The sequence below is a fragment of the Gymnodraco acuticeps genome, unplaced genomic scaffold, assembly GCF_902827175.1.
Source record: "Gymnodraco acuticeps unplaced genomic scaffold, fGymAcu1.1, whole genome shotgun sequence".
Lineage (NCBI taxonomy): Eukaryota > Metazoa > Chordata > Actinopteri > Perciformes > Bathydraconidae > Gymnodraco > Gymnodraco acuticeps.
In genome coordinates, this window is record NW_022990238.1 from 3,740,188 (window position 1) to 3,880,658 (window position 140,471).

The 140,471-nt window shown below is 40.2% G+C and overlaps 19 protein-coding genes across 22 annotated transcripts in view; 9 read left to right on the forward strand and 10 right to left on the reverse strand.

The window, feature by feature from the left end:
* Positions 1-850: 850 nt before the first annotated feature.
* LOC117548840 lies at positions 851-4,971 on the reverse strand. The gene is made up of 3 exons (XM_034220334.1): positions 4,388-4,971; positions 4,022-4,139; positions 851-2,970 (listed from the first exon to the last, which is right to left on the reverse strand). Exons 1-3 carry the CDS (start codon positions 4,402-4,404, stop codon positions 2,746-2,748), a joined length of 360 nt encoding a protein of 119 aa, XP_034076225.1. The 5' UTR covers positions 4,405-4,971; the 3' UTR covers positions 851-2,745.
* Positions 4,972-5,718: 747 nt separating this feature from the next.
* hid1a (HID1 domain containing a) lies at positions 5,719-14,760 on the forward strand. The gene is made up of 19 exons (XM_034219442.1): positions 5,719-5,876; positions 6,495-6,644; positions 7,420-7,590; positions 8,081-8,197; positions 8,668-8,774; positions 8,888-9,004; positions 9,599-9,806; positions 10,218-10,274; positions 10,362-10,502; positions 10,585-10,675; positions 11,273-11,424; positions 11,518-11,596; positions 11,753-11,917; positions 12,053-12,280; positions 13,250-13,401; positions 13,470-13,556; positions 13,644-13,735; positions 13,823-13,981; positions 14,064-14,760. The coding sequence occupies exons 1-19, from the start codon at positions 5,811-5,813 to the stop codon at positions 14,125-14,127; spliced, it is 2,403 nt and encodes an 800-aa protein (XP_034075333.1). The 5' UTR covers positions 5,719-5,810; the 3' UTR covers positions 14,128-14,760.
* A 584-nt stretch (positions 14,761-15,344) lies between these two features.
* On the reverse strand, positions 15,345-18,495 carry LOC117548280 (proton channel OTOP2-like). Its single transcript, XM_034219443.1, has 7 exons — positions 18,249-18,495; positions 17,205-17,596; positions 16,994-17,130; positions 16,838-16,896; positions 16,642-16,766; positions 15,752-16,557; positions 15,345-15,650 (listed from the first exon to the last, which is right to left on the reverse strand). Exons 1-7 carry the CDS (start codon positions 18,299-18,301, stop codon positions 15,480-15,482), a joined length of 1,743 nt encoding a protein of 580 aa, XP_034075334.1. The 5' UTR covers positions 18,302-18,495; the 3' UTR covers positions 15,345-15,479.
* A 1,001-nt stretch (positions 18,496-19,496) lies between these two features.
* Positions 19,497-21,272, forward strand: amn (amnion associated transmembrane protein). Its single transcript, XM_034219954.1, is given in 2 exon segments — positions 19,497-19,512; positions 19,645-21,272. Coding segments are annotated over 2 exon segments (1,617 nt in total). The 3' UTR covers positions 21,246-21,272.
* LOC117548717 (tripartite motif-containing protein 16-like) lies at positions 19,687-24,851 on the reverse strand. Its single transcript, XM_034220139.1, has 6 exons — positions 24,257-24,851; positions 23,926-24,021; positions 23,584-23,817; positions 23,174-23,339; positions 22,317-22,391; positions 19,687-22,214 (listed from the first exon to the last, which is right to left on the reverse strand). Exons 1-6 carry the CDS (start codon positions 24,656-24,658, stop codon positions 21,688-21,690), a joined length of 1,500 nt encoding a protein of 499 aa, XP_034076030.1. The 5' UTR covers positions 24,659-24,851; the 3' UTR covers positions 19,687-21,687.
* A 481-nt stretch (positions 24,852-25,332) lies between these two features.
* On the reverse strand, positions 25,333-32,367 carry ush1ga (Usher syndrome 1Ga (autosomal recessive)). Its single transcript, XM_034220140.1, has 3 exons — positions 32,002-32,367; positions 27,537-27,990; positions 25,333-27,162 (listed from the first exon to the last, which is right to left on the reverse strand). Exons 1-3 carry the CDS (start codon positions 32,163-32,165, stop codon positions 26,362-26,364), a joined length of 1,419 nt encoding a protein of 472 aa, XP_034076031.1. The 5' UTR covers positions 32,166-32,367; the 3' UTR covers positions 25,333-26,361.
* A 2,028-nt stretch (positions 32,368-34,395) lies between these two features.
* Positions 34,396-37,409, forward strand: LOC117548313 (proton channel OTOP2-like). The gene is made up of 6 exons (XM_034219491.1): positions 34,396-34,831; positions 34,915-35,051; positions 35,146-35,204; positions 35,766-35,908; positions 36,005-36,852; positions 36,941-37,409. The coding sequence occupies exons 1-6, from the start codon at positions 34,396-34,398 to the stop codon at positions 37,109-37,111; spliced, it is 1,794 nt and encodes a 597-aa protein (XP_034075382.1). The 3' UTR covers positions 37,112-37,409.
* A 295-nt stretch (positions 37,410-37,704) lies between these two features.
* On the forward strand, positions 37,705-41,776 carry LOC117548592 (Golgi apparatus membrane protein TVP23 homolog B-like). The gene is made up of 8 exons (XM_034219955.1): positions 37,705-37,708; positions 38,105-38,208; positions 38,413-38,480; positions 38,563-38,707; positions 40,163-40,252; positions 40,718-40,843; positions 40,936-41,064; positions 41,146-41,776. Exons 1-8 carry the CDS (start codon positions 37,705-37,707, stop codon positions 41,170-41,172), a joined length of 693 nt encoding a protein of 230 aa, XP_034075846.1. The 3' UTR covers positions 41,173-41,776.
* A 513-nt stretch (positions 41,777-42,289) lies between these two features.
* On the reverse strand, positions 42,290-44,970 carry LOC117548302 (5-hydroxytryptamine receptor 3A-like). Of its 2 annotated transcripts, XM_034219473.1 has the most exons (9): positions 44,883-44,970; positions 44,651-44,790; positions 44,360-44,404; positions 44,175-44,281; positions 43,925-44,094; positions 43,386-43,501; positions 43,049-43,259; positions 42,826-42,957; positions 42,290-42,672 (listed from the first exon to the last, which is right to left on the reverse strand). In XM_034219473.1, exons 1-9 carry the CDS (start codon positions 44,938-44,940, stop codon positions 42,416-42,418), a joined length of 1,236 nt encoding a protein of 411 aa, XP_034075364.1. In that variant the 5' UTR covers positions 44,941-44,970; the 3' UTR covers positions 42,290-42,415. The 2 variants fall into 2 exon arrangements, with proteins under 2 accessions (XP_034075364.1, XP_034075362.1); XM_034219471.1 differs by having other exon boundaries at positions 44,175-44,404.
* A 7,134-nt stretch (positions 44,971-52,104) lies between these two features.
* On the forward strand, positions 52,105-56,044 carry LOC117548833 (inward rectifier potassium channel 16-like). Its single transcript, XM_034220327.1, has 2 exons — positions 52,105-52,208; positions 54,876-56,044. The coding sequence occupies exon 2, from the start codon at positions 54,902-54,904 to the stop codon at positions 56,042-56,044; it is 1,143 nt and encodes a 380-aa protein (XP_034076218.1). The 5' UTR covers positions 52,105-52,208; positions 54,876-54,901.
* Positions 56,045-59,499: 3,455 nt separating this feature from the next.
* Positions 59,500-62,709, forward strand: LOC117548641 (inward rectifier potassium channel 2-like). Its single transcript, XM_034220017.1, has one exon. The coding sequence runs from the start codon at positions 59,500-59,502 to the stop codon at positions 60,820-60,822; it is 1,323 nt and encodes a 440-aa protein (XP_034075908.1). The 3' UTR covers positions 60,823-62,709.
* An 18,763-nt stretch (positions 62,710-81,472) lies between these two features.
* On the reverse strand, positions 81,473-93,223 carry LOC117548594 (dual specificity mitogen-activated protein kinase kinase 6-like). Its single transcript, XM_034219956.1, has 12 exons — positions 92,877-93,223; positions 89,340-89,409; positions 88,934-88,982; positions 88,433-88,546; positions 88,022-88,141; positions 87,805-87,921; positions 85,875-85,926; positions 85,660-85,787; positions 85,193-85,270; positions 83,961-84,100; positions 83,657-83,702; positions 81,473-83,422 (listed from the first exon to the last, which is right to left on the reverse strand). Exons 1-12 carry the CDS (start codon positions 92,893-92,895, stop codon positions 83,345-83,347), a joined length of 1,011 nt encoding a protein of 336 aa, XP_034075847.1. The 5' UTR covers positions 92,896-93,223; the 3' UTR covers positions 81,473-83,344.
* Positions 93,224-93,397: 174 nt separating this feature from the next.
* Positions 93,398-97,332, reverse strand: btbd17b (BTB (POZ) domain containing 17b). Its single transcript, XM_034220199.1, has 3 exons — positions 97,096-97,332; positions 95,445-95,730; positions 93,398-95,103 (listed from the first exon to the last, which is right to left on the reverse strand). The coding sequence occupies exons 1-3, from the start codon at positions 97,181-97,183 to the stop codon at positions 94,029-94,031; spliced, it is 1,449 nt and encodes a 482-aa protein (XP_034076090.1). The 5' UTR covers positions 97,184-97,332; the 3' UTR covers positions 93,398-94,028.
* A 3,835-nt stretch (positions 97,333-101,167) lies between these two features.
* On the forward strand, positions 101,168-105,519 carry LOC117548607 (G-protein coupled receptor family C group 5 member C-like). Its single transcript, XM_034219970.1, has 4 exons — positions 101,168-101,513; positions 102,232-103,237; positions 104,295-104,398; positions 104,476-105,519. The coding sequence occupies exons 2-4, from the start codon at positions 102,253-102,255 to the stop codon at positions 104,572-104,574; spliced, it is 1,188 nt and encodes a 395-aa protein (XP_034075861.1). The 5' UTR covers positions 101,168-101,513; positions 102,232-102,252; the 3' UTR covers positions 104,575-105,519.
* Positions 105,520-107,277: 1,758 nt separating this feature from the next.
* Positions 107,278-111,532, reverse strand: ccdc137 (coiled-coil domain containing 137). The gene is made up of 6 exons (XM_034219973.1): positions 111,335-111,532; positions 110,993-111,135; positions 110,395-110,605; positions 109,931-110,013; positions 108,286-108,365; positions 107,278-107,806 (listed from the first exon to the last, which is right to left on the reverse strand). The coding sequence occupies exons 1-6, from the start codon at positions 111,403-111,405 to the stop codon at positions 107,606-107,608; spliced, it is 789 nt and encodes a 262-aa protein (XP_034075864.1). The 5' UTR covers positions 111,406-111,532; the 3' UTR covers positions 107,278-107,605.
* Positions 111,533-114,131: 2,599 nt separating this feature from the next.
* On the reverse strand, positions 114,132-115,412 carry LOC117548608 (tetraspanin-10). Its single transcript, XM_034219972.1, has 3 exons — positions 115,282-115,412; positions 114,564-115,156; positions 114,132-114,443 (listed from the first exon to the last, which is right to left on the reverse strand). Exons 1-3 carry the CDS (start codon positions 115,369-115,371, stop codon positions 114,137-114,139), a joined length of 990 nt encoding a protein of 329 aa, XP_034075863.1. The 5' UTR covers positions 115,372-115,412; the 3' UTR covers positions 114,132-114,136.
* Positions 115,413-128,654: 13,242 nt separating this feature from the next.
* On the forward strand, positions 128,655-129,838 carry si:dkey-282h22.5 (uncharacterized protein LOC107988040 homolog). The gene is made up of 2 exons (XM_034219957.1): positions 128,655-128,821; positions 129,489-129,838. Exons 1-2 carry the CDS (start codon positions 128,655-128,657, stop codon positions 129,766-129,768), a joined length of 447 nt encoding a protein of 148 aa, XP_034075848.1. The 3' UTR covers positions 129,769-129,838.
* A 1,518-nt stretch (positions 129,839-131,356) lies between these two features.
* Positions 131,357-138,876, forward strand: LOC117548290 (immunoglobulin lambda-1 light chain-like). Its single transcript, XM_034219452.1, has 4 exons — positions 131,357-131,466; positions 131,559-131,881; positions 137,543-137,576; positions 138,351-138,876. The coding sequence occupies exons 1-4, from the start codon at positions 131,427-131,429 to the stop codon at positions 138,674-138,676; spliced, it is 723 nt and encodes a 240-aa protein (XP_034075343.1). The 5' UTR covers positions 131,357-131,426; the 3' UTR covers positions 138,677-138,876.
* A 1,419-nt stretch (positions 138,877-140,295) lies between these two features.
* The window catches only part of LOC117548551 (immunoglobulin lambda-1 light chain-like), a 4,641-nt gene continuing 4,465 nt past the window's right edge, over positions 140,296-140,471 (reverse strand). For all 3 annotated transcript variants that reach the window (XM_034219920.1, XM_034219919.1, XM_034219918.1), the window contains one exon: positions 140,296-140,471. This exon is cut by the window's right edge and continues 364 nt beyond it. The gene's annotated coding sequence lies outside the window, so the exon portion shown is untranslated.

The following is a 140,471-nucleotide window of genomic DNA, read 5'->3' on the forward strand; positions in this document are numbered from 1 at the left end:
ACTTTGCTATGTCTCATCCATCCAGTAGGCTGTTTTAAAAATATATATAAACGCTGATCTCTACTGCAGTTAAAGGATATTTTAACTTGATTATATGTACATTTTCGGGTAAATTATTTATTCGACATGCAATAAAGTTTTTCGTAAACAGGAATTAGATTTTTAACAAAATAAATATGTATCCAAGATGCTGCTAATTGCATTTTTGCCAGTTTAATAATTACACAGCATTTGCCTGGCTCTAATGGGATGTTTGTTTCACAATACAAAAGGCTGGTTAAAGCGGAATACCTCAGATGATGCTAAAATGTAACGTTAATTTACAACTCACTAATTGTCCCTCTCTGTATCGTGCTGCATTTCAGGATAATGAGAAGGCATGCACCTGAGAAAAAAAGAGCTACATGCAGGCAGATTGCTAATCCTGAATTATCATTGGTTCATTCGTCATCTCTAATTTAGTACGGATAGGTGAAGGGAGGGAATCAAAAGAAGGCGAGTAATGAGGACCCACAGTGGCCTGCAAGGTAACCGTGGTTACGTGTGGTGCATTAATGTATGTAATCTGTTACTGTGTCTGTGACAAGACAAGGACATGTAATGTGCTAATTAAAGAAACCTTTCCCTGCTCCATTAATGATGCTCTCAATGCATGGGGAGTCATTCATTACTGGCTATTTGGAGGAAGAAGGGAGGATGTGGGGATGGCGGGAATTCCTGTCAGCAAAACCTAATAGGTATATTCTCAAAAAGAGGAACAGTATGAATAGAACCAGATCACCGGGCATCAACATGTAGGAGAGGGAAGGAAAGGGCAAAATGCAGCTTAATACATAATAAGTAAACAATGCGTTTTTCAAAAACATTAATTTTTATTTTGGAAATGAAGGGGTATTTACAAGAAAAAAAGTAAATGGCAGGCTAATGTCATGTACATCACTAAATACAAAAAATATTTCATTGAAAAAAATAAACCACATCTTCAAAATGCTTTAACTTCTGACACACCAGTCTGAAAATAAAATCAAAACAGCTATGCTTACTCCTGCAATTAGGCTTTAGCAATAAAACCAATCTAATGCTCAGAGAAGAGACGCACAGCCTCGTGGTCAGTGCTTGTACCTGGATGTTCAGTGCACAAGGACACACACACAGCAACCATCCAATGTTAGTGCACAAGCAGAAAGGCTTGTCTGCGATTTTAAAAACAGCATTTCAGTGGTCATATCGCAAACAAAGCCCAGGGAATGTCTTTTTGTTCCTAAAGGCTGTGATGTAACCCCCTCTGGACAGACACAACTACTTTTTCCTACATGCTCAAAGGCTTCCATACAATCAAAAACAATTTGAAAAGGCTAAAAAGGAGTATGGAAAGTTGTATGGAGTTTGCGGTTTGAACACCATTGTCTTGTTTGCTTTTGTGGTCATGATAAAACAAAGCTGGTAATTTTGTGATCACTAAATGTTCCCATGATCACAAGAAAACAGAAGAAACCTTAACCACCTACTTATCAGACCTAATCCTATAAAAATGATTCCAAGTTATTTTTTCATGGTAAGCTTCCTATCATGATCAGTTTTAACATGAATCAACTTGTATTCAGAGAATCATTACAACATATTTCATTTCCTTAAATAACGAGAAGGGCACACGCGGAGCACAGACCTCTGCCAAGGCTGTTTCCGTGAGTAAAAGATCAAGTTTGTATCCGACCGATGATCCAGGTCCAAAATTGAATGGGTTCTCCTTTGACCCATGCTTACATTTTCCACTGAGTTTCATGAAAACCAGGCCAATAGTTTTTTTCATTTTCCTGCTGACAAATGAATGGTCTAATAAGTCTGATCAGGAGAAAATGAAACATGTCAGTAAGCAACACCTGGTTTAGCAATCAATGGTTTTTGAAATTGTTATCGGCATCAGGACCGTCAAACATACAGTACTTTGTTAAGTATTGAAAAATGTCCTACAAGTAAGTGCAGATGGACAATTGGTAGAAGTGTTCAAAATGCCTCATCTTGCAGTGTTCTAAGTCCTAAAACAAACCACACTAAAACCAAATCACCTAACGCATAAGATGGCTCTCCACTGAATTTAACTGAACTCTAAATAATCTATATACTAACAAAATAGGGTCAGAAAGCATAACCTCCTTGGCCAAGTTACCACCCATGGTTCTACAGGTCCCTGTAGAGGGTTGCCCGTCTGAATATGAAAGCAAATGAGCAGTCCAAGACAAGTGCAAATCCTCCCTGAGACTGGTCCATGTTCTTACACAGACATCAGATTCAGTACAACTTACGTACCCTACTATGAGACTAAACGAGTCACACTGACCGGCATTAAATCGTGTTTGGTGCCACTTTCTGCAGCTCCAGTAGCACTGTTTTCATACAACATTTAAGACAAAACACAGGGATCTGTCATCTTCAATCAGTCCCGTCAGAGCAGCATGTAAACCAGACAGGTCAGAAAATAAGTGGATCACAAAAAATGTGTTTAAGTTGATCACACAGTTATTATTGCTAAAATGATTATCACTTTTGATTTATTTGAATGATGAATCCCCTCCAGATACCTGACCAAGTGCTGATCGCTTCATCCACAGGTATGTTAGAGCTGTGGGAGATCACAGTAACTGGAGATGGGTGGGAAGAGCTGAATGAAGTGAATCAGCATGTGGGGCTCCGGCATGCCTCAGGGACTCGCTCCTCTGGTGGCACACAGAGAGAGACATGGGGTCGTCATGTGTCTCTGATTGGACATCGGCTCTGCAGGCTCTGGAAGTGGGCGTGCTTCAGGATGCGGTTGATCTGCAGGTAGGTCACCAGGCTTGTGGCGCCACCGGCCATTTCTGTAGAGTCCCCGGAGCCGACCGGACTGCTGGGGCCCACAACACACTGACTGCCACAGCTCCCAGCCGCATGCTCCGGACTGCTGATGCTGCTGCTGCTCTCACTGTTGGAGGACTGAAATGCAGATGTTACATTAGCAGTGCGTGAACTAGATATGAATGTCAACATTAAGGGTGGTTTTCTCTGGATACACTAAAAGCCTTTTAACCAGGCTTGCTGCTCAGGGCCTAAACACTCGGTATCAGTTTAACCAGTAGAGAGTGATGTTAGGATTAAATCTAAATTACTATTATTCTATCCATAGCTTGACGGTGGGACCTAATATATAATCCATCTCCTATGTAAACTCTGAAGGTCAGTATTCCATGTGAGTTTGAGGATTTTACAAATCAGACAATGAAAAGTAGATAAAACAGATAGGGTAACGTATTTTATCCCAGTTCTCCCCATGTGTCACTTTTAATGCACCTGAGATACAGTGGCAGTCACTAATACGTCTCATATTTAGCCCTGCTTTTCGGGCTCATTGTGATCACTAACGGAGAGGAGAATGCTGAGGAAACTTCTCAACATTCTGGACAACGAGTCTCACCCCCTGTATGCCACACTGGTTTCCTACCGGAGCACTATAAGCTGTAGATTGAGACCACCACGGAGCGCACAGGAGGTCTTTCCGCCCAGTGGCCATCAAACTCTATAGTCTTCACCCTTCAGTAAAGGGAACTGAGAACTTCCTCACCACCACTATGTGCAGTATAAATACCATTACAAAACACTCTCTGCTATATAACGTGCAATATTATTATTAATAATAATGTTCTATAATAACGTGCAATTACGTATCTGCGACTACGTTTTTTTTGCACTACTAAATACTGCTTGTCACTGTACAGTACTTTACATTAATTATGTGTCTATGTTTCCTGTAGATCTACATTGAATTGCAAAACAATTTACTTCGGGATAAATAAAGTCCTATCTTATCTTATCTTAACTCAAAAGGTGACTAAATAATTATTGTTTTCAGTTTTTTGGTTCTTTGTTGAGACAAATTGAACTTAACTACATTTGCTGACATCTGCTGCTACAGCACATTTAGTGAAAGAAGACAACTGTCCAGCTTCTTCAGTATTACTATAGTAGGCCTCATGACAGTGTTATGTACCTCAGAGTCCCACGCATCCCGGCCCGGCTCAGGAGAGAGCGGGTGAGATCTGCTCTGCCTCTTGGCCTGAGGCACCAGGTGGCCACTCTCCTCATCACCGCCGCTGCGCTGACGTTTCCTGTTTGGGTTTCAAGCACATCCACACACGCATTTTAAACACATATAGCCTCTAGCATGTATATGTTTGCTGTGACACATGAACGATCAACTGCAGCTCGCATGTTTCAACACCAACCCCATAATCACAATTATTTTAAATGGCTGATGCAGGTGGTTGATATAGGCCACATCAACGAAACTAAAACATTTATTTCGAGCAATATCTCATCAGTTAGCGTCATATTATATATTGTACGCCTCCCTTACCTGTTTTCAGTCAACATATGATGACACTAAATCAATCTCGGTGAGTTCCCGTTGTTTTTGTTCTGATCAGTACCGAGGACCCGAACAGTTGACGTTATCGACTTGTTAGCTTGATTCCTTTCAGTCGATGGCCTATCGCCTGAGTTAGCAAAATAGCCTTGCCAAGCTAGCTAATTATGGTAAATATTAATGTGAAACTATAAGACATTTTGGCAACACCGAAAGGATTATCGTGTATAATTAACTACTCAAAATTGTAACTAATTGGTAATTAAAAATTGCATAGTAACCGGGTCTTACCGAAATAGCATTAAGCTAGCTAGGACAGTTAAAAAAGCCAGTCACAAACGCTAGGTTAAAAGCTAACTAGCTGCTAGCTAATCTTCGAAGCTGACGCTCTTAAATAGCTGACAAAGGCACATACTGCAGAAAAAAAGTAAAGTTTCCTTGTCAAAAATCTAACGATCTCAGTGCCAAAGCCCGAGTATAACAGCTATTTTTGTTCAACCTATCTAGCTAAAACAGCCAGAACCACAACCAACCGCGACAGTTGTGTTTACATGGCACTGCGCATGCGCGAAAACAGCAGTGTTGCTTTTAAGGGCTGTAAGGAAAAATAAACTATACTGTGCTAGTAGGACATTCAAATCAGAGTTTAATGTGGAATCAGATATGTGAAGTGTAATACGCACGATAGTTATGATACAAATTATTATAAGGCAAATGATGAATATCATTTACACGTATGCAATGAGGGTAACATCGTTTTGCAAAAAAAAACAAGGGGCTTACGAGTAGCACTAAAATGCAGCATGTCATAACACTGGTGCACATTTTGCAGTCCACGATAAAGCGTTTGATAATATATAATAATAATAGTAATTCATTTGAATTCAACTTTACAATTCGTTTTTTAAAACAAGATTCTTCTGTAAAAAGTAAGTGGTCTTATTAATCAGACACACCAATTGAATAACTATGACATAAGACTCTGACAAAAATGGCACATTCCCCAAAAGATGTCGCTGTTTTAAACCTAATACTACAACACATTGCAGACCGATGTAAATATTACTTTAAGGGTTGGAATAAAAAAACTGCTTATTCAATAAATTAGATCTACAATGTAACAGAAAGTGGGTGTCTGAACGTAAAATCAGTATGGTTATTTTTATAATATGGAAACATTTCCCCCCTAAGGAAAAATAAATAAAGTCTTTAGGCTGTATAGCAGTTTAAAATGCTAGAAACAAAACAATTCAATCTGACTCAATTGTTGACATCTTCCCAACCCGGAAGTTACACCCTGCAGCAGGTCCAGCCAGCCAATAGAGTAAAAAACGCCTCCGCCAATGACTCAAGCGAAGGACGGAGGTGAGATTAACAGGGATCCTCAGCAGCAGCGGCCCTGTTAGTAATCGCAATGGGCAGCACCGACTCAAAACTGAACTTCAGGAAAGCAGTGATCCAGCTGACAACAAAAACACAGGTAAATGCGCTTCCAATACAGCTGAACAACGGGTACAATTGATAGATATTGTGCCGATGAGCGCGCTGGAGAGCATCACCGAGGAGATGACGCGTATGATGGGGTAGCGATAGGAAAACAGTCCCATGTTGCATGCAACATCTCAATATTTATTTTCCAGTACCTAAGTGTTCCTAAGGTCGATGTTAAAATCACTGTTGTCCAAATATGTCGTATTTGTCATGGATTCATTTATGGTTTATTCTACGATGCAAATCACAAGATGTGTTCATGTTTTGGTATTTTATGGAGGAAAAAAAGATGGCTTTGCTAAATCAAAGCTGATGACGTAGTCTGGCGTTTGCAGATGCGGCAGGTGCACAGTGCTAGACCAGGGTGCCATATCATGTTTCCTCACTGCTGCTGCTAGAATAGAGCTTGTGTTTACATTGTCATTAGGTCGGCCATGGATGGGCTATGTAGACAAAAGAAGGTGCATTCTGAATTAAAAGGGCTATATTATATTATTATAAATGCACTTTAAGATTATTAGGGCTATTGTTTTTTTTAAATCTCCCTGAAATGAAATGCTCCATTTGACTCATATGGGAATTAAAAAGTAAACGTGTTTTTTTACAGCCAGTGGAAGCCACAGACGATGCCTTCTGGGACCAGTTCTGGGCAGATACCACCACCACGGTCCAGGATGTTTTTGCACTGGTGCCAGCGGCCGAGATAAGAGCTGTTCGAGAAGAGTCCCCCTCCAATTTAGCAACTCTCTGCTATAAGGTACACACTGAAGAAACTGTTAATGTATCTGTGTAACACAAACTTGTTTATAATGTTAGATTGCATAGGGATGCTCCTTGTTTTGAGGCTACATCGAGGAATAGTGATGTTTGTTAGAGCCCAGCGGAGGAGTCTGTCAGCAAAGCACTGCCTCGTGCTTTCAGACGAGGGAATAAGTGAGTCAACTCTCCCTTCCTTTCCCTTCACTTCCTGTCTCTTGGTACCAGTTTCCGTTTGAAGTCGCCTATCAAAAACAAAACAGGCATACGTGGTACTTAGAGCCTAATTAAATAAAGAGGAGGAGACGAGAGCCCTTGAAGCTGCTAATTCAAAGGGGGTTTGTTACATATTTTGAACACAGCCAGCAACATGCTGGTGATTGAATTTAGATCAAGAATTATTTTCAAGTAAATATGTGTTGAAGGCCTATAACAAAAACACATCTCCCCATATCTTTCAAACAATATACCTCCCAGTGTAATCAAAACACATATATTTTAACAATCAATTTATTAAGTGCTGCTCACTCTAAAAGGCTTTCTCAACATACAATTATTATAATTAACAAAGAATGTTGTGCTAAAAAGAAATGGCCATAATCTTTTTTATGGAACAAGATGCCTCAGAAATGATGGTGTTTATTATTGTACTGAGCATGTTGGCTGGGTAATTATTAACCGACTGAGACCAAACCGTGAAAAAAAATAAGAGCATGTTGTTCAGCACATCACTAAATGCTTCAATACCACACATCTCATTCCTCTGTTGTCCTCAGGCCGTGGAGAAGCTGGTACAGGGTGCAGAGTCTGGTTGCCCCACAGAGAGGGAGAAGCAGGTGGTCCTGAACTGCACTCGCATCCTCAGCCGCATCCTTCCCTACATCTTTGAGGACCAGGACTGGAGAGGATTCTTCTGGTCCACTGTGCCCGGGGCTGGGCGGGCTGGGGTGCGTGGGAACAGGAATCAATCAGTCAGAAATGCTTTGTTTATTCCTGGGGGAGACAATCAAAACAAGTCTTTTAATTACACAGCACTCACTCTTAAATGTTGTTATAAGTGTTGACGACATCTTACTTTGAAAACCTGATGTTGTTTAGGTAACAACAAATATAACAAACAATATAACATTATGATAATGCTTCTCAGATGCTAACTTACTTTGAACATACGATACAGTGTGTATAGCATTACAAGTTATCAGCCTGGTATTTTTATATGTAAACCTCTTTTATTTAAGTTAAAGTTGTTTCCCATTCCAGTAGTAATGAGGTGTTTTTGACTTTTTACCTGTAGAGACGAATAACTCAGCTGTACTGAGACATTTCTGACAAGCCTTTGCAACATCTTTGACCATTTACACAATACCTTTCAATGAAGGATACAGAATAATGCTGATCATCTGGATCTAGTCTCATACATGTGTCCATCTTTTCCAGACTGATGAGCTGGATGATGATGATGGAGCCCGACCTCTGGCCGAGTCTCTGCTCCTGGCCATCGCTGACCTCCTCTTCTGCCCTGACTTCACTGTGCACAGCCATAGGAGAGGCCCTGTGAGTATCCATTTTGTTATATTGCCGTGTCAAATCCATCCAGCATTAATCATTAATGATAGGTCATGTATTTTGACTGTTAAAGATACTTTTTTTAGCATTGTTTCCTACTTCCTCGTTCTTATGTTGCCCAACTAACCTGTAACTCTAGTTTCTGAAAATACTTTGCATAGAAAAAGATCACAATTGTCATTCTCACCAATTCCTCAACTCTCATGAGCAAGAAAGGAACTTTCCGTCAAACCACAACTCTGTTAACAGTAAATGCTCTTAAGGGGTTTAAACTTCCTTGGTAACCTTTGTTATTCTATGCTAATTATTTAATCGCTTCTACATTTCCACAAGCCACACGTCATGGAAACATTTATTATTAATTCATTTGCTAATCCTTTTTTTGATATATATGATTTATTTGTATTTGCTAATCTTAAACTAATTTTAATCTGGATATTCATTGTGACTTCATCCAGGACTCAGTAGAGAACATGCAGTCTATAGACAGCTGTGAATACATCTGGGAGGCAGGGGTGGGCTTTGCACAGTCGCCCCCTCTCAATTACATCCATGATCTAAATAGGTGAGTCAGCCGGCTTGACAGGATCTGTGACACGTACAGGTTTTACTCTCTTATTTTTACATGGGTGACTTTTTTCTGTCAACCTATACGTTTTTTTTACTGATCCTCTTCAGGACAGAGCTGCTGAGATTGTTACTAACGTGCTTCTCTGAGGCCATGTATCTGCCTTCCTCTACGGATAACAGCGTCCTCAACCCTTGGGTGACATTCTTCTGTTCCACAGAAAACAGGTAATAAGCAGATTTAAGCAAGTTCACAAATGTATGGACAAACACATGCAATGATGCCCAGCAAACCGTTATGTAAATGTTTACCCTTTCATTTTAAATGCCAGAGGAAGTAAAACCTTGATTAGATGACGTTACATTACTGTGAATACATGGACTACCTTTAACCAGAATTAAGCCATGGCAGATAATCAAAGAGTTACAGTTTTAACCAAAACAATCTAGTCCAAAACCTTTCAGAGCTTTCAAATGCACTTCATGATTAACATCACAAGTTGATCTGCTCATTATCATGGAGATTGCATTTAGATGAGGAAAACATTTCTTATATGCAGCTCTTTTAGATCTTTCTTTACAGTTGAACTATTATTTCCAAAGTCTTGAATTGTGTTGCTGAATGGTCTTTCATGCTAACACATATTTATATAACTATGAATGCATTCTGTTTGTCTTGTGAACTACTTACATTCTGCATTGACTTAAATAGGGGAGTTCATTACAAAATAGAGTATATAACATTTTTCCTTAAGAAAAAAATGGTATGGGTAAATTCTAGCACATCATTCTGTAACCTGGTCTTTATGTCCTTTTCCCTAGACATGCTCTGCCTCTGTTCACCTCTCTGCTGAATGTGGTGTGTGCCTATGATCCAGTGGGCTATGGCATCCCGTACAACCACCTGCTCTTCTCCGACTACCGGGAGCAGCTGGTGGAGCAGGCTGTTCAGATCCTCATTGTGACGCTGGAGCATGACGGAGGGGTTCCACATCGACCTCCCTCCCCATCCAGCATTGAGGAACAAGAGGTACGAGACCAATACATACTCAAAGAAATCCATTTGATCACTGAATGAAAGTCCCCATACGTGTATTGGGGTTACAGATGGGGTCCAAAACTAGCAAGCCACATGAATGTCTGGGAGCAAATTAATTTGATATGCTACACAAATATGGCCAGGATCCGTTGAATTTTCGGAATATTGGGTTGCCGGTCAGAATTTTCTAAAGGGGGGTTCGTTTAGCCTGAAACACTTGAAATAACTAAAGGATAAGTTAAATATATGTTAATAATATGTTTCTTAATACTCTTAATGTCTTTCATTTTTGTAAAGCACTTTGAATTGCCTTGTGTTGAAAGGTGCTATATAAATGAACTTGCCTTGCCTTGAATGGCATTGTTTAATGTCTTTTTAAATCATCTTTTTATCTTGGTGCAGACTGCAGGCCCTGAAAACCTTTTTGTGAATTATCTGTCAAGGATCCACAGAGAAGAGGTAGGCTGATTGTCATTTCTATTAAAAAACATAAAGATTTACCCTATAAAAATGTCAAAAGCAAATCTTCTCCCTCTCTGTTGGCAGGACTTTGACTTTGTGCTGAAGGGCCTAGCTCGTCTGCTGACCAACCCTTTGACTCAGACTTACCTGCCTAACTCTACAAAGAAGATCCAGTTCCACCAAGAGCTGTTGGTGCTTTTCTGGAAGCTTTGTGACTTTAACAAGGTTAGAACAAATAACAAAAAATGTTTGTTTGATTAGGAGCTTTGTTTTATTCAACAACATCTCTTGTGTGCTCCCATGACAGAAGTTCCTGTTTTTTGTCCTGAAGAGTAGTGATGTGCTGGATATTTTGGTTCCTATACTCTTCTACCTGAATGATGCCAGGGCTGACCAGTGTGAGTTTCAACCCAGTGTTTTCAGATGGTCCTTGCATCCAAGAAATCTCTAATAAACATTTAGTTAAAGGTATCAATATATTATAGGTCTCAGAGATATACAAAACATGTCTCTGAAGTGTTTGGTTCAAAATACCAAACAGATCATGCATTTTAGCATCCCATAATCCCCTCTGTTTCAGCCCTGTTTCAAAAGTGCTGATTCTCTGTCTGTTACTTTAGATGAAAATAAGGAGCCCCTCCCCACGCCCCTCTGAGAGATATTTGGTTACAAAGAACACAATGGTGCTCTAGGAGGAGATTCAGGTGATAAGGTGTGGGGGGGGGGGGTACCTTGGTTGATGATTTGCTAATGGTTACACAACCCAAAAAATCGTTATGACATCATAAAGTGGCCAAAATCTGATCAGCTCATTTTCAGACAGGTTTTTATATAAATGGATCAGGACAAAAAGAAAGAGAATCTTTTTTCCTGAAACCTTCAGAATCTCTTTACACAGAGGGGGGACATGATTAAGTATGAAAGAAATGAAAATGTGGATTTTGCACAATAGGTGACCTTTAATTATATTCTGATGTGGTGTTTTATGGCTGCAGCCCGTGTTGGACTCATGCACATTGGTGTGTTCATTTTGCTGCTGCTGAGTGGAGAGAGAAACTTTGGCGTGCGTTTGAATAAGCCCTACTCCGTCCATGTGCCTATGGACATCCCTGTGTTCACGGGGACTCATGCCGACCTGCTTATAGTGGTGAGTGGTGACTACAGATTCTGAAATGGTCTTAATTCCTGCCAAATATAGTTACAGTTAATGCTCACAGCTGTCACCGTCTTTGTTTTGTAGGTGTTTCACAAGATTATCACCACAGGCCACCAGCGTCTCCAGCCTCTGTTTGACTGCCTACTCACCATTGTTGTAAACGGTAAATTGCTCTGGCGCCATCTGTCTGGCAACACACACCTTTTATTTGCAGCATCAATTACTTAAACATTTTATCATCTCATAAGAAATAGATGCCACTTAATCAAATACAAATGGTTAAAGTTTTCCTTATTTAATGACATTTCTCATCCTGCAGTGTCTCCCTATTTGAAGAGCCTTTCCATGGTGGCAGCCAATAAACTGCTCCACCTGCTGGAGGCCTTCTCCACCACCTGGTTCTTGTTCTCTGTAGCCCAGAACCATCACCTTGTGTTCTTTCTTCTCGAGGCTTTCAACAATATTATCCAGTACCAGTTTGATGGTAAGGATGTTATGTAATATAATGTTGTATATAATTATCTTGTAAGGATTTTAAATGCCTTTTTGCTTTTGTGGAATAAACTTAGTAAGACCTTTTGTAACATAATAAATCCTGCCCTCTTTCCATCACTTCAAGGAAACTGCAACCTGGTGTACGCCATCATCCGCAAACGCAACGTCTTCCACCAGTTGGTCAACCTGCCCTCTGATTCTGCCTGCATCCAGAAGGGTTTGCAGAGGAAGAGGAAGACTCCGGATGTCATCTCCCGCACCAGCTCTCAGGAGACTGTATCCATGGAGGGCTCGCACCCTGCTGTGCCGGCAGAGCCTGGCACACTGAAGACCAGCCTGGTTGCTATACCAGGTACTGACATATTGGGTGTTTCTCAATGTCGAGTACACTTGCTTGGTAGCACATGTCTTCCGAGTCACTTGCTTCAGAAGCGAGGCAAGAATACTTCCTGGCATTCGGAAAATGAAGAGTGGAACAGGCGAGCAAGTGTGCAGGTGTGCGTCATATGAGAGGCGCCGCCTTACAGTTTCCGCCACAGATTTTGGGAAATTGGTCCGTGCGCAAAGCATTGTGGGGGTTTTAAGACCGCGGAGTCTACACATGTGCAGCCTCTAAATTTCTCGCTACAAAGTACGCCGGACTCGGTAGAATTCCAAGTATGCTGGACATTGGAGCAGTCCTTCGGCGGCACTCGATGACTTAGTATGCTTGAAATAGTGGCTCTGGAGCAGCTTTACTCGACATTGAAAAACGGACATTATCCCTTATTGTGTTATTGAAGGGTTAAATTGGATCATAGGTCAACTTGATATATTAATACATTGACTACTAAATAACTTTTGACTGTAGGGTGGGTGTTTGTCCTATGTACAATCTTACACAAGTTGAGCACAATAATAAGCTTATTGTCCTACCTAATAAGAGGACAAACAAACATTTACTTAAATTTGATAACAAAATAGTTATCCAAACAGATGTAAATAGTGTATTTTTGTTTGTGTAAGTTTTGCAGTAGCAACTATTAACAGCAGGAAGAAATTGTAGAGCCGACTGAAAATAAACTTTAGTACCAATGTTTATCGTAAAAATTAATCAGTTACACAGGGGAAATGGCCAATTGTATTTTTATTGGCTGTTGGACAAAAACTGGAGCTCTGTGGTACAGAAGAATACACTACAGTGCATCAGGTTTTGGATACACAGACAATACTTATACATTTTTGTTTTGGTGTTTTCATGGGTTTGTTAGACAATTAGAAAAATAAATTAAATCACCAGACATATCTTGCAAATAATGATTGGCTTTCTGTGTTTTTGCAGCTATAGATAAACTGACTGAAAAGTCCCAGGTGTCAGAGGATGGCACCATGGTGTCAGTCCAAAAGACAGGCGCCTCACAAGCAGCCCCCTCAGAGCAAAGTGCAGTCGCTGGGACCAGTGACACAGAGTCCAACTCAGGCAGAGACAACGAAGTAAGTGTGTGCACGTCTCTGTTTAATAGAATAGCAAAGTTAGTTAATCTTTTACTTTACATTATTAGGATGTTTTCTACACTGAAGCAGAAATGGAAAGAAAGCGTTTTTCAATAGCGTCTTCAACATCTTCTTGGGCTCCAACACCAGAATGGGTCAGTATCTGATCTTGCTTTCAGCCTCTCCTAAATTTAGATGTGGCAGAATGTGTAACTGATTTGAATTTATCTTTATTGTCCCAGGTCCTCTCCTGGAAAAGTAAACTTCCCCTGCAGACTATAATGCGACTTCTACAGGTGCTGGTTCCCCAGGTGGAGAAGATCTGCATCGACAAGTACATAAACGATTTCTCTTTAATCGCCATGTAGTATCTTTTGAAATGTTACCTTGTTTTAATGTGTGCTCACTTGTCTCACTGCAGGGGTCTGACAGATGAATCAGAGATCCTGAAGTTTCTCCAGCATGGCACATTAGTCGGCCTGCTGCCAGTTCCTCACCCTATCCTCATCAGAAAGTATCAGGCCAACGCGGGCACTGCCATGTGGTTTCGCACCTACATGTGGGGGGTTGTTTATTTGCGGTAAGTCAACCACAAGAGCTGAGAATTATGCAACAGTCTATTCACACTGACTAAACACCTACATCTGCTTTTGATTTTCCAGCAATGTGGACCCTCCTATCTGGTATGACACTGATGTCCGCCTTTTTGAGATTCAGAAGATGTAAGCAGAAGACCAAAAATGGAACTGTTCAACTCCAGGGTTTCTCCTCCCTTCATTATCTGCTTGGCTCCTGATAAACCTCACTGTTTAACTTGCCTCCCTAATCATCAACATTTATTCACTACCAACTTTGGTAGGCAAGTCATTTGTAAGGGGTAGAGATACCTTTCAGATAATGGGAGATGATTGAATTATCAAAATTGCCCATGAACTACTGTGTTTGTACATTTCTCAAGACCATAGAATGTCTGGAGCATTTACTGAAGGCTGAGGCTCTTTTCTTGGCAGCATACCAGTTAAATATTGGTAAACTTTAGCGTCAGCTCTTACTATAGAATATATTATCATTTCCAAGAGAGGCTTGTAAAATATCCTGGAGGGCACACTATTGGTGTTTCACGTTATTTGTTGTAATTGCCATGCTTTAAGTGCACTCTCAACTGGTTGTCTAATTAAATGGATGTAGTTTGTGACAATTTACACTACAGGATTTGAGACAATTATACAGATTGTATGTTTTTATGTATATGACCAGGTTTTTGTTTGGATCTGGTCAGCTATGCTTACAATGCTTGATGTTGAAAATTGTATTTTACGTAAATTATCCTGAAAATATATATTGATATGCATCTGTGAATGTTGGGTTGGTTGCATTCTTGAACTCTGTGCTTTAAATGGGAAAGACGTGAAACTAATGGGTTAGACTTTAACAGTGTAGAGTCTCATCAATACTGAAAGAAAACTTAAATTCTCACTGAATCATAACTGCTCAATTATTAATTGTTTAAAGTGAAAAATACATATTTTGGACCATAACCACTAGAAGGCACTATTGCCCAGCAAGCAACCAGTAAAATTATATGTTCTTGTGAAATACTGGGTACCCCTTGAAGCCTCTAAAAAGGATAAAATCAATACATAATCATAATTAATATGCGATTATATTATCTATACCCAAAACAAACCTGTTACACGCAGTTAGTACTTTAAAAAGGGTAAAAGTCATAAGGATTGAAACCATTTGTAATGTTTACAGTCCAGTTTCTTTTGATCCTTTAAATAAAAACCTCTGTCCGTTGCTAAATTGACCATGTGCCTTTGAGGAAAAATACAAAATCTTGGTAAATAATACATTTAAATGCTAGTGCCTGTAAAGTGCAGCACATTATGAAAGGCATATCCATCTTAAATACAAATTAATATTGTTATTTAAATGTTGGCCAACAAGTTATACATGACATGTATTTTATGTTTGAATAATATTTATTAATATAACAAGGTCAATGTATACGTTTGATAAATAAAAATGGACATTACGTTTATAAAATTACTCTGCATTCCCAAACAGAAGTCCATCTACGAGATTATGTACACCTCAAAGAGACTGGCGACAGAGTGCATACGGTAGAAGATTCCAAAAGGAAGTCCAATATTCACAATGGCCGTCCACATTGAGACTTTGTAGAATTTTATCTCTATGGGATGATCAAACTGGGGACGAGCACCAAAGGCGGGCATGATCCACAGCTGAAGAGTAAGAAAATAAGGACACGTTTAAAAAACAGAAACATTACTGATCATTGGTTTGTTTCAATATAATCAATGAAAGAAAATAAGCTTAAACTTACAATAATGTTGGCAAGCAGTAGAAAGGCACAGACTTCCTTTAGTACTCTTCTCTTCCAACTAGGCTTATCACAGCTTGAAGTCAGGAAGTAGCTGGTCTTATGGCTTTCCTGAACAATGATAATCTCTGGATGTTCTTGGAAAGCATGAGGGTTTGTGTGCAGAGCCGCTTCCTGCATCACATGGAAGGGCTCCCGATGGAGGCCTTTGATGATGAAGTAATTCTGCAGGCTGAGCTGTAGCACTGTCAGCAAGGCCCAGGTCAGGTTGAGGGCGTTCAGATATCCTCTGGCTTCTGTCGCCACCACTGCCACGATAGTGAAATAGCTGATGATGAACTGCCCCAGTGAGGCTCCCACCAGCAGCCCCACATCCAGGCTGCGGGTTGGATTCTTCTCAGATACGTGCTCCCTGTGGTCCAACCTGTAGATGATGCAGCCAATCACAGTGGAGAGGGACATCATGCTCACTATCACTATATTCATGATGAAATGGATCAGCAGAGCCTTGTCTGTTTTTGTCACATCCCCTGTTTCTATTTCCACCTCGTACATTATGAATGTTGCAAGTCCTGCCACCACCAGGAGGACGCCGGTCAAAGGTCCCAAACACACATCCTTTATGCGGAACTTGACCTTGTGATGGCTGTGATTGTCCACAAGCCGACCAACGTTTTTCCACATGACGTAGGCCATAGCCGAAGCAAAGAGACTGTATTCTATGTTGAAGGGATACAGGTAGAAGGAGGCCTCTTTCAAGGTGTAGCATGCCGAGTAACTGCAATTACACTTCTTATTGACAACGCTGGCTGAAATGGAAGATTAAGTTATTTTTCTCTTAATGATGCTAAAATAAATCTGAAAGACTTGAAAATAAATCCATCTCAAAATACCTCTGGACATCCTTTGTGAGACATTGTAGTGTAGATCAGGAATGTCAGTCTGGTGAAGAGATTCCTCAGTGACGGCTGCCATCCATACCACCAGGTTAGTTGAAAGCGTAAGAGTAAGCCCACATCTGGAAGAATGAAAACATGAGTGTGCAGCAAGAATAGGTATATTTTCTGATGAATAAAGAAAATAATTTACCGTGTAAAATGTGTGTGTTGCTGCACACAGTCCTTCACATGAATCCACAGGAAATATGTCTTAAAAGCCAAAAGGGTTTTGTTCAGTTTTCCCAACTCATCAACAGATTACATGTTCTTGCATGCATTAACATAACGTTTTTAAAATAAAAACAACCTGGACAAATAGAAACACAGCTTGGACGACAGGAAATGCAACTTTAACAGCAGAGTCACAGTGAAGGTAGCCCACAGCGATGGCAATCTTGAAGATGTCCATGATGAGACTGAGAAGTCCAAACAGTAGAAGTCCAGCTGGAACAAAAACATTAAAGTGATTCAATCTTGAAATGACATTCACCTAAAACCTAAACCAAGAATGAACTGACCTCGGAGCCATGCAGGCCCCGCATGGCCATCTCTGAACGAAACAGCCTCATCCTTTCGTGAGGTGAAGACTGTGTAAAACAGCATCCACGATATTGTGAGGAGTAGGAGAATGATGAGGAAGATTTGCCTGTCTACAGCAGTAATGGCCACACTGTTGAAGGCACTTCCGCTGACCAGAGCGCAGCCCAGGATCAGGATGTTGATGCAGATAATGCCATACAGGAGCCATCCACCATCATGGTGGGCCCTCTCCATCACTTCCTCAATATGGTGAATGCTGTCCCTAACACTGGTATTATGGGAAGGACTGGTCAAATGTTGGATGTTGTCCATCTGTGCTGCTGTCTCTATGTTGGATGGATGGGCCTCCACAACATCATTTAGAGTTTTTCTACAAAAGAAAAAAAAAAAAAAAAAAAAGAACAGTTACCAGCTGACAACAAAATACAATTTATGAGCCTTCACTGAAATATTTTCAGCCTCAATATTTCTAAGATTGAAGGTTTATTTTTCAAAAAGAAAGTTAAATGATCTCTTTAAAATGGCCCCCACTCCTTCATTAAAATACACAGAATCTCTAAACGTGCAAATAATTTCCACTTATAAATTAAATTATTGGACTCATCCTCCAAGTTCAGTCAATCGTCTCCTTTACAAACAAAAGGGCATTAGAATATCCAATACACATTTCAATATGAAATCGAGTCCAGTAGGGTTAGGTATAACATGAGTCAGACCAGAATAATAAACATATTACACTAATCTGACAGTGTCAAAAGAAAAAAGTTAGAATATTCCTTTATGTAGAATGTGGATTGATCAGATAATGTATTGGATCGCATTGAAATTGTAATTCGTGTACCAGAAAGAGTACCCAGGGCCTACAACTTACAAGTTAACTTAACATTTAAAGCAATAGTTATACGTTGGACCCCAGACTCATAATATGATGTTAAAACATTTCAGGGATAGTCCTCTGAACCTATACTCGGTCCAGTTTAATATAAAAAGTAGGAAAATACATCCCTCCCCCACACACTTACCTAGAGAAAAGTTTGTTGCAGGTCCGGAACATTCGTCGGGATACAGTTTTCATGATGTCTGTCCGGCCAAACTGGGCCTGTACGCGACTAAAAGTCAGGAAAAGGTCTCAGGACACCCGGACCTGTTTATATCATTTCAATGATGAAATGCATATGGTTTGAGAAAACACACTGGGCGTTGGAATTCATGAAATAAGTGTTATTCTCCCTGCTGGTGGAGTGCACAGAAAGCTTGCTCACCACCTTTAACCTAAATGAACAGGTGTAATGAGTTTCAGCTGATTACTTATTGTCTCGCGCCGTCGAACGCACAGTGCAGCCCAAACAAATATTTATCATGGGAAGTTCCGATCGTCACTACCAAGTCAACTCCCGTCTGGAAAAGTACTTTATTGTTATTTTATGTAAACAGGAAAAACATGTCTTTCTTATGTGTACAAGTAAGGGATTGTGTCGCAAGTGCAGACATCTTGCCTCAGGTGGCGTTCATTTTCAATGAGGGTGCGTTCAATGTTTATTTTTTTTCATGCATGATCCTGGTACCTCTATATGAGAAAGCAGGATGAATGCTTTTTTTGCAGATTGAACCTATTTGTTGCTGAATCAGATATGGACAAATCCAATACAGTTTAAATCACAAACAAGCTGTTTTCTGTCTTATTATACTATGCTGATGCAAAAGCAATAGTACAAATCTACACATTTTTATCATTATAAACCAATATCATTAATAAACTTCCATGCCATGATAGGCTATTTCAATGGACTACACGCAAGTCAAAGAAAATGTCACTTAGCACTTTTATTATGACTGCAATTTAGTCACTTTTTGACTTTAAGATGCAATTTGTTCGTGTATTGTGTATTTATGTTGTGCTGTGTATAGGTGAGTGCTGTTTTACTAGTGCCAAAGACAAAGGACCATCTCATGTAAATGTAGAAATCTGAATCTGAAGGGCGTGGCTCAAAATATAGGCCTCCTCCAGGAAAATAATGATGTTTGGAACGATCTTGAAAGAAATCCTAAAGAAATGTAAAGTTGTAAAACGTATTTTTTCTTTCAGCTTTATGTCTGTAATTTAGTTGGATAAGAGTTAAATATTTATCCTTTCTTTGTTTCATGTATGGGCCTCAGCATGTCTGCACACATCCTAAATACAAGTGGGAGATTTTGACATTTAGTTTGAAAGCAAATATGTATTGAACAGTTCTCAATGAAAACCTCAGCAAAGTCAACTTGGGGGTAAAATGGGCGGAGAGGACGGTTCAGAAGTTGTTTATGGAAATGTTTTTCAAAAAATCAAAGTATTTGTTAATAATTAATTAATTTGTGTGATATTGTGATAAAATACACACTAAGCAAAGGATAAAGGATGAATCAGGGCTGTTGCTGCAGTAAAAGTGAATAGTTTACAGGTCAGCTGCTTCAACAGGTTGATGTAGTTCAGAGCTCACCAACCTCACTGTTTATTGGTGTGCACTCATGTGTCAGTCACAAGGTTAGAAACAAAGTTCACCTAATGTTCTCTCAGCCCGTCACAAACATTCAGGATGCTGAAAACAACAGACATGCTTCTTCTCCTCTTCTGTCTTGTCGGGACATCGGATTCCCTGTACAAACAGTGGATTCCTGACACCAACTATGAGAACAAGACCAACTGGGACAAAGAATCTGTTCCATGTGGCAACGACATAGTTCAGTTTCTAGTCCAGAGAAAAGTGTCCGTGTTTGTGGAGACCACACATGCTGTGCAGGAGATGAGGCTGCCAGTGGATGGAGAGTTCATCCTGAATTCAGGAGCTGGATTTTATGTTGTGAGTGGACAGGATCCGGGCTGCGGAGCGGGTGTTACGACAAAGTTCAAAGATTCTGAGTCTCTTCAATGGTTAAACCCAGCTCTGTGGCAGGGGTCTGCAACCCTGGATGACCTGCAGCATGGAAACGTCTTGTTCTCAGTCCACGAGGAGAGTGTCCCTTGCCAGTACGACGATGTGGTTTTTAAAGCCAGCTCTTCATTCAGGGTGGACACCAGCACCAGTCAGTCTTCTGTTCCTGTCAAATCTGTGTCTGTGCTGGGGAAGAAGTATGAAAGCACCTCTGAGTTCACCCAATATCTCAGCTCACGTTCAGGCCGGCTGCAGTTTCACGGGTCCTCTGCTGTCACTATTGGGAACAAAGAGTGTGGAGATCCTTCTGGCTGCGCCTGTGGGAATTCTGTAAACCATAAGCGTATCTGTAGCACTGTTCAATGTGCCTCTCTGGGCTGTAAGAAGCCTCTCCTCCCTGTCGGACACTGCTGTGAAGTTTGTGGTGCCATTGTCACAATCCATTTTGCCACTGGTTTCAACCTGCAAACTTACAGGCAACGAATCCACCACCTATTTCTAGTTTTGCCAAAATACAAATCCATTCAGCTGGGCATGTCTAAAATCTTCAAGTCACAGCAGTTGATGGGGATCATCCCTTTTGGTACCTCACCTGAAATCCAGGTGGTTATTGTGGATGGAGAGAAGGGAACACAGTCAGAGGGTCTGGCCAGGGACATATTGAAGGATGCACGCTCTCATGGCTCAAGCCTGGGTATCACTGAGGCTGAATTTCAAGCCTCCTCCGGGAACAGCAGCGATCAGACTGGAGGCAGTGCTGGGATGGTGGTTGGAACTGTGTTTGGAGTTTTGATTGGGATTTCAATCATAATCACTTTGGTCTTTCTGATTCGTAGAGGGGTTATTCAAATGCCATCATCGCTGCCATCGCTGCCATCCCTGCCATCCCTGCCATCCCTGAGCAGCTTTAGGAGAAGCAGAGATGAGGAAGACCTCAATGGGCCTATTGATCACGGTTATGATAATCCAATTTTTAACAAGCCAAACTTGATGCCTAAAGTTCCTGGACTGTATGCGACTGAAACAAAAAATTCAATCTCCATGACTCAGTCAGGTGTGCACTTTGTAAATCCGGTTTATGATGATAATGAAACTGATTTTAATGCCTGAAGGTGAACAAGTAAACTTTTAAGATGTCAATACTTTAAAAAAATGACTTAATGGTATTAACTTGATGATTTTACTGACACTTCATAGACAAAAAAAATCCTCTTAAAGCTTTATTGCTTTTTTTTCAGCAAGTGTATATGAAAGGCAAATAAAAGAAATGCTGGCAGACATTTGTGTACTTTTTTTTCACCATCTGTTTTAAATTCAAGAGCAGTAAAGCTGCAGTACATTCCTAACACACCTACTGCTGCGCAGGTCTTTTAAGTCATGTTGCAGAGTTGCCACTAGATGGTAGTAAATGTAACCTTAACTGACATGTATGTGAAAAAATCCTCCATATGAACAATAAAATTAGATAACTTGTTATGTAACCTCAATAAACATTTATAAGGCACTCTATACTCTTTAACAAGCTTTCAGTGAAGGCAGCTGAACATTTAGCTTAAACAAGATAAATGACATTGTCTTTCTTTGACAGCCAGGCTATAACATATAAGGGCTCTATAAAATCAACCATGTACTTGTGTAGCAGCTGCATAGGACCTGTTACATCAAAGAAAGACAGAGAGCCCCTTTCAAAATCTACATACAAGCCAATTCTTGTGATATCAGTGCCACCCAAAGGCGTCTCCACACCAGTATGCCAGGCAAAGAAGCCTCGGCTGTTCCTTCCCATGCACCAGGAAAAGTCGTTCTCACTGATGCAGCTGGTGCTTTGCTCTCCCTTCCGATCGATGCTCTTGTACGTGACTCCTACATGTGCTCCCTCCCCACTTAGCTCTGCTTCCATATAGTGCCTCCCCAAGTAAAGGCTGTCCGAAGTCATTGCTTGACGCCAATAATCAAAGCGAGCAATGTGTTCTGGGTAGCTGTGCTGCCAGGGGCTGGTGTTGGTCAGCTTTCTGTTGCCATCCGTTGCACGGAGAAAATGATGGGTGGTGTCTGGGTCAAAGGTCAAACTCCTTGTGTCTACAATATAGGGGATATATAGCTGGTGAATCATTCTAAATTAAACATTCAAAGTCAACAAATGGTAAACACAGATATAATATATATAAAAAGTGTATTTACATTTTAAAAAGTCCTCTCGGGTCTCGGGATCAGGCAATGCTGAAGGTTCAGATTCTTGCATCAGGGATTTAGTACCTAGTTTATATTAAGCAGAAAGATTGTTGGGTTTTTTGTAACACAAGAAGATGTGTAAATAGAGGTTTACAAAATAACGCTGAGCAAAGAAAGATGAAAAAGCATAACATATCTACAGCACAGCAGTCGTAGTGGCCTTGTGAGGCAGTGGTACTGGGATGGCTAAACGCATGTCTAAACAGAGGAAGGTGCACTCTTCACCAGGTTTGTGGCCTTCTCCTCTACAAAATGAAGAGTTTAATCCTACACAATTTTCCTAATAGCTTCTTTAAAGTCACATGGATTTTTAGAAATTAACAAAAGAAATGTACTCATCTTGTAACAACAACAACAACAACAGCCCATGCTTACATATGGTGCACTGACCTCTAAGAGGGACAAGCTATACAGGGCTATTTTTATTATTTCTATTTAAAGGAATATATTGTTCATCATTTTAAAATCTGGACTAGCCTAGTTATTCAAATGTAATCTTCATTAACTTTTCAGCTGCCTTTTGTTCAACTGATTGTATCAAAAGGGGCTTTTGATATTGTCTCATAATGATTACGTGAAGCACCTAAATCGAATTAAAGTAAAAATCAAATCGTGGCAGACATTGTGATATCAGCAAATGTATTGTAACAGTTGTACGTTTGAACTGATATAAGAGCAATTCTGATCACATTTCACTCCTAATTACAAGGTACACTGAAGAAAGGAAGCCTCAATCCGTTTGGTCCATGGTAAGCAAAAAGACTTAAGATAGGAATTTATGTTGATAGAGTATGATCTACACTCACCACTTTTACATTTCAGCCTTTCTGTGCAAGACGAGAGTATCAGGTCACACAGCTCCTTGGTGGTATCTGTCACAACTTGGACAAAGGAAGTTAGATGGTTCATGCGGTTGATGCAGGGACTAGGCAGACATACATCTGCCACTCCTTTCTTCCACTCTGAGTACTCCTGGAACAAGCAAAACAAAAGTGACATCTATTAGTGTGTGAAACGAGACTGTTGAATGCAACTGCTTTTTCCCTGATCTCTGCAAAAATAACAGACTAAGTGAAATGCCTGTTCTGTATATACTGTCAACACACAGTCGTCCAAAGTAAACTCCTTGTCTCAGAGAACTTCCTGTGCTTATCCCAGATCATCTGAGACAAAAGACTTATTTGTTTTTATCTGAAATATTTGAGATATTTTGTACCTGCAGGAAGTCAACATCTGACTTGCTCCTGGAGAGTTTATTCATTTGAGCCAAAGTTTTCTGCAGCTCTGTTCTCTTCTGCTCCAAATGTGCCTGGATGCCCTCAGCCTGTCTCAGGGCCTGTCTCTGCTCTCCCTCCAGGACCTCCTTCACCCCTTTCCTGGCCTCCTCCACAGTTGTCTGCAGCCTGGAAAACTGCTGTTCAACAATAACACAAACCTCCTGCACTGAAGACTGAAGAGCAAGAGGAAAAAAGAAAATATATATCATTCAAACCAGACCAATGTGCATTAAATGAATCGAAGGAAAATGTATTTTGGTGTATGTTTGCCTATAACATACCTTTATTAAGTCAGTGTTGTCCTGGAGCTTTCCAATTGCTTTCTCAGCTGCTGAGGAGCTCTGACCGATCTCTTCTTGTTTATTCTGCATGTCAGTCTAGAGTACAAACAATTGTAACCAACACATAAAAAACAGTCTCTACAAAGATATCAGGCCATTACATATGACATAAGTACTTAATATGACGTAATATTCAATCCTTTTGATATGTTGAAAGGTTGTTTTTTTTTAGCAGTCGAAGCCACCTTAAGAAATGGCACAAATAGCAAAGATAACCATTACAACATGACCTGACTGTGTTGAATAAATTGTTGTGTTGTGTTGTTAAGACCTCAATCTGTGTCCGTGCCTCCCCCACAGATGCAGTCGTGTGCCCCTCGTGCTCCTTCTCACACTCCAGACACAAACAGCAGCCGTCCATCAGACAGAAGCGCTCGAGAGGAAGCTGATGAACCTCACAAGTCCGACAGTCGATGTCGTGCAGAGGATCCACAAGCCGGTGGTTTTGAAATTTCGTGTTTTCCAGATGGGGTCTGAGATGGGCTTCGCAGTAAGAAACCAGACAGGTCAGGCAGGATTTTAGGGCCTTGTTAGGGCTGTCGATGCAGGAATCACATACCACATCTGGTGGGAGCAGCATCTCGGTGGTAGGATCCCTCACTTCCTTATTTAAGTCTGTGTTGTTTTGAATATCCTTCAAGTTTTCCTCATTATTGCTGCAGCGCGTGGCCATCTTTGACAGTTTTCCTTCATCACCTAAAGCTGTTTTGGTTGAGTTTTAGGCAGTAACCACAACACAGACTACTTTTTGCTGCTCGTTTCTGAAATCTAAAGACCGCCAGAGTGCATAAGGAAAACATTTAAAACCACGCCTGAAGTATTTCAGCCAGCTGAACATTTCTCAATGTTCACCCCTCTCCTGTTTAACTCTTCTCTGTGTTCTGTATCCACACTCGCCAAGCTTAGGATACAGCAGATGAGAGGAGGAAATGACGAGTTTATCATGACTAAGCCAGGGAGGGAATAAACATCCTTTCCTTAATTCTGTTAATGACCTGGCTTATTTACTCATTTGACTTTCCCTGGTAAAGTTGGGTTTAAAGGTTTATTTCAACAATAATAGTTACACAAAAACCGGTAGTGTCTGGTTCCTACTGCCAAGAAGAAAACAAGTTGAAAAATCATCTCTAAAGTCTATGTATAGTTTAGCTTTTGGTTACTGAATGTGGCTAAAGGACTCAAGAGGGAGAGTCTGACAGTGTTTCCTTCTGATAACAGTGTTATGTCAGAGGCATGGAGCTTCCAGGCAACACCACTTATCTGCAGAACAACTTCCTGATTTCGGGTCATGGAGTACAGAGATATACACACACACACACACCAATAATTATCCCAAAAAGGCACGTCTTAAAATGTGAGCAGCTTAACATTTATGGATTTATTTGTTAGCAATTTTAAACAAGTAGTTAACAGTAACGAGTGCAATACATTATGTAAAACTACTCGGTATACAACAGTTGGAGAACTGTTAAATTGTCAACACTAACATTAGTTATTTACAAAAGTTAAACAATCTATATGCAAAATATAGAACAGAATGATGTTATATTAAGAATTATAAAATGATCTAAAGACACTGTGTTTTCACATTCTAAAGAAATCAGGAATCTCCATGAACAATTGGCCTGTATTAACAGTGAGCCACAATACGACAGTCTTTCTGTAAACACTCACAGAGAAGGAAACAGTGGCTGTGGGTGGACATTTTGCCCAGAATGTTGTGATTGAAAGAGTTAATAATAAACTAACAATGAATTTAATGTCAAAAGTATTTATGAAAAAGACACCTTTAAGCAAATGCACAGGCAATGCAGGCACATGAGGTGGTAAGATTTACCCCACAGGGGCAAACATTTTCAGGGGACATTGGCCCCACAATCAGTTCTCTGTTAACAGTCTCACATGGCATGCACAGGACTGCACTCTGAAAATGGTCTTTCAGTTTGTTAAACCATGCAGTGCAGGCAACTCCCACCATCCAACATACAACACCTATTTGCAGTGACTCTCCTGAGGCTAACAAGACACTAAATCCTACAGAACCCTATGAGGAATTTGTCTCACAATCACCTATTCTTGCTTGACACATTCATCTTCACAATGTCTTTTCTTCTTTGTTACCACTGAGGTACCAGGAGAGGTAAATCATTATGTCTTCCCTGTCCAAATCTTCACTCCACAATGCTCCCCTGAACGTTAAGCATGGATGAGCCCACATCATGAGGAGCCACATACAACAACTTTCATTATCTGCAGGACAGAATTAAGTGAAAAAAACAGTAGGTTACCGAAGACAATCCATGCTGGATTTCAAAGACACCATAAGAAATATCTGCATATTTCTTCACTACGCTCTCCAACAGAAATTCCCATCAGTCACAGTTGTGTGTCCTCTATGTAGTCTGGGTCTTCTATAGTCTCCATCCGTCTCTTACAGGCCTCTAAGACCTTTTTTCTTGGTCCTAAGGGGATGTGGATACTCTTGAGGTCATGGTCAGAGCACAGCAACAGAGCTTCAAGGTCAATCTTCTCCCTCTTAAAAATGGAAATAAAGTCACCCATGCTCTGGGTGGCAAGGAACACCTCCAAAGGGCTTGTGTCAACCTCGTCATCGTCATCCAACCCTAATTCGACGTCTTCCCAGGGCAACTCCTCCACGTTCCTCTCCTGAAGGCTGCGTGCACTGCCGATGCTGTCTTCATCTGCACTCGGGTAATGCTGCAGCCGACTGCGTAAACGCACATTATTGCCTGACTGATCCACACTGTCCTTATCTCGACCGCCAAGGTCAAACATCCCCCCACTCACATAGTTCCTTCTAAAGACCATCGTTCCCAGACCAGGCCTGTTGAACAGGGAATCATGTCCTGAGTCAGTGCTGATCTCAGAGTACTCCACATCGGGCCCGTGGAGGTCCGGCTCGCTCATGGCACGTGAAATGGCATCGTAATTGTCTCTGGGGAACATGTCACGAACGTTGGGACGCCCACGGTCCTTAGGGTTGACGTAAGTCCCCTGTTTGACAAACATGACATCATTGCCCAGCTGAAGTCCAGAGAGAGAGCGAACACTCTTCCTCCCCTCCTCATAGATTTTAAATGTTCCATCTCCTTGTTTCCTCTTCTCCAGCTTCCTCTGTATCTTGGTCTTCCCGCGGTTTGTGGCATGAAGAGTAGCCTAATATGACATAAATAAAAACAGTAATTAGTCACAATAACTAATTAAAAATTCAAATGTTCCAAACATTACTTATGACCAATTTCAATTATTACACAGGACATGTCAATGGTCCACAAAATAATATAAATCAATATTGTGGTTTATGACCAAATACTTTTAAGACTAGTAATTTAATAATCAGTTGTAACATCTGTTAACATAGCTCTTTAGCATTGCCACTGTGACCATGTTAGAATTTAGCTTAGTCTCTTCATGTCATGCACTAAAGAGGAGGGATTAAAAACTCTTGTCTAGTTGGCAACCTGAACAATGCAAACATACCAAACAAAACCAACTCTATCCTTTAAGAATACAAAATAAGAACTCCTGACCTGAGAATATGGCACGCTGACTGTGGCTGAATTTAATTTGTGCAACTTGTGGCTAAGAGAGCTGCTGCTGTAACTGGAAAAGCTCATAACGTCTGATGCGGAGGCCTCAGAAGTCTCCTTTTGAAACCGCCGCTCCATGCGTTTGTGGTGTTTCTTCTGCATCTTCACGCACTCCTTTATTCGCCGCTCAGCATCGCGAAATGCCCTGTCCCTCATCTTGCTGACCAGCTTCGTGTTGAGGCCTGTCTGCTTGGTGGCGATGTTATCCAGGTAGCGGACGCAATCCATGTGATTCTTTGTGGCTGCCATGTCCAATGGCGTGTGGTAGTCGTTATCCAGGCACCAAATGTTGGCACCAAAAGACACCAGGAAGAAAAGGCAGTTGAGGTGACCATTGGCGGCTGCCAGGTGGAGCGGCGTGTTCCCCCATATGTCACACTTGTCAGGGTTTCCTCTGTGGGTCATAAGAAAGATATTAGATACAGAATTTGAACTTTCTTTAAGTTTGAATAAAATATTTTCAGCTCTTGTTTAGACTGTCATGGATGCCGGTTGTCTCCTTGGCCTTTTGTTTAGATGACATACTCATGAGTAAGCATGTGATTTTTTGATTATGTTTTCAACACTGACCTGCCAACCATGGGTTGATAATAGAGCCTTATTTAATAATGTATCATCTAAACACCAAATTGCCCTTTCAGAAATCCAACCACAGATCTTTTGTAAAACAAATTCTTTTTAAAAGGCTTTGACCAATTTGCAAACAGTATGTCTTGATTAAAATGAAAAGAATTAGACTATTATTCATAACTGCAACTAAGCAACATTTACCCTTGTCTGACAGTCCGCGACCTTAGGGTTACCTCTATGTGCCTGTTGCTGTCTTGTCTGTAATATGACCACAGGCTGGCCAACAACACTGCTACACTACCTGTATCTAGTTTCAGGGGAGGCCATATAGGTTGCTCCTGACTCAAAAAGCACATTTGTGCATAGCTGGTGATGTCATGCTGAAATCCTTCAGAACAAAACATACAGTATTACAGCTGTTTCAATGATGCAGAGGCTGTCTGCAGAGTACAGTTAAAAAGCTAAATATTGAACTCAATATTTGCATTTTCACATTTTTAGTTTCCTTTTAGGATCTTACTGATATTAACATTCCAATAAAAACAGGATTTATTTGTGATATACTGTATAGAGCATGTTTTTGGTCGCAACAATTTGATATTTGGTGTCACACCCAATGCAGCCACATACAGACTGCTGAATATTTGATATGGTAGACGTGAAGCTACTGTCGAAAGGTGAATGTATTATTGATGGATTGTGTTGTAAGGTTTTCACAGGGAATATGTGTCAGATCGGCGAGACCCAACCTGGGCAGCAATAAGCAAAGTCCCACTCTGATTTCAGCCCCCTTGCTCTTTTCTTTCTGGACAGGATTTGGTTTCAAGAGGAAACAGCAGCTTCAGGATCAGGGGTTGTTGAAGTTCAACTTAAGGGAAATGGTTGTCAACCGAGTGCATGATAGACAATATTTGGCAAACACACCAGAAAGAGACAATAAAACAATGGTGCAACAAAGGAACTGTTAACCCTGCGCTGAATACATATAGGAACATAAAAAGCCATAAACTAATTTCAAGAGATAAACTAAATGTAGCCATGATCAATTTCTATTTTGAGATGAAATATTTATCACCCTCATATTATATACAGTATTCTTTTTGTAGGTGGAGAATGTATCTAAAAAGAAAGCTTAATCTGACATAATTTATGTCTGTCCCAGTAAAATGCTGAGTGCAGCAGTGATAGTTCTACCTACTTATCCCTCCCCCTGTTATTTATTGCATTATAGGTTGTTTGCTTCTTCACTTTCTATGACAGCTTGATGTTATTGCAGGCCACGCAGTGCAATATACTTGCCAAATATAGCACTGCATGGCAACTTTCCCATGAAATTGTCAAGCGGTATTAAACTTCTCTTCATTATATCCCCGGGTCTCACGAATTTGCTGCCTCGGTAAAACATTATGGCAGCTATTAATGTTTCATTTTAGTACCTCATGTCAATCAGGGGGTTTATATGTTTTGTGCTATCAATAGAGGAATAGTATGTCCTTGTCAGATGAATGCTTCTAGGGCCTTGTTTGTACTTATTCCGTGGGAAATAGTGAATTTAGTTAAGCATCAGGACTGGAAGCCTTTCACCCTTTGTTGCCTGTGTGTTTACAGAAAAAAGCAGAACTAAAACGGCCTGAAATTTGATATCTCGCCTTCATCGTCTCACTTTTACAGTAAGCCTCTCACAAACTTTACTCATTAAACTGCTTCATAATGGGCCCTTTTTTGTGGCTGACGTGCCAACCAGGTCAGCCAGAAAAAATGAGGAATGGGCTGTCCATGATTCCCCATCATCACATTAGCTCACTTTGTTGAAGTAAGGCCAGCATTTATACAATGAAGCAGCCTTCTAACATGTTAACTGATATACATTTGATTTAAAAGATATATGTTGCTGGTGATAATGTGCAATTGGTTGTTATGATTGTTGGGGAAATATTTTCCTAGGCCCACACCTTTGACCCAGTTTACCTGCAACCTTGGGCTGCTGTGCTCTCAGTATTTTTGTCTTCTTGTTCCTGCCTGTTGGCATCAGCTGATAGAGGTGTTATGGTTTAATCTTGTTATGCACAATGTTGATTCTTCTCTCAGAACCAGCTAAATACATGGGTCTGGGGTAGAGATCTCCATAATTGGTCTGGCAACCGCTGTGTCAACTCGTGGCACAGCACATGTCCTGTGAATTCTCCGGCCGAAGCTCCAAATAAACTGTCAGTGTTTGCCATCAAAGTTCCTGCTCTCCCCGTGTCTCTGAGTCCTGTCTCCATTACTTCAGAAGTTTCCATCAAATCATTTGTAGAGATTTTTCATTTATTCTTTATACATGTATACAACATCTCTCCTAGGGCAGCAAATTGGCTAGAACCGGCCCTGGTACTAGGCCTCAAGAGCCTTTCTTGTGCTGGCAGACACATAGAAACAAATTGGCGGGGCACACTTCGCACGTACACACACTTAGGGATGCATATCATTGACTTTTTTGCGATACCGATACCGATACCACTGAACGATACCGATACTCAACCGATACATATCGTAATACTTTGAAAATGTATCATCCCACAATTACTCCCATGAAGCACTTTACGATATAGTTAACATGTCAAATGAATATTAAATTCAATTGTGGGACTTCTTGGAACTTTTAGTACTGAACAAACAATGAAAAATACATAACAAATATGAAGAAAACCGATTATTGAATATCTTTTATAACACCCGTTATCAGGTGTGCCGCGTGAATAGCACATCTTGTCAATGCAAACAGACCGTTATAGCACCGTTATAATTAATGTTAAACCTGAGATTCGACTAGAGAACAAATACATAATAGAATAATGGTCATGAGATCTCAGCATTGCACAAACAAACAAATATCATCTTTAAAATCAACATTTACCTTCACTGGTGAGAGAAAACAAATCCCATCACAGTTCATTTGTGGGACTTGTACCTTTCTAGTATTGAACAAACAATGAAAAATACATAAAATATGAAGAAAAACGATTATGCAATCTAATTTATAACACCCGCCATCACGGGCCACGGACTCACTCAAAACATTATTTTTTATTTGTTTTAAAGTATCGAAACCGGATCTGATTTCGGTACGGTATACCGTAGCCACCAGTAACCGGTATTTCGGTAATACCGGATACCGGTATGCATCCCTACACACACTAAACAATTCCACGCGCTCCGCGCTCACATTATGCTGGGCCCACGTGCCTTAGCACCGCTGCTATGACTCCATCCTAGGGGAAACACTGTTTATGTTTAACTTACTATGTCAAGAAAGTAAAACATATCCCATCATCCCATGAAAACTGAATTTGCTTTTTTAGAGATAATGGCGTATCAACTTGATGTCTTAAATGTAATAGTTATCATGGTAAAACTGAATAAATGCAATGTTCCGAAGAGGCCTACATTGTTAGGAGTACTGATGCTCTAGTTGCTGAACATTGTATGGTTAAACTGCACTGAACAAAATATGCCTTTACATAGCCCTACTTCTAGCATAGAAATACATTTTGTTCTTATAATAATTTCCAATAAAGAAGATCATTTGTTATGAGTTGCCTTATGCACAATCTGACACTGCACACCTTTGTAATAAGAAAAGGAACCTGTAAAATACTTCACTTTTCTCAAAAATAGTTTTAATACCCAATACAAATGATTGAAGATTGGAAAAGTAGTGCTCACACGTCCTGATAAGTTATAGCTTATATTTCATTTGTTCATTTAATCGTTTATTTGAACCGGGACAGAGCACATTGATGAACACTTTAAATACAAATAATGATAATAATATCTTCCAATTCTTTGTACCCACCCCCTCCCGACGATCAGCCGCAAAGCCTCCATGTTGCCGTGATAAGCAGCCCATAACGTCGGCGTCATGCCATCCTCATCCGGGGCGTTCAGATCCTTCCTTGTTGCCTCCTTCAGCAGGTCCAGGTAGCCGTCCCGGGCCGCTCGGTGGTACCTGTCATTCATGGTGAAGAGTTAATCCACCATGCTCGACACCATTGCGTTTCATCAACCCCACCACCACCTTCATGGTCGTCGTCTTGCGGCGATGTAGTGGTAGGAGACCGGCCGAAGTGCCATGTTTGTTCCGCAGTTCTCCCACAGCCAGCCGCTCCTGATCAGTGGAGCAGGGAGTCAGTTGGTGGTATCCGGCATGGACGCGCCGGTGCACACACACTGTGTGGGTAATAGTGCTCCCGGTGGCCGAGGTCAAAACACACAATTACATCCCCCAGAAGGACCCTCTAAGTAAAATACACAGAAGTGGAAGAAGTACTCAAATGATGCCTAAGTAAAAGTAGAAATACCAGAGTGTAGGAAAACTGTAAAAGTCCTTCAATCAAAATGTTACTCAATTAAAGACAGTTGAAGAATTAGCATCAACATACCAAAAGTAAAAGTACTTATTCAGATCTGCCCATTTCAGAATAATATATTTATGATATGTTATTTATTTATTATAGTTATTGATGCATTAAAGTGTTATCAAAGCTGGTAAAGTTGCAGCTAATTGTAATGACTTTGTATACTGCAGGGTAGCATTTGATTTTACTCCAGGTGTAACTAAAGTCTTATTTAAGTGTCTAATTATGTAAAGTAACTAAAGGTACAAAATAAGTGGAGTAAAAGTACACTATATACCTCTGAATTATTGTGGAGTAGAAGTACAAAGTATACAACAATGGAAACAATCAAGTAATGCACAAGTACCTCAAATTACTGTACTTAAGTACAGTAATTGAGTAACCGACTTAGTTACTTCCCCCCTTTGCACATTTAAAAATACAAAATATTTCCTGGTCTCAATGTGACTGACACACAGGGAATAGTCAGAATCACTCTGGTGTCATTGTGAGTTTGTGTTCTTTTGAATGAACCATTATTCTCACTCAAACTTTCCATAGCTGGTAGGTTTGCCAGAGAAACATGAATGCAGACAAACATGCATTTCATGAGTGTCACAATGAAAAAGTACCTCTGCTATCAGCCCCATCCTAATGTAAATGAAGGGTCTAATATAATCAGGGACAGCAGACTGAAGAATCAGACGGCAGACGCTACCCACATTGAAATTTACATAATAAAAGACACTGATAGTGGATTTTCATGTATTACACCTCCAGCCTAAGAGACGAGCTACAGAGACACAATTATTAATTGAGCTATGCTTAGCATTGAAGAACTAGTATTGCCTTCAAGCAGGGAATCAATAAGATAAGAGTTAAATGAAGGTTTTGAAATTAAATTAAGAGAGTAACACATGCTATGCCTACATAAATATTTTAAGATCATGTTTAGATTGTGAGCTGCATGCAGTCTGCAAAAAGGGAATCAGGTAGAACCAAGTAACACAACTAATAAAAGACTCCAGACAAAAGTATTCATAAATGCAAAAAAAGATTATTAATAACTATTGACATATAAAGTTGAGTTTTTCCTTTTCCTATAACATTAAGATTGTGCATGCTTTGTGAAGGCTTTTCCGTGCAAAAATGTGTTTATCCAAAAATAAACTGGTTTCTTGTATTTTGGAAATCATGAGAAAAGGTTTTTCCAGGAAACATCTTTTGAACTTTGCATCAATATTTTGTGCACAACAGGTTGTGTTTGGTAATAATATGGTGTTCAAAACAGATTATTGACATTTATGACTAAGTGAACCACAGTGTTTTTTTAAAAAGGCATATAAAAGGCATGACAGCTCAGACTGCCTCACAGGATCCCACTGCACCAGGTAGACTTACAGGTACCCTGAAACCTCTTGTTGGATATTAGAAGGTCTATCCTTTGTTGGATTGTTATATGATCTAGATTTTGGTAATTGTCAAGAGCGACTTTTAAATATATTTTTAAATATGTTATTCCTACTTTTATTATTGATACAAAGAGGGTAGATTAAAATAAAAAATGAATGTAAACGTGTTTGTGAATTCTCACTCAATACCAGTCACATGCATTGTTGGCAAATGGAGCCTGGAGAGGGAGAAATTAAATCCCATTTGTTGATTTGAAACTACTCTTGTGTAGCACCAGGGTGACAATTATGCTGATTTTGTGCCAGTGAAAAGGTTTCGCTTGGGCGGGATCTGTCTTTACAGGGATCCGATGAGTGGGTGTAGCTGTTAAACCTGTAATGTCTTGTATAAAACAAGATGCAGAAAAAAACACTGATTTGTGAGCAGACCTTAAAGAAAGAATGTGTTTGAACACTGGCTATCCATGCGACTGTTTGACCGATGGCAATCTCTGTGAACCATGCAGGATGACCGTCAAAGACAGGGAGAGGGAGGAGGCCCACCTTTCCAACGACATCAATGTACCGGGTCGATCCGGGAGCACATGTGAACCAGAGCTGAACATCCCTTCAAATGGGGTCCTTAAGGAGCGTGGTCGACACCTCGGAATGATGCTATCTGTGATCATTTGTTTAAACATTTTGATCCTGGGATGTGCCTTGGTCAGCGGCAGTGCTTACAAAGAGGTTAATATCAGCAGCTCTGACATGCAGATTTTCCTCATCGTCCTCCTCCTCCTCACCTCCATCTGGATGGTTTATTATGTCACCTTCACGGCCAGGACAGAAAATGCTATTGCATACAAAGATTGCCATGCAGGACCTATTTGGCTCAGGGGTAAGTAATTTATTAGAATTACGTTTTTGTTGTATAATAATCATTTTGAAACAGTTGTATGATTCTGTTTATTGCCCCTTTAGGAGGACTTGTGCTGTTTGGACTGCTTACTATCATCATGGACATTTTCAAGATAGCCAGCTATGTGGGCTACCTCCACTGTGATTCAGCGGTTAAGGTTGCATTTCCTGTGGTGCAACTTGTCTTCGTTCTTGTGCAGGTAAAATGACCCATTACAAGAAATGAAGCTCAATTAATGTACTCATTCTTCATTATTGCAAAAATATTGATGAAATTGTGCAATCTCTTTGCAGACATACTTTTTGTGGATCCACGCCATGGACTGTGTGGAGCTCCAAAGAAACATAACACGGTACGTGATTATTGAATTTCATTCACTGTCTTTGTTAACAGGCTATTCCTGAGGGTATCTATGTGATACCTAAAAATGAACCCTGCTAAACAGATATTTTGTTCTATGAGACAATTGATAGTAACCTTGACAATTGAGAGTTGTTGTGTTGCGTAGTTGCTGCCACAGTAGTGATCAATTGCCATCAATAAATCATTTGGTTTATAAATGTCAGAGGACGTTTAATGATGCTTAACACAATTTCCCAGAGCCCAAGTTGACGTCTTTTACAGTCAAAAACGCAATGTTGTTCAGTTAACAATAATAGAGAACTAAGAAAACCAGCAAATATATATATTATATTTAATATAATATTAAACTGGAAACAGTATATTTTTGTATTCTTTCCGTCCATTGACCTAAAGACTTGTAGTTGAAGCTCCTATACATGGTTTGAAAATCATGAATTAAAGTAAGACTTCTTTTACTTGGTGGAAACTGAATTTTAATGTTGCACCAAAGTCACTAAAAGTTATTTTGTAACTGTTTTTGATCATTATTCTCTCTTGTCTTATTATTTAGCTGTGGGCTGATGCTAACCCTCTCCACAAATCTGGTTGTGTGGATGACTGCGGTCACTGAGGAGTCCCTTCACCAAACAACAGTTCCAGAATATCCAAGCAACACCACTAAACTCTCTGGACGAAGCCTATACATCAACAGAGGTAATTATAGAATTATAAGAAGAAGAAATCAAAACAGATAAAGCAATGACTAAAGTACCATGACATAACATTTCTGTGCCCTGTTATGTCCTACAGCGGGTTATGGTGACGATACCTGCAAGTGCAGCCACACTTCATGCAGCCTCTTCAAGGAGGCCTACTACTACTTGTATCCCTTCAACATCGAGTTCAGTCTATTTGCCTCGGCCATGACCTACATCATGTGGAAAAATGTGGGAAGAGTAACAGAAGAACATGGACACCGTAAAATCAAATTCTGCCCGACTGAGGTTTTTCTTGGTCCTGTGGCAGGAGTTCTCTTAGTGGTGGCGGGTCTGGCAACATTTATCGTGTACGAGATGGAAATACTTAAGTACAATAGGGATGAAGACAAGAAAGACAAAGTACTAATGATCCACTTTGTCATGAATATAGTGATAGTGACGCTAATGTCTGTTTCAACTGTGATCGGCTGTGCCATCTACCAGGTAGACCACAGGGAGCATGTATCAGACAAAAACCCCACCCGCAGCCTGGATGTGGGGCTGCTGGTGGGAGCCTCACTGGGGCAGTTCATCATCAGCTATTTCAGCATCGTTGCAATGGCTGTCACTGGAGCCAAAGGTTACCTAAACGGGCTCAACTTAGCATGGGCTATCCTGATGGTGATCCAACTCGGCCTGCAGAACTATTTCATCATTGAAGGTCTACATCGGGAGCCCTTCCATGAGGTGCAACCAATCAGTGTGTTGGCAAATCCATATGTGCTGCAGCCATGCAAAGATATGAGCATCCTTGAAGAATCAGACATGGACACAAAGCCCGGCCCGGTACTCACAGCAGACTGCCTGCACAACCACACAGTCGAGCACAGGCCTAAACTGTTATGGAAGAGACGGGTATTGAAGGAGGTTTGTGCGTTTCTGCTGCTGGGCAACGTCATCGTGAGTAGATTTTTTCCTCTCATTCTCAAAGTTACTGTATTAAAATTCAACAAGTGCTGAACTGGTTCTCATCTTTCTTTTTTTACAGCTGTGGATAATGCCAGCATTCGGTGCTCGTCCCCAGTTTGACCACGCCACTGAAACTGAGTTCTACCAATTCAACATGTGGGCTGCAGTTGTAAATGTTGGACTTCCATTTGGCATCTTCTACCGCATGCATTCAGTTGCCAGTCTGTTTGAGGTGTTTCTGACATCATAACACTGCGGATCACATGATGTGTATAGACAAATGTTTTGACAATAGAAAGCTGTTTTGTATAAAGTCTAGTTTGTTTGATGAATCTTTGTTATGTCTTTATAAATGTGTGAAGTAGTTCTTCACTGACAAATATCATCACTTTGTATACAAGTATATGTGTCAAAGTAAATGTATTCAAAACTTTATTTTCAGAAGTCAATAATAATGGATTGAAAAGCTGATCTTGTATGACATTATTTTTGTTTTAACCTATGTACACACAAAATAAAGGCAATATGCAATTGGTTGAGTAAGAGAATGATTGTGTCAACAATTGTTATGATTATAATTGTAAGGATTATTGTTGTAATTATTTTAACACAGGTGTAGTTAGCCGGCCCAATACAAAAGCTAAAGTACAAACAGCCTATTTTGAAAGAGCTTTGTAGTCGAAAACCAGTTTTTCTTTAGATCAGACTTTAGCCAATTAGGTGATCGAAGATATCGGAAAGAAAAGGAATCAACATTTTAGTACATTTTTAAGAAAATTACGAAACATTTTTATAGTTTCAGCCTAAATTGTGTTTTTTAATCTTTGACTGTAGGAAATTCTCATGGGTATTTTTCACTAAACGATTGACTGTATAGATTAAATCAATTTGACTATACAAGGATAATTAAACTAATTGCAAGTTGCAACCTTGAAATTATTCATTTTTGCACTAAATTAACAGTATACTGTTATAGCTAATATATGTGTTACCTTATTTGTGGCTACTACTGTGGCATTTAAAGTACTAGGCTATTTTTAAAGATATTGCAAACGTGTTAGTTCATGTAGTTTAAAATGTTTTGAAATAAGTGCCAGTAGCTGTGATACAAGAAATACTATGCACAGAGTCACTTGATTGAACGCACCCAACAAATGCTCTCTAAAGAAGAGCTTGAAAAAGCATACAAAAAAAAAAAGCCTTACCCTTTTGAGCGGATATGTTAGGTTTACCTTTGAGTCAGGCATATTAAAAGCCAGACCTCCCTCCTTTGGGTCCTTAGCACACGGACTTGTTTACTACACGTCACCAGGAAATACATCCCGGAGAATCAACATGCTAAGACAGGTGATCCATCCTAATGTAGTTTTTCGGGATAACTTAATAACTATATTTATGTTTGAGTATGATATACCATTAGTTGACATGTTATACCTTAACATGCATGTATTTTTGGATTGAAACTACAATTGAAACGAAATGAAAACGTTAGACATGTATTTTACAAATTAGCATTAGCGTTAACCTACTAATGTTTTCTCATGTTTTCAGGACTCCCAAGACGCTCCGCTTTTTGGTGAAGATGACGGTAACACGTTGGTTAGAAAGTCCAACATAAGGTGCTTCTTTTTGTGGTTATAGCTTAAAATTAACTATCCTGTTTTGATCATTGTTTTTTAAATAATCAAATCTGTGTTTCAGACATCCGGTGGTCTCTTTCTTTCATCTCTTCTTCCGAACAAGTGCCATCTTGGTTTACTTGCTGTGTGACATGTTCAGCAGTCGGTTCATTGCCTGTATGGTCACCATCATCCTCCTGCTGTCATGTGACTTCTGGACCGTCAAGGTGAGCAGGTCAGGTGACATAGGATCATTTATATTCTATGGACTTGCATGAAAACTATGGTTGCGGTCGGATAATCCAAAAATCTGCTCCTAACGTCTAACCCTATCGTCTATTCCTTGACCTCTGAGTGAAACGTCACGGGGTTAAGGGATAGTGGATAGGAGAATTCAAAAGGATTTAGGAGAAGAGATTGCTGTACTTTAGAGAATCCGACTGCACTTTCACTATCCGACGTGTTTATGATGCGCCAGCGGACGTCATTGTGTGCGTCTGCTGCTGTGGGGAAACTACAGTTTTCTATACAGCGGACTACAACATGGATGTTCAATAAGAACGAGGGACTACTGTAAACTCATCTAGAGACTCTGCACCGTGCTCTGATGCTGTTGCTTTATGCTTTATGAACGTGGACAACAGAGAAACATATTCTTCATGACCAAAGTTGGAATTGAAATAAAAAAGGAAAGTGAAACTTATGCTCGTCACCCTCTCCCTCCGTCCACATTAATACAAATGATCCCAATACGTATGATTGTATGAAAATATCTTAAATACAAATGTATTTATTATAAACGTTAGTCCTTAACATCTATCACTGTGTATATCACCATTCAAACATCTTTTAAAAGTTGAACAAACTCCACACAGCTCAGTAAAGACTGTGAGATGTTGACTTTATTTGATCATTTCAGTAAAAACTAACGTTCATATTTCTCTTTTTGATTATAATACTGATGAACGTTCAGAACAAAGCACTTTGGCAACTTAAATGCTTAATAAGCACCGTAACTTTCATGATATTATTTCTCCGTCATAATCGGTTGTTTCCGCGAACGGCCGAATGTTGTGTGACGGCAAATGCTGCGACTGCAAGGCATTGTGGGGCAGCATTTTCTCCTCTCCTTTCGGTGAGGGAGGTCCAGTGGTTCCTAAGCTAAAGGAGGTTATAAAGGAAGTTTGAAACCTCCTTTCCTATCATCTAGACTAGAGAATTGGAACGGCACTTCCGGGTCATTTCACTCCGTTAGGAAGGTTCCTAAGCTAAATGGACTATTCGACTTCAGCCCTAGTCATGTTTTTGTTTTCAACACAACACCTTGTTGGCGGCACATTTAGTGCTGCAGGCATTGTTTTCAGTTCCAAATATTTCGCAAGAATATTTCCTCGAATCATCAAAGAATCATTTAATAAGAAGTTCCTGTTCTTCAATTCATCATCACATGAAAAAAAAGTATTACATCCCTACAATAAATCAGCTGTGAGGAGCATGTTCGGCTTTTTTCTTAAAAATTATATAAAAACAATTCATTTGATTTTTCAAATTGTTGCATGTACATTTTTTTCAACACACAACAGAAGTTACATACTTATTATTTGTTGTTTAGTTTTGTCCCATGTTAAAATCAAATCAAAGTACCAGGCTTTCATTAACAGATGGATCCCCTTTGTTCACAGAATGTATCTGGCAGATTGTTGGTGGGCCTGCGGTGGTGGAATCAAGTGGATGAAGATGGAAAGAGCCACTGGGTATTTGAGTCACGGAAGGTAAGCAGATACATTTCTAGAATGCCTTGCAGGAATATGCACTGGGCTTTTTTTCAACTCAAGAAGAATGACCTTTTCCAAAGAAAGGTTTTTCTTCTGAAAGACACACACATTTATAAAAAACGAATCCCTTGTGAGCCAAACGGCCTCATCATGTTTCTTTTTTATTAGAACCAAAGTCCCTAGAAAGTAATACATATCTGAGTATGAGGATCTTCACACATGATGACTGCATTCTTGTATGTGCACCTACAGTTTCACAGGCAAGCTAAATAAACCTTACAGCATGTTCTAAGTATCAGTGTAACATTTGCACTCCTTATGTAGCTGCATGACCTTATTGAACAATCAAACAGTGTAACATAGAAGTGAAGACAATGGGGACATCGGACACGATTTTCGTAAGACTGACGGTTTTGTATCTTGGAATTCATGACACAAAGTCTTGTTTATCTTTCTCGATAGACACAAAGTCTGAACACAACAAGCGGTGCTGAGTCACGGATCTTCTGGCTCGGACTCATCGTGTGCCCTCTCTTTTGGATCGTTTTCGTTTTCAGCACCATTTTCTCTCTCAAGATTAAATGGCTGGTCAGTTCAGTGTTGTTTTTAAAGTTAATGTGGATTTAAATGGCATCTTATTTATTGTGGCGGTATATCTCATTCCTCTTTGTGCCCCACAGGCTGTAGTAATCATGGGCTTGGTTTTACAAGGGGCCAACCTGTACGGCTATGTCAGATGCAAGGTGGGCGGGAAGTCCAACCTGAGAAACATGGCAAAGAACTATTTCACCGTTGAGATTTTTAAACAGGTATGTGAAGAGTAATCATACTTCCCTTCATACAGTTTTGCCTTAATGACATGATAACTTTTAACATTTTTTTCACTAAAGGCAATGAAGAAAACAGAGGGACCTTGAAGTTGAACAGAATGAGTGACAACCCGTCTGCAAAATGATGAACGCATGATGCATAAATACTTGATTCTTGTTGGTCTTTTTTGAGGTTAAATAATTTCTTTCAAGTTTTTGATAAAGCATATTTTGTATATGTTGTTTCCTCCAAGTGCATTGACCGATTCAGGAATAATTGCCAAACGTTTTCTAAAGAAATCCAATGGTTGCTTTTGAGACTACATTCATACAGTAGTTTATGCAGAGATCAGAAATGTTATAACCTTTATTGAGGTAATGTAATTGTGAAATTGAAGCACTAGCATCACTGGCACAATCCTGAATAAGCTTTATTTTATTTTTAAAGAAGTTAAGAAGATTGTGTTTAAATCATTATTCCTGAGAGGATTTGGAACAAAGCAATACTTTAGGTATTTGTTTTCTAAAACTGGATTTTGGAGCTAAAAGTTATTTATGTGTTGTTTCAAGAAGCTTTATTTTGTTAAGGCTGCTATATTGTGGTGGATGATGGGGAGAAGTTTATAAAGTGTTGGTCTGATTTTGTACAAACTTTTCTGGGAAACTGTTGTACTTTACAATACATAAATAAATACATATTATACTAAAAATATCTCTGGATGGAAATGTAATGAACTAGTGGCTCACTATTCCTCTCATCAGGCATTCAACAATTCTGTATGTGTAATTCTTAATAACATGAATAGAGGTTAAAATATCAATAGGTCCAAGTAGGAAAACCTCAGCAGATACAAAGTGCAGTGTCCCCTGCCCACCTGCAGTGACTGCTTTAACCAGTAGGTGGCAACAAAGGACCATTTCCTTTATCTTTCATTTGCATTTAACATATTTGTATAGAAAGGCATTATACTACAACCACTTCATTCCAATACAAAATAATGCCACACATGTCTAAATATCATCATTGAGAAATCCTAGAGTAAAATATCCTGTTTATGAGGGCTGAAGGAACATGGTCTTGTGATGTGTGCTGATGTTAGTTTTATATATAATTCCATACACTGTGACTCAAAATGATTGAGGAGTGAAGCATTACATTCCTTTATTTGTATGATTTTCAGAAATATGTTCACATACATCTTTATAATTGAGTATACATCTGCAGTATTTGACTTTGTGAGCTAAACAAGTTTTATAAATGTAAGCTGAGATTGGCATCAATCGTTGCCTTTATATCCTGAACTTTGTGCGCTCAGTTAAGCTGTTTGTTATAGTATCAGCATGCATTTTATTAATACCAGAATTCAAAATGGTTAACCACACATCTATACTGTACCATAACAATTATCATGGCAATAAAGTATATAGTTCCGCCTATTGAATAGAACCAGAAAAATATCTTGTCCAAATTGTTGGCAAACTTCAAATCTCTGTCCTTTTTCAGTGTGTCTGCGTCAATAGCCTCCAGGAAGTTGACCACCCTTTTCAGCATTCCACCATCCTCCTCTGGGCTGCTAATCTGAACCACACTAACTTCAGCTTTGACTTCTGTAGGGAGTGAAGGCACAATGAGAGCAGGGTATAGGGTTTCATCAAAAATAAGGACTTTGTAAGCGTCAAAATCCCCTACTCAATAACAAAACAGAGAAGTCCTTTAAAGGCCAGGTCATTCTCACCCTCATCCTCTTTTTGTCCCTTTACCTGTGTTGTCGGGGACTGTCCCTTTGGAGCCGCAGCAGAATATGAGACTACCGTCTTTGGCCAAGCGTGTCAGCACTAGGGATACCAGCATGCTAAACACCAGGAGCACCAGACAAATGCAGAAGTGGGTTCCTGCAGCAAAGACGATGTTGTTAGTGACTCAAATGATGCTGCTGCTGTGTATCTATTTGGTTTGTGTCTGTCTGCATGTGAGCTGACTGACGGATGATGGGGCTGCAAGAGCTGTCTCCAGGAAGTATATCGTTGAGGATGTTGAGGAACACGGTGAAGCTGAGCACCAGCGTGACCTTGAAACAGTTGCGTTCACCACCTCCCAGCGGCAGAGCGAAGCTGACCATATCAGCCAAGAGGATCAGAATACTGGGCATCAGTAATGTTACAAAGGGGTTGGTAGGTTTGATTCTTAAATTCACCTGAGGAAAATGGCAGACAAAATGCCACATTACAATAGAGAAAGGCTATTACCACTTTTGCACCAATAAGGTGAATTCTTATCTATGATAAGTCTAAATGACCATGCTACACGTTCATGAACTTACCAGGATGTATTGACGGCTATCACTTTTATTCTGAAGTTCCACAGATTCAGTTTGCCAATCTCCCTGGCTACCATCAGGACTATGAACTTTCGTTATTACCAGTTTAGAACCACAACCTGAAAGAAAGAAAAGGGTACTCTATTGATTTCAACCCTATACCACTGACAGATTCATGATAGGCCTATGCAGTTTAAAAAAAAAGATCAAAATCAGTGCAGCAGAACCAGATATAGTCATTTTTATTCCATCTCTAATTCTGGCAAAACCTGGCGCCTACATTACCCGTATTTAAAAAAAATCTGAGTAAACTAATGTGGCCTAATTTTACGATGTATAAAAGAAAATTATGAAGATGCCTTAATAACTGGAAATTCATCAAGATAAGACCCAAAAAAACAACAGCGCAGTCACTTGAGACAAAAATGTTATCAAAATCTTCTTCAGAATAATCACAGATATGTTGATTGATGAGTAAAATAGGTGGTTACCATCGAGTTAGTGATACAAAAAAAAGCATAATATTTGTTTTCATAACATACCGGTATCGGACCACGATTGTACGGCGACTGGACAAGAATCAAAAGCGAATGGATAGTTGAAGAGGTTGACTTCACAGTTCACCTCTGCGTTTATGACCACAGAGTGCCTCAGTGTGCCATCACTCAGTACCAGCAGATCCTTGGAGTTGTGATTCATAGTTGATACTATTCTGCACAGGTTAAAGACAATAGATGTGAATATCAAGAGGTCCATTAATTACATGTGTTGGAATTGTGTCATGAACCTTACCCATTTGTTACAAGGATCTCTGGGGTCCAGACTTTTTCAATTGGCAGGACCACGTCTTTATAATCGTAATCTGCAGTGTTCCATTTCAACTCAGGATCCAACCATTCCTGTCGTTTCAAATCAAATTGAATGTGGTTAAAACATTTATTTATTTTGTATCCATCTGTAAATATCTGCAAACGTACAATGCGGGCTTGCAGACGACTGATGAGGCGCAGATTCTTTGTGTCCTGTTAAAAAAAAGTCAAAATCATTGGATGCTGATGGAAATTAGACCTGTGTGCTTGTGTCTCAAATTATTGCTGAGATTAATAACAGTTTGTAATGTATGTACTTTTTACCTGATCAAATTACATTTTCAACAAATATTCAGCAGGTACAGCAACATCACACGATACATTTGTATTTCTCTTTATGTTAACAGGTCTAAAAAGAGAAACAAGGTTCTCAGATAGCGGCACAAAACAGATACTCACAACTGCCAGAGTCTGGTACTCAATGAATGGCACTTTGATCACATGGGTGCAGTTCTCAGTCTGTGGCTGTGATAGAAGGCCTTTTTCGATCAACATTTCAGCCAGACATCGGCGACTTGTGCAGACTGCATCTCCACATCCTAAAGTAGAAAGAAAAACGAAGCATTAAATATACATAAATACTGCCTTTAGTGTACTACCAATATAAACCCTTCATTTAAGTTACACTTACCTACGTATAGTAAACTCAGTAAGAAGAGAGCTTTCCAGTTTCTCACAAATCTTAACATTTCTGAAAATAAGACTTCACATATGACTGATAACTGCAGACTGACTGATGGCTGTTTGCCACCCTGACATGACACTTAAATAGGCTGGACTGTGACGTTTTACAACATATTGGCACCACCGTGTAAGCAGGACAATATGGTCGTCTCATGTTCAGCGCATCCCGCAGTGATCCTGTGTAAATAGACAGAACACAAGTGCAATTACACTGTTTACCTGCCAGCAGACACAAGTCAAGCTCCAGCTGCTTTTTGTCATTACATCGTGCCATCCTGTATTTCAATGGGACTGTATGTTTAACGTGGGAGTCCACCACAAAGACAGGTTTCAGTGTATTCCAGGATGATCATTACACAGAATGGCTTTTGTTTTGACAGCTGCTGATGAATCCCTTACTTTTGACAATACGACACACATAATCACTAGGATGAGGTTAATTAGAATCTTTATTACAAAAAACTGCACTGCCACAACATTTATTTATGTCTTACATGATGAGGTTGTCATCTGCAATAATATACGATTTAACATATTTATGAAACAGTGTTATTCTTAAAATGAAAAAGTTACAATTTCATAGTCGTTGAAGGATAATATTTTGTTATTAATCTAATTTTATTACAACATTAAATAATTATGATGATTTAAAGTGCTAAAATAAGGGTCAGTACACAGTGTCTCTTAAAACTATTAAATATCAAATGTATCTCAGATTTGTAGGCATGCTCTTTTAATTAAAAAAGACCAAAAAGGTTTATCACATGACTGTATTACTGTCTTATCTCTTATGTGTTTCTGCTTTATTTCTGTGTATAAATAGTATTTCTCAAAATCGTATTTCTCAAAATCGTATTACCAAACGTGACTTTTGTACATTTTAATGGCCATGTGTATAAAAACAGAGTAGGGCATACATATATTAAACCTTTCATACAAGTTTTATGAATGTGATTTTATTTAAATGATTGGACCACTTGACCAACAGGTTTATCTTGAATATTTTACATTTGTGTCATATCAGATTGATCTGATCAATATCAGTCAACGCTGAGGTTATCAATGCCTGCTCTCGAATACGTGCCTCCCAGGGTCATCCTGCGTGTTGGACTTGCATTGTTCTTATTATCTCTTATTCAGGTTTTACTGAGAAAATACAGCAGCCTCTCGTCTCTCTTTGTCTGGCACCCAGGTTCAAAACACATTCTTTGAATTCTTGACTCCTATCTTTAAATCAGTGTTCTTTCACCACACAAAGCCCTCTGCCATAAAATCACTCTATCCCCGCCAACACGTTGTTGCTTTTTAATCATGGTACTTTATTCATTGAAATTATGGCTGTTTTTATTTAAATCTTTTGACATGTCGTAGCGTGTATTGTTTATAATACGACTAATTTAGTGATTTATCTTATATCCATCAAGTTCATATATACCTCATGAGTCAATTTTGACTCATGAGGTATATATATCAAGTAAAACACATATGTTGTGTCTTTAAATTGTGTCAGTTTATTTGGTACACCTGTGCAATTGTGAGTTAACACTACCTGTCAAATAGGCCAATCCGGGGTCAGCAACCTAATGCATTTAGACATGTGGACATGGTGATCTGCTGAAGTTTAAACCAATCATCAGAATGGAGGACAAACTTGTTTAGGTTTCCTGAATGTAGCATAGTTGGTAGTGCCAGACAGGCTGATTTGAAGTTTTTAACAGTTTTATTTGTCTAGAATTAGCAGAGAATGGCCTTATAAAAGAAAATATATAGTGAGATCACATTGGCTGGTAAGAGATTTGCTTTAAAGGGCCCTCTTGCCCAAATAAAGTGCCCCGATACAACCAATGAAGAGGTTACAAATTCCTAATAGAATGTCTGCACGCACACACACACACACACACACACACACACACACACACACACACACACACACACACACACACACACACACACACACACACACACACACACACACACACACACACACACACACACACACACACACACACACACACACACACACACACACACACACACACACACACACACACACACACACACACACACACACACACACACACTTCAGGGGACATTACATTGACTTACATGCATTTCCTGGAGACTTATCCTAACCTTAACCATAACCAACACATGCCTAACCCTAACCCTTACCCTTACCCTAACCCTAATCCTAAACCTAACCAAGTCTTCACCCTAAAATTAATGATTCCCCTCATGGGGACCTCCAATTTGTCCCCATAACGTGACTATGTAAACAGATTTAGGTCCCCACAAGTATAGTAATGCTAGACCACACACACACACACACACACACACACACACACACACACACACACACACACACACACACACACACACACACACACACACACACACACACACACACACACACACACACACACACACACACACACACACCCAGTCTCACGGCATTTCGTGTTCACCAACACGATTTTTAATCTATTGATTCGTGTTCACCAACACGATTTGCCCCTTTTAGCACGATTTTAAAAGCAATGTATTTCTACTGCCTGTGTCAGTACCAGATATGTTCGGGCTACCAGATATGTTCGGGTGTATTTCCGTCGCATCCGTCATCCGTCATATTCGTCATATTTTACGGCAACTCAAGAGGGCCATCACGGTCAAATTCCGAACATTTAAACATAGCCGACACTTCATTCTTTACTTTGTCCGTTATTATATGTAGAAGATTATACTTTTTCTCCGTCATGTTGTTTCCTTAGCAACAACTTCAAACAGGCATAGCCTACACTTCATTCTTTACTTTGTCCGTTATTATATGTAGAAGATATTAATTTGTTCTCCGTCATGTTGTTTCCATAGCAACAACTTCAAACAATAACAACTAACCGCTAGCCGCAAAGCTAGCATCACAGCCACTGCTCCGTTTTCGGAGACTTTGTACACGTTTTTCACAAACATTTTCACACGCTAGGAGTACTTCCACTAGCTTCGTCTTGATCTGTAGATGTGATTTGATGTGTCGTGTGTCCCCCAACTCCTCTCCAAAGTTCAGATATTTAATAAAATACTCAGGGGAGTTTCCTGAATTTTCATGCCCAAAGCCAAGCACTAGGCCCTGGGTAAATTAAGAGGCTGATCTCGGGCACTTTTGTCCACTTTCCCTGGTGGTCGAAACTCAAGCCAGACATCCCTGGAATCGTCTCAGAGAGTAGATGATCAGTGGCGCCTTGTTTTTACTGAATGATGTGTTTTTTTTATGGGGAATTCAAATATGAGCTTATTTTTAGGATTTTCTGAGACTTTGCACACGTTTTCACAAACATTTTCACGCTAGGAGTATGGGAGTACTTCCATTCGCTTCGCCTTGATCTCTAGATGTGATTTGATGTGTCGTGTGTCTCCCAACTCCTCTCCAAAGTTCAGATACTATATAAATATACTAAAAGGTAAATAAAACATTAAACATAATGACAAAATAACAACTTGAAATATATGTATTCTATCTACACGTTTCGTAATTATCTAATCTAGTGGCCTTATAAAAGTGTTGGCTAAAGTAACGCAGAATATATATTTGTTTTAATTGTAAATAATTAGAAACATTATTTATGTGCACAAGTACATGGGACCCCACCATAGCACCCCACACATAACAAGCTGTCCCGAGTTCCTCCGGCTGCAGTTCCGCAGACGGCCGGTGTGTGGCAGCAGAGCGCTATATGACGGATATGACGGATGCGACGGAAATACACCCGAACATATCTGGTAGCCCGAACATATCTGGTACTGACATCTGCAGCACGTCTTTTTCTCCGGTCGGGTCGTGGGAGACCGGAAGCTGTGTGGTTCATAAAAACATGTTCTTACTCAATATCAAGCCACAGTTATTGCTTTTATTTTAAATCGTATAATTTCGGACTTTTGTTGCCGTCTGTGAGGAAAATAAATGGGGCTCAGAGCCTCAGGATACTGAAATCTGTATTTTTAAAATCTTTTTTTCCTTCTAATTTGTTATTCTTTTCAAAATAACACACTGTTATTTACTCACCAATAACACATAATTATCCTTGCTTTTATTTATTGGTTTAATTCCATAATCTCGGGCTTTTTTGGCGTCCGTCAGGAACTGAATTTCAAAATAAAATAACCGGAAACAGACATAGGCCTATAAGGGACATTTCGAGCCGAAGACACTACACTACCCATAATCCCTAGCTGTCGTTTAGGACTACAGTCCCGTAAGGTTACGCAGAGCGTCAAACAGCTGTGTGAAATGGAACGAAACCACGCCAGACTATCCAAAACCGAATCGAACGCCCCCCCAGAACTACACATGCTGGCTATTGTGTTTCGCAAAATGTTCTATGGGACGTCTCTACTGAACGTTTTCGTTTTCCCCACAATTAGAAGTTGTCAGTATTAAACACATTGGTGTTATCAAATGTAAAACATATAATTAATAAATGGGTGAAAATCGCTTGTGTCCATAATGCGCAGCATTAATACCCACATGACAGCTCATTGTTACTTTGTAATTCTACTCCACTACAATTCAGAGGTTAACCTGGTATTTGTAATCCACTGCATTTATTTGAGTTACTTTGCAGATTCTGATTAATTATGTGAAATATAAACAACCCTTAAATCAGACTTTAGTTACACCTGAGTAAAATTCAGGTATATTTGATAGTTGGTGCTTGAGAAGACTAAACATGTATCTGCAATTTACATGAATGGAAACGAGTAATAAAGTATATTCATTACTCGTTATTCTCTACTAATAGTTAATTAAAGACTATATTATGGCTATTTTGCACATCCCTTTCAAGATTTTCAAAGGTTTATTGACATATCATATACACAACTACGGTGTAGTTATGCAATGAATGAAACACTTGGGTCACAGGTTCCTCAACAAGACATCTATCAATATGTGTGTACCTCCACCATCAAACTGTCATATTCTGCACATTTTTTATTATATCTACATACATAAGAGTATAATTCATATGTATAATATCTGTTAAAAATAAGTGCTTCAACATAGTTAACATTGCAGGAAAGCAATATATTAGACGTTAAGTACTTTGTCAGGCTTAATATTTATCTGTAGATAGATACCCCTAAAGTGTTTTTCTTATTTAAAAGAAGACCTTAATCTGTTATTTAATGTTTAAATAAAGGTTAATTCGTTTTTCTGTTTTGCACCTCCTCCTATTAATATCTTTGTACATTCTGCACTAAACTGTTTTATTGTAGAGATCACTTGGAGTATCTTCTTGATTTTTTACATTCTATATTTATACTTTCGCCCTATGAAAGTATGTACTCTTAATATTTTTTTAATCAAATATAACAATAATTCAGTTTAATTGTTGAATATATTTATGATCCACGTCAAGTATTCAGTTTCGGCGGCATTTTCTCAGTTTTTCCAAAGGTCTTCTCATCAGGGCTCTATAAATAAAGAACTACGGCAGATCTGTAATATACAATGCAGCCGAACCGTGTATTACAATGCCGTTATGTGATGACTTTCAAAGAGAAAAGCAAGAGCGCTCGGAATTAAGTATTATTTTATTCTTTTAAAAATGTTTTCCGGATTTCATATCATATAAACACCAAATCCCAGCATGCATTGCGGCTAAAACATCCAATAAGCGAGCTTAAAACCATAGCTGAGGATCTTGGGTAATCGCTCGAAATGCCTACGTCTGTTTCCGGTTATTTTTATTTTGAAATTCAGTTCCTGACGGACGCCAAAAAAGCCAGAGATTATGGAATTAAACCAATAAATAAAAGCAAGGATAATTGTGTGTTATTGGTGAGTAAATAACAGTGTGTTATTTTGAAAAGAATAACAAATTAGAAGGAAAAAAAGATTTTAAAAATACAGATTTCAGTATCCTGAGGCTCTGAGCCCCATTTATTTTCCTCACAGACGGCAACAAAAGTCCGAAATTATACGATTTAAAATAAAAGCAATAACTGTGGCTTGATATTGAGTAAGAACATGTTTTTATGAACCACACAGCTTCCGGTCTCCCACGACCCGACCGGAAGAAAAAGACGTGCTGCAGGCAGTAGAAAATACATTGCTTTTAAAATCGTGCTGTGCAACACGAAAAAAGGGGCAAATCGTGTTGGTGAACACGAAATGCCGTGAGGACTGGGTTGCAACACACACACACAACACACCACACACACACACACACACCAACACACACACACACACACACCACACACACCACACACACACACACACACACACACACACACAACAACACACACACACACACACACACACACCACACACACACACACACACACACACACACACACACGCACTGTTATTTTTGCATTGGTCAGGTTGTGCCATATGTAATCATGGTCGTGACCCACTTAATTAAATACAAAATTAAACAAATTGAAATGTTGGATAATGTTTGTAATTTCTCGTAAGAAGTCACATGTTTGTGGACAGTTAAATCAATTGGACATCAATATTACTGTACTGTTTCACAGTTTATGGTTTTGTTATGTACTCTAGCGCTAAAGGAAGTGAATTCTCTTAATGTGAACTGCTCTTTCCAGGTTATCTCTCAGAGGAATGTCTCTTATCTCTGTCTTCACACATCATCTTAAACAACCAATATGTAATGAATCAGGTAGGTTTCACAGGACAGCCTAGTTTTGTTTTTAAAGTAAAACATGACCCCTATGTTCTATTTTTAAACCACAACACGGTTGTTTGGGTGTTGTAGACCTCTGTCCATCATCAGATTATGACTGCAATAAATGTGGTGAAGGTTAGTGTTTCCTGGCGGCTCAGGTGTGATCTCTCTTGTCTTATCAGAAATGCATCTCCAGCTGATGAAGCAAAGGTTAACTTTCTGTCTAATGAATCATAGACATCACTCAAATATTACAAATCATCAACATGTGCCTTCAATATTTTGTAAAGACTTATAACGCAATACCAATTTCAACATCTAAAGGTCGTTAAAGGGCATTTATGTTTTTTTCCTGAGGAACCTCTAAAATATTCCATAGACCATAAATTCTTTCAGATTGTCTAATAAGGTTTCAGAGGGAAGGGATTGCTGTGATATCAGAACTAAATGGGACTTTGCCACAGAGCCAGCCCACAAGCATTGATGTAACAGACTGACCCTGCAGGTTAATTTCACTGTGGCAACACATCGCTTACACCTCGACTGATGGGCTTTTGTGGCACCGGACAACTCCGATTTCTACTTTGCAAGTAAGATGACTTTTACAATTTATCTTGTGTGCTTTTACAAAAACTATCTATAAAGAATTATGACATGAATGCAATTTACTAGTGTCTATGCTGAGGAAAAAGTGCTTTTTGTTTCTTAAAGCACTTTCAGAATTCTTGTTGTAAGAATACTCAAATATTTGTAAAATGGTTTAAATTGTCACAAATGCAGCTGCATAGGTGCACAAATTCCACAGACTAATACACCATAATATTAGCAACAGCCAAGCGAGATAGAAGGGAAATAATTAACTACAAGTTGTAAAAGTTAAACATTATAACTAATTTAACAGCAATTATTAAGTACTGCCAAGCATGAACTGAAGAGACGTCTTGGAATTAAAAGGACATCGGATAATTGATTTTTGTTTTTAAATATTTTATATTTTGATTGGAAGTTGTTTGAGGATTAACCCTCATAACACAAACTATTTCCAGGCAATACGGTGAGAGTTATACAAGAAAACATGAGGTGTTCTTTAGGAACTCAGACATTTCATTCAGGTTTGAGATTCAAGCTTAGGTACAGATTGCTCTTATATACTGTAGGCTACCAAAGATTGTAGTGACAAAGTCTCTCAGTGTAATCACAAAATGGCTCACAAAAGGGTTTGAAAGGTGAAAGAAAATGGTTAAATTGATCTAAAAAAGGTAGTGAAATATGTAAAAAGAGGTTAAGAAATTGAGAATAACAAAAGCACACAGCAAGGCTACCGGAAATGTTCAGAAATATATATATTTGGAACCACCATACCTTAATAACATAGGCTTGCCTTATAACCTACATTTGTCCTTCTCTATGGACTGCTTGGCTGCTGTGTAGAAATCAACAGTCTGTAACTGTGACACTGCTGCTTATTCACCTGCTTACAAATGCGTGGTAACCATATACCATCACCACCTGCTACAAAAGCATTGTGACACAACAATGTATGACAATGTTAAATATATCTGTAGTCTAATTATAGTTATATGCTTTATTGAAACACTCAAGTGCTGTCACTATGTTTGTTTTCTTCTTCAATTATTTCTTAAGAGAGTGGAAAACAGCTAAATCTTATTTAGATTAACATTTTCCTGACCGAAAGTTAGGATGTGTTGTATGTGTTGTAAGCCATTTATCATAAACTGAGATGAAGACCAGCTACATGTTCTCAACTGAGTCAATCAAGCAGTAAACTTTCTAGATGAAAGTCGAACTGACTTCTTGGACGGAACAATATCTCTTTAAAAACACATTGATCTGTGAGTGGGTTAACAAGCTGAAACTTCATAGCGTGCCTTTCATCAGTGACAACTCAAGCAAATGTCCGATTACAAGTCTTGAAGTAGAGTATACGGTATAAGAAAGTGATAACAATGTACTGACAATACAACATAATGTGTGTTTTATGTTCTATCGAGTAAAATAGGGGTGTGGTTAAAGTCTGACATCTGAGGAAGCATTTGGAGGTGATAGCTATTAGAGGTGGTTGGAGGATAATAATTGACCCCTCTTAGGACATACATTGTCACAGTCTGCTTTCTCACTCACCTATTTTCTGCATTAACCTTCCTTAGTCACCTGGTAGGAACACCCTGTCTCTCTCTCTCACTCTGTTACACCCATCAGCTCCATTAGTATTTAGGCCCACTTCACTTTCACCTCAGTGCCAGATCGTACTTTGCAGCATGCCAGTCTTTCCCACATTACCCTTCAGATTGCTCTCCCTGCCTGTCCCTGACCAGCCTGCCTCGCCTGCTCCCTGACCCGGTCTGTACCTACAACTCCCGTCTTGCTTTCTCCTGGAACCCTCGCCTGTCCCCGACCAGCCCTTTGCCTACTATCTGTCGTTTTGTCTCTTACCAGCCTATTGCCTTTAATAAAGCTGGTTACAGACTATCCCTGGTTTCCCGTGTGTTGCATTTTGGTTTTCAGCTCGTTTGTGACATACATAGAGGTCACATTTTGCTTAATTAACCAAGACACACTTTCTTGGAATTAGATTACTTGAGCACTTCATGACAATTGTGCATGCATGTTTGGCAAAAAAACATAACACGTTTTTTTTTACTCACACAAAGTCCCATTACTTTTTAGATTATTCTAAAATTAGTCAGTTTAAGACTTTATTTAAAAGGTTGCACCCGTCTCCTTTGCCAATATGTTATGGATCACAAACAAAGAGATAAGCGAAACCCATTAAAAGAGGTAACTCTCTGTGGCAAATAGATTTCCCCAGCCCAAAAGCCAGTAAATATTGTCGGACGGTCATGACCAAATCTATATATGTAAAAAGAGTGTCTAAAAGAAAACGAAATTATTGTTCTTTTGTATGTTTAAGTCAACAAAAAACCACAAAACAATATACATAGTGTATAGAAATCAAAAACAACATGGAACATGTGGTAAATAATCAACCAGTAAAGAAATGTTGATCTTGAAGTACATTTTTCACACCCTGAGCTGGGCACTGCTCAAGTCGCTTGCTTCTGACAGCCCGAGGCACGGAGTGACCTCGGTTGCTCACTCAATCATGAAGGATTCAGCTGAACAAACAAATCTGAGAAAATGTACCATTTAAGTCACATGTAATGGGTAAAATGCATTCACTCCAGCTCCTTTGTCATCCTAACATGCATTTTCGCATTTCATTTTTCTTCATACAGGAGTCTGAGAGGCAGTTTTATTCAAAATGAGCACAGAGAGGAGTGAGCAAGTCATCATTGATACCAACTTCACCACAATCCACACACTGGGCAGGAAAAATGAGGGCAGGCGGCTGCGCTACATGCAGAAAGATGGCAGGTTCCCAGTGGTTTTCCAGACGGCCCCTGGATACTGGACCCCATACCTCATGGACATCTTCACCACCCTTGTGGAGATCCGCTGGAGGGTGACGCTCCTGGGTTTCTCTCTGTCTTATATTCTATCTTGGCTTTTTTTTGGTCTCTGTTATTGGCTCATTGCGAAAGTACACGGTGACATTGACGATGTATCCAACAGTCCCTGCGTGGAAAACGTGCGTGGCTTCACTGGAGCCTTTATGTTCTCAATGGAGACCCAGGCGACGATTGGCTACGGCTTTAGGGGGATGACTGAGAACTGTATGGTGGCCATTATTTTGGTGACGGTTCAAGATGTATTCAGCTGCCTCCTGGACACCATCGTCATTGGTATTGTTGTTGCTAAAATGGCCTCCGCTCGTAAGAGAGCTCAGACGGTTGGTTTCAGCAGCTGTGCGGTGGTCAACCTGCGGGACGGGGTTCTGTGTCTGTCATGGCGACTTGGGGACTTCAGGGGAAATCACATCCTGGGGGGTGTCGTCAAGGCCATGTTAGTCCGCTATATGAAACAGCCAGGGGGATCTGTTGTGATGTCATACCAGGACGTGCACATCCAGGATCAAGACATTGTCCTCGCCACTCCAGCCACCATTGTCCACAAGCTGGAGCCTGGCAGTCCCCTCTACAGCATGGGCCCTGACGACCTGCTGGGGGAAGACTTTGAGCTGGTGGTGTCTTTCACCTACAACGGTGACTCTACGGGGATACTCCACCAGTCTCGAACCTCCTACACACCAGCAGACATCCGCTGGGGCCAGCGCTTCCAGGACATGCTGAAACTGGGCAAGAAGCACTACAAGGTGGACTACGCTCTATTCAATGTGACCACGTGGGTTCCTGTGCCACTGCTCAGTGCAGAGGAGTTGGACAGGAGGGGATGTCCTGTAGAGGGCAGTCTGTCCCGCAGTCCTCTCGTTGCATTGGGCAAGAGGAACACTTGCAGAAGGAATCCTCACAACACTGGAGATGTGATGCAGCAAACCTGTTTGTGATTAAAAATAGGATGATTGGTGATGGACAGTGTGATAAGGTGTGCTCTTGTAAATATATTTATATGTGAATTCATAGACATTGGTTATAATAATCTGTTTTGAATGATTGAGATGAATAAAATTCAATACCACAAATGTAATTTGTTGACATTCATAAAAAATGTTCTGGTTGAGTAAATACGTTCTCAATGCCTGACTTTCCAACAACACAAAAAATACAAAATTAACGTATGACACCATAGTATAATAATTTATAATAACAATAAATACAAGAATAATCAATAAGTCAACTTTATACTTTAACAAAAAATATATCCAATCTTTCAAATAACATAGAACACAAATAAAAGCTGCCTTTTAAACTCATGAAACATGAATTATAATAATAATGTCACCACATTATGTGATGCCAGCCCTTGGTTGTCCTATTTGCAGATATACATCGCCACCTTGTGTTCACCGAGTGCACTCAAAAGCACTCCAGCAGTGATGCTTATTTTGGAAAGTCACAGATTTCACATATAGGATTTACTCCACAATGACCAACATATTTTCCTATTCTCAGACAGTAGGACAAAAACGAATTCTCAAGTTAATACTTTGAATACTTTCACAAATGTATACAGTGTGTTTTTTAGCGGCTCTGGAGATGCCCTGTTCTCAATCTGACGTTTGTTTCCTGTTAAATCAACGTCATGGCTTTAGAGAAAAGTGGGTTTGACTCTCCCTGTCATACACTCAGACCGATCATGTAAACCCACCATGTGGGCTCAGACCCTCAAACAGGCGCTGCACATTTTAATTGGTCGCTACAGTGATAGGGGCGGGGATAGGCACACGTGTTTTTAAAGTATGTCTATCCAACGAGAAACATCTACTTCAGTATTGCTGGAGAGGGTTATGGCAGAATTTGCATCGCCAGACGGGAAGCTATGTGAACCTAATAAAAGAACAGCAAGAATAAAAGGGACGCAGTGTGCATGTGTGGAGCATATGGGACTCATAACAACAAGGACGCGGACAATTTGCAACGCAATGACCAACAGGTAGGTGTAATAGGCAGGGAATATTTATAATTAACTCATAAAGTGATGTTGTCTGAAAAATAAATCTGCTCTCTGCATAACTTATGTGAAGTCACTTCAAAAGTAAAAATAAATTGATGTCCTTTAATAAGATTAATTTAAATTACGGGGAAATACAGTTATTTATTATTAACAATATCTGCATGTATTATCATTATTATTATTATTATGGTTATTAAATATTTGTTTTGCTTCTTCTGCTATTGGAGATTGCAGGATGTAGATGACGTGATCTGTATCGCTGACTTCATTTGATTTAACTAAAGTATATAATACTACACTGATGTTGTTGTTGTGTACAACAAATCTAAATATTACTTTAAGGTAGATATGTAAAATGACGGCAAACAATTAAATAGTATTCTTTCTTAAAAGTATTAGTGTTGTAAAGGTTTAAAACAAAAAATGCTGTCTGTTGAAAGATTGGTCATAGTTATTGATTGGTGTAATAAAAAATGGAGCAGCTTTATGTAACCAGTTTCCATCTGCCTCAGCTGTTGGCTCTAATTGAGAACACACGCAAAACAAACAATCATAGGTTTTGCCTCCTCTGGCCTTGAACTATCATAAGGTACCAACCTGCAGTAACAAGGGATGTTATGTAGTGAGCACATATGAGATTAGTGACCAAAAATCCATTTGCATTGAGAGGAGAAGAGAGTGACCTAAGTGCGTGTAGTGTGAGTTCAGTGTCAGTGCATCAACACCACGAAAGGTAGAGATTGATTTGCAATGGGGGTCAGCTGTGTTTGAAATGTGTCCACTGTTTAATCCAGGCTGCTTAAAATATGAATCACACACTTTTGAAGGATCTTTAGCATTGTAGCCTAAACTGTGTGCATCATAGACTTTCGTTAAGTCTGCCTTGTTCCAGTAATATTATACAAAATACTGAAACAAAACAAAAAGGTCACTACATAGAAAGTATGCTCATTATTGAAACTGGATATCGTCCTTCTAATAAGGACATCATTTATATCATTACTGGGGAAAGCATTTCATAATAAGTCATTAAAAACATGCAGAAATAAGATATGGTACATGTTCTATCATACAATTACTATGAATGGTGCCTCATATTCCCAATAGTGTCCGTGACAGGTTGCTATTTGTAGTCGACCCAGCAGTGACATCATTACTTGAGAAAAACAAAGATGATGCTGGGGGATTTAGCACCAACCTTGCAAATCTTATCCTACATGACTTCTGATCACTTTCAGAGTCGTTCACTAAATGAAATGATTGAAAATAAAAAATAAACAAACTGTTTCCTGTGTTGACACCTGAACTCTATACTATAAAATTAAATCAGGGATAATTTATTAAGAATATCTACTGAAAAGTTCCTGTAGACTAAATGGATCTTTTCACTTTGACACAACAGTGACTCTTCGATGAGACAGTGTCAAAGTGGAGTTATTTTGGCACAAGCAGAGCATGTCTGGCTGACCATGGCCCTTTGTAGCCTGTGGTGGTGCATTTTAATGGACCTCTCACAACACACAAACCAAGTCAATAGCTTTTTTAATTCAGTTGTCCTTGTGGCTCTATTACATATAATGCAAGGTTATTGTCGCTTTCGGAGAAATAGACCCATCCTCTCTGAAATGCAGCAAGGATCATTCAATCTCCTCCATGATTTAGTGGTGCAAACTGTAGTTGTGAATAAACAGTGGCTATGTGTGTTCTCGTGTTGCTTTCTCACTTCTTTGGTACAGAGTTTTGAGACACATCTGCAAAGAGCTACAACATGTCTTTATTCAGTGGCTCAATAGATTAACATGAACTTGGTCTGTAATTTGATTCAGCTCCCCATGGTCTGAGCTGCCTATTTAATACTTACGTTTAGCAAGGAACACATCCTATCCTTCTTTGGCAGCTATCAAAGTGCTTGAATAATAGTTAGTTAATCTACTTGTAATGCACTACGCATTTCCTGTGCTTTCTGACTGCACCACACACATTTGTTTATCGTCAGTGTAGGTAAGAATAGCACAGATAACTATGAGTGTGCACTACATTATTTAGACGGCAGGTAACCACACACCCACATACACTGATCTTTGCTCTGGTTCCTGCTGATTACTTTAAAGCGTTTTTTCTCTCTTGTTCATTTCAGCAGCCCACTTCACTGATGAGGTCCAAAGCAGCCATCAGATAGGAATGACCTGCCCTCACCAAAGGTGCACAACCCGCCTGCAGCAGCACGGACCCGCCCTCCATTGGTCCCCTTAGGGTCTAGTCCTGTTGTCCACATTTTCTTCTTGAGTTTATCCCCAGGATCATTCAAAACTGTTTCTCCAACGCTTCTACCAAAAACTTAGACTGTTTTCAAAAGCAGATTCGGCCCAGCCCTCCCAGGCGGAAGTCATGGGGAGTGTGCGAAGCCACCGTTACAGCATCGTCTCCTCTGAGGAAGATGGCATGAAGTTGGCCACTATTGCCGTACCAAATGGCTATGGAAACGGAAATGTCAAAAAGGTGCCCTCAGCGCACCACCAACAGAGCCGCTTTGTCAGGAAGGATGGCCACTGCAATGTGCAGTTTATCAATATGAGTGAGAAAGGCCAGCGGTACCTGGCAGATATCTTCACTACCTGCGTGGACGTCCGCTGGCGCTGGATGGTGCTCATATTCTGCCTTTCTTTCCTGCTGTCGTGGTTGTTCTTTGGCTTTATCTTCTGGTTAGTGGCCCTCTGTTACGGGGATTTAAACAATTCGACTCAGATGTGTGTTTCCAATGTGGACAGCTTTACCGCTGCCTTCTTGTTCTCAGTGGAGACCCAAACCACCATTGGCTATGGATATCGCTATGTGACGGAGGAGTGCCCCATTGCGGTCTTTATGGTCGTCTTCCAAAGCATTGTGGGATGCATCATCGACGCTTTCATCATCGGTGCTGTCATGGCCAAGATGGCCAAACCCAAAAAGAGGAATGAAACCCTGGTGTTCAGCCATTATGCTACAGTGGCCATGAGGGATGGTAAACCTTGCTTGATGTGGCGCGTGGCAAACCTTAGGAAGAGCCACTTGGTGGAGGCGCATGTCAGGGCCCAGCTGCTCAAGTCCCGCACCACCGCAGAGGGAGAGTTCATCCCTCTGGATCAGGTAGACATTGACATCGGTTTCGATAGTGGCATTGATAGAATTTTCCTGGTATCTCCAATCACCATTGTTCATGAGATTGATGAGGACAGCCCATTCTATGATATGAGCAAACAGGAGTTGGAGACGTCAGAGTTTGAGATTGTGGTGATTCTGGAGGGCATGGTTGAGGCTACAGCCATGACCACTCAGTGTCGGAGCTCTTACTTGGCCAGCGAGATCCTCTGGGGCTATCGCTTTGAGCCAGTGCTCTTCGAAGAAAAGAACTACTACAAAGTGGACTACTCTCGATTTGAAAACACGTATGAGGTGCCCAGCACACCCCACTGTAGTGCAAGAGAACTAGCCGAGAGGAAATCCAGCGCCTCCAACTCGACGAGGAACTCCTTTTGCTACGAGAACGAGGTGGCTCTCGAAAAAGTTGAGATGGAGGAGGAGTTCGAGGAGGAGGATGAAATCAGGGAGATAAAGGCTGTTGAGGTATTTGCACTTGAGGACACAAATACAGATGTGGTGTCAGACTCTGAGTGCAATCTGGACTCTTTGCCCTTAGAATCAAGGCCTTTGACAGCAGAATCTGAAATATGACTGCAGGGATAAAGAACGGTTAAAAACTACCACATGGTATTTTAAAACTTTTACATTTTACCCTGTTGGCTGTTGTTTGTTATGCATGACGGTTTGTTAAAAAATAATTGGGTAAAAAAGTTCTCTATGCAAAAGCTCACGGACGCAACACCATGGGAATCCAGATATGGTATATTGTTTATGATTAAACTGGTGATAAATGACCTGCTTGGATGGATCTAAAGGGATGAAATGGGTTAGATGCCTTCAGTGACACACTGTGCAGTGTGCCCTTCTTAAAGAGGTTTAGTAAAATAGCCAGTTACTCACAATTACCACAATTTAATGGAAAATACAGTTCATAATTCTAAAGGGCATATTTGTCCTGGGTATAATAGATATTATTAGTAGCCTAAATGTCACACAAGGTTGTGACTTCATAAACAAAAATATAGATCAAAATTAACATTTGAACCTGAAACGTTGACACTTGAATGACAACCTTCCTCCATATTTGATTTTGTCATTTCACTTAAATAATCTTGTTTCAATGGCTACTACAAATATGTTGACCCATTAAACCACCTGCACAAAGGCTGCTGTTTGTTAATGAGCTGGTCTCTTAGCAAAGTATAATAACAGTTCTCTTCCATGTGGTCTTGCATGGCGTTACTCTCATTGCGTGACGCAGGAAAGAGATGTGAAAAACAAATAGCTCACACATGGCAAGTCTCCAAAGTTCATTAATTTATTTCACCTAAGGAGCCCTGTATTGTGCAAGCTATTTATTCGTTTTTCATTGTGTCCTCACCCTCAACTCATCACCTACCCTGTTAAATGTCAATGTGCAAGTACACTCTTATTTGCAGGAAAGAGCACACTCTTCTCCTCAGCCCATCACATTGTCTAAGTATAGCATCTCTTGCAACGTGTGCCTTAACAAAAGTCTCAGTCCTGGTGGAGGCACACACTGCAATAGATGTCACAGGAAGAATAGGCATTAAGAAGAGATTCACTGTGAAATGTAATGCCACTCCTTAAGGTCTTTGCAGGACTTCATGTTCTTATGTGCAATACAGGTCGTGGAAGCTCAATCGTGAGCTGAGGTTATGAATGTTGATGATAAGTGCTGCTAAGTTACACATTGTATGTTTAGATGGAAATCTAGGAGCCAAAATGTATTATTTGTAATTTAAAGTATCGGTTTTGAAGATTGCAGATGCAGCCTCTAATGTTATTGCTAGATGTAGACGAGCATGATTCTGTCAGTGGGTTTTCCAAAGCTTAAGTGCATTTTATTCCTGACCAGAGAATTCCCCCAACTTCAGCAGAAATTGTTTTAATACCCGAAGCCAAATGTGTTCATACATATATGAGACAACAACCGTAAAAAAATCTGTTAGTGGATGCTGACCTAAAAACTGTAGCTTTTGCTCATCTAACAGTGGTTGGTCGTTGAAACATTGCATTAATTGAGATGATGCTGACATAGTCTGCTTTATTTAAAATCAATGTGTTTGGTGTGGAAGTGGTCCAGAATTTGGACACATAGTAGTTTCCCCTCACACCTAACCACCGCAGGTCTTGTGAAGTTATTTGTCTGAATGGACCTTTGCTGATAAATGGTACAGTCAAAAAGAATGCAGCACACTTGACTTCCGTCTTACAGGAGATTGAGCTACAATGCTTGAACTCTTATTGTGACACATTCATGCTTGGATTACATTTCCACCTCTAAGTTAAGGAAATCAATCAATTAAAAATGTTGATCTGATCTCACATTGACACCTCTCCTGTCTTAGGTCTTTATTTTTCTACCAAGGTCCTACTACCTTCCTGCACAAACCAGAGACTGTACAGGCTTTTTTTTAATCTTTTGTAAATAAACACTGTATAATTATATTGCAGTTGGTGAAAACAGTTTGTCCTTTTTTCAATAAAAATGTGAAAAAAATCATTACAAATTGTGAATTAATTGTTAAAAAAGTACGATTCAGTGGATGATACTTTGTGTATGACCTGTACATGTATTATTAATGATTAGACTCCCTTAAGCAATGCATCTAATTTTGACCCAAAATCGGTGACATCTGGAGGCTGGCTCGACTGTTTTAGATGTGCTCCACTAATTGTTGTTATCTGTCAGAGCTCACCCCATCATTAGCTCTATTTCACCAAACTGAATCACTCCATTTCTGTGAAGGCCCATCGAAAACCCCTAGTATATCAGTCGGCTACGCTGGAAGGATTCTTCTTTTTGTAATGGCAATGAAAATAATGCCTCATTCACTCCATTTTTGTAAACTGTAGAAAATAAATGATTTCTAAACTACAGAGGCATTTAGAAATAAGCGTGGGTTTATATTGTAGAAAACATATTTTTCAAAGCCACAAATAAACAATAGGAGTCATCATCCTGTCCTGAACATGTATTTGTTAATTCAATGTATTATATTTCTTTCTTAGATTTCCAAAATAGATGACAAAAAGGGGATCTCTCTACCACATGGACACACATATTGCGTAATACACAACAGGACCCAGTCAGCATTGTAAGGTCCATCATTTTTGTAAATCAGCATAAATATGCACAACATGGGATCTAGTTGTATCAGAAGTGATGGTTGGGTTTGCTCTATGACACATCTGTCAGCAAATTTAGTTAGTTTCCATCCACGGCTGCATTATGCCAGCATGAGACGTAGTCGAGGGATCTATTGATCAGACACGTCCGAAGGGAGGCAGTGAGCCGATTTGATTTGGTTCTACATAGGAAGTGGGAGCTGCCTCCGGGCTTTTTCCACATTAGCCAATGAAACTGCTACAAAGCTCCGGCTTGGGGTGAACATTATTGTCCCTTTTCTGTTTAGAAATTCTGGAACCTTTGAAATGATGTTTTACTCAACATTTCACTGTGTGTCCTGTTTGTGCCCGGTGCCCTGTTCCAAAGAAATTGACAGCCAGCGCTGGCCAGAGAGATCCTGTCAATGATGCCGATGACGCCTCTCTGACTAAATCCCCCATCTATTAACAACAGGCTAATCAAGTTGACCTTCAGATCATGCAGAGCAAAGAAACATGAGGTTAGGATCCGGAAGGAAAACAGGTATAGGCAAGAATATGATCTCAACAAAGATAAAACTAATACAAGTAAAAGTGTAGCATTTGTATTCTTTTACCCTTTGTAAAAGCTCAGAAACACCCCCTGGTTTATCTCAGGGACTGACACTTAGAGAAAGTTTGTACACATCATTTTTATTGCTCAGGAGGAAGTGTGTGTAGTCTGGATAAAGTCTTTCCTGTACATATTTAGAAAGGGTGTTATATCAGAACAAAATATCTGGGACACATTCACAGACTGCAACAGTATAAATAGCTGGAACTGTATGGGCTTGGCCTAAATGCATGTCTCGTGCTGTGTTCAGACAAAAACATGTGTCAAATGAAAGAGTGTAATGAAGGTTTTCAGTCATTTAAGTTATACAATTTGGTGTATAAGTAAGTGAACGTTTTTAACATGACTGAGCTGCAGCATACACAGCTTTATCCTTTCATCACAGACTTGGTTCCCAACCGTCTTATAGATGTGACGTCTCTGTTACTCAGCCTCTGCATTTTTTGTTACTTCCGTGAAAGCAGTGTGATGATTTTGACGGTGAAGGAGAGCTGCGGTGAAGTTCACAAATTGTAACCATTCAGTCAAAATGACTTATTGCCTAAACATGTCTGGAAGTGGGACAGAACCTGCAGATGGCAAACTTTTCTCAGAGCAATGCAAGTCTGAGGGATGTGCTTGACCTTGCATATGACAAGCATATAAATCCTACAACATGTTCTTTTCATGGCGAGGTCATAACTAACTGCCTGCTGAAGACTAATCTGAAACAGTGTGCACAGATATATTTAATAATGCTTTGTAAGTTATCATTATTGGTTTTCAGCATCCAAAGGTTTGCCACTCACTGGCATGAAGTGAAAAGAATTAAGGAATTATATAATCCTAATGACGAGGCTATTGCGTAAGGCCTCTGGTGGGTCTGACGGTGCAGCGGAGACCTGCTGTCCAAAACGATCAACCATTTACTCAATGATAGCAGATGAGGACTTGTTGTACAGGCGGAACAAGGCACCATTTTCACCTGCTGCTTTTAAATTGCAGTGATATCATATTGCGATACATCCTAAGTGAAATGTCGGGTGCAAAAGTGCATTCTGAATTCACCAGTTGCGTGTAAGCCAACAAGCACTAAGTAGTGCTAATGAATGCAAGCACCCAAAAGAGTAGGTTTTGACCGTAAACTGACTTCAAATAGAAAACATTACACCATTTTTTTTTATGTATTTAGGAAAAACAGATAATAAACCATCAAAAAAAGTGATTTGCCCAGCTAGGCATCAAATGTATATTTTCCAATGAAGAATTACCCCTGTTACTCTAATTATAGTAACAGGGTTGAAAATCAATGCTAATTTGAGCTTTAACCTCAGGAATTATTGCTAGATGTAGCATGTAATGCTACTTTCAAGGCAAGGACAAACTTGGATATCTAATGCAAGAAAGATAACTTTGAAATGAATATGCTTTATTCTGATAATATCAGTAACAGCGTTGAGTGGGTCAGAGTGCCACACTCTTTTAAGACTGAAAAGATTGTAAAAATATGAAAAATAAAAGAGCGGACTTAGTTTTGGTCTACCCATGGCACTAGCACATGGCTTGCTGATGTCACTTCCACTGTGTCACCTGATTTACGGTTTTTGCACTTCCTGTGCCAATCTAAAAAGGTTTGGGTAACAGGGTTGAACGCATGTTGAGGGACACACCTTCTGTGCAAAATTACTGTTATTTAAAATATGTTTATGACTGAACAAATTGATTTTACCATTACAAGAGACATATATCAATAGAATAATACCAAAAATGTAAATAAAATCCCTATTTTAAATGTTATATTTGACATGCAAGTTGGTCACCAAGAAGCGGGGACAAGAGAACAATTTCATTTAAGGGGATGTTCGAGAGCTATTTGATAATTTAACCCTTGTGTTATGTTCATATTTCGTACCCTTTGGTAATGTTCGGGTCAAATTGACCCGGGACATATTTCAAGGTTTAAAAAAAATACAGAACTAAATTCAACATGCACAATTCCTTATATATATTGTCTTTAACTCATTCCCCAACAATATAAATGAAATATATGATTAGTGTTTGAAAATACTCTTTGCTAGATCAAATTTAACAATGGAAGTGTCCATAGTTTTTTGTGATAAAAATGTAATTTATGTTAAAAAAAAATACACTGTAAAAAAAACTAATTTTACATTTTGCTCATGCTTTTCTAGGACAAATGTAAATTATACATTTTTTCATTAATGTTTATTATTTTTAATCTGTCATATAATAATCAAAGCCCTGAAGGAAATAAAGCAATTTAGCAGCAATTGGAACACAAGAACCACACAGCCAAAAATATTTGGCTGTGAAATATAGAGAGAATGAAACATCCATATTCATAAAATACAGTATATCCGAAACATTTATTGATGAAGTGACGCTGCTGAACATCATGTGAGTCAATGGGCAAGTCCCTTTAGGAAACACATGATGTACAGAACTTCTTCGTGTGTATAGCACAGATGTACTTGTTGCAGTTGCTGCATGTAGTCTGTGTCTTGGAGTCCTTTGAGGGTCCACAGACCTCACAGCTGGCTGTGGGGGTCTTCCAGCAGCTGTCTATGAGTCAAGTTCATCTTACAATTTGCTGTCAAATTCTGAGTTTACCTCCACATTATCCTCATCTTCAGAAATGTCTTCCTGTCCCACTTCACCGTGTTCTTCTAATGCAATCCACTCACTCTCATCCATTATTAGCTCCAAGGCTCTGAGCAGAATATCTTTTGGCCATTTTGTTGGTAGATAATTGTAGTTCTGCACTATACTGTTACTACACTGAGGTTATGTCTCTGTTTAGTCCCTCCTCCGGCATGCAGGTGCGAGGGGGGACAGTGCGAGAAAATGTAAAATGTTTATACATTTCTGGAAGATCTAAAATGTTTATAATGTTCTAGGATAGTTTTGTGTACACACTACAAAGGGTAAAGATCAAGGGAAAACAGGATCAAACAGCTTGTCTATGCATACAATTGTGTGTGTGTGTGTGTGTGTGTGTGTGTGTGTGTGTGTGTGTGTGTGTGTGTGTGTGTGTGTGTGTGTGTGTGTGTGTGTGTGTGTGTGTGTGTGTTTCTGTGTGTTTTTCTCTGTCTGTTCTGGTATTGTATCCGGGTCAAATTGACCCGAACCTCTTATGAAGGACATAAATGCGGGTGGGCATTTTTTCATAAGTGGAAAAAAATAAAAACAATTCCACATGTCCTTCACAATAAATAAGCCCCGGCCATTGAGTTTCAGGTTGAACGAAAATATCCTTATATTTGTTTGTATTCATTGAAAATGGAAATCGGGTCAATTTGACCCGAACACCACACAAGGGTAATATTTTGAAACCACTTTTTCTACAACTTTATATACATTTTGTCTCAAGACAAGTATGTTTAACACAACAAGTGCATGTTTTAGCATTTTGGGCATGGATTATTAGATTTTTTATATGGGGGACATGAAATGTCCTCCAATTCTGGAATGACCCCAATAGCTTACACACTTACCTGCACCTTCTATATGTGTGAAAAGGGGATTTCCGGCTAGTGAAAATAAAACTGATGCAGTGATCAACAGCAACATCGTACTGATGGCCATGTGGAGTTTACTGGTTTAATGAGTTTCATTTAATAGTGTTTCTTACTTTTGTCGCTTAGATTTGAATACTTTTCTTTGACAACAAAAGTTCTGACTAGCTAAAAATTATTATAAAAAAGAATAGATACAGATACTTTTATTTAAAAATATAATAAATAATATAATATCTTCAAAACGACTTTGCTTGTTGGTATTCAATAATCATAATTTATTCTTGAACTACAATAACCCACATGCAAACAAACAAACAAACACACACCCACACCCGTCCACCCACAATCACACACCGACACACCGACACACACACACACACAAACACCTGCTGACACTCGTTTTGGCTCTATCTTTGACAGCTGAGTCTCATGACACTCAGGGGAGGAATAGGAGCATCCAGCAGGTACAATATGTTGGACAAGATTCAGATTTTTTCCATTACCCACGCCTTCATGAAGGCAATATTCATTCACAGAGAGTGTGTTTGGTGTAATCGTGTGTGTTTGTTTAAATGTGCATTATTAGTTTATTGCTTTAATAACTGTTCATGCTTCATGCTAATATATCTGAGTTTGTGCCTGAGACTCTGTTTCCTGAACATTATCATATAGGGGCAGAATACATTTACAGTTTTGCAATCTCCTCCCTGTCAGTAACTGGTTGTCTATTCGTGCCGCTGACTTTTGTCCTTCTGGCTCAGGCTCCTCTGACCTTGACAAATGCATCCAGAGCCAGGAAACAAAAGTGATACCTACTTTATGCTCATTGTTGGCTCTTGACCAGCAGCACCTTGAGAGGACTTGGCTCTGTGTGGTGTGGTGTTGCACAGTGTTGCCTATAATGGAGGTTCATCAGCCAAAACAAAGCCTCCCTGACTTCCATTTAGGATGCCTCTATCCGTCATAACAAGGCCCTGCTGACAATGTGGATCCACTAATACTCAGAAACAGTGCAAATACCTGTGCTTTTTTTCTGTCGCTTTCTCTTTCTAAATGTTTCCTTTTCGCTCTGCCTTGACCTCTCAAATGTATTTATTTTCTGTCTGTGGTTATTCTGCTGCAGGATCTCTGCCAAGACTCCTCTCAAATTACACAAATTCACTGAGTGAAGCCTGGAAAGTAATGATAAAATAAGAACATAATTAAAACATCAAATCATGCGCAATTTCAAGAATGGAGAATTTGAAGGACAGGGGATACTTGAGATGGGCTTGTTTATGAAGACAGCTGAGGAGAGACGGATACCTCTGGACTATGTCACGCCCTTTGGTGATAAAGGTTACCACCAAGCTGGTCTTGCCAGCCAGTTAACTACACTGAGGACCACCAACTGTAAATCTACGACAGTCCATTGCTTACTGATATCTGTAGATGTCTGCCAAACAACATAGAACACCATGTTTTACTTGTACAGTAACACACATTGACACCTGGGAGTTTTGAAGGCTGATGTGATCATTTCCTACCCACTCTACTTCCTCCCTTCCTTCTAGGATTACTTTTGACCACAAGCCTGTTTCTGTAACCTGCTCCGCTGCTGGCTCCATGTTCAACAAATCTACATACTAAATGTTGTTAACCTGTTTTTGTGATTGGAGCTGACTTCTTTCCACTGAACGTGTGGCACAGCTGCCCCCTGAGGACCAAGCAGCCTCCACACCTAAAAGAGCCAAGAAAGGCCCACAGCTAGGGTTACTATAACGATATCGGGGCAACCAGCAACGTCATCTCCAGTGTTGATCCCTCTGGAAGAGAGAGACAATTGGAATCAAACTCTTGTTGTTTGTTCAGTGTCCAAATACAAATGATAGTATAGCAAGTTTGATTATTTTCAGTGATCATAATGGCAAGCAAGTAGGAAATGCACTCTCCATGCTTCTTCATGTCTGTTACTCCCTTTAACTGTTACAGCTTTTCCTTTATTATTTTGTTATGAATCCAGCATAATATAAGATATGAAATGCATTGTATCAGAGAAAATTAGGAGCTGATTTTCATTTGCAGATCAACGTCAAATTGGGGACACATTTCAAGCACTTTTCATTCATTTTGCATTTGATTGTGCGACCATCATTGTTTACATTCATTTGATATATTTAATTTCTTGTTAAACACATATGTTATGTAGAGTCATGCTTCCTTGATGCATTTATTTGCTTCATTTTTCATCATCAAAACGCTAATAACTTTTATGTTTTATCTTACATTTTTCCAGACTTTTCAGCATGGGGTTTTAACATATATTTATCATATTTATCAGAGAACATTTTTGTTTGTGTGCCTTGATTTTGAATGCACCCGAGCTGCATTTGCATTTTAATTACGTAATTGTACCTGATAGAAATTGTGTCAAAGTTACAGATTGTGGTACAAGCAAAGATAGCCGTCTCCTAATGTAACTGTTAATCATGGGATTTAGGAAGTAGGAGTTAAAGCACGCGCACACACACGCACGCACAAACACGCACGCACAAACACACACACACACACACACACACACACACACACACACACACACACACAATTGGGCACAAAGCAAAGTGAATGCGATGATCCTTCTACCCACTTTAGATTTAATTCACACAGAGCAAGATTAGAGGATCCAATCAGTGGTGACATTGAGCTGAGCACCCGGCGGAATGGGACACCTGGGAGGCCTCATCATCCCCACAGCTCCGCTCTGCTGCCGCAAGCCAATCAAATCCCCTCCAGACCAAGCAGATGGTCGATATCATCTTCTTCCTCTTCTACATGAGATTATCTCCTCAGCCCTTAAGGGTGGCGACATTGGCCATCCGTCAGTGGGATGCTGATGCTGAACTTCCCATGATGTCAAACTATCTGACAATCAAAATGTACAGGCGCACAGGGGATTCATGATGGTCCCGGTGTGGGGTTGACATCGCAACTTGTGCTGTATAAATGACCTTCAAAACACAACAAACAGGAAGGATGCAGAATGTTTATTTAAATAATGTAAAAAAGGTTATTTGTCAAGGACATAGACAAAGAGCTACATCATTCTAAAAATAACAAGTTATTTCTTCGGCTGCTCAGAATGCAATTCCACTCAACAAGAAGATTATTTCTTACGTCACAACATAATTTTACTTCCTTTCCTGAGATTACAGAGGTGGCTTATACTTGGTTTAAGCAGGTCTGGTGAAATGGAAACAATGCAGCAAAAGCTGTGCATGAAACAAAATGTGATCTCTGATTAGACAGGGAGAGGGACAATGATCGAAATCAAACTCAGGTGTTTATGTCAAGCATCTTATATCATCAGCATTATATTCCTTAAGGCAATCTGATGGCTTGGCGATATACAGAAAAAAAAGTGCCCGTTAAAGCATTTATTGTCATTTAAAACAATAAAACATGTTTGTGCACATGTATTGCACCTCTGGAGCTTCAGCAACTCTCCTGGTACAATTGCCAAAGAAAGGTTAGGTTCTGCTGTGTGGTCTAATTAATGCGATGACCAAGAACCACAAGTGTAATGGAAGCCATCTCTAGTCTATAGAGCACTGAAAACATAGCACGTTTTCCATGTACACTGAGAGGAACAGGTAATGGGAGAAGAGCGGTGTGCCACTTAAGGACATACCCCTGCCACACTGAGGGCTCAGTGTTACACCTGTGGGATCAGGTAATCAATTTTGTATTCTGAACTCTTGACTTCCTTCATTACTCACAACCGAAGACAAGCCACACAGTGACCTGCCAATTAAAAGTCAAGCTGTTGATGATGAAAAAAGTGTCAGGCCTGAATTTGGGTGGAAATCCTGCTCTAGTGTGCTTGTGATGCTCTTGAACGATTACTTTTCAAAGGAGACGCAGCATAAAACACAATCCCTTTTACGGAAGGCAGGATTATTTGTGTCCTTTAGACATTCGCAGATTTAAAAAATAATCTGGACAAAAAAGTCAAATGCTTTGCCAAGTCTATTTCTGGAACAATACATGATCCCATTCATGATGGGACAATCTATCGCTTATAAAAAACCAAAAGAAACATTGGGGGCAAGTTCTAATCACTTCGCGTAGATCCGGTAAGTAAATCATAGGATTGTAAAGACAGAGCTTTCACTTTTCCAGGATGGAACTTAATCCTAAAGATTCTTACATACCTACGATATTTGCCTTTATTACTGGGACACTTTATAGTCAGCCTCAAACACGCTTAGGCACACTTTTAATATACTTTTGGTTCCTCTAGTGCAGTTGTCTTTTCTTACCTGGTCCTTTTAAATACAGTAAGTACAAAACCCAGTCCCAGTGGAGTCCCAGTGGAGTCCCAGTGGAATCCCAGCGGACCGGGGCCCCTAACCTGTGTACAGACGGCAAGTGAAAGTTTGCTAATCCAGCCAAAGGGCAGTTAGTTATAGGAAAAGACACCCGAACTAAGTGCTAACTGTTAACAGAAGTTGCTTACACTGTACTTACAGCAAATGAGTCTACTGATAGGGGGAGGACAACACCAAAATGATGGTAATTTTAAAGTTTCTTCCAAATGTATTTAATCTAAAAAAAATAAAAAAATAAAAAAAACAGAACACAATATCACATCTTTGACATAACATCCAAACTGTTACTTTATCAGATTCTGTTTGAAATGTATATGTTCATTGTTTAACTTCTGTGAAAAACAATTCTGGCCATACTTATACATTGCCATTTAGAAAAATGTAATCACTGGTTGACATGACTGCACAATTTCAACATGTCACGCTACAGTATGATGCAAAGGTATTGTAAGAGCAGCTGTAAAAAAAAAAGACAGAATCCTCAGAGGAACAAAGTGATAGCTCCATGAACAGATAAGGCTTCATCCCATTCAGAAAGCTGGGAGAGGTTTATATATAAAATGGAGCCCCATCAGTCAGAAGCTTTTTTCGTCTGGGTTGTTGTAGGAAAACAGGCACAGACTTGCAGAGACGCAGCCTTGATGAGAAGCATCTCTCTACACTCTCTCTCACTAGGGACGACCATGTTTCCATTAGACCAGCTGAGCTCTGAACGCGTCAGCTTTCCTTCAGGAAAACAGCCCGGGTCAGAGGGGCACTACTCTGTGCTTATCCTCTCCTCTGCTAGAGCTTAAACTCCCTACCATCAGAAGGCAGAAGCTGGCAACAAAGAAAAACACACTAATTTGATGACCTCACTCCAGTGTCAACAGTAACAGGTGTGCGGAGGCTGAAGAAATACTGTTTACATTGACTGGCAATCTGTCCTGGAGCAGGATCTCTCCTAAATGGGAAGTTATGGCAGATCCATTACAGTATGCTGAATGACTAGGCCTTAAGTGTTTCTGAAACCCATTTCCAGAAATCAGATCACCTTTTTATTTTGGCCTCTGCACTAGTAGTTTTTGTTTTGTTATAGCACTTTAGAACGTTTTTCAGTTGCTGAATACAGACAAGTCGGCCAACTGCACAAGTCAGAAAGTATCAATTTTTACTCAAATTTTAAGAGACTGAGTCCAACAAACTCTTTGTTGAAATAAGTCACTGTCAGATTATAGGTAGGTATATTCCACATCTATAGGGGGGACAAGGCATCTTGTCACACAGGTAAGTAGACACATGGTTATCCTCATCACCAGACGGCGTTATCAAACAATTGCCCGTGAAACTCACTGTTCTGAAGATGCTTTTGACATTCAATTTCACTGTAAAAAGTGTATTTTGACAAATAAACCACAGTTCTTAAGCTAGCTTGTGGTGTAGCATGTCACGCAAATGTATTGTGTTTCATCTTATCATCTTAGTTTAGCAAATGACCATGCTCAGCCTCTATTTGCTAGCCCAAGAAAAGTGTAGTTGAGACAGCTGACAATGCATGTTGCTGTTTAGCAGGAAGGTCTATATATTTTTTTACTATGCTCCTCATCTTAATGTATCATGTTTGTTACAATGCAGTGTGGGCTTGGCCTATTAGGGCTTAAATCGAAGTATCGAGTTAATTGAAAATCTGGTCTGAGATGACACTAGACCAAGTGAGGTCAGGGTATCACAAAGTCATTGGATTGAATGTGTAGGCAAGTGGGCAACCACATGCACACATCCAATAATTATTAAAATATGTTAGTCTGAGCTAAAGTGACCAACAAACTAACTTTGCCGTCTCATGAGCCACACAACTATGATGGTTCAAAAGTTTAAAAAGTTGTCTCTGTACAATGCCGCAGGCTAGCAAAAGAACTGGTGCATTCATTTGTGTTGACAATATTCTAGAAGGCCTACTTTAAATAGTAGTCTAGTGGTGTGCAGCAGCTCATTTACCCACAACAAAACGGATGGATCAATAGATGCTTGTCACTAATGATGGAGGTCATCAATGCAAACACGGTACATTTCTGTAATCAGGCAAATGGGAAATGTGGTGTAAACATGTTTACATTTTTTTCTTCTTTAGATCTGGCTAAAAACTGAACCATGCGGCATAAAATAGACTTCAATCGAATTCCAGTGAGGATAAACAAACTGACTTGTCCTAGAAGATACTCATCAATGATGATATTTGAACAGATTTGGAAAGTGAAGGCTCAGCTTTCAGCTGTGGTTTGACAGGAGAGAGTGCCTTTCCTTACTGCAGCTGTTCCACTTGTTGACATCGGCCCACTGCACTTCTTCTCTGGCAATGATATTACATTTCACCTTCTTTGGCTTTTCCCAAGTTTTAAAATAGTCCCAACTTTTCCAAATCATGCAGTAAACAACACCGCCTTGTTCAGCCTGCAGTATCCCCTGAATGTAATCCTTCATAGCAACAATCTTATTATTGATGTATATATATATATGGTCTCTATGAAAAATGTCATACTGTATCTGGTAGCTTAGCTATTTATTTCCTTTCAGGGGTCCTCATTTGATCACCTAACTGAACATAAAGTCAGGAGGTTTTTATTTGCTAAGTAGTGCAGAACACTGCCACACTGCCTCTCACACACCGACACAGACAGGACACAATCATCCTTCTACCACCCACACAAATGCGTTTTGTATCATAGGATTCCAGTTTGAAGCCTTATCTGGCGCAATAAATATAGCTTGAAAGATTGTTGTTGAAATCTACCCATTCAGCAGTTGCATCTGTGCATTTTTATATAGAGGACTGATCAGAAATATTCACCTTTTATTTACACAGTCATGCACATGCAGACAGACACATGCGTCATCAGTCTGCTTATACTAAACACACCGAGGCTTTCAGATCTCCTCTCAGGCTTTGCATTGTGACTTGTGATTGATGCCTCGTGGGTTAAAACTACAAATTGTTTTTTTAATCCAAGCTCTCAAATCTGTTCAGGTATCACCTTCAACTCAAGAGGAAAGAGCTAGCATACACAGAGGGATTAGTTAAGCTGCTGTGCTGGATTGTAAGGGTGTAATAAGAGTGCTGTATTTCCACTGAGTTCAGACTACTCTGAAGTTTGGGGATATACATTTAAAGCACACTCTCAAGATACCAAGATTAAGGAATCTTTCTCTTTAAGTTGATTAAAGATGTCCTTTACTGCTTCCATCAAATGAAATCCAGCTTTGACTGCTTTTGTAACTGATGCCAAGTAGGAGCTGTATCATAACTGTACTACGCGTTGCCAACTGGGTTAAGAAGTCTAAAAAAAATCAACACATTCCCAGGCCACTTTTTATTCCCCAAGATGTCACTAAATGGTTATTATGTAATTACCTCATTCTGTATAAATTGCTCTGAGACATTTCCTTTTCTGCAACAGATGTATTCATGGACTATTGCTTTGTCACCCAACCTTTTGAATCCAGAGAGCACAGCACTGCCCTGAAGGCTTTGGATAGAAGGAAGGAAGTTTACGCCCAACATTGCAGAAGTACACTTTAAGTTACACTAGGATCAGCATTATAGCACCAGCCGTGTATTAAAACATGCTAATCCAACCTGTTCATTATGTTAAGCAGCTGCCCTTCAAGAAACACTTAAATTACCTCCTCCTTTGTCATATTCATCCGATCTCAATATCTATCAATTCCAGACATATTTTCTAAATAAAATATGTAGAATTTCATCCAATTGATCAGAAATAAAAAAACGTACTTCCTAAACATCTTGCAGTAAAAAACAAACTGGAAGTAGATCTTTTACTTAAATATGATAATTTCTTAAAAGTAGCACAACAGTTACTTTGTTACAAGTAAACGTTCTGCTTTCAAAGTCTTACATAAGTACATAAGTATAAGCATCATTATAATCATTTTGTGGATTGACCAATGTCAAAATACTATCCCTGGATTAGATGCATCAATGTGTACGCATTAGTTATGTTGCAATTGGAAAAGGTAAAAGCTTTTTTTTTGTATAAACTTTGTAACATTGTTGACTAGCTGGATCTGTCAAAATACAATTACATGTAAGTTGATGAAAACTACGGCACTGGAGAAAACAACACCTTCTTCTGGAGTGCTTGTTTTTTTTTGGCCAAATATATGGTGATTTAAAGTCAAAATAATTAGAAGTATTTCAATTATTATTTTCTCCATTTGCAGAATTAATAAAAGGATGTCTGCTTAGACAAAATATCCTAAAAAATATGCATGTTTGTGTATCTACAGTCACAATACAATTGTGTATATTTACTTGGGACGCAGTTTGAGTAAACAGACAGCTGTAATGAGACAACTCCAAGTCAATTCCACTGCCACTCCCACACCAAGAATGACAGAGCAATAATAAGATCCAGGGGCGGTTCTAGGGGGGGCCAGGGGGGCCAGTGCCCCCCTAACACTGACTTTGGACCCCCCTGAGACACCCCTGAAAAAAAGTTTATGATTAAATGATTTCTTGGCTGACGGAATAGGCAGAACTAACGATATTTGTAATTCTAGTCGGACCCATTAGAGCAAGGGTCTCCGCATAATTCCACTGGGGACAGGGGGGACATGTCGAAATCCTGTTTCCCCCACTTTACAAATATATTTAACGCAAGCCGTCATCGCCACGGAGGAGCACACAGCCTCTGTGAGCGAGTGAGACAGAGAGAGAGAGCGAGAGAGCTAGAGAGAGCACACCTTTATCTATTTAATATAGTTGTAAAAAATAAAATAAGAAATCATTCCAATGTGTACTATAGGACAGTAAAAAAAACTGTTTAAAAGGGGAGTGATTAGTCAAATATGCATAAATAAAAAGAAAGAATGCTAACTATAGGTAACATAAGATAAGAATAAACAAGTTTAAATGATTTGTTATTGGTTGTGATCATATTCTAAAGATTTTTGGATTATTGAAAAGTATACAGCTCCCTTTCATATGAGTGTTGAGAGCTGTATCCATAAATTCATTTTGTGCTCAAAGTGCACCAGATTGATGCATTTGACTTCGACATTTAAAAAAAATAATTCTTCCCGGGGGAGCATGCCCCTAGAGGAGGTGAGGTCCATTTATTTAGATTTTTATATATTTTGATTCTGATTTTGCCCCCTCAGAAAATAACTGGCCTCAGCCTGGCCCCCCCAGTCAAATTGGTCTAGAACCGCCACTGATAAGATCGGGTTCCATAAATGCTCTTTTACCCTCTTCAGAAAAAGGGACCCCATTCTAACATTCCAACACAGCCCACCCTGAAGAAGAGCAACTTATATGTTGCTATCTGCTGCTTGTAAGTCTGCCATCTAAGGGCATGGTGAGGGTCATGTTTTCCTTGGCAAGTAACAGAAAGAGAGAGGGGAAAGGGATTCACAATCATGGAAGGTTGATGAGGGACGATGTACACATAGGCTACTACTTCTAGTACGAGTTGCCCCACAACATGCTCATTTAAAAAGTACACAATTATTAAAATTGAGACATTGTATTCATCAGCGGGATGATTGTCTGAAACATTGTGTGGCACCCTAATGAGCTGCAAAAGCTTCCCCTTCATTTCCATCTCCAGGACGTAAGCAGGTCAGGAGATCGTGAGATTTGGCAAAACACTAAGGAAACAATTCCAAAATGGAGTGCACATATTTACCATGTCTTGTCTGGCACTCATCTGTCAATGTGTGGGTCCCTCGGGGTAACAACTAACGGAGTTCCCAAACTTAACTGAGAAAAAATAAGCACAAATGTAATCACGTACTCTCTTGCTAGATCAGACCTGCCTGAGAAAAAAGAATACAGTCAAGGCTGAGCGGAAAAGACGAAACAGCCCTGGCTTGCTTCACCCTTCCCTTAAATCAAAGGAGAAGGTTTAAATCAAAAGCGTGTGATAACTAGCGACAGTATCTTATACATTTCTAATATGCACCTTAAGGCGAAAGCAGGCTGCTGTCATGCTGGTGTTGCAAGCTTGTAATAATTGGGCTCCAATGGGATTTCACATTTTGGCTGTTAAAAATATGGAATACATAAATCCACTGTGTATTTTAGTTAATTGTATATTATTTCATTTAACCCTTGTGTGGTGTTCGGGTCAAATTGACCCGATTTCCATTTTCAATGAATAAAAAAATAAATAAGGATATTTTCGTTCAACCTGAAACTCAATGGCCGGGGCTTATTTATTGTGAAGGACATGAAAAAATGCCCACCCGCATTAATGTCCTTCATAAGAGGTTCGGGTCAATCTGACCCGGATACAATACCAGAACAGACAGAGAAAAACACACAGAAACACACAAACTAAAGACACACACACACACACACACACACACACACACACACACACACACACACACACACACACACACACACACACACACACACACACACACACACAATTGTATGCATAGAGAAGCTGTTTGATCCTGTTTTCCCTTGATCTTTACCCTTTGTAGTGTGTACACAAAACTATCCTAGAACATTATAAACATTTTAGATCTTCCAGAAATGTATAAACATTTTACATTTTCTCGCACTGTCCCCCCTCGCACCTGTACGTCGGAGGAGGGACTAAACAGAGACATAACCTCAGTGTAGTAACAGTGTAGAACTAAAATTATCTACAAACAAAATGGCCAAAAGATATTCTGCTCAGAGCCTTGGAGCTAATAATGGATGAGAGTGAGTGGAATGCATTAGAAGAACACGGTGAAGTGGAACAGGAAGACATTTCTGAAGATGAGGATAATGTGGAGGTAAACTCAGAATTTGACAGCAAATTGGAAGATGAACTTGACTCAGAGCCAGCTGCTGGAAGACCCCCACAGCCAGCTGTGAGGTCTGTGGACCATCAAAGGACTCCAAGACACAGACTACATGCAGCAACTGCAACAAGTACAGTGCTATACACACGAAGAAGTTCTGTACATCATGTGTTTCCTAAACGGACTTGCCCATTGACTCACATGATGTTCTGCAGCGTCACTTCCTCAATATATTTTTCGGATATACTGTATTTTATGAATAGTGACTGTTAATTGTTTTTATTTGCTTTGTGTTTATATCTGTTCTATGTCATTTATATGGATGTTTCATCACCTCTATTTCACAGCCAAATACTTTTGGCTGTGTGGTTCTTGTGTTCCAATTGCTGATAGATTGCTTTATTTCCTTCAGGGCTTTGATTATTATATGACAGATTAAAAATAATAAACATTAATGAAAACAATTTTCATTTACATTAGTCCTAGAAAAGCATGAGCAAAATGTAAACTTGGTTTTTATTACAGTGTATTTTTTTTTAACATAAATTACATTTTTATCACAAAAAACTATGGACACTTCCATTGTTAAATTTGATCTAGCAAAGAGTATTTTCAAAAACTAATCATATATTTCATTTATATTGTTGGGGAATGAGTTAAAGACAATATATATAAGGAATTGTGCATGTTGAATTTAGTTCTGTATTTTTTTTAAACCCTGAAATATGTCCCGGGTCAATTTGACCCGAACATTACCAAAGGGTGCGAAATGTGAACATAACACAACGTGTAAGTATATATAGCATTGTGGGCTGCAAGACTAATTTCAAATATTTTCTATAATGTCAAGTAATTTAATTTAATTTCGAAAGCCAATGAATAAAGATGTATCTCCTGTTGTGCAAGGTATGTTATAATTTGGAATAAATCAAGTAAAATGAAAGGTCCTTATGTTTGAGTATACTACGTTACTTGAGTAATTTCTTGCATTTTGACCATTCTTTGTAATGTACAAAATAAGGCACAATTACACAACCATTTCACTGCTACACTAGTGCCAAGTTGCTCAAATTTGCAGTTTAGAGAGGTTTGACTCACTTCTGCATCACAGTCCACATTGAATTGAGCCAGGACAGTATTTCAACTGCCTACTTTTTCAACTCACACGCCAATCTTTTGAGCGGCATTATGCAAGTCGTTATCATCGAAGGCCTCCTTTCCTAAAAAGAGTCTTTCGTTCGGCTGCACAAAACACTGGAGCCACTGCCTGCAGTCTACATGGCATTGAGTTTTCTCATCCTGGCATGAAGTCATCGGTCTTTGACAAACACTCAGAGCGGAGTAATGAGCTTTTGTTAACCCATGTTGTTAACATTCACAGCAGAAAAGCACTCAGAAAGAGCCATCAAAATAAGAGTCTTCTTTCTATTCATCACACATCCTGAAGAATCACGACATGCAATACAATATGTGTTCACTTCTCTGTGCTTACATAAGGATGTCTACGCAGATGGAAACTGTAATATAACAGGCAAAATATTATATTTTTTGTTTGGAAAATGGAGTTCAGGTTTTAAAACTGCAGAGGGATTAGGCGATGAATCCACAAAGCATGAGGGTTATTTACCTGACATGTGTCCACAATCCACATGTACCATTTCCACCTTAGTAGCTTGAATCACACTTTTATTGCACAACACATTTTTCACACTATGTGAGAGGATGAAAAACATGTTCTTGCAGACCGGTGTGCGAGTAGGAAAGTCAGTTTGAGACTGCTTGGCCGCCTTTTATCAGCTGGATCAGTCAGCTCCAGTGTCTCTGTTGTTGATTAAAGGAACGAGAGCCTTAAGTGGAACTGTTAGTGACAGGGAAGTAGGAATTAAGTGGGTCAACCGTAAAACGCATGCAATCTTGCACTATATCTTCCCTAAGATATTGAAGTGACTGTTATTTTGTATTGAGTGTTGTGTTTTATAATGTGTGCAAATGTGTCTGTTGATTGTATGTATGTATGTATATACATATAAATTATACATATTTGTATTAGGGATTGTTGGAAACGTTATTCCGATCTCTGTCTGTACAAACACACAGAATAATTGAAATTAAAGTTGACTTTGAAAAGAGACTTGCTGCAAAACACCAAATTTGAGACATTTTAACTGAGGATAAAATTCAGATTTTAGCTTTGTTTTTTGTTTAATACAATTAAAATGTGCTTCATTGCAGAAAGCAATTTTCTCTTAAAATGTTTTGACAGCTACAAGAATCGTAAAAAGGTTGAATTATTTAGCGCTATTCTTGTTTGGATAACAAAAGAGCTTTGCCCTGCCAGATTTTAAACAAGTTGAGTGTTACAACATAAACCTTCAGCTGTGAACTGCAAGTTATTGGCACAAGTAACTAAAACAGCAGTGATTTGTGAATTTAGAATATTACGAAGTGCAAAAACCGTCCTGCATTTTACCAAAGCATTGGGGATAGTCAGTGGGAGCATGTTGCTTCAGGTTCTAGAGAAATTATGAAATACAATTCAATATGTTCACTTTAAGAAGTAGCTAAATGAGTTAGAAAGACTTATCAGATGTCAAAACACTGCATTTATAAGACTTGGATAGGATTGTACATTTCTCATATACAATATATAGTTAGTTTTGGTATTTTCACGACAAAAATAAAGATATAGAAATGTTTGCCAGCCTCATTCTCTACATGTTGACAGGGTTGTGATCTCTGCATTTGTCACGTGAACTACTTCTGTCATTGCTAAACAAGCATCAATCATGAAAGGAAAGCTTTAAAAACGAACATACTGAACAATAAAGCCTTTATTTTTTGTCTTTCCATATAGTTCAAGTTTGTCAGTCCCACCCAATGACAAGGTGGCAAATAGAGTGAAGGAGGAAGAGGTAGAGCAAGTGTTCCATTCTCATTGTGACCAGCGTAAAAACACAACTTTTACACACCAAGGGAATGGCCATCCAAAGAAGGCAGACTAAAAAGAAAAACAAAATAAAATAGCAGCTTCTTTGTGGTGTTGCTAGCTTTCCCTTATTATTCACAATCATAAATACTCCTAGCTCACTGACTTTTGATAAAGGTTGCACTACAGTGTAAACCAGAGGCAATGAGTGCTAGGCATGACCGTCATCACTTTCACCGCCATCACAGTCTCTGAACACTTGAAGTGGGGAAACTGCCACATGACAAGGGCCTCTTGCAGTGAATCCGAGGTGAAGAAGCTCTGCATAGTATGGTCAGACAAAACAGAAAATGGCTGCCCGCCTTGGACTGAAAAGAGGCTCTGGAGTACGACCTGGGGAAAAAGAAAATGGGATCATCTCCGCATGAAGGAGGAAACCTGAGCGGTATAGCCTGACAGCACATCAGTCCAAAATCGGTGTATAATAGTCAGCCGGCCGAGTACAAATGTGTGTGTGTGTGTGCATTAAAACTGACTACTACCAACCACTCCTCATCTGCACTGCCAGGTAAGGACAGTGCCATGTTACATTAAAAAAGGAAATAGTATTTACATCTTCAACACATAAATTATTCCCCTAACATACTGTCTGTGTAATGCATAATAATATCTCTGAAAAAAGAAAGCGTAAGTGCCTCATATGAAAAGACTATGCCGACTCCAGAATTAAGAACAGTAGGCAAAGAGATGCGTTTAAATGCTGCTGAAATCAAATCTAAACGCAAGACCAGAACAAAGAGGAAAAACACAGTTAATGCAGTAATTCATGAGAACGATTTACAAAATGGCACAGAGAAAGAGATAAAGCTGTGAGCTTGGTTAGGTAACCCCTGAATACTTTCAGGTAGAAACGATCGCAGCAGTGAAGGCGATTCGTTAATACCAAAAAAAAAGACGAGTACGGAGGGGGAGGGGGGGGTCACTGCATGAAAGGCCTCAGCCCGGATCACAATCAGATCAGGTGTTACGGGGCGCTTTACATTCCCGCCTCACATTGTAATAGATCTAGAAATGATATGAAATGCCTCCCGTCCAGAATGTGACCGTTACATGTTTGTCTCAGCTCAGGAGCATGGCGCTGCCGTGACAGCAGCCCCTGCACTGACCAATCAGGACAGACCCCGGTTGTACGGTTCAGCTGATGCGATATGACAATAAGGCCCTAGTCCGGTAAAATTCACACTTGTCGGTGATATACAGTATCAAAAGTCTGTATAATGAGAAACATACAAACGCATATGCAAATATAGCTTTCAATACACAACACCATACACATTAACTGTTGGTTTTTTGCAGATGAAATTCAAAGTATTCATACAATATGTGTCACAAAGAAATGATGGCTGGCTCTGTCCGTTCTGAAGAGAGAGATAAAAATGGGCAGTGGGGCAAAAAAAAAAATCTGGTTCAGTTCCTATTTGCCAAGTTGAATAATTGCACACACAGGAAGCTTGGAGGAGCGAATTAAACCTCTCCAGTTGGATTTAACTGTATGAGTTCATATTACCACCACTCTCTCTATCTATCTATCTATCTCTCTCTCTCTCCAGTGCTGCTGTCAGTCTTTGGGTCGCCCGCCTGTTGTGTGTGAGAGTCATTCCAGTGAGTTTTTAAAAAAGAAAAAGAGAAAAGGTAGGCCATTGGTTTGGTTGCTAACAGGTCCGGCCTAGCCTGATGGGCCGGGGCCTGGAGGGGGCCCTCAGTCTTTGAGGATGATCTTGACAAAACTGGCCACGTCTGTGTCTTTGGAGTCATGCAGGGTGAGAAATGGATGTTGCTGCAACAAAAAAAGAAAGACAACACTTGGGGATTAGTCTTAAATGAGAACAAATTATCTAATGATGTTATTAACTTTTGAAATTAACACATTGGGGTTAACTAGCTAATTCTGGCCTCTTGTGGACAAATACAAGAACCAGAGCACACTGATCAGAGGGACTTTGAAAGTGGAACCATTACACATTTTTGTTGTCGTTTGACGGTAAGAAAAAAAATCTTAAAAACTACTTACCATTAATTCTGTATAAGCTGGTCTCTCATTTGGCTTCTTTCTTAAGCTGTAAAAACAAAGAGACACATGCTAAAGTGAGAAACTGAAAACAATATCATATACATTTATAACAACTTTATAAAAACCACATCTAAAAATAGTCAAGTGATAAGAACTCTACAGATACTGTGCTGGAGCCACCTCTTTCAGTAAACACAAAGCAAACACTGACCCCTGCTGGGCCTCTGAGCCACACACAGCGAGGTGAATGAGGAGCATGAAGTGAGGAAGGTCTGCACATCTGACATGGAGGTGCGAGACTCACCACTGGGAGATGAAGTCCACCATCTCTGGGGAGAAACGGTCGGCAGGCAGCTGTGGGGACGGCTCGTCCACCACCTGTTTGAGCTGCTGGAACGGGGTTCCCCATGAGTCGTAGGGGAATTTCAATATGGCCAGTTCAATCTGTGAGACAGAGAAAGGGTGGTTCACAAAGGATTGTACACGATAGAGCTAAACTACATGACTGCAGTAGATTTGATAAATCTGCTTGTGATACGGACTATCAACAGCAAATTCATCGATTTCAAAAAATCTGAAAAAAAGTTCTACAATAGGTTTGAATTGTGTATTCTCAACAGTCATCATGACTCAGAATTAGTGCTCATGGAAATAGGAGTTACCTGTGGGATCTCTTTTCTTTATCGTTTTAATCATCAAATAGAAATGATCACGCTGACAAAACATACTTTGGTTGGGAATGCACACCAACATGGTGTTGTACTGCTTGAGCTTTATTATGAATTTAAAAAACAAACAAGATGCTCATCACAGACTAATTCACAGAAGGCAGAATAAACAACAGTTCAAACTTTACTGCTTGGAAACAGGTGTTTTTATCCTAAGTAACACACTGATGCATTTTGTACAATAACTTTTATATTATATTGGAGTATAGAGTAATGAAATAATACATTCAACCAAGGTAGAATAATAATTTAGTTTTTTGTAGTCGTGTAAGCGATATATGAAATAATCACGTAGCATTTTTCAATTGTATGCTTCTTTGTACTTCTACCCCACTACAATTCAGACGTAAATCGTGTACTTTCACTCCACTACATTTATTTCGTAGTTTTAGTTACTTACAGATTTTTTACAATAAATGTGAAATATAATCAACACCTAAAAAGAACGTTATTTAAACCTGGAGTAACATTCCCAAGCTACCCTGCAGTATACAAAGTCCTTAAAACTAGCTGCACCTTTAACAGCTTTGATACCACTTTAATCAATCATTATAATCAAAACATATAATATATATATTATTCTGAAATGTGCCTAACGAGTACTTTTACTTGAGTAACATTTTGAATGCAGGACTTTTACTTGTAACAGAGTATTCCTACACTCTGGTACTTCTACTTTTACTAGAAGTACAAGATCTGAGAACTTCTCCCACCTCTGTTTAAAGTGAATAAAAAACATGGATTATTTTGCCTAAAATGTATCACAAATGGCATCAAGTTTCACATATTCAAACCAAACTCTACTCACCATGGTGATACCAAGACTCCATATGTCTGACTTGACACTGTAGCCTTTCTGGTTGAGGTCGGGGTTGATCCGCTCAGGCTGAAAGAGATCATTAACAACAGATAATACCAATATTATACGAGAACGATTTGAACAAATAACATAAATGGTTATACTGCATCTTTAAGGAAAGCTTAACTTTTTTTGTTGCATTTACTTAAAATATATAAAATATATAAACAGGAAAATACAGAATTATAATTTATATTTACAGATGAAAGCTATTAAGAATTAAACCCCATCAAGAATGAAAAAAGGCATGCAAATAAGATTATAAACCTTCATTCATACAGTTGAGATGTTGAAGCGAAGTGGAAAATAGAGGACTGAATAATATCCTCCTGGACTGTTAATATATGTTTTTTCAGACATTTTAAAAAGCAATTCCAGTTGATTAAAAAAAAAAAAATGCAACACTCCGTAATTACCGCCATGTAGGGCTTGCAGCCTGCGTCCATTGTTTTGGCCACCGAGTCGACCAGGTGGCCACTGATGCCGAAGTCACACATTTTCACTTGGCCCTGAGTGTTGATCAGAACATTGGAGGGCTTCACATCTGGGAAAAGACATGTCGGGAAAGTGATGACTGAGAACATAGTATAGCAACAATGAGAAACATTGCATACACTGACAATTGAATTACCTCTGTGTATCACTGACAGGTTACTGTGCAGATGATCTAATGCCTTGACAATCTGTGGAGAGAGAACATTAAAGAAAAGGAGAAAATATTAAATAATATTATCCAGAAATGTAGATGAAGATGATTTCTCAGTTACAATGAGTGTTTTACGTGCACATACATAAGAGATAAGATAAGATAAAGCTTTATTGTCTCCCTTAGGAGAAATTTGTCTTGGGCATCGAGATAATACACATAAAACATTCAGGTCAATCAGTCATAGATACAGAGATCACATGGCAAAGAAACAAACAAGAAACATACAGGTACAGCACTTTCCCTATTGTATTTATACATAAATCAAATATTAAGATGGACTTTTATTAATCCCTCGTGGGGAAATTGTTTCTCTGCATTTGACCCATCCTAGTGTTGGGAGCAGTGTGCTGCCATTTTGAACGGCGCCCGGGGAGCAGTGTGGGGAACGGTGCCTTGCTCAGGGACACCTCGGTAGCACTTGGTCTTGCCGGGACTTGAACTGGTGACCTTCCAGTTGCCAAACCCTATCGACTTCGCCACCACCGCCCCATTATTATTATTATTGCACTTTCCCCTATTGTATTCATACACAAATCAATATTGCACTTTCCCTATTGCACCTATGCATAGTGTCCGTCAAATTGCACATATCCCTATTGTGTCCATACCTATTTACACATATTGCACTTTCCCTATTTAACCTTCTCGATTGCACAAACTACACTGTAGACATTGCACCTCCCAACAACTTAATCAATCACTTATCAAACATGATACAATATTTATGTTTTATAAACTTTTAAATAGTTTTTTCCCCAGGAGTCACTCATATTTTATAAAGCACCACATATCTAAGTAACTGAATACGGCCAAAGCTGTACAAAAAAAAACAAAAAAACAAGATAACTTGCTCTCGAAGAAAAGTCAACATGTTGGGACCGATCCTGTAATAATGTAAAGCATGTGAGCTGGGTGTAATAATATTACATTCGTCGGTAACGGAGTAATGAAACGTGTTACTGTTATAAAATTCAGTAATCACACTAAAGTTACGATACTAACATTGCGCGAAAAAATGACTAGATTCTCCCTTTGACAGACTAGTAGTTACTACATTATTCAGAAGTCTACAGTAACTTTGGATAATAACACGGCGGGTTTAATAAACGGAGCCTCTCTTTTGCTCTCCTGACAGCCCGTCTGTGTCTCATGCAGCTCGCTGATCCAGTGAACGAGTGAACCGACACGACAGTAAATAAACATTTATAACTAGTTTAGCTAGTTCCAGATAAGATTAGTAAATGTGATAGGTCTAACTTTTAACAATTTTAAATATTTCAAGTCACTAGAGGGATTTCCGCAGCAGGTTTATATTTTCGTAACATTTGCGCAACTTGTCCACGTGCAGCTGTCACAGGGGTTGAGCTGCAGAGACAGAAACATCAACAGCTATAACTTTCGAGGGGTGGAGGTATGCTCATTATTTTAAATGTGTCAGAAGAGAGGACAGGAATGTGACGGTAAGGTGCACTGCTGCAAACACAACATCAAACCTCTCTAACACCTGCAGAGGCAGCATGCTAACACGAAGCTAGTAGCTAAAGACCCCCATACCCAGAGGGATGATGTTGAGTGTGTGCCGACTCCGAACAAGCAGCAACAACTAGAATTTTCACCGTTATTAACTTGTGTTATGTCTTCCTTATTGCAATAGTAATTGTTATATGTGTGCACATGTAGGCCTAAGTTTTAAGTTTTGGCTGTTGCTGAGTAACGCAAAAGTAATGTAAAGAGTAATGAGGTAAAGTAATATATTACTTTTATTTAAAGTAATGAGTAATATATTACTTTTTTTGAGTAACAACCCCATCACTGGTGACACTAATAGTGAAAAATATGGGACAGGACGTACTGCTACTGTGATCTTGCCCAGGATGTCCTCTGGGAAGTCTTTGCCTTTCTCGATAACTTTCTTATAGAACTTATCCAGAGACGTGTCCATCAGCTCCATGCAGATCCAGACATCCCCCTGAAAGAAAAAAAGATGTCCCCCAACAATTTAAAACAGGATGCTCACACACACACAACGCAACACCTGCAGGAGTCCATGACAGTCCTTGTGTGCTCACCTCTCTGAAGAGGGCACCGTAGAATGTGACGGTGTGGAAGCAGTCCACTGTCCTCATAGAAATGTCCAAGTCCATCAGAAGCCTCTTCTGCTCCAGCGTGTTGACGGTGGCACGAATCCTCTGGGGACGCAAACATTACACATTAATAATAATAATACATTAGATTTTTTGGCTGTTTTTCCTAATGCTCAAAGATGCTTAGTTAGGTGTCATCAGAGGGCAGAACATCTTGAAAATCAAACTGTGTCCCCCCCCTCCCCACTATAGCATATTATGGATCGGATAGATCTCATCCAAATGTTTACAAGTTGAGCTCATATCTTGAATACATCTATGAGTCATGGTACTATTTTAAAAAGCACGGTGCGTTAACAGATCAGGTAACCCGAGAAGCGGCCCCCCCCAGCCCACCTTGACAGCCATGATAACACCGCTGGGCACATGTTTCATCTTGTCGACCACGCCGTACGCCCCCCTGCCCAGCTCTCCAATCTGCTCCAAGTCATCTGCCTTCACCACAAAGTTCTAGAGGAACGAGGCAGAAGTTGTATTAATGTACATGTTCAGGAGAGAAAGGCATAGTCGCATGTGTCAGGGAAATCAAATCAAAGTTTATTTATAAAGCACATTTAAAAGCGATTTTTGGTCGGGCCAAAGTGTTGAACATGTAATAAATACTACAATCACAATAAAAGACAATCAATTAGAACAGATATATAAAAAACACAGGGAAAAGTCAGGAGTCGTGCTCCGCTCTGACTAAAAGGCCAGGGAGAAGAAGTGTGTTTTAAGAGTAGATTTAAAAAACCCTAAGGTCTGGGCCGACCTCACATGGAGGGGCAGAGTGTTCCAGAGCCTGGGGCCAGCTGCTGCGAAGGCTCGGTGCCCTCGGGAAACCATAGCTAATCTTACCTGGTCTCCGATTGTGACGCAAGCTTTCGAGTCAAGATCTCTAGGCGGCCTGCAGGGAGAGAGCAAGGTTAAGACAGGAAGAACATGTTATAATGCTCAGTAATGAATATTCACACTGTAAGATAAATTGTGCATGTTTATTTATAAATGATGAGATAAAGTTGAAGTCAGTGTTAAATGTCTGCATTTCTGGACGTCATTTCTTTCTTTGCATGTAGACGAGCATTGCACATAAATAGAATACAACAAAACGGTAAAAATAAATAAATAAACTGAACGGTACATATGCACATAGCAACAGTGAAAGATGTTTACCCAAAGTATCTCTATTAGATGCAATAAGTCAATACCAGGCTGAAGCCATTTCAATGTTCTTGCTCTAACCCATTGTAAAGAGAAGCCTTACGCTGCTGCTGCTGGGGGGGGCTGTGCAAACACTTCTTTGGCCAGCTTCAGCCCAGGGTTCTTCTTCTTCCCTTGGAGACAAGAAATTTGAAAACCATTACCATCTCAGCGTCGTGATAGTCATACAGTGATCGATATTTAGGAGCAACAGAGTAGTATAATTAGCTGAGTTTTATAAAGGACTAGGGCAAATGGCCACACCGCTTGTGCCCGAGTGTGGAGAGGAGGCTTGCTTTACATTTTAATTTAGGCTATTAAGTGCACAATTAACTTGTTTTCACACCATCCATGTATTGAAGGGGAATTTTATTCTATTCTGGTAGTAATAGGTTTTTCAAGGTTTCAATAAAGTTGCCTCATTTGCCATAACCTGCAGCAGGTGATCGGTTATCAGGAGATTAGGTGTACTCAAAGCTGAGGTTGGTATGATGACTCAAATGGACATTGGTATGATGACTCGAATGGAAAAAAGGCAGGTGCAGGGGAAGATTTTTTTTATTTGTACTGATACTATAATTCTTATCAAACCCCCCCATCAATGTTTTTTTTCCATAGTTTTAAAATTCTTGATTATAGTGCGGTAAACTGCACTTCCTGGACCTTTTCTGTGTTGAATCAGTGACAGCAGTCCATTCATAAACACCATTTACCAGAAGCCTCTGGGACTTCCCACAAGAGGCTGCAAGTCCCTGCCAGAATGACACAGCTACCGGGCCTACGAGTAGCAACAAAGCAAAAACAACTCCGCTTTTCTTGACACGGACACTTGAGTTCAGCATGTGAGCTCTTGTTGCAAGGTCAACAGGAAAAATAGAACCCTTTTCTTGACCTTTACCTCCGTGTGCTTAAATGTTCCCACCCACAGGGATATGATGAGAAACATTTCAGTCCTGGCTGTTTATTTCCTGTTCTGGTACTGCTGCAGGCTCAGGACAGGCTGTGCAATTATTCTACTCCAGTTCAGAGAAACTGGTTTCATGCACAAACACTTTCACTTTAGAACAAATGCAACAGCTCTTATTCATTCTGTTGGGTTGTGTTTGCCATCGAGTGAGTCACAATACTCCAGTGTGGAGGAAGTAAGTTGGGTAAACCCCTCCTTGCTAGATTAAGCTGGAGGGGAAGTGAAGTTTAACAAAGATTTTTAGATTTTATGGCCAACCACTGAAACATCAGACAGGTCCATTTTGTGCTGCAGCCCTAAAATAGGCCTCCAGTGTCTGGACAGACTACGGCAGTCTCATGTGGTAGGGAGAGATTGAAGTGTGATTTACTCACACATGCTCAGTCAAAAATAGATGTTGCATTTCCTCTGCGTGGGATAAAGTAAGAGCACTCAAAGATTTCTGATGACCTGACAAATAAGACAGTCTTTTGTTCATGGACCAAAATTAGTTAGCATGCGAACATCGTAGGGAAGTACAACAACAGTTTAAGCTATTTGAGATATCTGCCAAACTATCTTTCACTCTATGCAGTGTTTTGTTTCAATGAAGTCATAGTTACTGCAAGACTTATTTACTGTGAAATATGAATGGATTTCAAATACTCATAACTCCATTCAGGTAGCAGTATTTGAAGGCAAGCTGCAAGTGTTTGCTGGAATATGACTCACAGCCAGACTGGACACATCCGCCTAAAACACAACTGTCAGGACCTTTTGGGAAATATGATGTCACTTCACTTGGCCTGCTTGCTTCCCGCTGCTCGCTGTCCCCAATAGGGCCAACGAGGCCAGCTTCAGAAAGCTTTCTGCTGCAACTGGCCCTCGCACTAAGCTTGACAGGACACAGAGCCTCAGCTGCAGTCAAGAGTATATCACGTTAACAAATGCCATTTCCCAGAGATTGCTCTTTATTCACGGCATAGTTGGTTGTATACAATGAACAATAATGTTAATATCAATGTGTGCAATGAAGCCAAGTCGCATTCTAACATCTCCACAACCTGTATTTGTCTTTACATAGGAAACGTTTTCTTAAGCTACAGTGTTTTAATTGCAAGTATTGATCATTGTGTCCATCTTGTTCTACTGATGCTGTGTTGGAGTTATCAGTATCATCTACTTGTGAGAGAAGCAGTGGCTTGGTGCGCTTCGACAGGAAATGCAGCAGTTCTTAGAAAACCAAAAGATGTTCAGTGGAAACTATCCACGGTGCAGTGCGTAATGTGAACAAGAATTCCAGGATCGTGCATGAGATCAAAATGTCAATAGCTGTGTGGCTAGTCACCATCAGGAAGCTCCCGCCTCAGAGTGGGTCCATATACAGAAAAAGGATGACTCATGCTCATATAATCTTCCACACAACCCTATCAATGCCGTTAGAGGGAACCCAATCTCCAAACATGCCTCAGCAATACCATGGAAAGCCCTTCAATGCACTCAGGCCCGCTCCTTCCTTCACCACGGAAGGCACAATCATGTAGTGGCCAGAGAGAGAACAAAAAACACAAAGACCTATCAGTGCACACAGTAATTACAGCACAGAACCAGTGTGGCAGCTATAGAGAATCTGCTTGCAGCTAGTGAACTGTCAACAAAGAGAGGCTGCACAAGGTATTGGTGCTGCAAGTCAAAACATGCCATGGTAGGCCACAGGCTGTGATTGCCTGAGCAGAAGCACCAATCTACACAGCCGGGAGTACACAACAGTGTGTACTCCCGACCATGGTAACGCTAGTATGATTGTGTAACAGCACAAGCGGTGAACTTGAAATGTAAATTGACATCATCATAATGTGTGTGTGTGTGTGTGTGTGTGTGTGTGTGTGTGTGTGTGTGTGTGTGTGTGTGTTTGACGCAGAGGAAGGACCTTGATTTTTCCAAGGTGTGTGTTTTATTCAACAGTGTACGCTGATTACACAGACGCAATGACTGACTGGCGGAAGTGTGTGATAGCGCCATGGTTTCTTAGCTTCGCCGCCTGTTTTAAAATAAAACAACAATTTCCACCGACGGAAAAAAAATGCATTTAGTTGGTCGCAGTGCTAAAAATATTTGTGCGCCAACACACTTGCCAAAGCAAAATAACTTCACCCCAAACGAGCAGTCATGAGTCAGGAGGTCGGAAAATATTAACACCTGTGGTCCCACTTTATCGTAGGGGAGAAACTAATCCCGGCAGCGCGGTGATTCCCAGCTGAGGGCAGGTTGGTTCTGAATTACAGTTTGGCAAAAGTCCTTTATTGTCGTGAAAACGGTGTTAGCTTATCACAACACGGGAAGTTAAACGAGGACACGAGTGAAGCATTTAGCTAAAATATTAATAGTAAAAACTATAAGTTAGTACAATATCAGTAAGTCTACGATGAATACCTTCAGACAGCAGTGTGTCCAGAGACTTCGCATAATGATAGAAAGCAGGAAAGACATGCTGGCTAGCTTATTTTTTTTCTCCCCTCATACATGCAGCTTTCCACCTGGCAAGGTTACATTTCTGAAACATAGCTAGCTAAATTACTTCCACGCAAACTACACGTCTTAAATTTAGTATATGCACAGTTACTTTTTAAAAAAGAGTGGAAAAACACCACTTACCTCCTTTAGACAGAGACATTTCCCCTTTGCTTTGATGAGGGGGAAGGGAAGCACAAAGACTTTTGCCTTTTTTTACTCCCTCCCTCCCTGCATCTAGCCTTACACCCGCTCAGGATCGCTGGCTTGTGCAAAAACTAGCAGCGATTAAAACTAAACAGTTCGTCTTCGTGCAATCTCAGTGCTACAATCACCAGCTGGCGCGTTCAAAGATCAATCCGCAGATGGATGCACAACTTTAAATAAAGTCTGCGCGGGTTGAACAGTTCGAGTTAGTTTGCTAACAAAACCTCCACTTTTAGGGTGGCCAAAGTCTGACAGCTGAAGGTTCCAACGACGTAATGACGTATTTCCTGTTTCGTGCTATGCATCATGGGATAAGTAGTTTGTATCGTGTGAGCACTTGCTCCGTAAATAAAGCGAGATTTTTCAAATACAAATATGACACTAACTACGATATCGTAGATTTTATATTTGAAGGGCAAACCACTCAACACAGAAATACTCATTTTAAATTGTTTTTATTTTATTTGTTGGAGGATGAACTTCAAATACTGGTGCAGTTTATTAAAAGTAAGACACAATGCATTATGTATCAATAGGTAATAAAAAAACAATAGAATACTAAAGAACTCACTGTCTTGCAATAGTCAACTAAGTAAAGGAACACCAATACATTGATTTAAGTTTAATCAACACATGTTGGTAGGAAAGTAGGCTATATAAGGGTATGTCATATAAGTGCATTTAACTAAAATCTACATTTGGTTGCTGAGAAGTCGAATGAGAAAAAATAAAAGCAATACATCTTATTTTAAAGCAAAACCTCTCTAGTACCTATGAAAAAACATTAACCATCACATGGATTCAAGTAATTCAAGGGAAACAACTGGACTACAATACTTTGAGCAAAATACAGTACATGAAATGTTTTTTTCTTAGTAAGCATGAAATACTGAAAACCACTATTGTTATTGTGATAGTTAAGCTGTAATAGTTTTGTATGTTACAAAAAAAAACCTTCTTACCAAATATAGATGTCACAGACCTGATGCATAAACATGTGCTGTGATATGAGTTTACTTTGGAATATGTGCACGTGATTGTGTGGGTGAATGGTGGCTACGTATGGTAAGGCCACACACATCACTGCTTTTATTTCCTGGCAACAAGGAGGGTATGGTAGAGAGGTTTTATTACAATGTGCAGATAGAGGGAGCTATCAATCAGGTACTCTGATGCACGTCGCTGCAGGTCAGCATCCACCAAGAAATCCCCAGCCTCCTCAGTGCTCTGGTGGAAGTTGTAGACGTGGCGAACCACAATTTTTCCTTGTTGTCTTGCCATCACGATCACCGTCTTTTGGAAACTAACACCAGCAAAGTCTGGGCTGGAAGTGGCTGGTGTTACAATAATGCGAGGTCGACCACCATCTGTGCGTGTAGGCTGCATGGCACCCAGCTCAGTGTAGGTTGACCTGGCACTGAGTGGGAGCCAGCGAGGGGAGAAGAGGGCGTTCCAGGTCACTCGCTTACTGGAGTCATGGCCGCTGGGCCCGAGCTGGGTTTGGAAGCTGAAACTGCGGTCATCACGGGTGGGATTATTGATAACCCAAGGGGAACCCCAGGATGTGGACAGGTAGTTACGGGGAGTGAAAATACTGCAGTTAACATCAAAGAACTTTGCCAGTTGGATAGGTGAGGCGGAGTGAAATTGGAAAGCTAAGTAGAGTAGATCTCGGATAGACTCGTAATGCTTCTGCATGAGGGGGGATTGCTTCTGAAGACGGAATAGGTGATGAGGGGGGATCATGCCGTATCGAACAGCCTTTAGGGCACTTTCCACTGTTGAACTGACAGGCTGGTTCTGGCTGATCCAGGCCTCCAGGGCCTCATAGAGCTCCAGCTCACTCTGCAGAATGAGGTCAGAGCGCTGGAGCAAGGAAAAGAGCAGGTCTTCACTTATGGAGCTCCATTCTGCGCTCTGAAACACAGAGGACAGGTTCCAGGACAGATACTGCAGGCAGCTGTCCCGCAGGACCATGTCCCCCATTTGTAATGCATAGTTGTACCAGCCAATCACATGGCCTGTGGGTGAATCACTAGACAGATGTTGGGTCATAAACTGAGTTAGACCCTGTTGAAGGCCCCACACTCGATACTTGCTGGCCAGCTTATGCAGAGAAACAGCCTGATCTAGCCGCACTGAGATGTCACCGCAGTACAGATACCTAGAAGAGAAAAACAAAGCTGCAATAGTCATCAACAGATATTTTTGAAAGACTAAAAATAGTATATCTTTCAATAAGGAATACATCTTTGTTTTCCTTCTCACATCTGAGTCACTGAATAAACCCACACTTTCCGTTTTTAACCGTCAGCCTCAAACAGCAGGTGTAATTTTAGAATATTTCACAAGATGGAGTATCTCACTTCTCCAACGGAGAGACAAAATGGTGAGTGAAGATCAAAAACATCTACAAGTAGCTGCCGAGATTATATAATGGTTTTAATAAGTTTAACCTAATAAAACCTAATTAAATCTGAACAAATGATTACACCTCACCCTCACCTGATAAACTTGTCAAAGACAGCTGCACAATCAGGCGTTTCCCTCAAAAGCAAATAGCTGTTGTTGCGACTAAGCAGCAGTTCCTCAAACACCTCACTCTGCAGCGTGAGAACCAGGCTGTGGGCCTGGATCACCTTCACCTCGTCCGTGTTGATGGTCTGCACCCGGAGAGTGACATCACTGCTGTTCCCTAGGGCCAGCAGGCTCTCCATTCGCTGCACCATACTCATGGAGTGATTCAGCACCGTGGCCCCACTGTCCAATGGTACCTCCTGCTTCAGGGCAGCTGTGGAAATAAAGTGCAATATGATGGACTAGCAGCACTTAACAGGAATACAACCATGAATATGCAAAGCCAGAGGAAATCTGATGTATTAGCATTAAAAAGAATATAAACAATTTTTCTGATATTACAAGATTGTTTTCAATCATTAGCACCTGCATTATTTCTTATTTTGTTAAATGTAATTTGCATCAGCCTGACTTTGCATTTCAAGAATTCACAGCCGAGTTCATGATCAACAGCTTAAATCAGATTTGAGACAGCAAGCACTCCGTAACACATCGACAAAACCACAACTGAAAATATGTATCTGGGAAAAGACAGATTTGCACGTCCATCTATTTTTCTGGTTTCAATCGATGAGAACAAGCCAAGTGACTGAGTCAGAAAACATCCGGCACTATAAGTGCTCAGAAAATAATCCTGAGTTTGCAGTGCCATTGCAGATTGCTGCTTCTATGGGCCCTCTTATGCACAAGTACAAGAAGCCCCTACTGGAGAATCACACATGAAAAGACTGAGAGTGACAAGCTGCTGTTTCCATTCTGCCACAGCCGTCAGTCGGCCTGCAACTGGGGGTAAGCCACAGGGGGAGCACATTGGATCCCTGGAAGGTCTCCCATATCTCTACCACAATCAAGCGCCCCTACTTCAAAGTAACCTTCTTCCAATTATGCAGCCAGCACCATGTGCCAGCTGAGCATGGTGAGGGGGGGTGTTTTTATAAATGATTATGGCACACCACATCCAATTGGAACAATTAATTAATCACACCTAGGGAAACAGTTTTTTTATTTCAGATTTTTCAAATATCTGAGAGAAAAATTCTAAAAAGGACAAACAAGTTATGAATAAAGGCTGTTTCAGTGTCCTTTTCACTGAAGCTGAAAATAAAAATACACAGTTCCTAAATATAAGATTAATGTGTCCATGAGGAATCTCAAATGAAATCTTATCTGACAGCACATAAATGTGGCCTTCAATAGCTTTGGTCAAAATCGGTAAAGTCTGATCTTCTTCAAGAGGCAAGAAGAGCATCACCTCGGAGCTTATACCTTATACCGTTTTACTGAGCCGGCACAAAGCCAGGCAGCAAATGGACTTGTCTTTCTTTCTCTGCACCCGGCAGACAGAGCTGAGGACAGAACAAGTAGACTAGATAAATAATACTCAACCCCTGCTCTGAGGCTGAGCACAAGCCACTATTCATGCCGTGCCCTACTACCCACTGACAATATGGGGGAAGCTGAACTGAAATAGAACAAAACAGCTTCTCTTAAACTGTAAGGCACTAAAAACAGGATGTGAAGTTGATATAACTCTGTAAAAGCAAACAATTGGAAGTACTCATGCTATTTCTTATCTTACCTCCTCTGACTGTGACAGAGTGGATTAAGAAGAGCAGGGTGCCCACAGCGACCCAGGCAGGGATCCCTTGTTCACAGGAGCGCACCATATCTTCTCAGTTACTCTCTTCCTCTCTTTTTCCTTTCCCCTAGTCTTCCTTACCCTGTGCCACTCTTCTCCTGACTTTTCTTCTTGCTGCGGTGCCTTTGTCGTGTGAGTGCAGAAAAGTGTGTTGCCCCGAGTGTGCCGCCCGACTCCCTGTCCCGCACTCTTTATGTAGGACGCTGGCCTTTCCCTGGCGCATCTCACAACCCAACAGACTCCATTGATTGGTGGAATCTGGCAGGGGCGTTGCTATAGCGACAGCTTTGATTTTCAAAATCTCCTTTTTGGATGTTACATGGCATTGATCAGTGGCACAGGGCCAGCCAAAAACTCAGCTTAATGGTTTTCATTTATTTATTTTTGTCTAAAAGTCAGGGAGGTTAGGCCACTATTAACAATCAATATCAACTCAGTTTCATGTTTTAATGGCACTCAGGATGCCCCAAATATCTGGACTGCAAAATGTTGTTTATGACTTCTAAGTAGCTATAATTAGAGTCGTATAATTTGTCAATTACAGTAGGTTGCCACTGAGCCTGTCAAAGGTAATTTAGGTTCTAATATGTGTGACGAGCTGCAGTCAGTCATCCATTTAGCTGGACTTTTTTTCAGCAAAGAGCAATTATTCCTGTGATGGCATGTTAATCTTGCTAATGAGAGGGATATACTTGGTGCTGGATCTGATCATCAATTAAAGGCAATGACTGTTTGTCGAAATCAACTGCCATTCATTACTTTATATAGTCCAAAAAAAATTCAGTGTACACTGTAGTGTCTGCATCACAAATGTTAAAAAGGCCAATGGGTTTATTTAGATTCAAATTCCGGCTGGATATGCAGCTAACTGTCTGCTGCTTGCAGGGAACATCCTAACTTCAGAGTGCTGATATTCAATATGAAATGCTACTGAAAGTGAGCCAAATGACATGAGAGAACTACACATCCTAGCAAAATACTACTACTACATTGCATTTAGCTGACGCTTTTATCCAAAGCGACTTACAATAAGTGCGTTCGACCAACAAAATACAACTTGAAGAAAACAGAATCATATAAGTACATCAGGCTTCATAGAGCAAAAACATTTCAAGTGCTACTCAACTGGCTTTAGATAAGCCAGCCCTTTATTAGTATATAAGTGCTTTGTTAATAGTTCTATCGCTCGAAGTGGAGTTGAAAGAGATGAGTTTTCAGTTTGCGCCGGAAGGTGTGTAAGCTTTCTGCTGTCCTGATGTCAATGGGGAGCTCATTCCACCATTTTGGAGCCAGGATAGCAATAATACACGGGGCTGGCAGGCTGCAGTAAAAATACAGTACAACAAACGTTTCACTGTAAAATGGCAGCATTGCCAACAACAGACCCCCTGGTCATCAGGGCTCATAAAGATGTAGCCAGAGCCATTTGTACAGGCCGTGATCTATCCCTCAGTTAGCATTGATCTGTCATTTAGAGAAGGGTCAGTCAATACTGAGATCCTGGTTAAAACCTTCTCAAAAAGAAGAGCTTAGTATGGATCTGATATTTGTTTAAAAAAAATCTTTATCTAACTAGGCCATTAGTCCAATCACAATATGTATACTAACATGCTGCAATGTGACAGATGTGTTTAAAATAGCTCAAAATCTACCATGCCCACTGCATAGAGACAGACAAGAAGAGAAATTGTTCCAGAGTGAATTAGGTTGTGTTGATGCCCCGGGGGCTGGCAGGCTGCAGTAAAAATGTAGAAGAGACGTCCTAGACCCCAACCTGAGCCACTGCTATGAATAACCTGACAGAGGAGAGTGCTGCGGCTGAGGTGCCATAATGAAGCCTGCTGCAAGAAACCGCACTAAACAAAAAGACAAAGCATCATATTATTTGTATGGTGGCATCTCCTGTTTGTTTTACTTTCAGGAACATAATATAGATAAACATAAAAGAAGATTCATGAGGTATATTATGAATGCTATGAGTCTTTAGGGATGTGATACTGAACATATTGCTGAACATCATCTCTCTATATCTCTTTCTCTGTCTACATATATAGGGAAATTAAATCAGTGCCTGTCACATATACAAAGTAAATGTTGGCTATGGGAGGCCCAATTTTCAGCTCACCTGCCACCATATACTGTATCTTCCCTTATATAAGGAATTCTATTTTTTAAAGAAATCCTGAATACAAATAGTAAGTAATTGAATAAATTATGATATATGTCATTCAACTCCCTTACAACACTGACTCAGTCTTCACAATTCTAAAGTCCTCTAAATAGATTTCAGAGTTAGCAGACACTTTGCAGTTCCTCATAGAAATATTCAGTGACCTGCCACAGTGGTAGGTGACAAAATAATTGTAATTTGAATGTAAACACACATTTATTGGGCTTAGATCACAAAGTTTAGAGCACAAAGTAAAGCTATATACACGATTAGGCAACTGTTGTTAAGCTACACAATAAAAACAGAATCAATCCAAAGCTCTATTATTGTGTGCTTCTGAAAAGGGCATGCCCTTCATGAAGGTCACATTGCTTTCTCCTTTGATCAGATGCTATTAAGAACATGCTATGCAAAGGCATGGATTGACGAGCTGCCGGGTCTGTGAGAGAACCCCTCGGGACTGGATCCATTGAGGGATCGATGCACCACAGGGTACCACAACAGTACGTTTAGTACAGGCTAAATGCCAGAGTGTTTTAGTAAGGTGTCCTCGGTGACCTTACTCTTGTGCTGATCACGAAGGGGATGCACTAAATAACCAGGTCTTCAAAATGTGACACATATGGCTTCTGATATAAACACACATTTCACAAAATCCTGTTTGGTCTAATTAATATAAAAAATGTAATTGTATATGCCAAACTGCACTTTTATTATTAGGCCTATTTCTGTGTGGTCACTGCTTTTCACAACTGCAGGAATGAGGAAGACATGAGTGACGTTTTGTGAACTTTAATATCTGAAAAGTTGGGGAGAACAAGCACACAGTTAAAATAAGACGGAATACATGTAAACATATATATAAAAAGGACTGTGGGTTGCCTTTGGTGATTACAATATGACATACAAGAGCAACCAATACTGAATAATTCAGTTTCTAGGCACAATACCAAAGATTATGATTCTCTCAGACTCCCAGAGCTTCACATTACAGGGCTATTTCTTAATTTGATTTCAATGTCATCGGTCACGGTCCGTTCTTATCTGGTTATTAAGTGGAATGGCCTAAAACAGTTCCCTAACCGAAGCTGATTCGTTGTGCTCTCTGAATTGAGATGAAGCACAGGAGTCCGTCCTGTAAACATATTTTCCACCAGGTGGCTCTGCAAAACTGTAGGCTCAGCCTCCCATCTGATGATGCTGAAGTGTATCCTTGAAAAGGGAAAGTACAGTCAAGTAGAAATTTCTCAATATGCATGATTTATGTTTAAAGTAATACTGTAGCCTAACTGACATCCCATAAAATAACCAGGGAGAGTACCTTGTGTTGTTATTCCCATGTGGAACTCACTGCCTCTGGATATGAGACTGGTGGCTTATTTAGTATTTCTAAACTAAAATCAAGTTGTTTTTTATTTAGCTGTTAATGTGGAACAATGTTATAGGCTTGGTTGTAAAGGTTACTTCATTGTGTTTTTATATTGTCAGTTTCATCCCTTGTGCCTATTTTTCTTCATTGATTTTTATTGAGTGTATTTATATTAACATTTTTGTTTTATTGAACAACTGTATGTGGGCCTATTCCCTCTATACAACTGAAAGTATAGGCTGCTATAGATGATGAATTCAAAGGAAACCAATCAAATAAATGATCTAATTACCAAACGAATGATAATACATTATTAATCATTGAAATCAAAGTGTGTTCATGTCAAACAGGTCACAGCTCAGACCATGTCGAACATGCTGTATACAGGTGGAAATGTCTCACTTGAGAGATGAGTGGTCCCTTTGTTTGGGTGTAAACTGCCTGATATAAAATAAGTAGGCCGGATGTTAATCTCACAGAATATGCAAAGCTGCAAGCACCAAAGAGGCTGGACGAACAGTCATAGTTTGAGCAGAGTGTATTCAATAATAACCTACCTTACAACTACTCTAATGCCGCTGACTGCATTATAACATGGTTCAATAACAATTCAGAAGGAGTGGGCAGATGGAGGACTGTCCATGATTGTTACCGGAAAGAAACGTGGATCCATGAAGTGAACATTTAAACGCTACGAAATTGGTTGTAATTGTAACATCTCCCAAGAGCCCTTAAAACACCCGAGGGGAACTCTCTTTTTTCGGGTTTGGTTATTCTTACCTGCAGCTCGAGAGGAACTGCTCTCTGCCTTCAGTCCAGGTAAGAAGCCCCTGACGGATAGCAATATCCGCCTCATCCAATACTTCCTAAATTGTGTTACCGAATATGATTATGTTATCAAAAATAATTGTTGCATTTTTAATGCGCCATTTACAAAATATTTAAACGTGAACATTGTTCAGACTGTTAACTTTCCATGAGCTTATTGTGATAATTCAATTGATATGCTTTATTTATCATATGCACGGGAGTAGTGCACTTAAAGGCTTGTGTTAAGCGTTAAGACTAAATCACTACATTTTGAAATGAGCGGTAGGCTATAACGTGACACTGTCCTTCGATCAGTTTAACGCTATTTTCATAGTTTTCTGAAATACATTGCGCCTATAATGTTAAAATGATACTGCTGAAAATTGGAAAGCTAGACTGAGAACATGTTATGAAAAACTATTTTCTGTATATTTTTGGATTCTCCAGACTCAAATTAATTAATTTAAGTTGACAGCAATTAGGTAGGCTATAAAAGTAAGACTACCACAACTGGCTCAGTATAGTCAAGAACCTTTACTGCGCCATGACATAGTAATATTAATGGGAACAATTTGTTTTGATGGATGTATGAAAGTCAGTAGTTTGTCTTTCCATACTAATCATGGATGCAAATACTAGTCTATGAATCCCATTGAACTGCAAATAATAATTGTTTTGCATATCAAAAATATCGATGTTTGCACGTTTAATATTTATTCTGTTGCAGCACCTTTTGAACATTAAAGCCATGGAGCCGACCAGTGCTCCAAAGGGATGTGGCTCAAGTATCAGCTCCGTATATTACAACCTGTGTGACCTGACCACAGTGTGGGGGGTCGTGGTGGAGGCTGTTGCTGCTGCTGGTATAGTGACTTCTTTCATTCTCTTGGTCATCCTCATGGCCAGCATACCGTTTGTGACAGACAAGAAGAGGAAGGGTATGGTGGCTCTGCAGGCCGGCATTATAGTCTTCACTTTGGGACTCTTTGGACTCACTTTTGCCTTTATTGTGGGTCAGTACTCCATCAACTGTGCTGCACGGAGGTTTCTCTTTGGAGTGCTGTTTTCAGGATGTCTAGCCTGCCTGGTGATGCATGGGTTATGGCTCGCCCTGTTGAAGCGTAGCGACAGGGGTCCCAGGAGCTGGATGTTATGCCTGGGAGCCCTGGGTCTGTGGATGGTTGAGGTCATCATCAACACTGAGTGGCTTATCATCACTGTTTTGAGGAGCCCACCTGGACCTGGAGGTGTCATGACCCCTGATGTGTCCTGTAACATTGCCAACCAGGACTTTGTGAGCGCACTTGTCTATGTGATGGTTCTGGTGATAGCTGCGGTGCTTATCGCTGTGCCCTCACTGACACACAAGCACAAGCAGTGGCGCCGAGATGGAGCCTTCATCCTAGTCACCGGGATCTTCACCTTGGCTATCTGGGTAACTTGGATTGTCATGTACATCCATGGGAACAGGGTCGTCGGGAATCCCAGCTGGGATGATCCTACTCTGGCCATAGCTGTAGTGTCAAATGCATGGGTGTTCCTTTTCCTCTATGCCATCCCAGAAATCTGCCTACTGACCCAGGAGGACCCAGATCAGGAGCTGCCAGTCGATGGAGATCATGTTTATCCTGCCAGAAGCCTGGTTTATGACAACATCCTGAAAGAGCCGGAGACACCCCACCAGAATGTGTACATGGAGAATAAAGCCTTCACAATGGACGAGCCTCCGGCAGGTAAAGCATGACACATTACGGACGCCATTAGTCCAATACATTTGAATGGGGGCAGAATCTTTCAAAAAACAAAAAAAACATCAAGACAGCAATCCAATTAAATGGTTTAAACTTGCACATAAGGGCAGCCCCCTTTCTTCAGCTTGCAGCAGTCATACAACCAAACACAAGTAAATAATTCACATAATAAAGCGCAACCGTGTAGAATGTAGATAATGGTAAAAAGTGTTAATCTGCTACTGCCTCTAGTAACAGAGGAAAATACGCAATTAATGAATGTTGTAATTCCTATTTCGCAAGAACAGCTAAGGGTAGCAATAGTTTTGCTGTGTACTGTAGCTGTCTAATGTGTTGCTAAAGGGTGGTTACTTATGGCCTTCCATGCAAATGTGTTATTGATATAAAAGCTGTATTGTGACATGCCTCGTTCTCTCTGGCATTGACCTGAATGAGACTTGTGTTCGTGTGTGCCACTGCAAATAGAAAACTACTTATAGGATCAAATAGAAAAAGTGCCATTCAGGAAGCATACCCCCATTTTTAGGACAAAAGTCTACTTATTGAGGGTTGTGTCATTGGCCAACATTACGAGGCACACCAACATAACAGTTACATATTCTTTAAAATGTCATGTATTTGCATAGCTTGGAGGTTTTACATTGGCATACAATCATTAACTACTTTTTATACATCACCATACTAAACACTACTCAGATGAGGTTCAATGCCGCTGGCAGAGCATGAGCCAAACAGAAACTAGATAGGAAGAGTATAGGGTTAGTAAACATAAGGAAAACTGTTCGAGCATGCATTTAAGGTTTTACAATATCAAATGTGCGCAAGGCTTCCCATTTATCCTAAGAGGCAGCAAATATTGATTCAATTAGCTGGCCAGTTTGAGTGATGTGTGTTGCTTCAGAGACCGTAATGTTTAAACAATGTCTTTGACATGTTTTAATGTGGAGATCATTAAGTCTAAAACTATTAAGTAATGGACTAGAAGACCATCACAACAAACGCTTATATTTATATCCTCATCCACCTTTTTTGTTACCAGTACCCACAAAACCAGTGTCTCCATATGGTGCTTATAATGGTCAGCTACGAAGTTGTTTGTACCAGCCTACTGAAATTGCCCTGATTGCCAAGGGTCTGACTAAGGTGAGTGAATCGACAATATTTACACCACTACTTTCTTTGTCACGTGTGCTGAAATGATCCATTATCTGTCTCTATAGATGGACCAAGGCACGATGATGCCTCGAGCCAGAGCCCCTTCTCTGAATCGGGGAGGTGGGAGCTCTCTGCCATGTTCAGCTGATTCCTTGCCATCTTAAGGACTGTCACATGACGTCAGCGTGACTCCATGGCAGTGCCCCAACACACTCAGAAGTTAGTGTTGGGAAATGTACTTTGTCCTCTCCTCAGGATTCCTTGTATCAGATGTATCTTACTTTCTCTTCCTTAGTAAAAGGCTTGAAGCAATTACACTGTGATAAATCCCCATCATTAGAGCGCTGCTGGAATGAGTCCTTAAACCTGGAAATGAGTTCCCTCGTCTTAAAGTCAATGGTTAGCTTTAAACAAAACGTGAAGGTATCATTAGGTTTTGTTAGTGACAGTTCTTCTTTTCTGCGACAATCCCAAAAACCATTAACCAGGGCAATGCTTACTTCTGGGATAGCCTTAAAATAAAGTCATCCCTGTAGCAATATGGAGTTTGCAGTTATGTGACCCAGCTCCTCTCATAGGTCTGTTTTTTTTGTCTGGAGGTTGTACCAGGAGCCTTCAGTTTGTTTTATACCTTAGAACTTCTCACTGTCAACCAAAACGTTGCTCACTTGTATCTTGACTCCAAAACACAATCAAGAGAAAGAGTGGCATGCATGTTTCTGTACAGAGAAGCAATGACTTTGCCTTCTAGCTGAAAGAGATACCAAAACATTCTGGCTACTTTTCTTTTACATTTCTTTGAAGTCCAAATCCCAAAGTGAAATGTATCTTTTGATGACAACTGACAGATTAATGATAGGCAAGGATCGAGTGTAGATAGTTTATAGCCGAGGTAGGGTTTATAAGGTTTCCATTGTGTTTGCACTATTAACTAATGCTTCCCCGTTTCATAAATCTGACTGGAATGTGGTAATCTGTTGCGAAACATACTTTGTTTAATTGTGAAATTAAGTTGTGTAACATATCCTCTGAAAGCAATTTGATTTTGTAGTTGGATTTATAAAACTATAATTGTATGTAAACTTATTAAACCTGTTTATGGTAACTTACATACTTTGTAGCTGTTCCTTTCATAACAGAATAAACCTTTACAAGGAGGGTGGATAATGTAACAGGAAATGGCAAAAGGATCACCATGTACAGAAGTTATTTACACGTTTGTGGATAAGCTTTAACAGCTTTACCCAGGGCTCTGTGCAGGGATTGGTTATCACACTTTGATGTTGGATGTTATGGACTGGTAGTGTTATTGTGGGAATTACACACTAACCTAACAGTAAAGACAATAATTCCATGTGATGCTTTACAAGTGTGGATGCACTTGTAAAGCATTTCAATTACATTTGATGGAGCATTTTACAAAAACGACACTGACAGCAGAACTGGCGAAAGGAGCCTCTTTGTATAGGACTGCCTGCTGCAAATAAACACACCGTGAGCATCAACAAATCGTCAAGGGACAAATTAACATGGACAACTGCTTTGACCTGAGATGAGTTGTTTTTTTTCTGGACAGAGATGAACAATTATTTGTCACACACGCACACACTTTAAGAGCTCCAGAGTGAGCTGTGGCTGCCTAGCAGCAGCTGAGAAGGCTCTCTCCCAATTACTCCCACCATTCTGTTCTGTCAGCAGCCATGAAACACTTGCTCAGGAAGGAAATTGCTCACAAACTGGAAATCAGACGGTGAGAGATGTACAACAGAACACAAACGGATATCACTATGCAACGCCTCCTGTCTGCCTGCTACGAACCCCTACACACAGATATAGAACAGATGCAAAGCGCTGCAAAAACATGCAGTGATGTCCACCTGATGGTGAACTCTGCAAGAAAGGGTTACCCACATGGATCCAAATACCTTTCAGACATTTGAGTGTTTCCTTTGCATTTTCAACCTTTTACTACACTGACCTGGTTTACTCTAGAATCTTGTCCTACAGCTTGTCCAACTCATCTCATAAAAAGGGGCTACTGGTAAGCTGTACCTACAGGACGTTAAATAAACCCACACATAACTCTTGGCTTATTCCGAGCATTGACTTGAGCTAAAACCCAACAGCATCTTTCTCTGACAGGCAGCAACTGGAAAGCACTTGATAATATGAAAAGCTGTCGTGTGCACATGGACACAGGTGAGCACATGAGCGATGGTGTTTGAGCTCAGCACCACCAATCAGTAACCCCCACTTAATGCCTTTTCTTGTCACTGTGACAACCCTCTGTGGACAAACACAGACGGAGGATAAAAAGCCGATCGAACTGCAACGACTACGAACCAACAGAGCAGAGCACACAACAGGGCTTCAGTAATAACAACCACAACCATCTGGTGATACTATTCTGTAGGTCACTATCGCTCTTTTAGATCTAGGACGCTTTGAAAGATGAAGTTGTTAAACACACATCTCACTATACGCACAGCTAGTCCACTGTTTCAGACAAAGGCCTGTTCATGGGGGGGGGGGGGGGGTTATCCCGTCAACCTTTTACGGGATGCAAATGTAAATGGCTATGCTAGGCTCTAGTAATTGATCGACATTTACAACCCTTGGCGTTACAAAACCTTTCATTATGCATGTTGGGTCGGCTCTCTATTCAAACAATACCAGCTTTCTGCAGGAAGCCTGACATCTAGTGGGACCACAGCAAACCACTGGAGGTTTATCTTTACCTGGGCACTATCCAAACTATGTTATGGTCCACCAACGTGAATAGAGGCTTACTTCATATGCAAATACTAAAACAGGGTGAAACAGCTGGACATCTGTCAGTTACTAACAGTGGTGGAAATCAAGAAAAGTGACCTTACTGGATGTATTTATTTAGGTTTTATCAGCTTGTCCGTTTTATAGGAGATGATACAGACATTAACAATCTGAAAATCCGGTTCTTTTTTGTGTTAAATATAGGACACTGAAAGAGGCAGTTGAGCGTCGATCACTACTTACCTCCTGCTGTGGGCAGCAGATGCAAATGTGTGCTTGTTCCCCTGACAGTTACTGTAGCTACACTGTGGTGAGCTCCATCACTGCCAGTTGCAGAGTTACATAACACATACGGTCTGCTGATTTTCAGTCTCTGAGATTCACAGCTGACTGAAGTCTTTTTAAAATCTTTCACATGAAACATCACTTTGGGTTCCTGAGTTTTTCCAGATTGGCATCCCTGTCCTTAAACTGCTGCTGTCTCTGTTTCTTAAGAAGACGGTAGGCCTCCACTGCTCGCACCCGCTCCTCCTCCATGATTCGCTGTCGGGCCATGGAGGGCTTGCCCGTTGTGACCGCCGTGTGGCCGAGGAGAGAGTTGAGGAGCAGCTGCTTTGCTGCCTTCTGGAATGATGAAATAAACACAGTCAACATCTCACTCAACCATAAAGATGTAAATATATACAGAGCCTTTAACAACACATACAAAACAATGATACACACAGGAATGAAGAATACAAACTAAATATATATCTATATTTAAAATAAAGCACCCAGCAGCAAAGCATAGTCTAGCCACCAGAGAAGAGAGCAGTGATGCATTGTGCCACAGGTGTGATGCAAATGTAGGGTGAATGTAAAGTAGCTAAATAGAAAATAGTAAAAAAGCAGTACAAGAATAATGATAATTTTAAATACAAATGTTTGTCATATTTAAAACACATATAAATGAAGATTGTGCAAATGATAACAGCCTAGCCAGTAACTGAAATAGAGAAACTATGAAAGAAAAGGGGTTTTCTGTGAACAAAAAGCAGATAGAAATGTATGAATACAAATGTAAATTGTGCATAAGGCCATGTAATAACTGCATAGCGGGTTACCTCAGGTTTGATAGGAGCTTTCCTGGGTTTGGCGCTGAAAGATGGCGGGCACATAGAAACTTCCCCAAAGGGAACATGATCTACAAAATAAAGCTTTCATTAATATCAATATACAATGTTCTGCTTTGACAATTCTAATAAAACCAGCATTAATGGATGTTTCTTTCCAATAACTTGTAAAACACAGAACTGACATGCCTTAGTAATTGTCATGGCTATAAACAAATCCAGGCACAACATTAGTGTGAGAAGAATTGTTGGCTACAAAATTGAAACAATGATTACAAATAGACAACTTAAAGCTTAGTAGAGCTCGGTAAAGTCTGTAAAGAGTGGTAATCGTTTAAGGCCCTGTCACACTGTCCCGAAATTGACACCCGATGGACACACGATAAAGGAAATGTTCAAATTCGGCTGTGATCGTAGCAACATCGGGCCATTCGTGAGGGCATCTTAAGCCATCGTATGACCGCCGGTGGAGTTTCTCAGGCTCCGGCAGCAACTTAGTGAGCGGCAACTTCGTAAGGCACTCGTGAGGGCATCTTGTCAAATCGTGTCATCTTCGTGTTATCATCGGTGCATTCACCCTCACTCTGATCGGGGCGAATGCCCGATGGCACCGATGATAACAAGATGCCCTCACGATGGCCTTACGAAGGGCAACATTGACACACGAATTCAAAACGAAAATGAACCTTCGCAAGGTCCTTCGGCAATTTTTTGGCATGCCAAAGATTTTGCCACCGCTCACGAAGTTGCTGCCGGAGCCTGAGAAACTCCACCGGCGGTCATAGGCTACGATGGCTTAAGATGCCCTCACGAATGGCCCGATGTTGCTACGATCACAGCCGAATTTGAACATTTCCTTTATCGTGTGTCCATCGGGTTGTTTTATTGCACAACAAAATCATGTAAATATATTATGTAAATAACCCAATTTGTGTTCTCTGAAACTAAAAAGGATATAATATATTATTTTGAAGGACAGTTGACAGGAAGTTGTTGTTGTTATGGAAACAACATTACGGAGAAACGTAATATTTTCTACATATAACGACGGATAAAGTAAAGAACAAAGTCTGAAGATATCAGTACAGTATCATAGTACTGTAACATAATTGTTTTTGGTACTTTCATTGCAGTTGTATGTCTTAAATGTAATGTAAATGTTGCCTTCGTGTGTGGTTCGGGGCCATGATCGTGCGAAATTCACAATTCCATATTCGTGTGTCCATCGGGTGTCAATTTCGGGACAGTGTGACAGGGCCTTTAAAGTGTGCTTAAAAAAAATCTGTTCCCTTTAAGTTTGATTTAAAAAGTAAATAATTAGTTATCCATACAAAACTTCCAACATAGGATGCTTCCTTTCCAGCAGAGTGGAATATTGCCGGTGTCTTGACTTTCCCAAAATGACTATAGGACAATTCAGCAAATTGAAAATGTCTGACTTCAAAGTGACTGACTGACACGCTTCAGAATATATCCTTCTGTCTCAGCAAGATATTACTGAAAAACTTAGGTACAATACACTTTTCTGATTAACATGCAGAATCTAAAGCAATAGGTTTTTAGAAAACACGCCACTAAAACCGCAGATGATGTTGAATGCACCTCATACTGGGTCAGTGCATGCTTGTCTTCTTACCAACAAACATCTCTTTTTCCATCCTGTCCACTTGTTTATCCAACTTTCTGTTCTGTAGCCTCTGTAATCTGACCGTATCATGTCTGGAGCAAAGACAGCACAGAAGATCACATACATTAGACATGTATCACTCATGAATTAAAATCACTTTTAAATGCAGAGTAAGTCCATTTAATTGCAATTTACTGTTTTCATTTCAGTTGAATTTGAACTTAGATAATGCAAATATATTACACTTGTACAGTAAATAAAACTGCAACACAATACATAAGTATATTGTGCCAGGGGTGCATTTGTGTTGCACTTGAAATATTAGATACACAAAATCAAAGAAGACATAACCTTGAAGAGGATAGGGTTTAATCAACTCACTTGGCTTTACCCTTCATTATTTAATGTCCAATATCAGCACAGACAATATATATATAATCTACTTAACTTATTACAAATCAAAGTGTACTCACTCCTTCTTTTTCTCCGACTTGCCCCCGTCTGCGGGCCTCTCTTGTTTGTTGGCAGCCAGCTCAGGCTTTCTGTCGACTTGGTTCTTGGTGAGGAAGAGGACATGTTTGGTCTCAGTCTCCATGCGCCGCATATAGGCTTTCACACTCTCGGACTTCCCCCTCTTGAAATGTGGGACAGGTATGTCTCCACTTTTGGGATCCTCTGGTTTACCTTTAGGGTAGATCAGAATCAAGTTTATTGCCAGGTACAGTTACACATTCAAGGAATTTCCTTTGGTGTCTGGTGGTGCAAGAAAGAAAGAAAGAAAGATAGATAATAAGTTGTAAATGGTCAAACATATAACAAAAAAAAAAAATGTAGCATTGAGAACATTTATATTTAAATATACAAAATAACCTTAAAAGCTAAATTACTTAGGAAAATGAATATATGAACACATATGGTAAACTACTATGTATTATATATAAAAGTGGAGGGCTGTGCAGACATGTGTGCAGAAATGTGCAAAAGAAAGATGGAAAAAAACACACCAATACATTGTTTCAAATATGCGTAATGCTAACGTAGGTATAACAGAATATGAAGCTTGTAACTCACTCTCTTTGGGCTTTTTGACCTTCAATTTCCCCGTTTTCATTATCTGCTTGTTTTTCATGATCTCCCGGAGCTTAAAGGGGATGTGCTCGATGTGGTCTCGTTTGATTTTCTTAGGTTTGCCATCTCGTTTGAGCTTATTATCACTGTTATAACACGTTACAGTCCAGGGTATCATGTAGGAAAAGAAACGAATAAAAGTTAACATCTGCAAGCCATACACAACGCAGGTACGTGTCGTCAAATGAATACGAGAATGATGTTGACAAGTTGAATCTCGTAGACAGCTAGCTGATGTAGCTAGCTAGCATTGTTTCTTTAACTCAACAGCCATTTTTACGTTACCTTGAATGTTTTTCGGCTTTTCCCACTTGCTTTCCTGACTCGTTAGTTGTGTTCTTCTTATTTTTCCCCATGATAATGCACTTTGTTTCAAAGCATTACGAAGTATCTTCACAAAACAATAACACGTGTGGAAGAGCGTGTGTTAACCTTTAACCTACGAACCAACCTCGACTTCAGGCGACAGGAAGTAAAAGAGTTCCCACTCCGTACACTTTTCCCGATACCTTGGTCGTTTCCTTCTCTGCAATACGAAAAATATAAAAACGCTTCCCTTCCGTGAATTGATATGTTCCTTTCACTGTTATTGAGGTTTTGTTGTTGTTGTTTTTTTTAGGTATTTTTTTCACAGAGGAGCACATTCCATTTATTTTGTTCACCTACACCGATACCTGACGTTTTGCCTGTAGGCCTATGATGGATTTTCTTAAATGTCGTTAAATTACTTATGCAACTGTGTTGAGGTTACGACATCTAATACAAAAAGACACCGGACATTTCCAAATCAATTTAACAGATAAGACAGCTCATTCCAGCCTAGTGAAATACATTTATCTTGGAGGCAAGCACCAACAAATAAACGATCTTTGCGGGAAAAGTCATCCTGGTTAATATGTCAGCTGGATTCAGTCTGTCAGCACTAGATGGCGTCGTTGTTCTATTTCGTCCACATAATACTACAAAGGCCGCTACTATAATTTAGCATAAAATGAAAACACATTTAAGTAAGTAATATTAGCTCAGACTCACTTTAGTACAGTACTTAAGCAAATACTAAGTTAAGTTGCTCTCTAGTCTAGATGTCACCTTTGGGTTTTGGGGATTATGATAGCGTATACTTATAGTTTTATATTTGATAGATTCCATTAATCAAGAACAACCATTAACCAACTGTAAATTATGATAATTGAACATGATGATCAAATATCATTAGTTGAAGCAGTCAGCTGTTTGTTCTGCACGTTGTAGTTAATTTAGCATTTTGTCCCTGAGCATTGATCAAACGTGGCAAACAGGGAGCCATTCATGTTTTCCAGCAGCATAAGCACTCCTGAGTTTATAGGCTACATGGTTTTCAGTATAAAGTATGTGGAGGATTACCACATACAACATTTAGGAAACACCTTTTAAGATGTTTAAATCAGTTTAATGTAAATCCCCTTTAATTATGACCTCGGTATTAACATATCAAAGGATTTCTGACGACTCAAAAACCTGAAAATTATATAATTTGTAAAGGTAGAATTTATGACAGAGCATTGTATTAAGTTGCAAATTCAGCATGTCCTCACAGTAATGTGATTATGAAGCTGCTGTTAAACCCAAAGGTATCATGGAGACAGTTGTGGGATTACGTCTTCATCGTCTGTAAGTCTGTGTTCCTACGGATAATAAGTGTGTTTGTAAGCACAGTAGGAATGTTCATTTGATATCAGTTTCTCTAATGGCACAGCTAAATACAGAGCTGTGGAAGGGGATATTTGTCTTGAATGTATTTCAATTTGGCCACAGTAAAAAAACGAACTTGATATTTTCATGCCTTTCATCATTATGATGACACTTGGCCTGTCCCTTACAGCTCAAACAACAAAAGTATGAATTTGAAAGTGGACAATCCTGAATTGAAGAATGGCAGCCTAGCCCAAAGAGCAGAGGGTAAGCGTCATTAGGCCGACAGTGCATTTTCACTAGCACTATCTAAAAAGTGTTTCTTTTGTAAAACTCCCCACAATTAAACTTGTGATTTTTTCCCTCCCAGTTTTGGAGTAGAGATCCCAGGAATTAAAGGTTTGGCACTGGAAAGCATGAGCATCCTTGTTTGGCCCCTGCATCACCTAAAAGTACACACAAATCACACGTCACTTAATTTAGCTGACTCGTGATTTGTCCTTCCTTAGATTTCACCATAATCTGCCCATGGGAAGCATACAGTCATCTTGACCTACAGGAACTGGCTCAATATATGGTATAATCTCTTCATTGAGAATGTATTTCTTAAATATTTACCCATCTAGATCATCAAATTAGCTGTTTTAATGTAAACCACAAACTAAATGAACATGTTAAAGATGTCTACATATTTAAGATACTGTTCTCTGCTGAATGTGTCTCACTACAAAGCTTGGATTTAAAAAAGTACATTTTTGAAATGTATTTCTTTGCCTCCATCTAAATGTAATAATAAACAATGCTGTTTTGTCAGCATGACATGATTGGGTTTAATTGAATGTTGTGCTGTTCCTGTGAATTCACCACAATAGTTTGGAATAGTTTGGCATTTCTGGTCGTATGCAGCAAGATGGATTAGCACAAAAGAATTGCAGGGGTAAACAGGTTTACTTTTCTAATGCACTACATGGCTGTTTAGCAGAGAGGGAACCTTCTGTAAATATAGAAGCTTGTGTTCAAGTTTTACCGTTCCCTTATCCTGTGATATCTTTAAGTGTATATCTTAAAATGTATTTCAACTTGATACATAACTGTATAATTTAGTTTTCACAACAACAGTAAATTAAATCCTGAGACATTACATGTCAATTGTTAGACGTTTTTATCCAAAGAGACTTACATACTGTGGACAATCCCCACAGGAGGAATTTGGGGTAAAGTCCCTCTAAAGTTGTCTGACAACTATTGAAATCAAGAAGGCCTCTCTGTGAAGCTTTGTAACCCATTGTTGGAGTCCCGACACTCAGATTTCGGAACCAGTGGTTTCAGGGCTAGAGTATATTTACTACAAATGAGAAACAAAGCGGAGATCCAAAAGCAGGACACATAAAAAAAGCACACAATACAGTTATCATATTACATGTACATTTTATGCCAGTGGATACTTTCTAACAGTCGTGTAGCGATAAACAAAGTCAGAATCTGGACTCCTAGTACAACTATTCCAACTGTTCCTATCAGGCCCTCGTGCTGCTCAATCCAGCGCGACATTCCCCCCAGACAGCCGCCCAGGAAGATCACACTCTGAGCACTGAACTCATCCAGCAGCTGGGCTCCTAAACCACACTGAGAGTTCCACACTGTGCCATTCTCCAAAGGATCCACACAGCATGTTGCAGGGACGCCACAGGCCAGCACTCCTGGAGCTGAGCAGTTGTAATATCTGAGGAAAAGTCAAAATGTCCAATTATTTTCAAAGCATACCAACATCAGGACAAAAAAGTTCATGACATATACTTCTCCTAATGAACTTGTTTCCCCAAGTTAGTCACCCTCTACTCACATGTTGAGTTCCCAGTCACGGTAGTTATCTGCCCCACAGCATTGAAGATTTGTCTGAATCTCGTCCGCGATGAACCTCAGATCCAGGTCATCCTGGTAGTGCACCATGGCAGCTAACATCCCTGAGCGCAGGTAGCTTCCGATCTGACCTTGTAGACTGTAGGCGACAATGCCAGCCAGCACCTGGGCTGTGATGAGTGCCAGCACCGTGGCAGAGAACAGCTTCAGTAATGAGCAGTTCTCTCTCAAGGCGCCCAAACAGCCTGACAGGCAGAGCAGGGTCAGCACAAAGCCGAGAGACACAAGAATCAGCATTGGGTCAGTGCCGATACTGCCGATCTTCTCCTGAGCAAACGACTCTTTGCTGATGAGGCCCCACATCCCCAAGCCAAGAACCACCAGACCCAGAACTGTGAACACCAGATTACATAGGAACAGGAAATATTTGAGGAAATAGTCCGTAAAGGAATATCTGTAATGGGGTTGGTTGCTTACTAATACACGGCTGTCGTCCTGTCGATTGTCTGGTCCAACTTGGCGACTTTCAGGGGTAACATTGTCATGCTCCTCGTCGTCCTCTTTTGCAGAGCTTGCCTTTGAACAAACAGGCAAATAAATATAATATAATATCATTGTTTGAGGATAATGCTGCCTCAAGCCTTATCTACATATCAAGGTACTCAATATTCAGAAAGGAACTAACGTAAGTGACTCCTTACCTTTGGTATTAGTGGACTGGACTCATTCTGCGTGGTGTCCCTCCTCGACCACGGCAAAACAATCCTTTTTAGCCCCAAATATCTCCTCATGTTAGAGATGATTCTCCCTGTGCTTTTAGCTGGTCAGAATGACACAAGCTAAAGTTGAGCATTTGGGGGAGAATTCACTACAGTATGAACAGAGGAGCATGTGAGCTGAGGTGGAGAAACCATGCAGTGTTTAGCCTCTGGCTGCTAGCTGTGGGATTTCTTCATCATGTGAGAGTCACAGTGAGGGGATTAGGCGGTTATCAAAGCATGTGTGAGGGACTCACACACACACACGAGTGGGTCCAGAACAAGAGACTTTTGATGTGAGGTTTACTCACTCTTTGTTATTGTCTTTGCATTTACACACTTTAACCAACGTTGCAACCATTATTACCACTAAAGTGTAGATCTAGATTGATTACAGTTATTTTTCTAACCATTCATATATTCCTTATTTTTCTCATGTGCGTACATTTGGTAAAAGGTTCTGTTTAAATGCTTCATTACAAAAGCATATCGATGAATGTGTAGAGTTCCACTAAATAGCTCCGCAGAGTGCAAATAACCCAGATTGTTCTGCAGTCAATCAAAAGGAAAGAAAAACAGCAGAAAGATATACCAAAACAGAAAGGTGCTATTACGAGTAAGATTCAACTTTTCTCAGCACAGCTCATGGCTGCAGTTTTGCTTTTAAACAGCTCCTTTCTTTTATGAGAGAAAGTGATTCAGGTTATTTAAAACAGGTATTATCATTACTGATGTAAATGTGATTATTTTCTGATAATCATTTTAATAATCATTTGCACATGCTGATTTTGAAACCATTTATACTGAAAATGCTGTTAACCACAAATGTAATGTTACAGCTACTCACTGTGACCACTAAAAGCCAATGAACACTAGTGATCTTAGAGTGACTGAAGGCAATCAGGCCAACTGTCAACAAAGTCTCATGGCAGATACAGTTGCAAGAAAAAGTATGTGAACCCTTTGGATTCTCCACACATAGCGTTGTGTGTTCCTTCCAAACAACTCAACTTTGGTTTCATCTGTCCACAGAATATGTTGCCAGTAGTGCTGTGGAACATCCAGGTGCTCTTTTGCAAACTTCAAACGTGCAGCAATGTTTTTTCTGGACAGCAGTGGCTTCCTCCGTGGTGTCCTCCCATGAACTCCATTCTTGTTCAGTGTTTTACGTATCGTAGATTCGTCAACAGAGATGTTAGCATGTGCCAGAGATTTCTTTAAGTCTCTAGCTGACACTCTAGGATTCTTCTTCACCTCATTGAGCATTCTGCGCTGTGCTCTTGCAGTCATCTTTACAGGACGGCCACTCCTAGGGAGAGTAGCAACAGTGCTGAACTTTCTCCATTTATAGACAATTTGTCTTACCGTGGACTGATGAACATCAAGGCTTTTAGAGATACTTTTGTAACCCTTTCCAGCTTTATGCAAGTCAACAATTCTTAATCGTAGGTCTTCTGAGAGCTCTTTTGTGCGAGGCATGGTTCACATCTGGCAATGCTTCTTAAGAATAGCAAATTCAAAACTGGTGTGTATTTTTTATAGGGCAGGTCAGCTTTAACCAACACCTCCAATCTCGTCTCATTGATTGGACTCCAGGTTGGCTGACTCCTGACTCCAATTAGCTCTTGAAGAAGTCCTTAGCCTAGGGGTTCACTTTTTCCACCCTGCACTGTGAATGTTTACATGGTGTGTTCAATAAAAACATGAAAACATATCATTGTTTGTGTGGTATTAGTTTAAGCAGACTGTGTTTGTCTATTGTTGTGACTTAGATGAAGATCAGAACACATTTTATGACCAACTTATGCAGAAATCCAGGTAATTCCAAAGGGTTCACATACTTTTTCTTGCAACTGTACATAACATACATCTATATGAGGGGAGATTTTTAAAAATAAACAGCAGCAAAAGGATATTTTTCACAAGTAAAATGAGGTAACAACTGCCTACAGCACAGATTTGTCCCCTGCTTTACCCTTAAATACCTGTAGTCACGTGACTCACTAAGACACATCAAGGTAAAAATCCTTGTGGTATACCTTTTGTTTTGCGTCAGTCTTTGAATATAAGTGCAGATACAGTTCAACCATCCTCAGATAAAGTCGTTTTGAAATGATATGCTACTGCGAGTCAATAAGTGAGTACAAAAACAGAAATAGGGAGGCCTGGTTATCTCACTATCTGGCTCCACAGGTCAGCTGCTGTCATTCTTTCCTCTGGCTGTGCTGGACTGAGCTGCACAGAGCTGGAAGGAGGTCAGCTGCTGCAGAGGGAGCCTGACTTATGACGAAGTCCAGATGGGGCTCAAAGGCTAATAAAGCTGGATATTAGTGCTGCTGTTTCCATATAAATGTGCAAAAACTGAAAAACAATCTGAGCTTCCAGATGACTTAGCCAGCAGATAGTTTGTAAAACTTTACACCCAAGGAGCTTGCAAGAGTTTTGCCTTCTTGACATTTCAGAATAATGTGTATGTTGGTGGGTCTGCAGATACATATCAAAGTCAAATTCAACTTTATTGTCAATCTTTCAGTTTGTGTGTACAGACAGAGAGATCAAAATACCGTTTCCCACAATCCTGAATATAAAAATACAAATATAAAGATATGTATAAAATATGTATATCCTATACACAATCAACAGACACATTTGTACATGTGCACACATTAAGATAAAAAAACAACACAACAATAAATACAAAATAACAGTCACTTCAATATATTTGGAAATGTACATTAGTGCAAGATTGTCCATAGCCATATATCACCTGTAATCAATGATTTACAGATACACCGGTGGAAAACTATGTCCATTCACTACATTTTATGGTACTGTATGCTTCTAGTTCATTCGATATCTTAGGCAAATATGCTATTCTATAACATGTATCTGACAGCTGTAGTTGAACTGTTTTTCATGAAAATGTACAATCAAAACTATGGGTTATTGTCAAACATTATCTACCCAACCTATTCAACATTAATGGGTGTCGTTTTTGTGTTCTGTATAAACTCTAAACCCCCCTGAGATAAATGTAAAATCTGTAAAATTGGGCTACAGTATATAAAAAGCTTTGATTTATTGATAATTCTACACTGCGTGGTTCATCTGCACATATTTCTCTCTGCTTTTACACATTTTAATATATTGTAGAAGAAAATCAATGAGAATTGGCAATCAAAACATAAACAATTACCAGTTGCTTATCAGATGTCTTTAACAAATCTCACAAATCCTGTTACACTGTTTATAAATCGTTTGGGGTGAAAGGATTCAAAGGGCATTCAGTTCCCACACTTTGAATGAAATACAACACATGCTGTAATATTGTCAGCACTGAAGATACATGGATGATATTTATCCTATTGACAGCAGGCAGTGAAGTATCTTTGCTCTGTGGGATTAAACTTGGTGCAGATGGCAGGGACCATTGCCCAGTCAGATTCCTTTCTAGCCATGATTTGCTCGACTCTTTTCACAATATATCAATACTGACTGTACACATCAGCACAGGATGCAAGAGCATTATCCATGGAAATACGAGCTGATCTGGAGTGGATCAGAGTAGAAGTTCTTGTGACAAAATTCATTTCAGATCAGTTAAGTAAAAGCTATCCTTTGCCTTGTGTGGGTAAAAATAAAAAATGGATCAAAATGTTCTTTGGTGATTGATATTTCTATGCTTATTTGGAGTACAGTTATATGTCTGCTTAATCTGTCTAAAATAATATATATCTTTCCTCCATCAGCATTTAGATCATTGCCACATAAATTATCTAGACGCATCAGGGGTAGATTAATGTCAAACTGATACAGTAAATCATACAGCAGCTTATTTGAATTAGGGATATGTCAGCAGTTTTGTTTGTGAGGGAATCTCGGGGCTGTATATTTACACCGTTTCTTATTTATTCAGTCAAATATTTAAAAAAAGAGGTTTAATTCCCTTATTCTCAGCTTCATCAAGTGCATGTGTGTCTCCGGGTTTTGATCTTCCCTGACAGTTAAAGGGACCATTGCGTCAGACCAGATGTTGAGCAGATTGTATTACAGTAGGCAGTAAGAATGCTATATTGGACACGTACAGCTACATCAAACACTTCCTCAGGATTAGAGTTTAGGGAGTGCAGTTGCCCTAAACCACACACAGCAGCTACAAGACATGCAGAGGATAAAGGAAGCATAAATAGGAGATTATCAGGACCCCCCCATTCAGGGTCTATGGGTTATTTATCATTGTAGCAGATCCAGAGGTCTGCAAGACACATCGGAAAAGTGTAAAGCATGTGTGTCTTCATTGCTCCACTGAAGTGGGTGGGAGCAGGTGGGGGAACGGCTCTGGAAGACGAGGGAGGCCGTTATAAGTGAGCGCTACACATGTTCTCTCAGTGTGTCCCTGTTGAAGGACTGTAGCACAGAGTGTGATCTCCTGCTGTTATTTGCTGTTGACTGGAAAAGACCCCTGCACTCCTTCACAGAAAGGTATAGTAAAACCCAAACAAGAGACATTCTAAGTGTAGGTCGATCAAAGTAGAATTATTTTTTCTCAAATTATGCTCAGAATATGTATGGACAAACACTTTTTTCTTCTTCTTGGATTACAAAAAAAATAGGTTGATCATTTGCAGATTCAGCTCAATATGTTATAAGTACAAGTCACTTTTTATCAAGATTCTTTTGAAATGTGTGTTACATTTTCTGGGGTGGAAGATGTGCTCAGATAGTTAAAAGTAGACAAATAAAGTCGCATTAACCCTCCTATTGTCTTTGTTCCCCCCCCCCTTACTTTGGTGTTCACGGTAAAATTTGACCGGCCCTGTTTTAACTGCTATTACATTAACACAAAAATCACCATCACCAAATTTCATTTAACACCCTTTCAAACTGTAAATATTGTATCAGACTACTGGTATACATGAACAACGGCAGTCTATACAAAGAATAGACACTGAAAATGTATTGCGTGTGCCAGGTGTGATCCATGTGGGGGGATGGGCACATAAGAGCGGGAAATGTGTCAAATTGTTCTGTGTGTGTGTTTGTGTGTGCCAGGTGTGATTCGTATGGGGGGATGGGCACATAAGGGGGGACGACGACGACGACACACATCTAGAGCAGGGCTTCTCAAACTCCGGACCGAACTACAAATCAATCCGGACCGAACCATTATAAAATGATAAAAAAAAAGAAAGAATTTCTGATTCTGATGTAAATTAAAGTGGACCTATTATGCTATATTGGAAAAATATATTGTAGGGCCATACCTATACAAACATGTCTGTGAAGTTATTTTTTTCAAAATACCAAACAGTTCACCCATTGTAGCCATCCCTCATGCTGCTCAAACCCCTCTTTTGCAGCCCTGTTAGAGAAACGCGGATTTTGGGTCCTTAGCTTTAAAAAAAAAAAAAAAAGGAGGAGGAGGAGGAGGCGGAGCTAATGCCTGACCAGAATTCTACCGGAGATGAAGTTACATTCTGCTGTGATAAAACACAATCCTGTTCTAAACCACATCAAAGATTATTTCTGAAACAGTATGGAGCTCAAATGCTTTTTCTCTTGCGGGTTTATCACAAGGTGAGTTCCTTTTTTTATTTCCTGCATTTTAAACATGTGCTCTACAGCACAGGTTAGCTCTGAGTGTTAGCGAGGCTTGCTAATGTAGGCTAAATAAAGACGAGATTACGTCCAAAATACGCCAGGCATTGTTTCTGATAGCAATTTTCTGTGGGTCCGCTGCCGATTTGACGTCAGATAGGCAGCAAATCTGTATCCGCTCGTTGTACCCCTGTTTTTAAAAGATTTGGGTACGAAGGAAAAGAGAGAGGGTTTTATATTCTGACGCTGCGTGAGTTCCCCGACGCACCGGGGACACATATTTCAACCCAGTCTCACGGCATTTCGTGTTCACCAACACGATTTTTAATCTATTGATTCGTGTTCACCAACACGATTTGCCCCTTTTTTTCGTGTTGCACAGCACGATTTTAAAAGCAATGTATTTCTACTGCCTGCAGCACGTCTTTTTCTCCGGTCGGGTCGAGGAAGACCGGAAGCTGTGTGGTTCATAAAAACATGTTCTTACTCAATATCAAGCCACAGTTATTGCTTTTATTTGAAATCGTATAATTCGATATTCTTTTCAAAATAACACACTGTTATTTACTCACCAATAACACACAATTATCCTTGCTTTTATTTATTGGTTTAATTCCATAATCTCGGGCTTTTTTGGCGTTCGTCAGGAACTGAATTTCAAAATAAAAATAACTGGAAACAGACGTAGGCCTATAAGGGACATTTTGAGCATCATTGCGATTGTCAACATTTCTGAGTTTAGGATGGCCGAAGACACTACACTACCCATAATCCCCAGCTATCTTTTAGGACTACAGTCCCCGTAACCCCCAAAACACACCAGGAGCGTCTGCGTCGTGTTACGGCCGCGCCGCGGCGGTCGTAAGGATCGCGGCCACTCTAGTCAATGGGTGCTATTACACCACACGCGCCGCGTTACGGCTCAGACGCGTCCCAGAAGCGGCTCGGCGCAGCGCTTCTCTAAAATTAGGATGAATCCTATTTTTGCCGCGGCGCAGCTGTAAGGTAAAGTCGGGCAGGCAGCCCCCCCCCTCGCAGGAAGTGGAAAGGTGAGCATCCGGGCCAGGCCCATCTCCCACATATACTAATTTAGCAGATCCCACAACACCTCCACTACGAAACGCACCATGGACGACGAGGTGTTCATAATGGAAGTGGAGAAACACACAATTTTATATGATGTAACCAATGCTTTTTACAAGGACAACATCAGAAAGGACAAGGCCTGGTTTTTAGTCGCTGCAGTTTGTGGAGTGGAAGGTAACAACTACATATTAATGTTTTAAAGTTAATTAATACTTGTAGGTACAGTACAGAGCCATTCAATAAACACAATTTAAACAGACACAAAAATGAAACATTTAACTACGTATAGCCTACTTACTTGTAGAAGTACAAATGTCCAGGAAATATTCCAAAATCAACAACAACTGCGAGGCTGCACACACGACGCTCCGCTTCCGCAACGTTTTGAAACGTGTCTGGTGTGTGTTGTCGCAGAAGGAGGTCGCAGCGTGGCGCAGCCGCAACGTAACGCGGCGCAGACGCTCCTGGTGTGTTTTGGGGGTAAGGTTACGCAGAGCGTCAAACAGCTGTGTGAAATGGAACGAAACCACGCCAGACTATCCAAAACTGGAATCGAACGCCCCCCTCAGAACTACACATGCTGGCTATTGTGTTTCGCAAAATGTTCTATGGGACGTCTCTACTGAACGTTTTCGTTTTTCCCACAATTAGAAGTTGCCAGTATTAAACACATTGGTGTTATCAAATGTAAAACATATAATTAATAAATGGGTGAAAATCGCTTGTGTCCATAATGCGCAGCATTAATACCCACATGACAGCTCATTGTTACTTTGTAATTCTACTCCACTACAATTCAGAGGTTAACCTGGTATTTTTACTCCACTGCATTTATTTGAGTTACTTTGCAGATTCTGATTAATTATGTGAAATATAAACAACCCTTAAATCGGACTTTAGTTACACCTGAGTAAAATTCAGGTAAGGTGATTGTCAAGTGCCAACAATCAGGAGAGATATTTGATAGTTGGTGCTTGAGAAGACTAAACATGTATCTGCAATTGACATGAATGGAAACGAGTAATAAAGTATATGCATTACTCATTATTCTCTACTAATAGTTAATTAAAGACTGTATATTATGGCTATTTTGCACATCCCTTTCAAGATTTTCAAAGGTGTATTGACATATCATATACACAACTACGGTGTAGTTATGCAATGAATTAAACACTTGGGTCACAGGTTCCTCAACAGTGCATTACAAGACATCTATCAATATGTGTGTACCTCCACCATTAAACTGTCATATTCTGCACATTTCTTATTCTATCTACATACATAAGAGTATAATTCATATGTATAATATCAGTTAAAAAAAGTGCTTCAACATAGTTAACATTGCAGGAAAGCAATATATTAGACGTTAAGTACTTTGTCAGGCTTAATATTTATCTGTAGATAGATACCCCCAAAGTTTTTTTCTTATTTAAAAGAAGACCTTAATCTGTTATTTAATGTTTAAATAAAGGTTAATTCGTTTTTCTGTTTTGCACCTCCTCCTATTAATATCTTACAACTGTTTTATTGTAGAGATCACTTATAGTATCTTCTTGTTTTTTTATATTCTATATTTATACTTTCCCCCTATGAAAGTATGTACTCTTAATATTTTTTTAATCAAATAAAACACAATAATTCAATAACGTGCTTTAACCACTAGGCGGTGCACACAAGGTACACACAGCCATAATAACTTTGTATTATTAGTGTAGGACACTTTTGTTTTCGTACAACATCTGAAAATGTGTAGTTTTATGCATGCTTTCACATAATTTTACAGCATATTGCTATACTATTTCAGACTCAGTATTTACATTATTACATTCAAAGAAAATCAGTAATATCTTTAAAAACTACAGTCCTTTTATATCAGCTGTGCACCGTTATGGTATAAATATAACCTATCTGTGAATTAGATCAAATGTAAAAGTCAGCCGAATTAGTGTTGATACTGCAAGGAGACGTATTGTGTGAAGAGAAATTGAAGATGTTGTTTAATTGTTGAATATATTTATGATCCACGTCAAGTATTCAGTTTCGGCGGCATTTTCTCAGTTTTTCCAAAGGTCTTCTCATCAGGGCTCTATAAATAAATAACTACGGCAGATCTGTAATATACAATGCAGCCGAACCGTGTATTACAATGCCGTTATGTGATGACTTTCAAAGAGAAAAGCAAGAGCGCTCGGAATTAAGTATTATTTTATTCTTTTAAAAATGTTTTCCGGATTTCATATCATATAAACACCAAATCCCAGCATGCATTGCGGCTAAAACATCCAATAAACGAGCTTAAAACCATAGCTGAGGATCTTGGGTAATCGCTCGAAATGCCTACGTCTGTTTCCGGTTATTTTTATTTTGAAATTCAGTTCCTGACGGACGCCAAAAAAGCCCGAGATTATGGAATTAAACCAATAAATAAAAGCAAGGATAATTGTGTGTTATTGGTGAGTAAATAACAGTGTGTTATTTTGAAAAGAATAACAAATTAGAAGGAAAAAAAGAATTAAAAAATACAGATTTCAGTATCCTGAGGCTCTGAGCCCCATTTATTTTCCTCACAGACGGCAACAAAAGTCCGAAATTATACGATTTCAAATAAAAGCAATAACTGTGGCTTGATATTGAGTAAGAACATGTTTTTATGAACCACACAGCTTCCGGTCTTCCTCGACCAGACCGGAGAAAAAGACGTGCTGCAGGCAGTAGAAATACATTGCTTTTAAAATCGTGCTGTGCAACACGAAAACAAGGGGCAAATCGTGTTGGTGAACATGAATCAATAGATTAAAAATCGTGTTGGTGAACACGAAATGCCGTGAGACTGGGTTGTATATTTATGTATAAAAGACATCACAAAGTGCATTTTGCATGATAGGTCCCCTATAATGTATATTTTCTTGTGTCTGACACGTTGTGAGAATTAACGTGCATATATATTTACTTGTGTGCGCGAGTGTGACACGCATTGCAGTTAAGCAAGTTTACCTTGACTTTCTAATGCTTCTAATGCCATTGTTGCCGAGGTTCAAGGCATTGGCTACAGAGAAACAGTGCAATTTCTCCCACTAGTTCAAGCCATCATACTGAATGCATGTATTGAATGTGTGTGTGTGTATACAGGGGCGCCGTTTACCGACAGGCAAGTGCTTGGACCAGAAGGGGGCCCCCAAATAATTTATATAGCACTTTAAAACCTCCAGACCAAAGTGCTGTACAGATAGATACATAAAATATAAAATCACACAGCTCAGCTCACAAAACATTAAATAAATAAATACATTTAAAATAAAAGATACAAACACAAAACTAGGGTTGGGAACCGAAACTCAGTTCCAGATGAGAACCGATAAGAAAATGCCGGGTACCGGGTACCCATACAAAATACACAATTTCGGTTTCGGCTTAACGGTTCCTAGACGCGGTAGACCCTGTATTCCACCGGGTCCGTCTGCGCCGCGGGTCCGGCGCGGCGGTGACCCGGTGGAATACATCCAGGGTAGGGGCGGACTGGCCATCTGTGTGTTCTGGAGAATCACAGAACGGCCGGTCGTTAGCGGGCCGTTGACGGTCGGCACCGCCCTTAATTTTTTAAAACGGCATCATGTAAGTTGACACAGTGTAATGCCTGTTAATAGCTTGCCACAGGCACAGCTCAGTTAAAATAAAGCACAGCTATTGTGCAATACATTTGTATTGCATGTATATTTTTTATTTGCAAAAATGTCAGTTAAAGCTTAAGAATAAAGATATGTTTGTTATCTAAACGTTTGACCTCTTTCTTTTACAATTTCAGAATCGAAACGGGGAATCGAGCAGAACAGGAATCGGAATCGATACATTTCAAACGATACCCATCCTTACACAAAACAAACCAGAATAAACGTTGTTTTTTTAAAAAACATAAAAAAAGATTAAGAAGGTCCACAGCAACACAACAGGAAACACCCTTTAATTCACTGCAACGACATGTCGGGAAACCCCCTCAAGGGGGCCCCATGCATAGCGCGCCGAAACTGCTTCTTAATTTCAGTTTCGTTGCTCCGCTCCGGGGGGACTATTGACCTTGTATAAAATTCATAAGTGGACCTTTAACAAAAAAGTTTGAGTACCCCTGATCTAGAGTATGTGTGTGGGTGTGGGTGTTTGTGTGTGTGTTTTATCTGATCCGGATCGTTACTAATTCATTTTCTTTATGGCGGTCATTTTTGACCGGGAACACCATGGGTGTTACAAAGTTGACTAAATCATTCAAAATGCAATGAAAGTGCAGATCAGCAATTTGATATGTTCAAATGTCTACTGTGAAGGATATCATAAAGCCTTAATGCAATCGAATGTAAAACTGAAAAGTTATGATTGATGAAAGACAACAGGAGGGTTAATGTCACTCAAAATAAAAGTACTTATAAAGCAGAAGTGTAATATTACATTACATTACATTGCATTTAGCTGACGCTTTTATCCAAAGCGACTTACAATAAGTGCGTTCGACCAACAAAATACAAACTTGAAGAAAACAGAATCATATAAGTACATCAGTTTCATAGAGCAAAAACATTTCAAGTGCTACTCAACTGGCTTTAGATAAGCCAGCCCTTTATTAGTATATAAGTGCTTTGTTAATAGTCTGCGCCGGAAGGTGTGTAAGCTATCTGCTGTCCTGATGTGAATGGGGAGCTCATTCCACCATTTTGGAGCCAGGATAGCAAACCCACATGTTTTTGCTGATGGGAACTTGGGTCCCCTTCGCAGCGAGGGTGCAGCGAGCCGTTTGGTTGATGCAGAACGGAGTGCACGTGCTGGGGTGTACGGTTTAACCATGTCCTGGATGTAGGAAGGGCCAGATCCATTCACAGCATGGTACGCAAGTACCATTGTCTTGAAGTGGATTCTAGCAGTTACCGGAAGCCAGTGGAGGGAGCGGAGGAGCGGCGTGGTGTGGGAGAATGTAGGAAGGTTGAAGACCAGACGAGCAGCTGCATTCTGGATGAGCTGCAGAGGTCGGATGGCACATGCAGGTAGACCAGCCAGGAGGGAGTTGCAGTAGTCTAGGCGTGAGATGACGAGAGCCTGGACCAGAACCTGCGTCGCTTTCTGGGTCAGCTGGGGACGTATACTCCTAATGTTGTAAAGCGTGTATCTGCAGCAACGGGTTGTAGCAGCTATGTTTGCAGTGAAGGACAGGTTGTTATCTAGGATCACACCCAGATTCCTTGCAGTCTGAGTCGGGGAAACAACAGAGGTGCCGATGTTGATTGTGAGGTCAAGAGTGGGACAATCTTTTCCCGGAAGGAAGAGCAGTTCAGTCTTGTCAAGGTTGAGCTTGAGGTGATGAGCAGACATCCACTGAGAGATAGCGTCAGCTAGACAAGCAGAGATGCGTGCAACGACCTGGGTCTCTGAGCGGGGAAAGGACAGGATTAATTGGGTGTCGTCAGCGTAGCAGTGAAAAACCATGCGGGCTAATGACAGATCTGAGCGAGTTTGTGTACAAGGAGAAGAGGAGGGGACCAAGAACAGAGCCCTGAGGGACCCCTGTAGTTAATTGACAAGGGTCGGACTCCGACCCTCTCCAAGTAACCCTGTAGGTGCGGTCTTTGAGGTATGAGGTGATGAGGGAAAGTGCAGAGCCTGAAACTCCAAGTTCTTGGAGAGTGCGAAGGAGGATCTGATGATTCACCGTGTCGAATGCAGCAGACAGGTCCAAAAGGATGATGACAGAGGAGAGGGAGGCTGCTTTAGCAGTGTGCAGTTCCTCAGTGACAGCAAGGAGGGCAGTTTCTGTAGAGTTACCTGCCTTGAAACCAGACTGGTGCGGATCCAGAAGGTTGTTCTGATGGAGATAGTTGTTTAAAGACAGCACGTTCAAGTGTTTTAGACAGGAACGGGAGGAGAGAGACAGGCCTGTAGTTTATAACATCAGACGGGTTGAGAGTGGGTTTCTTTAGGAGAGGGTTTACTCTTGCCTCCTTGAGACTGTTTGGAAAGTGACCAGAAGTTAGAGAAGTATTGATGAAATGGGTGAGAAACGGTAGAATATCAGGAGCGATAGTCTGAAGGAGGTTTGAAGGGATAGGGTCCAGAGGACAGGTGGTAGGGCGGGCATAGGTAATGAGGGTAAGAACCTCACTTGGAGAGAGAGGGGAAATATTATTGTGTATTGAGTATTGTGCGTGGGTATTTATGATTATTTATAGCTCAGGGTAGATTACAAGTTTAGTGCTGCAGATTGTAGCATTTCCAGTAACCGGAACTTATGGAATGTAACTTATACTATAAATGGTAAACACATAAACGTAAAATTACGTTTATGTGTTTACCATTTATAGTTAGTTATAAGTTACATTATTTTACCACTGCTTTCATACCTGTTTCCCAATAGAATGCAAACCTTGTATTTTTTTATTTTTTATTTTGTTGATAGGTGATGATGAAGAGGATTGTGTTAATGCTCTGTATGATCTTAACATGCAGAGCTCGGAAGCAGGAAACCTCACGTTGGGACTCTAAAGGTCAGGAAGAATCTGTGGTCAATTTAGGTTTTCCTCAATTTGTGTATCCTAAATAAAGTATTGTTTAAAAAAAAACCCACTCAAATTAAGATTCTGTTTGGAAAGATCAGGATGAATATTATCTCCTCCTCTACATTTCTGTCTTCAGCAGGACACACCAATGGCAAGACTTGCTCCAATTTGACCCAGGTACTGGACAACTGGAAATATGCCATTTTAACCCAAGTGAAAGATCTGCTGATCAATGACCACGCTTCAGTCCTGCCTGAATACAACAGGTGGGACACAGCAGCTTCTCACTTTAAATTGTATTGCTGGTATGCTCAAACAAGATCAAGAAGAGAACATGTTGAGTGAGAATAACAACAGCCAGTGATGTCAGTGTGCTTTTAATGGTTTGCAATTGTGGGTAATAATAAATGATATAACTTGCTTTGCTCTGCGCATGACAACTGAACTATCAGAGCAAGTAAGTGATCCCATCCACACAAAGCCAACTCAACTTTGTAAATGACCTCACTATGGAGAATGTGCCAATGGGAAATGTTTCAGCTGAAAATGTTCTTTGTATTGTGTAATATTGTGTTCTGATAAGTTCAGTGTTTTGGCTCTGGGACATGATACTAACAACTAGTAGCGGACATTCCTCATCAACCATATCAGATGCAGTGCTTACTGCACGTGAACTTTCCTAAACTATATTTTCAGATTCTTTAAAAGGGACTTCCGTTCTTTATGTCTGCTATCCTGATGTTTCTGCATGTGGTGGGGCTGCTCCTGCTTAACAACATGTTGTGACTTTATGTTCATGAGCTCTTGTCTTGGTTATGTATTGCAAGTAAACAATGTTCCTATTTCAGCTCATGAACACATTGCCAAAGCTCATTCAAATAATGAAATCATTTGCTCTCTTGTACTTTCCTAAATGCCTCTACATGTGTCCAGGATCCAGCCTCTGTCCGAGGCCCTGGGAGACCTCTACAGGCAGTTCAACTCTCTGAAAGACGAGCTGGGTAGACTCACCTCAAAGTTTGACAGTGTGGAGGGTTTTGTGGACGACCTCAAGCAGGGCAGGTTTGCTCTGCCTCAGCGTCTCGTACAGAGGGTTCCCCCCGGTGTCGGACTGAGATCTCCACTGCGAGCACAGAGGAGGCCTCCTTACAGGGGGACGGTCCAGGAGCCCACCCTTGTCAGAGCGAGGAGAAGAGGGCCACAGAGACCTTAGACCCTTCAGTGTGGATGTTTCACAATAAATCATATCTTTTATATATTCTTCACATAAGGAGATGATACGTTCGTATAATATAAAGACTTGCTCTTGTGATGTATGTGTAGAAAAATATATTTTAATTAATTAAACATATATGACCTTTCCCGACAAAGTCACTTTTAACCACCAGATGGCAGCATTCACTCACATTATATTAGCTGTCATTATTGTATTAATAACTGGACAGAAAGAACATGATGCCTACAAATGTAATCTAAAGTTGTGATATGATACTGTATAATCGCGTACGAATAATTATTTGATTATGATTGTTTGTATTTACCCACATTATTATTAAAAATAGATTAATTTGCAACATGGTTTGACTTGACTTGCTACTTTGTAAAAGGACATAAAGGACTTATTTAGCATTTACATTTTTCTCTTTGACTCTAGTTGTATAAAGCATTGTGTCATGTATTCATACTCACAGTCCAGTGTTGTGGAAGTTGCCATGCAAGATGCTGGCCCAACCTCTGGAAATCATTTGTTCTTTATCACTTTTAAGGCCACATGTTGCGCTGAAGAGATGTGTCAGCTGTAGCCAATATGAAGTTCCTGAAAGTTAGGCCATATGGCTTTTATTTGTTTTCCTCTCTGTAGCCTGTTTATCCTACCTATTCTAAAATGAGTTCTAAATGGACCAAAGTATAATCAAGATTCAAGGTTATTTCTGACAAGATGATGACCTTTGAAGAGCAAAACAGTTCCTCTGTTCATCGTTACTTTGAACTTCACTTTTCAAAAGGCAGTGATGAAAATATTAAGTTCAGGTATTTTTTACATCATTTAGATTTGTCTTTTATTTTGGATGCTGCAAGAATTTACAGATGAACACTGAGAGCTAATTACAATCCATTATGAAGATTTCATAACAAAACCTCTGGTTTTAGCCAGACTGTTTTCTTTTTAATTAAAAAGTTAACTTAATGCAAAACTTTACGGATCTGATAAAAATCAGCTACTGAGTTTTCATGCTCCGTCAATCAAGCATCACCTCTCTACTCCTCCCTCTCTTCCGTCCCAGGATGCACCTGTAGGCCTCGTCTCCTTATTTATAGCTCCATGTAAATGAAGAGGTCAGGTCTCAGCTCTGTGTAAAGTAGTGAAACTTCTCTAACTGAAATACATTGATAGTTTCATTGTTAACGTTTGATTATTCACAGTTTACTTCTAAATGTGCAGTCAGTTTAGTTTAAGATCCTGTAGCAGATGTATGTTGTTGACTCATTATATAAACGTTTAAAATAATGTATAAATCCCATCTTTACTAACCAATTAAAGACATGTATTTAAACTGTTATTTTTGTACATTGCGTTAATGTGTGCATATCCCAAAATGTGGCCTAAGCTACATCATTGTACTTCAAGATTTCAATATTAATGAAATTAATGAATTAAACTATTTTCCCTCCACAAAAGATAAGTAATACATCAATAGTGAAAACTATGCAGATTGGCCCAAAGCTCCTCCTCCTGTCAGCCACTCAGTTTCAGTGTTCAAGTATTAAATGGCTCCTCCAGCTCCTCCTCTCCTCATCCTCCAAACCCTCTCCTCTGTCAGCAGTGAGCTCACTTTCTTAGTTCCAAGGCCCTCCTCACACACTGACACCATGCTGGGGACCCTCTGCACTCTCATCACTGCTCTAACATGTAAGCAGGCTGACTGACTGCAGCTCTGACCTCATGTTGGATTCATCAGTCTGTGTGTTTCTCTTGACTCCATGTCCTCTTGTTGTTTCCAGGTGTGAGTGGTGTGACGGTGGTGACACAGAAGCCTGTAGTGACGGTGAGGAAAGGAGAGACAGCCTCCATGGACTGTAACCTGGGGACTGTTACTGACCATTATGCTTACTGGTATAAACAGATTCCTGGAGGAGCTCCTCAGTATGTACTGAGGTTTTATCACGGCAATAGCGCTCCAACATATGGCTCTGGCTTCTCCTCTCCAAAGTTCACATCTGCTCATCAGTCTACATCAGATTATCGTTTGATCATCAGCAATGTGGAGGAGGGAGACTCAGCAGTCTATCACTGTAAAACATGGGAGGACTCTGCTAAAGAGTACGTATCACAGTGATTTACACCGTGACAAAAACCTCCTCACAAGAACTTCTGCTTTTTCAGTCTCTGACACATCTGATAACAGAGCCTTCAAACAACTCAGTGTCTCATACCATGTGCAATAACCTGTTTATAATAGTAAAGGATTTTATTGGATTCATTTACAAAACAATTTATAAATGTATTCATACCTTTAATACATGCTTTAATTATTAAAATATGAATAAATAAATATGCCATCCAGCATCATCCATAATATCTGAAAAATAATTCAGGCTTTTAAAGCTGCTTTGTCTTTCCAAGTAATATTTTATACTAATTTGAAATGTACAGAATCTGGGATTAATACACAAGATACAGTAACAGTGACAGGACTTGAATGAATCCTGTTTCCTGAGGCCCTGAAGAAACCTGACATACAATATTGAAAAACTAACATTACTACATGCACATCAGGAACTCTTTGCAATATTAAACAAGGCAAAACAGATTCTTGATAAAAATTCCCTCTACATTCTTTACTGTTCATTGGTGTTACCTTATTTAAGTTACTGTGCAGAGGTTTGGGGCAGTAATTATAAAACTACAACACAATCCCTGTTTATTTTACAAAAAAGAGCAATAAGACTTATTACAAATGTCGGCTATAGGGATCATACAAACCCATTATTCTTAGAGCTAAAATTATTAAAACTGTCAGATCTTGTTGAATTCCAAATTGCACAAATCCTGTTTAAGGCAAAAAACGTTCAATTACCTGGGAATATTCATAAACTGTTCAATGAAAGACAAGGGAATTATAATTTACGTGGTTCATTTATATTCACTAATGTTAGGGTGCGCACAACAAAGAGAAGTTTTTGTGTTTCTGTTTGTGGGGTGAAGATCTGGAACAATTTGAGTGAGGAGCTAAAGGGATGTCCAAACATCAAACTATTTAAAAAGAGGTATAAAGACACCATTCTCACAAGGTACAGGGAGGAAACTGCTAAACCATAACTGTTATGTTCTTGTTTTGTATTCAATTTATGAATTTATGTTTATGAATTTGTGTATACATATGTGTATATATATACTTATGAATATATAGAGACAATTCTCTTAACTTGCCTGTATATATTATATGAATGATTATATGAATTATTCAGGTTTAGGGTATTCATTTATATTGTATGTTAACGTATATTAAGATGTAAAAAAAAAAGTAAAAACAAAAGGGAGAAGGGGTCGGATTAAATAAGTGTAAACTTCTTCCGACCCCTTTTCGGACGTGTAATTAGCTAAAGTTTTTTTTTTTTTTTGTATTGTTATCAGATTTTTTTTGTATACTACAGATTATTCAATTATTATTTAAATATTTCGTTTGGTTATTGCATTCATTTGTATAGTACTGTATCATGTCTGTATCATCTTTTGTTTCATTTGTATTTTCTTTGGTTTTACATGCTCGAAAAAAAAAAAATAAAAATAAAAAATAGATGCAGACAATCAATAAACTAAATATATTTTAAATCAGTTTGTATAATTAGGTAAAATGTTTGTTTGTAGGGATTAACATTGAAACATTTGAAGATACAATCTTTTTCCATTCTGTTACGTTCACAAATAAACATGGAAACGAAGACAAATATGAACTTTATATGATTATTAGACGATGAATTAAAATGGAGATTAAATCAGAAACTCCATCTGGTGGAAGTTAATCATGCAGAGGACATCAAAAGAGATCCAAAACCTGTCTGCTTAAATCATAAAAAATAAATGAGAAATTGCTCCTGTAATTATAAAGTGTAAATCACATACAACACTTTAGTTTGTCAGTGAATGAAAGCATGCTGCTGAGTGTAGAAACTCCTCCTCCTGCACTTCTCCTCTCTCAGTGTGTTTATAAGCTTCAGTCTCTCTTCTCCTCTCACTCTGCTCACCTCTCAGCTGGACATTAAGGGACGTTTACAGCACACACTGACACCATGCTGGGGACCCTCTGCACTCTCATCATTGCTCTGACATGTAAGATATTCTTATCATTCTTTTTATAGCCCATATTTTCACACATACACCTCTCACTCATGTCTGTTCCTCTGTATGTTGACAGGTGTTGATGCAATGATAGTGCTGACTCAGACGCCTGCTGTCCACACAGTCTCTACAGGACGAGAGGTTGTTTTCAACTGCAACGTGGAGAGAGATTTTAGTAAATCGTGTTAGTTGGTATAAACAGGTTCCTGGAGAAGCTCCTCGATATGTCCTTAGATTTCACCATAGTAGCAGTTCACCAGACTTTGGATCAGGATTCTCTTCAGACAGATTCAACTCTAAAGCCTCATCAACAATAGATTATCAGTTCATCATTAAGCAGGCAGAGGCAGGAGACTCTGCTCAGTATTACTGTGCGACGTATCACTAGGCCACCAGACCGCCCAGGAGCACAGCAGAGGACCAGGAAGGGATCTCGGGCGGACGGCCCGGGGGCAAGGCAGAGTTCAAGGAGGGGTTCTCGGGCGGACGGCCCGGGGGCAAGGCAGAGTTCAAAAAGGGGGATTCGGGCGGACGGCCCGGGGGCAAGGCAGAGTCTAAGGTGGGGGACTCGGGCGGCCGAGCATGAGGGCGAAGGCAGTGGCAGGAAGAGTCAGAGGGCCGGGCTCGAGGACGAGGGCAGCGGCAAGAAGAGTCAGGGGGCCGGGATCGCGGGCGAAGACTGCGGCTCACAGAGGGCCGGGATCGAGGTCGAAGACTGCGGCTCTCAGGGGGCCGGGATCGAGGGCGAAGACTGCGGCTCTCAGGGGGCCGGGCTCGAGGGCGAAGACCGCGTCTCTCAGGGCCCGGGCTCGAGGGCGAAGACCAGAGAGCTCCGGAGGCCGGGCAGGAAGGCGCTGACGGGACAGTGCCGGAGACCGGGCAGGACCCGGTGTCGGAGCTGGTGGGACAGGCCTCTGCAGGATCCCCCACGGAAGAGGACCAGGACACGGGATTTGCAGGACCCCCGGCAGGAGAGCAGTCGGCGGGGCCTCCAACGGCACAGGACATAGGGTTGGCAGGACCCCCGGCAGGAGAGTAGTCGGCGGGGCCTCCAACAGCACAGGACAAAGGGTTGGCAGGACCCCCGGCAGGAGAGTAGTCGGCGGGGCCTTCAACAGCACAGGACAAAGGGTTGGCAGGACCCCCGGCAGGAGAGTAGTCGGTGGGACCTCCAACGAGACAGGACAAGGAGCTGGCAGGACCCCCGACAGGACCTCCAAGGGGACAGGACAAAGGGTTGGCAGGACCCCCGGCAGGAGAGTAGTCGGCGGGGCCTCCAACGGCACAGGACAAAGGGTTGGCAGGACCCCCGGCAGGAGAGTAGTCGGCGGGACCTCCAACGAGACAGGACAAGGAGCTGGCAGGACCCCCGGCAGGAGAGTAGACGGCGGGACCTCCAACGGGACAGGACAAAGGGTTGGCAGGACCCCCGGCAGGAGAGTAGTTGGCGGGACCTCCAACGAGACAGGACAAGGAGCTGGCAGGACCCCCGGCAGGAGAGTAGACGGCGGGACCTCCAATGGGACAGACATACGATTGGTAGGACCCTCGGCAGAGGAGTAGTCGACGGGGCCTCCAACGGGACAGGACATGGAGTTGGCAGGACCCCCAGCGGAACCTCCAACGGACCAGGACATTGGGTAGGGACTTGAGACGTGACTCGAGAGGGGAACCAAAGGGGAACTCGAGAGGGGACTCGAGAGGGGAACTAGAGAGGGGACTCGAGAGGGGAACTAGAGGAGAGACTAGAGGAGGAACTAGAGAAGGGAACTCGAGAGGGGACTCGCGAGGGGAACTAGAGGAGGGACTAGAGAGGGGACTAAAGGAGGGACTAGAGAGGGGACTAAAGGAGGGAACTCGAGAGGGGACTCGGGTAGGAACTTGAGAGGTGACTAGAGAGGGGACTCGAGAAGGGACTAGAGAGGGGACTCGAGAAGGGACTCGAGAGGGGACCTGAGAGGGAACTGGAGAGGAGACTCGAGAGGGGACTGGAGAGGGGACTCGGGTAGGAACTGGAGAGGGGACTCGGGTAGGAACTGGAGAGGGGACTCGGGTAGGAACTGGAGAGGGGACTCGGGTAGGAACTGGAGAGGGGACTTGAGAGGGAACTTGTATCGGTCGGTACGCCAACAGGACACGGGGAGCTGGCGTCGTCTGGGGAGCCAGCAGGAGGCGAGGTGCTGGAGTCGGCCGGTACGCCGACAAGACTCGGGGAGCTGGCGTCGGCTGGAGAGCCAACAGGAGACGAGGTGCTGGAGTCGGCCGGTACGCCGACAAAACTCGGGGAGCTGGCGTCGGCTGGGGAGCCAGCAGGAGACGAGGTGCTGGAGTCGGGACCATGACTGTATGAGCCAGCTCTGGTGCAGGGACCACGGTTGTAAGATCCAGTTCTGGAGCCGGAAACATGGCTGTAAGGGCCGGAGCTGAAGCCTGGATCATGGCTGTGTGGGCCGGTTTTGGAGCCGGAAACATGGCTGCTGGGGCCGGCACTGTAGCCGGAACCATGGCTGCTGGGCAGGGAACCGGAACACGGATCCATGGCTGTGTGGGTGGTACTGGAGCACGGTACCATGGCTATGTGGGATGGTACTGGAGCACGGAACCATGGCTGCTGGGTCCGGCACTGGAGCCGGAAACTGGCGCTGGAACCCTGGCCTTTCGTCCTTTAGGAGTCTTCGTGGACCTCCAAACGCCAGACCAGACCCCAGGAAAGGGTCAGAACTTGAAGACTGGTACTCAGGGCTACGTGAGAAAACCCTAAGCCACTCGGGCAACAATCTCCAGAGCCAGGGCTTGCGAGCAACCTCCTGACGTGCCTCCTTCAACGCAGCCTCTCTACCCCGTCTAGATGAGGTGCCTCTCCACGTATAAAACATTTACTCCAGAGAGTATCCAAGACTTTCCGCCTGTCGCATCAAAAGGGCTGAGTCCATAATGTGGTCGGTTCGTACTGTCACGGTATGTGAAGCAGGTAGGACCCAAATGCAGATTAAAGTGCAAATTCCTTTATTTCAAGGCTAGGTGAACAACGAAGACAAAACAGAACACTCACCGACGAACTAGTCATGACAAAAGACGAACCGACAAAGACAGACAGAAAAACCAGAACTTAAATACACACAAGACTAATCACACAAACAAGACACAGGTGAGGAGGGAGGAGAAAACACAGGGGCCACAGGTGAACACAATCGGGTAATCAGACACACCAGGGAAACTAACGACAGGGAACCACAGACAAATCCAAACAAGACACAACGCAGACAGAAACAGGCAAGACAGGAGGTGAAGACCTTTCAAAATAAAACATGAAACAAGACAAGACAAAACACCATAAAGACAGATCGTGACAGATTCACACCGTGACAAAAACCTCAGTGAGAGACTCACTACAGTTTTAATGAAATCTGAGAGCATTCTCATGAATGTTATTCTCTGTCTGATGCTGATATGTGGACGTATATCTAAGAAGACTCAAAATGCAGTCCTCAAGTCCAGCAGAGTTTTGGAATAGAATCAGCCTGATGAAGTGAAGGAGATGTTGACAGTGAAAGTTGCTCTCAGCAAGATGTTTCAGTTCCACTCCCCTCATCAGTGAGAGTCAGGAGGTTTTTGTACAGCCATGTATACAAACTGAATCACTGTGGTATTCGGACAAGGCACCAAGCTGATTGTGACAAGTAAGTACTTTCTAACTCATCGTGAAACAGGATATATTTGATGTTTCTCTTATGTATGAAGAGCAATAATCATTGTTTATGTTAAACCTTAAGTTTATGTTAAACCTTAAGCATGTTTTTCATTAAATAACAGACTGGTTTTTAGATCTTCATGCCTAGCTGTGTGTTTGAAGCTAATGGAATGCTCACAATGTTTACATATTTTCTACAAACATTTTAAAACATTTTGATGGTTGAGGGAATTTTACCAGATTTGAACAGTTTTAACATTTATGAACTATATTTAAAATGAAGGCTCATTAGATGTGCATTAAAGTCATTGCTGAATGTGTGTAATTAGTCTGAAGTTTAAGGTTCATTTTAAATATCCCTGAATAATATTGTAGCTATATGGGATTGGTATTTTTCTCTCTTTGGTGGTTAGATACATACAAACAAAGCAGAGTTACTATTGATACACCATCATATTTCACAATGAATGAAATTCATATTTTACAAATGTGAATACAGGATAAGATATTTAAAAGGACTTTATTAATTGATTAAAAGGATTCTGAATAAATGAAAAATATGTATTGGGTTGTGTTTGATAGATTTCTTTTAAAAGGAACAGTGCTCATATTAGGTCAAGACTTCTATGTTTCTCTTTTGCCAATGCTTTACTTTTTCAGATGGATTGTAATATAAACTCATATACTAAATGGTTCTGTTTCTGTCATGCTTTGAATACATGATTTGATTAGTATTTGATGGAAGCTCTCCATGTGTTTTCAGGCTCCAGCCTCCCTCCTCCTGTCCTCACAGTCTTCCCTCCGTCCAGTGCTGAGCTCCAGGCCAACAAAGCCTCTCTGCTGTGTCTGTCCAGTCAGCCTGTGCCTTTTGCAGATGTGAGCTGGTTGTCTGCTGGGAGTCCAGTGAGCAGTGGGATCTCTACCAGCACCGCTGCTCAGCAACCCGACAAGACTTTTAAAATCAGCAGCTATCTGTCCGTCCAGACGTCAGACTGGAACATGGATAAGGTTTACACATGTAAAGTGACTCAGGGCTCCCAGACTTCAGAGCAAAACATCAAGAAGTCTGAGTGTCCCGCTGAGCAATAGTAGAGGAGCACAATGACCGTTTACTGTCTGCTGCTTTATTGTGTGTGCTGTTTGGTCATCACCAGCTTTACATGTGAGAGAACATGTGTCTGCAGGCTTGTGTTAAAGTTGTGACAGTTACGTGGAGGTGTTGTATCAGCTTTGCAAATGATTTAAATGTTTTTCAATATATTCAATTAAAAACGCATTTCATAAAAACATTCTATTGCTTCTGTATTTTTTGTTAGTGATCAAGAATACACAGATGGTATCTTTATATCTCACTTTTAGTTAAATCTTTGTCAAGAAAATGTGCTTAAAATTCTTTCATATGGTATAAACTTATTTAAGAATATGATTTTAAGTGTGTTAAAGGATAAAATAGAGAAAAACGTACCTACAATACAATCAGCAACTGAAAGTGAGTTTTCATCCTCTGTCAGTCAAGCATCACCTCTCTACTCCTCCGTTCCTTCCTTCCCAGGATGCACCTGTAGCCCTCCTCTTCTTTCTAATAGCTTTATGTAAATGAAGAGTTCAAGTAACAGCTTTCTGTAAAATAACAGTAAACTGTCAGTGACTATAAACACAGACATTTTACCTTCTATGTGAATTATATACGTGTGCAGAGTATTCTTTTATATCCTTCATGGATTTCTACTGTTTAATACTTACAACATTTATGAAAATTACCTTTTCACTAAGTTAATTTAATTAAAAGAATACCCCATCAGAAAGAGCCCCAGTGTCTGTTGTAATGCTACACTGTAGTTATATCAAGTTAGATTGTCTCATTCATTCAAAGAGCTTTTGGATTTTAAACTCAGCTTTTCTAGTTTGAGAAGGTTAAACTTACATCATGTATTCATTTTCTTCACAACTTGAACATTTTGTCACATGGACTCAACTTGCCTTAGTAAGTTATCAGTTGAAACATTAAAGAAAATAAAAAGGCGGGAGGTTAGAGAGCTACAGAAAAAAAGATCTGCTTCCGCATTTGAGTTTAAAAAAACCTCCTCTTTAAACTGGATGCTAGGTTGAAGAGTGGATATGATCAACTTGTTATATCCTGAAGATATGTCATGTTTGAATCCGGACTAAAGTAAAGATACATTTTGATCCAAATGAGAGAACTGCATGTAGATGGGCACACACTCGCTGGCCCAGGGGACCCAATCCAAAACTAAACTGACTGCACATTTAGAAGTAAACTGTGAATGACCAAATGTTAACAATGAAACTATCAATGTATTTCAGTTTGAGAAGTTTCACTACTTTACACAGAGCTGACTCTTGACCTCTTCATTGACATGGAGCTATAAATAAGGAGTCGAGGCCTACAGGTGCATCCTGGGACGGAAGAGAGGGAGGAGCAGAGAGGTGATGCTTGACTGACGGAGCATGAAAACTCACTTTCAGTGTCTCTTTTGTTCGGATGTCTTCTAAGATCTGGTGCAAGCAGCTTAAAAACAGCGACGTAATGTTAATCTCTATCTTCTCCTTTTATTAAAAATAAACTTCTAATAACAATTGGGCTTTCTGAATTCTACACATATTTTGATTAGTAAGAGTTTGGAAGGACAGGTCTTTAATCTCAAGGTTTCAAGATTTCATTGAAAAGTATGAATAAATACAAAGACTTTTTTTGTTCTCAGATATTTTTTATTTGTATTTTTAATAAATCTTGCAAAAAAGAAATGCGCCATTTGCAAAGCTGATACAACACTTCCCTGTTACTGTCAACATTTATATTCCAAGCCTGCAGACACATGTTCTCTCACATGTAAAGCTGGTGATGACCAAACAGCACACACAA

Coding starts and splice junctions, on each gene's coding strand:
- ccdc137 (XM_034219973.1), bottom strand. CDS start 111,405: ATGGGGAAAAATAAGAAGAACACAACTAACGAGTCAGGAAAGCAAGTG. Junction 111,136..111,334: donor AAAGCCGAAAAACATTCAAG/GTAACGTAAAAA, acceptor GTGTTATAACAG/TGATAATAAGCTCAAACGAG. Junction 107,807..108,285: donor AAGCTCCTATCAAACCTGAG/GTAACCCGCTAT, acceptor TCATCATTCCAG/AAGGCAGCAAAGCAGCTGCT.
- si:dkey-282h22.5 (XM_034219957.1), top strand. CDS start 128,655: ATGAATATTATCTCCTCCTCTACATTTCTGTCTTCAGCAGGACACACC. Junction 128,822..129,488: donor GTCCTGCCTGAATACAACAG/GTGGGACACAGC, acceptor ACATGTGTCCAG/GATCCAGCCTCTGTCCGAGG.
- LOC117548833 (XM_034220327.1), top strand. CDS start 54,902: ATGAGCACAGAGAGGAGTGAGCAAGTCATCATTGATACCAACTTCACC.
- LOC117548302 (XM_034219471.1), bottom strand. CDS start 44,940: ATGTTAAGATTTGTGAGAAACTGGAAAGCTCTCTTCTTACTGAGTTTA. Junction 44,405..44,650: donor AGTACCAGACTCTGGCAGTT/GTGAGTATCTGT, acceptor TTTTTTTAACAG/GACACAAAGAATCTGCGCCT. Junction 44,095..44,174: donor GAGATCCTTGTAACAAATGG/GTAAGGTTCATG, acceptor TAACCTGTGCAG/AATAGTATCAACTATGAATC.
- LOC117548717 (XM_034220139.1), bottom strand. CDS start 24,658: ATGGCCACGCGCTGCAGCAATAATGAGGAAAACTTGAAGGATATTCAA. Junction 24,022..24,256: donor AGGCACGGACACAGATTGAG/GTCTTAACAACA, acceptor TTTGTACTCTAG/ACTGACATGCAGAATAAACA. Junction 22,392..23,173: donor AAGGCTGAAATGTAAAAGTG/GTGAGTGTAGAT, acceptor AATATAAACTAG/GTACTAAATCCCTGATGCAA.
- LOC117548840 (XM_034220334.1), bottom strand. Junction 2,971..4,021: donor GGGATGCGTGGGACTCTGAG/GTACATAACACT, acceptor TCTGCATTTCAG/TCCTCCAACAGTGAGAGCAG.
- LOC117548641 (XM_034220017.1), top strand. CDS start 59,500: ATGGGGAGTGTGCGAAGCCACCGTTACAGCATCGTCTCCTCTGAGGAA.
- LOC117548607 (XM_034219970.1), top strand. CDS start 102,253: ATGGAGCCGACCAGTGCTCCAAAGGGATGTGGCTCAAGTATCAGCTCC. Junction 103,238..104,294: donor AATGGACGAGCCTCCGGCAG/GTAAAGCATGAC, acceptor TTTTGTTACCAG/TACCCACAAAACCAGTGTCT. Junction 104,399..104,475: donor TTGCCAAGGGTCTGACTAAG/GTGAGTGAATCG, acceptor CTGTCTCTATAG/ATGGACCAAGGCACGATGAT.
- LOC117548592 (XM_034219955.1), top strand. Junction 38,209..38,412: donor GAATCAACATGCTAAGACAG/GTGATCCATCCT, acceptor TCATGTTTTCAG/GACTCCCAAGACGCTCCGCT. Junction 38,708..40,162: donor GTGACTTCTGGACCGTCAAG/GTGAGCAGGTCA, acceptor CTTTGTTCACAG/AATGTATCTGGCAGATTGTT.
- LOC117548290 (XM_034219452.1), top strand. CDS start 131,427: ATGCTGGGGACCCTCTGCACTCTCATCACTGCTCTAACAT. Junction 131,467..131,558: donor TCTCATCACTGCTCTAACAT/GTAAGCAGGCTG, acceptor TGTTGTTTCCAG/GTGTGAGTGGTGTGACGGTG. Junction 137,577..138,350: donor CACCAAGCTGATTGTGACAA/GTAAGTACTTTC, acceptor ATGTGTTTTCAG/GCTCCAGCCTCCCTCCTCCT.
- LOC117548313 (XM_034219491.1), top strand. CDS start 34,396: ATGTGTTTGAACACTGGCTATCCATGCGACTGTTTGACCGATGGCAAT. Junction 34,832..34,914: donor AGGACCTATTTGGCTCAGGG/GTAAGTAATTTA, acceptor TTGCCCCTTTAG/GAGGACTTGTGCTGTTTGGA. Junction 35,052..35,145: donor TTGTCTTCGTTCTTGTGCAG/GTAAAATGACCC, acceptor ATCTCTTTGCAG/ACATACTTTTTGTGGATCCA.
- LOC117548280 (XM_034219443.1), bottom strand. CDS start 18,301: ATGAAAACTGTATCCCGACGAATGTTCCGGACCTGCAACAAACTTTTC. Junction 17,597..18,248: donor TGCAACAAACTTTTCTCTAG/GTAAGTGTGTGG, acceptor TTTCTTTTGTAG/AAAAACTCTAAATGATGTTG. Junction 16,558..16,641: donor CTCACAAAGGATGTCCAGAG/GTATTTTGAGAT, acceptor CTTCCATTTCAG/CCAGCGTTGTCAATAAGAAG.
- LOC117548608 (XM_034219972.1), bottom strand. CDS start 115,371: ATGAGGAGATATTTGGGGCTAAAAAGGATTGTTTTGCCGTGGTCGAGG. Junction 115,157..115,281: donor CCAGTCCACTAATACCAAAG/GTAAGGAGTCAC, acceptor GTTTGTTCAAAG/GCAAGCTCTGCAAAAGAGGA. Junction 114,444..114,563: donor CGTGACTGGGAACTCAACAT/GTGAGTAGAGGG, acceptor ACTTTTCCTCAG/ATATTACAACTGCTCAGCTC.
- btbd17b (XM_034220199.1), bottom strand. CDS start 97,183: ATGGTGCGCTCCTGTGAACAAGGGATCCCTGCCTGGGTCGCTGTGGGC. Junction 95,731..97,095: donor CTCTGTCACAGTCAGAGGAG/GTAAGATAAGAA, acceptor TTATTTCCACAG/CTGCCCTGAAGCAGGAGGTA. Junction 95,104..95,444: donor GTCTTTGACAAGTTTATCAG/GTGAGGGTGAGG, acceptor TTTCTCTTCTAG/GTATCTGTACTGCGGTGACA.
- ush1ga (XM_034220140.1), bottom strand. CDS start 32,165: ATGAATGACAGGTACCACCGAGCGGCCCGGGACGGCTACCTGGACCTG. Junction 27,991..32,001: donor CGGCTGATCGTCGGGAGGGG/GTGGGTACAAAG, acceptor TATGACCCACAG/AGGAAACCCTGACAAGTGTG. Junction 27,163..27,536: donor TCAGCGTGCCATATTCTCAG/GTCAGGAGTTCT, acceptor ATGTCATATTAG/GCTACTCTTCATGCCACAAA.
- LOC117548594 (XM_034219956.1), bottom strand. Junction 88,142..88,432: donor GTGTTATCATGGCTGTCAAG/GTGGGCTGGGGG, acceptor TTGCGTCCCCAG/AGGATTCGTGCCACCGTCAA. Junction 84,101..85,192: donor GGAGTCTTGGTATCACCATG/GTGAGTAGAGTT, acceptor TCTGTCTCACAG/ATTGAACTGGCCATATTGAA.
- hid1a (XM_034219442.1), top strand. CDS start 5,811: ATGGGCAGCACCGACTCAAAACTGAACTTCAGGAAAGCAGTGATCCAG. Junction 13,557..13,643: donor GGGCTCCAACACCAGAATGG/GTCAGTATCTGA, acceptor TTATTGTCCCAG/GTCCTCTCCTGGAAAAGTAA. Junction 13,736..13,822: donor GAGAAGATCTGCATCGACAA/GTACATAAACGA, acceptor GTCTCACTGCAG/GGGTCTGACAGATGAATCAG.